We start from the raw sequence: 144,179 nt of genomic DNA, 5'->3' as shown, positions 1-144,179 counted from the left end.
GTCACTATTTCCTTCCCCTTATATATATACATTCTACTCTATCTCTAACTTTATTTTTGTCCCGCCTCCCACCGTTACCTTCCCTTACTTGTTCTAAGGCATGTAACTTTTTGCCAAAGCGTTCAGTTTTTTTTTTACTCACCGTTCGCATGTTTTCCTCTATGGATCCTCGGGATCACTGCCTTCGTCACTGCCTCTCCTGCCTTTCTCTTGATCGGATGCTTGTAGAAGTGGGAAGGGGTTCGTGGGTGAAACACAGGTTCCTTCAGACCTCAACCTGCAGGTTTTACAATTTAATCTAGCCACTATCTACGGGGAGCTTCTCGGTCTACTTAGCCGGATGGCAAAGGACTTGTGATATTGCCGAGGACCTAGAGTTAGTTTAGTTTAGTTTGTTTATTTATAAAGCGCATCCGAACCCTCAGGTAACTGGGCGCATAGTCATGTGTACAGCAAGGTTACATATCGTTGCACAAACATCGTATAACAACAGACAGAGCGTACATTAGTCCAAGCTCTGAGTGCTTACATACAAGAGTAGAATATACCAAGAAAAGAGAGGTATGTACAAAGAATATGGGATGAGGAATAATAGTTACAGTGGCTAATGCGGATCAGGTTACAGGTTGGTCCTGAGTATGCTGTAGGTAGAGTAAGCATTGCTACAGGTGTAGAGCGGCGGCTAGCAGGTCATGATGGTGTTAATCTGGGTGTTTAGGCTAATAGCCAAGATGTTACTTTATGTCGACGGACAATGGGTGTCTTATCTAATCTATAATCGATATACCATCCTCTCTCTGCTACCAAGTGTGCACTAGGACCCCAAACGGCCCATAAAGCTGGGGGATGCCCAATAGCACTTTAATATGAGTAGCAGCAGCCGTGAGATGGATGGGGATGCAGATTAATACTCTAGCATCAAATCAATAATGACAACTCAATGGTTTGGCAAAGGGAGTCCGTTTAATGAGAAGAACAAAAAATGGGGAGTTCATGAACATCAGCTATTGCTTGATCTTCCTTATCGCTTCAACAACTCCAACAAGCTTCATAAAAAACACATCATTTATACTAAAAACTCATCATCACTGACGAGTAACGCTTAAAATGTTGCATGCAATTCTATTGGTTATAGGAAGGTAACTTTAATATACGTGCTATATCTGTATATGGTAACGGAGTGAGGGGATTGGATAAACAGTGTCAGGTGGGGCATCTAAGCCCTTCCTTCAAAATGGCTACTGTGGACGTCACTAAAAGTACGACGTCTCATTGGTTCTGCTAACTATAGGACTCTAGATTACTTGGTCCACTATGATTGGGTTGGCACCAACCACTAGCTTAGCAGCGTGCAGAATAGCCGGCCAGGTGCAGGGTGCTCGCATGCTCCCCCAGCCTTCCTCCAATTATTGTTACAATCAATCATCACCTCAGTGGTAAAGTGTGAATTATTTCTTTGTGGTTGGCCTCGAGACTGCATCTCTGTCAGGAAAAGTTCAGAGATCTGTGCATGGCACAAGGCCACACGTAGGTGTGAAAGTTTCATCTCTTCTCACTTGGCTGGTCATGTGATTCAGACACAGTGAAATGGTCTCATTTTCCATGCAATTCGTATATTTGATTTAGTTTTGCCCACCACCTGCCTTCTGTGGCTTATCTTGACCTCTCTGAACAGGATATTCTGTTCTTTACTTCATTAATTGTATCTACTGTTGGTCTATTTCAGCTGATACGACCTTGGCTTCTTGGCACGATTTGCTTGCGTCTGAGTTTCTCTCTGTCTTTAGTTTTCGATTTACTTGCTGAGGGGTTCCTCTCCTGAGAACTTTAGTAACCTTTGGTTGATTCTGCTCTTGTGCATAGGGGAAGTATACTCATATAAAATGATCCTGTTTGAGGTAGATATGTATAGGTGGCGCTTGCCGCAATCTATCTTACTACTAAGCATAGCAAGCCGCACGATTTTCTTAACTTTCTTGCGGTTCCAAGCAAATGTACACGTGTAAACTGGCTGCATATCTTCATCACGCTCATGGCATAAGCTTCTTACATTTGACATCACTCATTTCACTTTAAACTCAGGATGTCACTTATCCATGGTGTTTCGTCTCTTTTCGTCATTTGCGGGTCGTCATATCTTCTATATGTGAGTCATTCGAGTTCTTGTGACGTCACCATTCGTCTTCTTTCAGTATCTTTTTAGCTTCTTCAGTGACTGTGCTCTGACATTCTTCATTTTGTTTTATTTGTCGATATGGCTTTCTCAATGGATACCTTACTGTCCAGGTTTTCTTAGGCGTCGGTACTTCAACAGGTGCTGTTCTTTTGATAGGTACTGGGAATGGAACGGGTAAGACATGCTCATTTTGACGAGTAAAGCACTTTTCTGCGGGATCTCCTACAGATAGGCAGGCCCTACAAGTAGAATTCTCCTGGCAACAGGTGCTTTCCTGTGAAGTGAGCATCACATCCCACAAATGGCACCAAATAGTTTCATTGTCCATACAACTTGGTTCAGGTGCATGAAATTCGTCTTCAGTGTCAATGCCTTGCGCCAGGATTTCTTGACATTGTCTTGCTTTCATTTCTTCATCAGTGTTACTTGGGCATGCAAACTGGCTCATGAAAGATGTTGACATCTGACCTATAAGAAAATAGTATAGATACATTATGTATTAATACAAATTATTATGAATGATAGAACAATGGTTATCACACGGTTTGTGAAATAAAATAATTAAGAGTGATATGTTCGGAAAATGCTTAAAAAAAGATACATTTATTTTACACTGCATATGTTAAACTGCAGTCGATTTAATATGTAAAAAATTGCATTATCAGAAAACACGTAGTGCAATGCAGAGGTGACTGTGGTAGATCCTTTTGTAGAAGAAAATATTTTAAATAAAAATATATTGATCTGTACATGCCTCTCTCCACCAAAATATGTTGCATCAATAATACATATATAAAAAACAGGTTACACACTTACTCCGATGTAGAGAAAGATGTTAAATGTTAAAGGTATTTATATCACGCACCCTCACCAACAGAGTTGGTCCCCAGGTGCTCTGGCAGATCTGTAATCAAGAAGGCAGGGGGGTGGTGGATTAGTCGGGGGAAGAGGGAGTAGGAGAGTGAGAGAGGTGGTGTGCTGTTGGCGGCTTCAGCTCGGTATACACCGTGCGTTGCGCTTTGGAGTGAGTATTTGACTGGGGCGAGACCACATGTGCAGTTGGTGCTGTTTATGTGTTGTTAGTTTGTTGTCGATGTGTTGTGGTGAAGTGCGTGCGGCTTGCCGGTGAGAATTGGTTGTGTGAATTTTCGGGTGAGTTAGGTATACAGAAATTTGGAGATAGGGTTAGTGGGTGAGAATCTTGGTTGTGGCATATCTTGTTCAGTTTAAATTATATTACTACCAGTGGGATTAGTTGCTACTATCCTTTCTTGACCGTCTGACTGTTGTGGGCTTTAGCGCGGCGCACTCCCTGTAGTATTCTAATGAACTATGTATAATCTGATTGGTGTGTCTACTTCCCTCCTTAGGTATTGGAGCAGGGGTTAGGTGGCCCCTTTCCCCTACTATCTGTGTGAATTGGTCTGGTGGAGCTTCGGTGTGGTACCGGGCCCGCGTGCTATGGATGAGTCGTCTAAGTGCTTCCGTCTTGGTCTGTCTCTGTATTCAGTCTTCAGTATCCTCCTCTTGTGGGTATCTCTCATTGTGTCATATGGTATGTCGTGGAGTGCGTTCCTTAGATTCTGTTTGTATTTGGTTGTTTGGTGGGAACCGAGATCGGTATCTTCGTTCATCATTGTTTTATAGGTGTGTGTGTTAATAACGGCATTGAAAGTAAATTGGTAATGCAAAAATGTTCACTTTAAGGTTGTTTCAATCAATTGAGAACAAGCCATGATAAACAAATGTGAATAATAAAGCAAATATGCAGAAAGGCTGTGTTGTAATGCATTGCATGGCAAAAGAGTATTCCTCAACATGTGATTGCGTCAATCCGCTGAAAGTATATTTTTCTACGGTGGCCGGAGGTGTTAGCAGCAGGGGCGTATGTCGCTAGACAATTCAAACGTAACTTGCCCACGTCTGACTTTGTGTTCGATGATGAACCAGGAATGAGACGCAGACACAGAGGAGTCATGCTAATTGTTATAGACTTTTATTCAAATTATAAGAGGGTTAGAAAATGCCTCGCTATACATCAACCAAAACTATGGGTATGTCCGATTTCAAGATGTCCAAAGCAAAATTCCTTGTGTCTAAAAATCTATTCTGGCCCTCACATTCTGAAAGTAACTCTAAGGTTTTAAGGGTAATGTCTTTTGGCTTGAATATTTCATAAAAGTTCATGTTCAACAAAATGTACATCTCCAACAGAAATGCATCTACTTAAATGATGTTCACAGTTCCTGGGAATGTCTCCCTTCCCCAGGTTTCTTTCCAGCAAAACAAACGTTCCAAAAATATAACCAAGTTCTTTGTAACTCAAGAAGGTAACGTCCTCTTCCTGATTTTTGCAATTCACTTCACATACTTGGCTCTGCCTGGTATATTTACCTGCCAGGACTTTCTTACACAGTTCACTCAGTTCACAATCCCTATGGCATGAGTCTTCCTTGGGACTCATTTCACATTATTGCCATTGCCTGGCATGCTCTCCTGCCAAGACTTTCTTACACAGTTCACGCAATTCCGAATCCCAAGGGCATGAAGGGTCCTTAGGATTCTTTTCACATAACTGGCTTTGCCTGGTATAGTCTCTTGCCAGGACTTTCTTACTCAGTTCACTCAATTCACAATCCCAAGGGCATGAATCTTTCTTAGGATCCTTTGTCTCATGAAACACCTGGTGTACATCCCTTCCAGGTTCTTTAGTCACAGAATTTGTGTGTGAGTCCCAGACTCGCCAATGCCTGTTATTATGTTACAAAATATTCAAAAGCCTCTTAATTTCAAGTGTGAATCGCAGACTCATATTAAACTGCAGTCTTCAGCCTTTGTCATGCTTTTAATATTCAGTTAGTCAGTGACCTTTTCTTAATCCCACTTACAGAGCTTGCCGCCCTTTCCCATGGTGCATGGAACTTGGCTTGAAGTGCACCGACATTCCACCTTCCCCAGCTGGACTCACTGGTTATGTCCGGCTGCTTTGCATCCTTTGTGAGCTTCCATGGTTGCTGCAATACTCTGGCAGGTCGGGAGAGCATCCCGCCCTTTCTCTGCTCTTCGCTAGGCTTCTGCAGTTTGGAGACAGCGTTCTGCTGTCACTGCCCATACAACGTGAGTTCTCCAGATCTCCCGCTTCACCTTCTCTACAACAGCACTCGGTCTGCTCCTCTCTCTTCCATGGGCCTTGCTTGCAAATGGGCTCTCGCCAGGTCGTTTCTCCTTTCAACGGGAGCCGCCTGCTCCTGTCAGCTTCTGCGGCTACATCAGCTGTTGGGGATTTAGAGCTCCCGCCACGGTGCTACTCCATCCAACAACTGGAGCGCAATGTGGGCTTCCGTGCTCTATTGATCCTCCTTATCATCCCAGTTTCTTTAAAGGACTTATATATATGAGATTGATAGTCTTTGTCATTACAGGATATCGTGGGATGCCATTAGCTTATCTGGTGGGATCTTGAAGGGGGTTACCACAATGTGCCATTAAGACATGAGGAATGGAGGGGACATCCCTAAAAATGGGGATACCATGTCTCATCTGATTATGCCAATTCTCCCCCATCCGCCCCCATGATGGTTGCATCCTCTCATGTGATCCTCCCTCAAATAGCTGCCCCCGGGGCCAGGATCAGGTAGTATCTGCTGTCCCCTGGCCACATGAGGAGAGGCTTCCTCTGGGACAGAAGTGATGACATCATTGGATTCATCACAGTTACCACAAGATGACTTTGGTGAATAAGGGTGGGTCGCAGTGATAAATGCATCCAAAAGTGATGCTCCTTAGGAAACACACTTATAATGCATCGCTATGCAGTGGGGAGCAGGTGTACTGATGATTCATCAAGAGAGTGCAAGGGATGACCATTCCTTTAATTTTCTTTGGTGCTGATATCCCACTAGTCATTTTCCCAGCATTCTATACACCAGGTTTTCAGGATTGGTAGCACTTGCCATGTTAAAAGCCGAGAAAGGAGGGAGGGTAAAGCCTAACTGGTGTCGGTTGAGAGAGTGCCAAGAAATAGGCCTCTTCTGGTCCCTTAGTTCCACAGGTAAAAACTGAGTCACAAGATACAGATCCTACTGTAACAAAACAATGTTTCAGTTCATCCAAGCAAGGCCCAACCATGTCTTAACTGCATGAGGCTTTAGTCCATTGTCATTGGTTTTCCTGCCCCCGCTGAAGTTACACTGCTCCATGTCAGGACACAAATCAAGGCCTAGTGTGGCATCATTTGTGTGATGTACCTTCGACAATACAGTTTTGGTACCTGGGATTTAGGCCAGTAAAACTAATTCTTAAATTCAGGATTCAGTATCTCCAACAAAAAACGTCTTACAAGTGGAGATGTATGCACACGAACCTCCCTTATAACTCACAGTTCACACAGAAAATGATCAGAGTCACTGATCGCTTCATGTTGTGTCGACCCATTTCCATGAAAGGAGCACGTGTGTCCTGACAATAAGCATACACCCTGTGGAACACAGGATTGAAAATACTAAGTGCAGCCATGTCCAAATGCCTGCCTGGTCAAGGAAACCCCATCAATGTCATACAGAAGAGTAGGCTTTAAGTACATACACATCCTCCCCTGGGAACTGCGGTTGCCATTAGATTGCCTGGCAGAGTGAGGATTGGGCAATAATGTAATGTACCATTGCTTATCATCTGTGCCCCTTAGGCATCCTATTGCCTTGGTCAATTCAGGAAAACATTCAACCAAATCTGCTCTCACCCATGTCTTCAACTTTCTTACCTCAGTCCCATAACTGCCTACTCTACTCCAGCCTCATTCTACTCGGTTTACGGTGATTTTATCGAGAATTCATCGAAAATATATTTTTCTGACAGGCTGATATTGACACATTTATATGCAGGGAGAGACCCCCCCTACACCCTGCAACCCCTTATTAACTCCCCTACAGTAATTATTTGTCTGCACCCACCCCCCCACAAAGACATGCAGCACAATTCATCAAAAAAACTGCAATGAATTCTCCTTCAACCAAATATGTTGCGCAGTAATCTGCCATTTCCATTCTATTATATCAAATGAATTTGCTACTCTGGATCATCACTGTCACCTCAACTCTTTTCTATCTTGACTTCAAAGACACTGCGCTCACTTGATATGTATACTACCTTTATGAATGCTCCATCTCCATTCTCTGGAACTAAAAAGATCTCCTTTTTCACCCGACAAGGATCAGTCCTGGGCACACAATTCTTCAACTTCTACACCTCCAACCTTCATCCCTTCCTTTAGCTTTCACCTCTCTGTCGATTGTTCCCACATCTTCCTCTCCTTTGCTTGCTTAACCTTGGACATCTCAGAGGTCATCACACTGCCTATCCATTATCCACCGTTGATAGGCTTTATGCTGCCTGATGCTTAACTTCACCAAGATGGAATGGCTTCTTCTCATGGCCTCTATGGCCCATAATAATCTCCCATCCCCTATCTTCTTTCCTCCTTGCCTCCTGACTCCCTCCACAAGACCCAAAACATTGGGTCCTCTTTGACAGTAATTGCAAACGCAATCACTTCATCACTGCCATGGTGACTGTAGCCTGGATTAACCTACATATTAGCATAATTTGGCATCATCTTCGTCACCACTCAGTCAAAACTCTAATTTCTACCCCGGTTTTCAATAAACTTGATAACTTTTCTAGCATACTCTTTTGAGCCCTTAACCAAATTCTTAAGTTCTATACACACACACTCTACAAATTAGCTAGATCCTCCAACACACCAACACCAAGCCAAAAGGCTGTGAATGCAAAATCGCTCCCTATGCAAGTTTCTCCTTGACTTCAAAGCTATTAACGCCTCGCTCACAACTACAAGGCTGACTGCACCCTCTCTACTTTCCCCATAAACCCTTTGATCCTCTACTCTCAGTAATTTCTGCCCCCCTCCTAATGTGCCACCTCTCACTTCTGCTGCTTCCCACTTCCGACTCCTCTGACAAAGTCACAGAGCCAACATTGCATAAGGCTACCCCAGATTTATTCTTGGCTCTGAACCAGTAATTTACGGTGCTCAGCTGCTGTCCAACTGGTGCCTCGAAGTGGTGCCTCGAAGAGCTAAATCCAGCTATCAATTCAATCCGAGAGTTAATGGGGCCGATTCATGGAACAAACGTGCGCCGAAAATCTTCGCGCAAGCCGGCGCAAGCAGGCGCAAGCAGGCGCAAGCGGAAAAAAAGAGGCGCACGCACACGCGCACGCGTGCGATTCATGGAAGTCCCTGCGCGTGTTTACCACGGGATGTGCGTCAAACCCGTGCATGGCGCACACGTCACTGCAACATCCCAAAAGACGTGCGCGATGCGCACAGTGAAAGCGCACAACCTCTGCTCATACACTAGAAAGTGGGCGGAACACGGGGCGTAACGTGCGGAATAGGGAACAACTCGCGAAAACAAGGGCGTAACTGGGGATGTACTGCAGGGAAGCAGACGGAACGCCCACACGCATCCGAACCACACGTATTCATGGAACCGAATAGGGCAAAGCCACGCACAGCGAAAGACACGCACAAGCCGATACACGTCCGCCACACGAAGGCAGGCGGTAGCGTCCCTGCGCATTACAAAAGTGGCAACATACAGCAATTGTGCGAGCGGGGCACGTGTATTTCGGGGGTTCGCGTGAACATACTCACGCGATCGGGCCTGGGGGAGCGGGCTACGTGTATTTCAGGGTTTCGCGTGAAGTTTCTCACGCGATCGGGCCTGGGGGAGCGGGCTACGTGTATTTCAGGGGTTCGCGTGAACTTTCTCACGCGATCGGGCCTGGGGGAGCGGGCTACGTGTATTTCAGGGGTTCGCGTGAACTTTCTCACGCGATCGGGCCTGGGGGAGCGGGCTACGTGTATTTCAGCGGTTCGCGTGAACTTTTTCACGCGATCGGGCCTGGGGGAGCGGGCTACGTGTATTTCAGGGGTTCGCGTGAACTTTCTCACGCGATCGGGCCTGGGGGAGCGGGCTACGTGTATTTCAGGGGTTCGCGTGAACTTTTTCACGCGATCGGGCCTGGGGGAGCGGGCTACGTGTATTTCAGGGGTTCGCGTGAAGTTTCTCACGCGATCGGGCCTGGGGGAGCGGGCTACGTGTATTACAGGGGTTCGCGTGAACTTTTTACCGCGATCGGGCCTCGGGGAGCGGGCTACGTGTATTTCAGGGGTTCGCGTGAACTTTCTCACGCGATTGGTGGAAATCCACGTGTGTTCTGTCATCACGTGCAATGAGGGAAACACCTGCGCGCGTCACGTCACTTACACGCATAGGCCCTTTCCTCTTATTACACGCGGACGTGCATGTGTGTTGGGGATTGTGAGGACCTGGTGGAGGCTGCCCATGGTGGCTGGGGGGTGGGGGTGATAGGGGACATGAGTGGGGGCCTGGTGGGGGCTGGCCATGGTGGCTGGGGGGTGGGGGTGGTGGGAGACATGGGTGGGGGCCTGGTGAAGGCTGCCCCTGCACTGCTGGGGGTGGGGGTGGTGTGAGGCATGGGTGTGGGCCTGGTGGATGCTGCCCCTGGTGGCTGGGGGGTGGGGGTGGTGTGAGGCATGGGTGTGGGCATGGTGGATGCTGCCCCTGGTGGCTGGGGAGTGGGGGTGCTGGGAGACATGAGTTGGACATGGGTGGGGGCCTGCTGGCAGGTGCCCCACAGTGCTGGGGGGTGGGGGTGGTGGGGAACATGAGTTGGACATGGGTGGGGGCCTGGTGGAGGCTGCCCCTGGTGACCTGGGGGGGGTGGGGGTGCTGGGAGACATGGGTGGGGGCCTGCTGGCAGGTGCCCTGCAATGCTTGGGGTGGGGGTGCAAGGGGACATGAGTTGGTGATCATTGGTGCAAGGAGACATGTGCCTTTGCTGGGGGGCATGCCCATGTTGGGTGGGCCGCCTGCGGGACATGACCAGGGATGCAGGGTAGTCCCCTGTGGTGTGGGCTGCCTGCAGGGGCCGTGGAGGGTGTGCAGGGAACACCTGGGAGGACCCACACTGGCAAATCACATGTAGGACTCCCCGGCACTCCTGAAATACACGTACCCTGCTGAAATCGCATGTAAAACTTCGTGCGCACCCCTGTAATACCCGCATGCAGCCCAATCGCGTGTGAAACTTTGCGCGCACCCCTAATACCTGCACGCAGCCCAATCGCGTGCAAAACTTCGTGTGCACCCCTGGAATACACGCGCCCAGGCCAATCGCGTGTGGAACTTCCCACGCACCCCTGAAATACACGCGCCCAGGCCAATCGCGTGTGGAACTTCTCACGCACCCCTGAAATACACGCGCCCAGGCCAATCGCGTGTGGTACTTCCCGCGCACCCCTGAAATACACGCGCCCAGGCCAATCGCGTGTGGAACTTCTCACGCACCCCTGAAATACACGCGCCCAGGCCAATCGCGTGTGGAACTTCCCGCGCACCCCTGGAATACACACGCCCAGGCCAATCGCGTGTGGAACTTCCCACGCACCCCTGAAATACACGCGCCCAGGCCAATCGCGTGTGGAACTTCCCGCGCACCCCTGGAATACACGCGCCCAGGCCAATCGCGTGTGGAACTTCCCTCGCACCCCTGAAATACACGCGCCCAGGCCAATCGCGTGTGGAACTTCCCGCGCACCCCTGGAATACACGCGCCCAGGCCAATCGCGTGTGGAACTTCCCACGCACCCCTGAAATACACGTACCCTGCTCGCACTGGGCCAATCGCGTGTGGAACTTCCCGCGCACCCCTGGAATACACGTACCCTGCTGAAATCGCGTGTGGAACTTCCCGCGCACCCCTGAAATACACGTACCCTGCTCGCACTGGGCCAATCGCGTGTGGAACTTCCCGCGCACCCCTGGAATACACGTACCCTGCTGAAATCACGTGTGGAACTTCCCGCGCACCCCTGAAATACACGTACCCTGCTCGCACTGGCCCAATCGCGTGTGGAACTTCCCGCGCACCCCTGGAATACACATACCCTGCTGAAATTGCCAGGAAGGAAAACTTGCCTTCACGTATACAAGAGCGTGTTGCACCCGTCTCAACTAGGAAGGAATATTCTTTATCCCGCTATAAATACATCTACCCTTGGTTCCTCATGAGGCTTAGGTGTCACCGATAGGATAGAACACATCAGGTTTCCCAGTGAGCTGTCCTAGTCCATATATTACCTTGTCCCATGGTGCGTGAATGGACTTCCTCCATCACCAGTGTTGGCTCTCATTCTAGAGCTCAAGGCCTGTCCTGCACTTGTTGTCTGTGACAGTTGCATCAGCGACTGTTGAGACTGTCCTTGCGGAAAATGTATCAAGGTCTGAGGTTGCAAGCTTTGCTGTGCTCGTGGCGCTTGCTGTTGCACCGTGTGATTCTGTGCAACTCCATTTCCTGCCTGCTGTAAAAACACAGGTGGATTCACCATCCCTACTCTTGTTCTTTGGTCGTTTTGCACCATTTCTTGAGTTCTGCATTTGCGTGCTAGATGCCCTGCCATCCCACACGTCCAACATAGTGGCGGTGGTCTGATTATTTGCCCATTTGACATATCCTGATTGCCATTTTGCATGTTTCGAAAAACCTCCCTGATTTTTTTGAAAACCTCACTGATTACTTTGTCATCCTCTCCCTCTGAGGTAAAACCCATTACTGCCCTGATTAACCTGCTGTTGATTATAGACCTGATGTATGTTCGATCCGTTTGTGCTAGTTATGATTGCCTCTTCAATGGCATACTTTGACAATTTTTCCTGCACTCATTTTGCCTCCTCAGCTTTTCGTGCAGCCTCTTTTTTGGAATTCTTCTCCTGCAGCAATCTGCAATAGTGAGCTATGGTCAACTGTATTTCAGACCATGGTTTGGCCTCAATTCCTACCAATTTCTTGAGCTGCTTCTGCACCTGGCAGCCCTTGGCATAATATGTGGTAAAATACAGGTATGGATTTCCCCCAAGATTCAAGCGTTTCCAATACCCATATAGAATGGAAATTCTGAATGTAAAGCAAAGGATCCTCTGACTCCTTCATTTTCTGTGTCATTATGGCTCCCATGTCAGATGTATCTGGGTGTAGCAATCGTAATGCTTTCCATACCACGGATCTGCAATTGTTAAATGGAGCTCCATCGTGTGTAGTATTGACTGTAGTCACACCAGGGTAACCTGTACGTGTCCACACATCGTCAGCTCGATCACCAAGTCTGGCGATTAAAAGACCCTTAATATCTTCAATGGCCAACGTGTTCCCTCCCGTAATTTTTTCTAGCTCATGTATCTATTTTCCCGCTCCCGAGGTTAACATTGGAAGCTTATTTTTCAGGTTTTGTTGATCCATGTGTGGCCATGGAATATTCTGTGGCCTCGTTCCTCCTTTCTCGAGCAACGGGAATTGTAATACGTGGCACTCCTTTTCCTTTCTCATCATTTTTCTATCCACTGCAGGGATGATAGTCCTGCATTGCAGTCTACCTGGCAATGTCCTTAGTCGGCTCACATAGGGTGGTGGAGACACCCCCCTCTGACCATAAGATACTCCCTCGTGTCGGTCTGACTGTGTGGCTGACTCTGATGCCTCAGGTGCAGACTTGATAGAATCTGACCATCTTATCCCTTTTCCTCTGGAGAAGCGTTTTTCACGTCTCCTCTCTTCTTCCTTTTTCCTCATATTCCTCTCTTTCTGCGTCTGATATTGTCTGTGCCCAACTCATGCAACTCCTCTAATCTTCCTCGTTCCTATTTAGTGTCAACTTATCTAGGGACAGCTCTCTATTTCTACTACTTCGAGAGGCATCCTCAGTATCGTACAGCTGTGTGCTCTCATGATGCTTGTCCTCTCCTCTCCCTTGGAGTCCTTGTTCTAGCCCCATTTCATCATATATTCTATCGATCGTCTCTCCGATGCTTCTGGTGTCGAAGTCATCCTCGATATGTGACCTAGACGTGCCTGGTACTGAATCGTACTCACGAAATAATTCTTCTATGACTTCCCAATCTAATACTGGATCGGGTTTTTTAACCACTCTTTCCAGATATTCAAGATCAAACGCTCTCTGTCTTCGTTTATGTTCTATGTCATCATCAAATTCTCTGCTTTTCTCGCTTCCTCCCTGACCCTATATTCTTCCTGTTTCTTTGCATCTCTACGTTCATTTGCCCTTCGTATTTCCTCATCCGTTTGTCTTTTTATTCTCTTCTCCCTTATCTTTTGTTCTTCTTCTTCTATTCTCCGTTGTTCCTGCCTGTTCTGATCGTTAGCTGATCTCTGCTTATGGTCGTGTTTCCGTTCTTGCTCCTCGCAATACAACTGGTCTCGTCTCTGCCTATCTTTTTTCCTGATCCTTTCGTCTCTCAATCCTTTTTCCTTTTCCTTCTCTTTTCATTATAAATCGACTGGCTCTACCTTTTGTCTCACGTCCTCAATGCCTTTACCATTGAGTTTCAATAGAATCTGACCTCCGATCCATTCGTTCTGTGTGAATGCTATCTCATCAGTTCTATCCTCATCTCCTTTCCATCTTTTGCCCTCTCTCGCGGTATCTAGAGATGTACTTGTTTGTGCCTGTCTCCTTTCTCTTTCTCGCGCCTCTCCTTGTCCCTTGGGACTTTGGAGCGGATATCTCTATCTCTGTCTGGGTTTTCGTCACTACTTTGCGTAGGTGACTCATATGCCGGGTTACTATATACCGTGGCTGCTTTAAGTTCCCTTAGCGGGTATAATCCTTTGTATTTACTGACTTCACTTTTTGTTTCAGACAGGGTGGGTGGCGTGGAAGGCGTCTCACCCCCCTCTGTGCATACGTTAAGTATCCAATCTAAGGGCGGCTCCTCCTCCTTATCCACTTGGTACATCTTCCGAAGTTCTAAACTAGCTAGGCATTTGCCTAACTTTTTGCCAGTGTATGTGGTGTGCAAATATGTCGTCATGTGTTGCAGGACCGTTTTAGACCAGTGATCCACCCTGGGGCCATGCCATAAACATTTTGTTGGCGGTTCCCTTAACCCATTCTGCACTGTACTTTTTTAGCTTAGGTGCATGTTTTGGCAACTGCTTGCACAAGTGTATTAACGGTGTAATATCTTCCATACTTAACATTATTTCTCTTCTCCTCACACAACACTTTGTTACGTTTTACGTTACTTAAACAAAATCAACAATATGAGCAAGCACCAATTGTTGCAAGCTCCAATCCCGTTTTTTGCACAAAAGTATTTTTTTCTTTTTCAAACACCAATCATCGATTCATATTATACAGTGTCTTGGCTAAACAATTGCATAATTTTTGTACTAATTCCTCAAAAAAATTCCTTATATGACGTCAGAGAGAAAAAGAAAAGAAAAAAAACACAACACAGACGTGACAGATTAGACAGACTAGACAAACTCCAGCCGGCTACACAGATCTCCTGCCCCTATGATTTACCCCGACATGGAGTGTAAGCCCATTCCTTTCAAAAACGTCTTTAACCGTTTTGGTCTCCTATTTTGTCCTATTCTATTCAGGACTTTGAATGCAGGCTTCATCTAACTGCTATATTAAAGCATAGGTATTTGGGCGTATCCTCTCTCTGCTCAGGTATCCTCCTGGTATCCTCCTCTATGCTTGGGTATCCTCCCGGTATCCTCTATGTAATGCTCGGTCACCCTCGAGTCACTATTTCCTTCCCCTTATATATATACATTCTACTCTATCTCTAACTTTATTTTTGTCCCGCCTCCCACCGTTACCTTCCCTTACTTGTTCTAAGGCATGTAACTTTTTGCCAAAGCGTTCAGTTTTTTTTTTACTCACCGTTCGCATGTTTTCCTCTATGGATCCTCGGGATCACTGCCTTCGTCACTGCCTCTCCTGCCTTTCTCTTGATCGGATGCTTGTAGAAGTGGGAAGGGGTTCGTGGGTGAAACACAGGTTCCTTCAGACCTCAACCTGCAGGTTTTACAATTTAATCTAGCCACTATCTACGGGGAGCTTCTCGGTCTACTTAGCCGGATGGCAAAGGACTTGTGATATTGCCGAGGACCTAGAGTTAGTTTAGTTTAGTTTGTTTATTTATAAAGCGCATCCGAACCCTCAGGTAACTGGGCGCATAGTCATGTGTACAGCAAGGTTACATATCGTTGCACAAACATCGTATAACAACAGACAGAGCGTACATTAGTCCAAGCTCTGAGTGCTTACATACAAGAGTAGAATATACCAAGAAAAGAGAGGTATGTACAAAGAATATGGGATGAGGAATAATAGTTACAGTGGCTAATGCGGATCAGGTTACAGGTTGGTCCTGAGTATGCTGTAGGTAGAGTAAGCATTGCTACAGGTGTAGAGCGGCGGCTAGCAGGTCATGATGGTGTTAATCTGGGTGTTTAGGCTAATAGCCAAGATGTTACTTTATGTCGACGGACAATGGGTGTCTTATCTAATCTATAATCGATATACCATCCTCTCTCTGCTACCAAGTGTGCACTAGGACCCCAAACGGCCCATAAAGCTGGGGGATGCCCAATAGCACTTTAATATGAGTAGCAGCAGCCGTGAGATGGATGGGGATGCAGATTAATACTCTAGCATCAAATCAATAATGACAACTCAATGGTTTGGCAAAGGGAGTCCGTTTAATGAGAAGAACAAAAAATGGGGAGTTCATGAACATCAGCTATTGCTTGATCTTCCTTATCGCTTCAACAACTCCAACAAGCTTCATAAAAAACACATCATTTATACTAAAAACTCATCATCACTGACGAGTAACGCTTAAAATGTTGCATGCAATTCTATTGGTTATAGGAAGGTAACTTTAATATACGTGCTATATCTGTATATGGTAACGGAGTGAGGGGATTGGATAAACAGTGTCAGGTGGGGCATCTAAGCCCTTCCTTCAAAATGGCTACTGTGGACGTCACTAAAAGTACGACGTCTCATTGGTTCTGCTAACTATAGGACTCTAGATTACTTGGTCCACTATGATTGGGTTGGCACCAACCACTAGCTTAGCAGCGTGCAGAATAGCCGGCCAGGTGCAGGGTGCTCGCATGCTCCCCCAGCCTTCCTCCAATTATTGTTACAATCAATCATCACCTCAGTGGTAATGTGTGAATTATTTCTTTGTGGTTGGCCTCGAGACTGCATCTCTGTCAGGAAAAGTTCAGAGATCTGTGCATGGCACAAGGCCACACGTAGGTGTGAAAGTTTCATCTCTTCTCACTTGGCTGGTCATGTGATTCAGACACAGTGAAATGGTCTCATTTTCCATGCAATTCGTATATTTGATTTAGTTTTGCCCACCACCTGCCTTCTGTGGCTTATCTTGACCTCTCTGAACAGGATATTCTGTTCTTTACTTCATTAATTGTATCTACTGTTGGTCTATTTCAGCTGATACGACCTTGGCTTCTTGGCACGATTTGCTTGCGTCTGAGTTTCTCTCTGTCTTTAGTTTTCGATTTACTTGCTGAGGGGTTCCTCTCCTGAGAACTTTAGTAACCTTTGGTTGATTCTGCTCTTGTGCATAGGGGAAGTATACTCATATAAAATGATCCTGTTTGAGGTAGATATGTATAGGTGGCGCTTGCCGCAATCTATCTTACTACTAAGCATAGCAAGCCGCACGATTTTCTTAACTTTCTTGCGGTTCCAAGCAAATGTACACGTGTAAACTGGCTGCATATCTTCATCACGCTCATGGCATAAGCTTCTTACATTTGACATCACTCATTTCACTTTAAACTCAGGATGTCACTTATCCATGGTGTTTCGTCTCTTTTCGTCATTTGCAGGTCGTCATATCTTCTATATGTGAGTCATTCCGAGTTCTTGTGACGTCACCATTCGTCTTCTTTCAGTATCTTTTTAGCTTCTTCAGTGACTGTGCTCTGACATTCTTCATTTTGTTTTATTTGTCGATATGGCTTTCTCAATGGATACCTTACTGTCCAGGTTTTCTTAGGCGTCGGTACTTCAACAGGTGCTGTTCTTTTGATAGGTACTGGGAATGGAACGGGTAAGACATGCTCATTTTGACGAGTAAAGCACTTTTCTGCGGGATCTCCTACAGATAGGCAGGCCCTACAAGTAGAATTCTCCTGGCAACAGGTGCTTTCCTGTGAAGTGAGCATCACATCCCACAAATGGCACCAAATAGTTACATTGTCCATACAACTTGGTTCAGGTGCATGAAATTCGTCTTCAGTGTCAATGCCTTGCGCCAGGATTTCTTGACATTGTCTTGCTTTCATTTCTTCATCAGTGTTACTTGGGCATGCAAACTGGCTCATGAAAGATGTTGACATCTGACCTATAAGAAAATAGTATAGATACATTATGTATTAATACAAATTATTATGAATGATAGAACAATGGTTATCACACGGTTTGTGAAATAAAATAATTAAGAGTGATATGTTCAGAAAATGCTTAAAAAAAGATACATTTATTTTACACTGCATATGTTAAACTGCAGTCGATTTAATATGTAAAAAATTGCATTATCAGAAAACACGTAGTGCAATGCAGAGGTGACTGTGGTAGATCCTTTTGTAGAAGAAAATATTTTAAATAAAAATATATTGATCTGTACATGCCTCTCTCCACCAAAATATGTTGCATCAATAATACATATATAAAAAACAGGTTACACACTTACTCCGATGTAGAGAAAGATGTTAAATGTTAAAGGTATTTATATCACGCACCCTCACCAACAGAGTTGGTCCCCAGGTGCTCTGGCAGATCTGTAATCAAGAAGGCAGGGGGGTGGTGGATTAGTCGGGGGAAGAGGGAGTAGGAGAGTGAGAGAGGTGGTGTGCTGTTGGCGGCTTCAGCTCGGTATACACCGTGCGTTGCGCTTTGGAGTGAGTATTTGACTGGGGCGAGACCACATGTGCAGTTGGTGCTGTTTATGTGTTGTTAGTTTGTTGTCGATGTGTTGTGGTGAAGTGCGTGCGGCTTGCCGGTGAGAATTGGTTGTGTGAATTTTTGGGTGAGTTAGGTATACAGAAATTTGAAGATAGGGTTAGTGGGTGAGAATCTTGGTTGTGGCATATCTTGTTCAGTTTAAATTATATTACTACCAGTGGGATTAGTTGCTACTATCCTTTCTTGACCGTCTGACTGTTGTGGGCTTTAGCGCGGCGCAGTCCCTGTAGTATTCTAATGAACTATGTATAATCTGATTGGTGTGTCTACTCCCCTCCTTAGGTATTGGAGCAGGGGTTAGGTGGCCCCTCTCCCCTACTATCTGTGTGAATTGGTCTGGTGGAGCTTCGGTGTGGTACCGGGCCCGCGTGCTATGGATGAGTCGTCTAAGTGCTTCCGTCTTGGTCTGTCTCTGTATTCAGTCTTCAGTATCCTCCTCTTGTGGGTATCTCTCATTGTGTCATATGGTATGTCGTGGAGTGCGTTCCTTAGATTCTGTTTGTATTTGGTTGTTTGGTGGGAACCGAGATCGGTATCTTCGTTCATCATTGTTTTATAGGTGTGTGTGTTAATAACGGCATTGAAAGTAAATTGGTAATGCAAAAATGTTCACTTTAAGGTTGTTTCAATCAATTGAGAACAAGCCATGATAAACAAATGTGAATAATAAAGCAAATATGCAGAAAGGCTGTGTTGTAATGCATTGCATGGCAAAAGAGTATTCCTCAACATGTGATTGCGTCAATCCGCTGAAAGTATATTTTTCTACGGTGGCCGGAGGTGTTAGCAGCAGGGGCGTATGTCGCTAGACAATTCAAACGTAACTTGCCCACGTCTGACTTTGTGTTCGATGATGAACCAGGAATGAGACGCAGACACAGAGGAGTCATGCTAATTGTTATAGACTTTTATTCAAATTATAAGAGGGTTAGAAAATGCCTCGCTATACATCAACCAAAACTATGGGTATGTCCGATTTCAAGATGTCCAAAGCAAAATTCCTTGTGTCTAAAAATCTATTCTGGCCCTCACATTCTGAAAGTAACTCTAAGGTTTTAAGGGTAATGTCTTTTGGCTTGAATATTTCATAAAAGTTCATGTTCAACAAAATGTACATCTCCAACAGAAATGCATCTACTTAAATGATGTTCACAGTTCCTGGGAATGTCTCCCTTCCCCAGGTTTCTTTCCAGCAAAACAAACGTTCCAAAAATATAACCAAGTTCTTTGTAACTCAAGAAGGTAACGTCCTCTTCCTGATTTTTGCAATTCACTTCACATACTTGGCTCTGCCTGGTATATTTACCTGCCAGGACTTTCTTACACAGTTCACTCAGTTCACAATCCCTATGGCATGAGTCTTCCTTGGGACTCATTTCACATTATTGCCATTGCCTGGCATGCTCTCCTGCCAGGACTTTCTTACACAGTTCACGCAATTCCAAATCCCAAGGGCATGAAGGGTCCTTAGGATTCTTTTCACATAACTGGCTTTGCCTGGTATAGTCTCTTGCCAGGACTTTCTTACTCAGTTCACTCAATTCACAATCCCAAGGGCATGAATCTTTCTTAGGATCCTTTGTCTCATGAAACACCTGGTGTACATCCCTTCCAGGTTCTTTAGTCACAGAATTTGTGTGTGAGTCCCAGACTCGCCAATGCCTGTTATTATGTTACAAAATATTCAAAAGCCTCTTAATTTCAAGTGTGAATCGCAGACTCATATTAAACTGCAGTCTTCAGCCTTTGTCATGCTTTTAATATTCAGTTAGTCAGTGACCTTTTCTTAATCCCACTTACAGAGCTTGCCGCCCTTTCCCATGGTGCATGGAACTTGGCTTGAAGTGCACCGACATTCCACCTTCCCCAGCTGGACTCACTGGTTATGTCCGGCTGCTTTGCATCCTTTGTGAGCTTCCATGGTTGCTGCAATACTCTGGCAGGTCGGGAGAGCATCCCGCCCTTTCTCTGCTCTTCGCTAGGCTTCTGCAGTTTGGAGACAGCGTTCTGCTGTCACTGCCCATACAACGTGAGTTCTCCAGATCTCCCGCTTCACCTTCTCTACAACAGCACTCGGTCTGCTCCTCTCTCTTCCATGGGCCTTGCTTGCAAATGGGCTCTCGCCAGGTCGTTTCTCCTTTCAACGGGAGCCGCCTGCTCCTGTCAGCTTCTGCGGCTACATCAGCTGTTGGGGATTTAGAGCTCCCGCCACGGTGCTACTCCATCCAACAACTGGAGCGCAATGTGGGCTTCCGTGCTCTATTGATCCTCCTTATCATCCCAGTTTCTTTAAAGGACTTATATATATGAGATTGATAGTCTTTGTCATTACAGGATATCGTGGGATGCCATTAGCTTATCTGGTGGGATCTTGAAGGGGGTTACCACAATGTGCCATTAAGACATGAGGAATGGAGGGGACATCCCTAAAAATGGGGATACCATGTCTCATCTGATTATGCCAATTCTCCCCCATCCGCCCCCATGATGGTTGCATCCTCTCATGTGATCCTCCCTCAAATAGCTGCCCCCGGGGCCAGGATCAGGTAGTATCTGCTGTCCCCTGGCCACATGAGGAGAGGCTTCCTCTGGGACAGAAGTGATGACATCATTGGATTCATCACAGTTACCACAAGATGACTTTGGTGAATAAGGGTGGGTCGCAGTGATAAATGCATCCAAAAGTGATGCTCCTTAGGAAACACACTTATAATGCATCGCTATGCAGTGGGGAGCAGGTGTACTGATGATTCATCAAGAGAGTGCAAGGGATGACCATTCCTTTAATTTTCTTTGGTGCTGATATCCCACTAGTCATTTTCCCAGCATTCTATACACCAGGTTTTCAGGATTGGTAGCACTTGCCATGTTAAAAGCCGAGAAAGGAGGGAGGGTAAAGCCTAACTGGTGTCGGTTGAGAGAGTGCCAAGAAATAGGCCTCTTCTGGTCCCTTAGTTCCACAGGTAAAAACTGAGTCACAAGATACAGATCCTACTGTAACAAAACAATGTTTCAGTTCATCCAAGCAAGGCCCAACCATGTCTTAACTGCATGAGGCTTTAGTCCATTGTCATTGGTTTTCCTGCCCCCGCTGAAGTTACACTGCTCCATGTCAGGACACAAATCAAGGCCTAGTGTGGCATCATTTGTGTGATGTACCTTCGACAATACAGTTTTGGTACCTGGGATTTAGGCCAGTAAAACTAATTCTTAAATTCAGGATTCAGTATCTCCAACAAAAAACGTCTTACAAGTGGAGATGTATGCACACGAACCTCCCTTATAACTCACAGTTCACACAGAAAATGATCAGAGTCACTGATCGCTTCATGTTGTGTCGACCCATTTCCATGAAAGGAGCACGTGTGTCCTGACAATAAGCATACACCCTGTGGAACACAGGATTGAAAATACTAAGTGCAGCCATGTCCAAATGCCTGCCTGGTCAAGGAAACCCCATCAATGTCATACAGAAGAGTAGGCTTTAAGTACATACACATCCTCCCCTGGGAACTGCGGTTGCCATTAGATTGCCTGGCAGAGTGAGGATTGGGCAATAATGTAATGTACCATTGCTTATCATCTGTGCCCCTTAGGCATCCTATTGCCTTGGTCAATTCAGGAAAACATTCAACCAAATCTGCTCTCACCCATGTCTTCAACTTTCTTACCTCAGTCCCATAACTGCCTACTCTACTCCAGCCTCATTCTACTCGGTTTACGGTGATTTTATCGAGAATTCATCGAAAATATATTTTTCTGACAGGCTGATATTGACACATTTATATGCAGGGAGAGACCCCCCCTACACCCTGCAACCCCTTCTTAACTCCCCTACAGTAATTATTTGTCTGCACCCACCCCCCCACAAAGATATGCAGCACAATTCATCAAAAAAACTGCAATGAATTCTCCTTCAACCAAATATGTTGCGCAGTAATCTGCCATTTCCATTCTATTATATCAAATGAATTTGCTACTCTGGATCATCACTGTCACCTCAACTCTTTTCTATCTTGACTTCAAAGACACTGCGCTCACTTGATATGTATACTACCTTTATGAATGCTCCATCTCCATTCTCTGGAACTAAAAAGATCTCCTTTTTCACCCGACAAGGATCAGTCCTGGGCACACAATTCTTCAACTTCTACACCTCCAACCTTCATCCCTTCCTTTAGCTTTCACCTCTCTGTCGATTGTTCCCACATCTTCCTCTCCTTTGCTTGCTTAACCTTGGACATCTCAGAGGTCATCACACTGCCTATCCATTATCCACCGTTGATAGGCTTTATGCTGCCTGATGCTTAACTTCACCAAGATGGAATGGCTTCTTCTCATGGCCTCTATGGCCCATAATAATCTCCCATCCCCTATCTTCTTTCCTCCTTGCCTCCTGACTCCCTCCACAAGACCCAAAACATTGGGTCCTCTTTGACAGTAATTGCAAACGCAATCACTTCATCACTGCCATGGTGACTGTAGCCTGGATTAACCTACATATTAGCATAATTTGGCATCATCTTCGTCACCACTCAGTCAAAACTCTAATTTCTACCCCGGTTTTCAATAAACTTGATAACTTTTCTAGCATACTCTTTTGAGCCCTTAACCAAATTCTTAAGTTCTATACACACACACTCTACAAATTAGCTAGATCCTCCAACACACCAACACCAAGCCAAAAGGCTGTGAATGCAAAATCGCTCCCTATGCAAGTTTCTCCTTGACTTCAAAGCTATTAACGCCTCGCTCACAACTACAAGGCTGACTGCACCCTCTCTACTTTCCCCATAAACCCTTTGATCCTCTACTCTCAGTAATTTCTGCCCCCCTCCTAATGTGCCACCTCTCACTTCTGCTGCTTCCCACTTCCGACTCCTCTGACAAAGTCACAAAGCCAACATTGCATAAGGCTACCCCAGATTTATTCTTGGCTCTGAACCAGTAATTTACGGTGCTCAGCTGCTGTCCAACTGGTGCCTCGAAGTGGTGCCTCGAAGAGCTAAATCCAGCTATCAATTCAATCCGAGAGTTAATGGGGCCGATTCATGGAACAAACGTGCGCCGAAAATCTTCGCGCAAGCCGGCGCAAGCAGGCGCAAGCAGGCGCAAGCAGGCGCAAGTAGGCGCAAGCGGAAAAAAAGAGGCGCACGCGCACGCGCACGCGTGCGATTCATGGAAGTCCCTGCGCGTGTTTACCACAGGATGTGCGTCAAACCCGTGCATGGCGCACACGTCACTGCAACATCCCAAAAGACGTGCGCGATGCGCACAGTGAAAGCGCACAACCTCTGCGCATACACTAGAAAGTGGGCGGAACACGGGGCGTAACGTGCGGAATAGGGAACAACTCGCGAAAACAAGGGCGTAACTGGGGATGTACTGCAGGGAAGCAGACGGAACGCCCACACGCATCCGAACCACACGTATTCATGGAACCGAATAGGGCAAAGCCACGCACAGCGAAAGACACGCACAAGCCGATACACGTCCGCCACACGAAGGCAGGCGGTAGCGTCCCTGCGCATTACAAAAGTGGCAACATACAGCAATTGTGCGAGCGGGGCACGTGTATTTCGGGGGTTCGCGTGAACATACTCACGTGATCGGGCCTGGGGGAGCGGGTTACGTGTATTTCAGGGTTTCGCGTGAAGTTTCTCACGTGATCGGGCCTGGGGGAGCGGGCTACGTGTATTTCAGGGGTTCGCGTGAACTTTCTCACGCGATCGGGCCTGGGGGAGCGGGCTACGTGTATTTCAGGGGTTCGCGTGAACTTTCTCACGCGATCGGGCCTGGGGGAGCGGGCTACGTGTATTTCAGCGGTTCGCGTGAACTTTTTCACGCGATCGGGCCTGGGGGAGCGGGCTACGTGTATTTCAGGGGTTCGCGTGAACTTTCTCACGCGATCGGGCCTGGGGGAGCGGGCTACGTGTATTTCAGGGGTTCGCGTGAACTTTTTCACGCGATCGGGCCTGGGGGAGCGGGCTACGTGTATTTCAGGGGTTCGCGTGAAGTTTCTCACGCGATCGGGCCTGGGGGAGCGGGCTACGTGTATTACAGGGGTTCGCGTGAACTTTTTACCGCGATCGGGCCTGGGGGAGCGGGCTACGTGTATTTCAGGGGTTCGCGTGAACTTTCTCACGCGATTGGTGGAAATCCACGTGTGTTCTGTCATCACGTGCAATGAGGGAAACACCTGCGCGCGTCACGTCACTTACACGCATAGGCCCTTTCCTCGTATTACACGCGGACGTGCATGTGTGTTGGGGATTGTGAGGACCTGGTGGAGGCTGCCCATGGTGGCTGGGGGGTGGGGGTGATAGGGGACATGAGTGGGGGCCTGGTGGGGGCTGGCCATGGTGGCTGGGGGGTGGGGGTGGTGGGAGACATGGGTGGGGGCCTGGTGAAGGCTGCCCCTGCACTGCTGGGGGGTGGGGGTGGTGTGAGGCATGGGTGTGGGCCTGGTGGATGCTGCCCCTGGTGGCTGGGGGGTGGGGGTGGTGTGAGGCATGGGTGTGGGCATGGTGGATGCTGCCCCTGGTGGCTGGGGAGTGGGGGTGCTGGGAGACATGAGTTGGACATAGGTGGGGGCCTGCTGGCAGGTGCCCCACAGTGCTGAGGGGTGGGGGTGGTGGGGAACATGAGTTGGACATGGGTGGGGGCCTGGTGGAGGCTGCCCCTGGTGACTGGGGGGGGGGTGGGGGTGCTGGGAGACATGGGTGGGGGCCTGCTGGCAGGTGCCCTGCAATGCTTGGGGTGGGGGTGCAAGGGGACATGAGTTGGTGATCATTGGTGCAAGGAGACATGTGCCTTTGCTGGGGGGCATGCCCATGTTGGGTGGGCCGCCTGCGGGACATGACCAGGGATGCAGGGTAGTCCCCTGTGGTGTGGGCTGCCTGCAGGGGCCGTGGAGGGTGTGCAGGGAACACCTGGGAGGACCCACACTGGCAAATCACATGTAGGACTCCCCGGCACTCCTGAAATACACGTACCCTGCTGAAATCGCATGTAAAACTTCGTGCGCACCCCTGTAATACCCGCACGCAGCCCAATCGCGTGTGAAACTTTGCGCGCACCCCTAATACCTGCACGCAGCCCAATCGCGTGCAAAACTTCGTGTGCACCCCTGGAATACACGCGCCCAGGCCAATCGCGTGTGGAACTTCCCACGCACCCCTGAAATACACGCGCCCAGGCCAATCGCGTGTGGAACTTCTCACGCACCCCTGAAATACACGCGCCCAGGCCAATCGCGTGTGGTACTTCCCGCGCACCCCTGAAATACACGCGCCCAGGCCAATCGCGTGTGGAACTTCTCACGCACCCCTGAAATACACGCGCCCAGGTCAATCGCGTGTGGAACTTCCCGCGCACCCCTGGAATACACACGCCCAGGCCAATCGCGTGTGGAACTTCCCACGCACCCCTGAAATACACGCGCCCAGGCCAATCGCGTGTGGAACTTCCCGCGCACCCCTGGAATACACGCGCCCAGGCCAATCGCGTGTGGAACTTCCCACGCACCCCTGAAATACACGCGCCCAGGCCAATCGCGTGTGGAACTTCCCGCGCACCCCTGGAATACACGCGCCCAGGCCAATCGCGTGTGGAACTTCCCACGCACCCCTGAAATACACGTACCCTGCTCGCACTGGGCCAATCGCGTGTGGAACTTCCCGCGCACCCCTGGAATACACGCACCCTGCTGAAATCGCGTGTGGAACTTCCCGCGCACCCCTGAAATACACGTACCCTGCTCGCACTGGGCCAATCGCGTGTGGAACTTCCCGCGCACCCCTGGAATACACGTACCCTGCTGAAATCACGTGTGGAACTTCCCGCGCACCCCTGAAATACACGTACCCTGCTCGCACTGGCCCAATCGCGTGTGGAACTTCCCGCGCACCCCTGGAATACACATACCCTGCTGAAATTGCCAGGAAGGAAAACTTGCCTTCACGTATACAAGAGCGTGTTGCACCCGTCTCAACTAGGAAGGAATATTCTTTATCCCGCTATAAATACATCTACCCTTGGTTCCTCATGAGGCTTAGGTGTCACCGATAGGATAGAACACATCAGGTTTCCCAGTGAGCTGTCCTAGTCCATATATTACCTTGTCCCATGGTGCGTGAATGGACTTCCTCCATCACCAGTGTTGGCTCTCATTCTAGAGCTCAAGGCCTGTCCTGCACTTGTTGTCTGTGAGAGTTGCATCAGCGACTGTTGAGACTGTCCTTGCGGAAAATGTATCAAGGTCTGAGGTTGCAAGCTTTGCTGTGCTCGTGGCGCTTGCTGTTGCACCGTGTGATTCTGTGCAACTCCATTTCCTGCCTGCTGTAAAAACACAGGTGGATTCACCATCCCTACTCTTGTTCTTTGGTCGTTTTGCACCAATTCTTGAGTTCTGCATTTGCGTGCTAGATGCCCTGCCATCCCACACGTCCAACATACTGGCGGTGGTCTGATTATTTGCCCATTTGACATATCCTGATTGCCATTTTGCATGTTTCGAAAAACCTCCCTGATTGTTTTGAAAACCTCACTGATTACTTTGTCATCCTCTCCCTCTGAGGTAAAACCCATTACTGCCCTGATTAACCTGCTGTTGATTATAGACCTGATGTATGTTCGATCCGTTTGTGCTAGTTATGATTGCCTCTTCAATGGCATACTTTGACAATTTTTCCTGCACTCATTTTGCCTCCTCAGCTTTTCGTGCAGCCTCTTTTTTGGAATTCTTCTCCTGCAGCAATCTGCAATAGTGAGCTATGGTCAACTGTATTTCAGACCATGGTTTGGCCTCAATTCCTACCAATTTCTTGAGCTGCTTCTGCACCTGGCAGCCCTTGGCATAATATGTGGTAAAATACAGGTATGGATTTCCCCCAAGATTCAAGCGTTTCCAATACCCATATAGAATGGAAATTCTGAATGTAAAGCAAAGGATCCTCTGACTCCTTCATTTTCTGTGTCATTATGGCTCCCATGTCAGATGTATCTGGGTGTAGCAATCGTAATGCTTTCCATACCACGGATCTGCAATTGTTAAATGGAGCTCCATCGTGTGTAGTATTGACTGTAGTCACACCAGGGTAACCTGTACGTGTCCACACATCGTCAGCTCGATCACCAAGTCTGGCGATTAAAAGACCCTTAATATCTTCAATGGCCAACGTGTTCCCTCCCGTAATTTTTTCTAGCTCATGTATCTATTTTCCCGCTCCCGAGGTTAACATTGGAAGCTTATTTTTCAGGTTTTGTTGATCCATGTGTGGCCATGGAATATTCTGTGGCCTCGTTCCTCCTTTCTCGAGCAACGGGAATTGTAATACGTGGCACTCCTTTTCCTTTCTCATCATTTTTCTATCCACTGCAGGGATGATAGTCCTGCATTGCAGTCTACCTGGCAATGTCCTTAGTCGGCTCACATAGGGTGGTGGAGACACCCCCCTCTGACCATAAGATACTCCCTCGTGTCGGTCTGACTGTGTGGCTGACTCTGATGCCTCAGGTGCAGACTTGATAGAATCTGACCATCTTATCCCTTTTCCTCTGGAGAAGCGTTTTTCACGTCTCCTCTCTTCTTCCTTTTTCCTCATATTCCTCTCTTTCTGCGTCTGATATTGTCTGTGCCCAACTCATGCAACTCCTCTAATCTTCCTCGTTCCTATTTAGTGTCAACTTATCTAGGGACAGCTCTCTATTTCTACTACTTCGAGAGGCATCCTCAGTATCGTACAGCTGTGTGCTCTCATGATGCTTGTCCTCTCCTCTCCCTTGGAGTCCTTGTTCTAGCCCCATTTCATCATATATTCTATCGATCGTCTCTCCGATGCTTCTGGTGTCGAAGTCATCCTCGATATGTGACCTAGACGTGCCTGGTACTGAATCGTACTCACGAAATAATTCTTCTATGACTTCCCAATCTAATACTGGATCGGGTTTTTTAACCACTCTTTCCAGATATTCAAGATCAAACGCTCTCTGTCTTCGTTTATGTTCTATGTCATCATCAAATTCTCTGCTTTTCTCGCTTCCTCCCTGACCCTATATTCTTCCTGTTTCTTTGCATCTCTACGTTCATTTGCCCTTCGTATTTCCTCATCCGTTTGTCTTTTTATTCTCTTCTCCCTTATCTTTTGTTCTTCTTCTTCTATTCTCCGTTGTTCCTGCCTGTTCTGATCGTTAGCTGATCTCTGCTTATGGTCGTGTTTCCGTTCTTGCTCCTCGCAATACAACTGCTCTCGTCTCTGCCTATCTTTTTTCCTGATCCTTTCGTCTCTCAATCCTTTTTCCTTTTCCTTCTCTTTTCATTATAAATCGACTGGCTCTACCTTTTGTCTCACGTCCTCAATGCCTTTACCATTGAGTTTCAATAGAATCTGACCTCCGATCCATTCGTTCTGTGTGAATGCTATCTCATCAGTTCTATCCTCATCTCCTTTCCATCTTTTGCCCTCTCTCGCGGTATCTAGAGATGTACTTGTTTGTGCCTGTCTCCTTTCTCTTTCTCGCGCCTCTCCTTGTCCCTTGGGACTTTGGAGCGGATATCTCTATCTCTGTCTGGGTTTTCGTCACTACTTTGCGTAGGTGACTCATATGCCGGGTTACTATATACCGTGGCTGCTTTAAGTTCCCTTAGCGGGTATAATCCTTTGTATTTACTGACTTCACTTTTTGTTTCAGACAGGGTGGGTGGCGTGGAAGGCGTCTCACCCCCCTCTGTGCATACGTTAAGTATCCAATCTAAGGGCGGCTCCTCCTCCTTATCCACTTGGTACATCTTCCGAAGTTCTAAACTAGCTAGGCATTTGCCTAACTTTTTGCCAGTGTATGTGGTGTGCAAATATGTCGTCATGTGTTGCAGGACCGTTTTAGACCAGTGATCCACCCTGGGGCCATGCCATAAACATTTTGTTGGCGGTTCCCTTAACCCATTCTGCACTGTACTTTTTTAGCTTAGGTGCATGTTTTGGCAACTGCTTGCACAAGTGTATTAACGGTGTAATATCTTCCATACTTAACATTATTTCTCTTCTCCTCACACAACACTTTGTTACGTTTTACGTTACTTAAACAAAATCAACAATATGAGCAAGCACCAATTGTTGCAAGCTCCAATCCCGTTTTTTGCACAAAAATATTTTTTTCTTTTTCAAACACCAATCATCGATTCATATTATACAGTGTCTTGGCTAAACAATTGCATAATTTTTGTACTAATTCCTCAAAAAAATTCCTTATATGACGTCAGAGAGAAAAAGAAAAGAAAAAAAACACAACACAGACGTGACAGATTAGACAGACTAGACAAACTCCAGCCGGCTACACAGATCTCCTGCCCCTATGATTTACCCCGACATGGAGTGTAAGCCCATTCCTTTCAAAAACGTCTTCAACCGTTTTGGTCTCCTATTTTGTCCTATTCTATTCAGGACTTTGAATGCAGGCTTCATCTAACTGCTATATTAAAGCATAGGTATTTGGGCGTATCCTCTCTCTGCTCAGGTATCCTCCTGGTATCCTCCTCTATGCTTGGGTATCCTCCCGGTATCCTCTATGTAATGCTCGGTCACCCTCGAGTCACTATTTCCTTCCCCTTATATATATACATTCTACTCTATCTCTAACTTTATTTTTGTCCCGCCTCCCACCGTTACCTTCCCTTACTTGTTCTAAGTCATGTAACTTTTTGCCAAAGCGTTCAGTTTTTTTTTTACTCACCGTTCGCATGTTTTCCTCTATGGATCCTCGGGATCACTGCCTTCGTCACTGCCTCTCCTGCCTTTCTCTTGATCAGATGCTTGTAGAAGTGGGAAGGGGTTCGTGGGTGAAACACAGGTTCCTTCAGTCCTCAACCTGCAGGTTTTACAATTTAATCTAGCCACTATCTACGGGGAGCTTCTCGGTCTACTTAGCCGGATGGCAAAGGACTTGTGATATTGCCGAGGACCTAGAGTTAGTTTAGTTTAGTTTGTTTATTTATAAAGCGCATCCGAACCCTCAGGTAACTGGGCGCATAGTCATGTGTACAGCAAGGTTACATATCGTTGCACAAACATCGTATAACAACAGACAGAGCGTACATTAGTCCAAGCTCTGAGTGCTTACATACAAGAGTAGAATATACCAAGAAAAGAGAGGTATGTACAAAGAATATGGGATGAGGAATAATAGTTACAGTGGCTAATGCGGATCAGGTTACAGGTTGGTCCTGAGTATGCTGTAGGTAGAGTAAGCATTGCTACAGGTGTAGAGCGGCGGCTAGCAGGTCATGATGGTGTTAATCTGGGTGTTTAGGCTAATAGCCAAGATGTTACTTTATGTCGACGGACAATGGGTGTCTTATCTAATCTATAATCGATATACCATCCTCTCTCTGCTACCAAGTGTGCACTAGGACCCCGACGGCCCATAAAGCTGGGGGATGCCCAATAGCACTTTAATATGAGTAGCAGCAGCCGTGAGATGGATGGGGATGCAGATTAATACTCTAGCATCAAATCAATAATGACAACTCAATGGTTTGGCAAAGGGAGTCCGTTTAATGAGAAGAACAAAAAATGGGGAGTTCATGAACATCAGCTATTGCTTGATCTTCCTTATCGCTTCAACAACTCCAACAAGCTTCATAAAAAACACATCATTTATACTAAAAACTCATCATCACTGACGAGTAACGCTTAAAATGTTGCATGCAATTCTATTGGTTATAGGAAGGTAACTTTAATATACGTGCTATATCTGTATATGGTAACGGAGTGAGGGGATTGGATAAACAGTGTCAGGTGGGGCATCTAAGCCCTTCCTTCAAAATGGCTACTGTGGACGTCACTAAAAGTACGACGTCTCATTGGTTCTGCTAACTATAGGACTCTAGATTACTTGGTCCACTATGATTGGGTTGGCACCAACCACTAGCTTAGCAGCGTGCAGAATAGCCGGCCAGGTGCAGGGTGCTCGCATGCTCCCCCAGCCTTCCTCCAATTATTGTTACAATCAATCATCACCTCAGTGGTAATGTGTGAATTATTTCTTTGTGGTTGGCCTCGAGACTGCATCTCTGTCAGGAAAAGTTCAGAGATCTGTGCATGGCACAAGGCCACACGTAGGTGTGAAAGTTTCATCTCTTCTCACTTGGCTGGTCATGTGATTCAGACACAGTGAAATGGTCTCATTTTCCATGCAATTCGTATATTTGATTTAGTTTTGCCCACCACCTGCCTTCTGTGGCTTATCTTGACCTCTCTGAACAGGATATTCTGTTCTTTACTTCATTAATTGTATCTACTGTTGGTCTATTTCAGCTGATACGACCTTGGCTTCTTGGCACGATTTGCTTGCGTCTGAGTTTCTCTCTGTCTTTAGTTTTCGATTTACTTGCTGAGGGGTTCCTCTCCTGAGAACTTTAGTAACCTTTGGTTGATTCTGCTCTTGTGCATAGGGGAAGTATACTCATATAAAATGATCCTGTTTGAGGTAGATATGTATAGGTGGCGCTTGCCGCAATCTATCTTACTACTAAGCATAGCAAGCCGCACGATTTTCTTAACTTTCTTGCGGTTCCAAGCAAATGTACACGTGTAAACTGGCTGCATATCTTCATCACGCTCATGGCATAAGCTTCTTACATTTGACATCACTCATTTCACTTTAAACTCAGGATGTCACTTATCCATGGTGTTTCGTCTCTTTTCGTCATTTGCAGGTCGTCATATCTTCTATATGTGAGTCATTCCGAGTTCTTGTGACGTCACCATTCGTCTTCTTTCAGTATCTTTTTAGCTTCTTCAGTGACTGTGCTCTGACATTCTTCATTTTGTTTTATTTGTCGATATGGCTTTCTCAATGGATACCTTACTGTCCAGGTTTTCTTAGGCGTCGGTACTTCAACAGGTGCTGTTCTTTTGATAGGTACTGGGAATGGAACGGGTAAGACATGCTCATTTTGACGAGTAAAGCACTTTTCTGCGGGATCTCCTACAGATAGGCAGGCCCTACAAGTAGAATTCTCCTGGCAACAGGTGCTTTCCTGTGAAGTGAGCATCACATCCCACAAATGGCACCAAATAGTTACATTGTCCATACAACTTGGTTCAGGTGCATGAAATTCGTCTTCAGTGTCAATGCCTTGCGCCAGGATTTCTTGACATTGTCTTGCTTTCATTTCTTCATCAGTGTTACTTGGGCATGCAAACTGGCTCATGAAAGATGTTGACATCTGACCTATAAGAAAATAGTATAGATACATTATGTATTAATACAAATTATTATGAATGATAGAACAATGGTTATCACACGGTTTGTGAAATAAAATAATTAAGAGTGATATGTTCGGAAAATGCTTAAAAAAAGATACATTTATTTTACACTGCATATGTTAAACTGCAGTCGATTTAATATGTAAAAAATTGCATTATCAGAAAACACGTAGTGCAATGCAGAGGTGACTGTGGTAGATCCTTTTGTAGAAGAAAATATTTTAAATAAAAATATATTGATCTGTACATGCCTCTCTCCACCAAAATATGTTGCATCAATAATACATATATAAAAAACAGGTTACACACTTACTCCGATGTAGAGAAAGATGTTAAATGTTAAAGGTATTTATATCACGCACCCTCACCAACAGAGTTGGTCCCCAGGTGCTCTGGCAGATCTGTAATCAAGAAGGCAGGGGGGTGGTGGATTAGTCGGGGGAAGAGGGAGTAGGAGAGTGAGAGAGGTGGTGTGCTGTTGGCGGCTTCAGCTCGGTATACACCGTGCGTTGCGCTTTGGAGTGAGTATTTGACTGGGGCGAGACCACATGTGCAGTTGGTGCTGTTTATGTGTTGTTAGTTTGTTGTCGATGTGTTGTGGTGAAGTGCGTGCGGCTTGCCGGTGAGAATTGGTTGTGTGAATTTTCGGGTGAGTTAGGTATACAGAAATTTGAAGATAGGGTTAGTGGGTGAGAATCTTGGTTGTGGCATATCTTGTTCAGTTTAAATTATATTACTACCAGTGGGATTAGTTGCTACTATCCTTTCTTGACCGTCTGACTGTTGTGGGCTTTAGCGCGGCGCACTCCCTGTAGTATTCTAATGAACTATGTATAATCTGATTGGTGTGTCTACTCCCCTCCTTAGGTATTGGAGCAGGGGTTAGGTGGCCCCTTTCCCCTACTATCTGTGTGAATTGGTCTGGTGGAGCTTCGGTGTGGTACCGGGCCCGCGTGCTATGGATGAGTCGTCTAAGTGCTTCCGTCTTGGTCTGTCTCTGTATTCAGTCTTCAGTATCCTCCTCTTGTGGGTATCTCTCATTGTGTCATATGGTATGTCGTGGAGTGCGTTCCTTAGATTCTGTTTGTATTTGGTTGTTTGGTGGGAACCGAGATCGGTATCTTCGTTCATCATTGTTTTATAGGTGTGTGTGTTAATAACGGCATTGAAAGTAAATTGGTAATGCAAAAATGTTCACTTTAAGGTTGTTTCAATCAATTGAGAACAAGCCATGATAAACAAATGTGAATAATAAAGCAAATATGCAGAAAGGCTGTGTTGTAATGCATTGCATGGCAAAAGAGTATTCCTCAACATGTGATTGCGTCAATCCGCTGAAAGTATATTTTTCTACGGTGGCCGGAGGTGTTAGCAGCAGGGGCGTATGTCGCTAGACAATTCAAACGTAACTTGCCCACGTCTGACTTTGTGTTCGATGATGAACCAGGAATGAGACGCAGACACAGAGGAGTCATGCTAATTGTTATAGACTTTTATTCAAATTATAAGAGGGTTAGAAAATGCCTCGCTATACATCAACCAAAACTATGGGTATGTCCGATTTCAAGATGTCCAAAGCAAAATTCCTTGTGTCTAAAAATCTATTCTGGCCCTCACATTCTGAAAGTAACTCTAAGGTTTTAAGGGTAATGTCTTTTGGCTTGAATATTTCATAAAAGTTCATGTTCAATAAAATGTACATCTCCAACAGAAATGCATCTACTTAAATGATGTTCACAGTTCCTGGGAATGTCTCCCTTCCCCAGGTTTCTTTCCAGCAAAACAAACGTTCCAAAAATATAACCAAGTTCTTTGTAACTCAAGAAGGTAACGTCCTCTTCCTGATTTTTGCAATTCACTTCACATACTTGGCTCTGCCTGGTATATTTACCTGCCAGGACTTTCTTACACAGTTCACTCAGTTCACAATCCCTATGGCATGAGTCTTCCTTGGGACTCATTTCACATTATTGCCATTGCCTGGCATGCTCTCCTGCCAGGACTTTCTTACACAGTTCACGCAATTCCGAATCCCAAGGGCATGAAGGGTCCTTAGGATTATTTTCACATAACTGGCTTTGCCTGGTATAGTCTCTTGCCAGGACTTTCTTACTCAGTTCACTCAATTCACAATCCCAAGGGCATGAATCTTTCTTAGGATCCTTTGTCTCATGAAACACCTGGTGTACATCCCTTCCAGGTTCTTTAGTCACAGAATTTGTGTGTGAGTCCCAGACTCGCCAATGCCTGTTATTATGTTACAAAATATTCAAAAGCCTCTTAATTTCAAGTGTGAATCGCAGACTCATATTAAACTGCAGTCTTCAGCCTTTGTCATGCTTTTAATATTCAGTTAGTCAGTGACCTTTTCTTAATCCCACTTACAGAGCTTGCCGCCCTTTCCCATGGTGCATGGAACTTGGCTTGAAGTGCACCGACATTCCACCTTCCCCAGCTGGACTCACTGGTTATGTCCGGCTGCTTTGCATCCTTTGTGAGCTTCCATGGTTGCTGCAACACTCTGGCAGGTCGGGAGAGCATCCCGCCCTTTCTCTGCTCTTCGCTAGGCTTCTGCAGTTTGGAGACAGCGTTCTGCTGTCACTGCCCATACAACGTGAGTTCTCCAGATCTCCCGCTTCACCTTCTCTACAACAGCACTCGGTCTGCTCCTCTCTCTTCCATGGGCCTTGCTTGCAAATGGGCTCTCGCCAGGTCGTTTCTCCTTTCAACGGGAGCCGCCTGCTCCTGTCAGCTTCTGCGGCTACATCAGCTGTTGGGGATTTAGAGCTCCCGCCACGGTGCTACTCCATCCAACAACTGGAGCGCAATGTGGGCTTCCGTGCTCTATTGATCCTCCTTATCATCCCAGTTTCTTTAAAGGACTTATATATATGAGATTGATAGTCTTTGTCATTACAGGATATCGTGGGATGCCATTAGCTTATCTGGTGGGATCTTGAAGGGGGTTACCACAATGTGCCATTAAGACATGAGGAATGGAGGGGACATCCCTAAAAATGGGGATACCATGTCTCATCTGATTATGCCAATTCTCCCCCATCCGCCCCCATGATGGTTGCATCCTCTCATGTGATCCTCCCTCAAATAGCTGCCCCCGGGGCCAGGATCAGGTAGTATCTGCTGTCCCCTGGCCACATGAGGAGAGGCTTCCTCTGGGACAGAAGTGATGACATCATTGGATTCATCACAGTTACCACAAGATGACTTTGGTGAATAAGGGTGGGTCGCAGTGATAAATGCATCCAAAAGTGATGCTCCTTAGGAAACACACTTATAATGCATCGCTATGCAGTGGGGAGCAGGTGTACTGATGATTCATCAAGAGAGTGCAAGGGATGACCATTCCTTTAATTTTCTTTGGTGCTGATATCCCACTAGTCATTTTCCCAGCATTCTATACACCAGGTTTTCAGGATTGGTAGCACTTGCCATGTTAAAAGCCGAGAAAGGGGGGAGGGTAAAGCCTAACTGGTGTCGGTTGAGAGAGTGCCAAGAAATAGGCCTCTTCTGGTCCCTTAGTTCCACTGGTAAAAACTGAGTCACAAGATACAGATCCTACTGTAACAAAACAATGTTTCAGTTCATCCAAGCAAGGCCCAACCATGTCTTAACTGCATGAGGCTTTAGTCCATTGTCATTGGTTTTCCTGCCCCCGCTGAAGTTACACTGCTCCATGTCAGGACACAAATCAAGGCCTAGTGTGGCATCATTTGTGTGATGTACCTTCGACAATACAGTTTTGGTACCTGGGATTTAGGCCAGTAAAACTAATTCTTAAATTCAGGATTCAGTATCTCCAACAAAAAACGTCTTACAAGTGGAGATGTATGCACACGAACCTCCCTTATAACTCACAGTTCACACAGAAAATGATCAGAGTCACTGATCGCTTCATGTTGTGTCGACCCATTTCCATGAAAGGAGCACGTGTGTCCTGACAATAAGCATACACCCTGTGGAACACAGGATTGAAAATACTAAGTGCAGCCATGTCCAAATGCCTGCCTGGTCAAGGAAACCCCATCAATGTCATACAGAAGAGTAGGCTTTAAGTACATACACATCCTCCCCTGGGAACTGCGGTTGCCATTAGATTGCCTGGCAGAGTGAGGATTGGGCAATAATGTAATGTACCATTGCTTATCATCTGTGCCCCTTAGGCATCCTATTGCCTTGGTCAATTCAGGAAAACATTCAACCAAATCTGCTCTCACCCATGTCTTCAACTTTCTTACCTCAGTCCCATAACTGCCTACTCTACTCCAGCCTCATTCTACTCGGTTTACGGTGATTTTATCGAGAATTCATCGAAAATATATTTTTCTGACAGGCTGATATTGACACATTTATATGCAGGGAGAGACCCCCCCTACACCCTGCAACCCCTTCTTAACTCCCCTACAGTAATTATTTGTCTGCACCCACCCCCCCACAAAGATATGCAGCACAATTCATCAAAAAAACTGCAATGAATTCTCCTTCAACCAAATATGTTGCGCAGTAATCTGCCATTTCCATTCTATTATATCAAATGAATTTGCTTCTCTGGATCATCACTGTCACCTCAACTCTTTTCTATCTTGACTTCAAAGACCCTGCGCTCACTTGATATGTATACTACCTTTATGAATGCTCCATCTCCATTCTCTGGAACTAAAAAGATCTCCTTTTTCACCCGACAAGGATCAGTCCTGGGCACACAATTCTTCAACTTCTACACCTCCAACCTTCATCCCTTCCTTTAGCTTTCACCTCTCTGTCGATTGTTCCCACATCTTCCTCTCCTTTGCTTGCTTAACCTTGGACATCTCAGAGGTCATCACACTGCCTATCCATTATCCACCGTTGATAGGCTTTATGCTGCCTGATGCTTAACTTCACCAAGATGGAATGGCTTCTTCTCATGGCCTCTATGGCCCATAATAATCTCCCATCCCCTATCTTCTTTCCTCCTTGCCTCCTGACTCCCTCCACAAGACCCAAAACATTGGGTCCTCTTTGACAGTAATTGCAAACGCAATCACTTCATCACTGCCATGGTGACTGTAGCCTGGATTAACCTACATATTAGCATAATTTGGCATCATCTTCGTCACCACTCAGTCAAAACTCTAATTTCTACCCCGGTTTTCAATAAACTTGATAACTTTTCTAGCATACTCTTTTGAGCCCTTAACCAAATTCTTAAGTTCTATACACACACACTCTACAAATTAGCTAGATCCTCCAACACACCAACACCAAGCCAAAAGGCTGTGAATGCAAAATCGCTCCCTATGCAAGTTTCTCCTTGACTTCAAAGCTATTAACGCCTCGCTCACAACTACAAGGCTGACTGCACCCTCTCTACTTTCCCCATAAACCCTTTGATCCTCTACTCTCAGTAATTTCTGCCCCCCTCCTAATGTGCCACCTCTCACTTCTGCTGCTTCCCACTTCCGACTCCTCTGACAAAGTCACAGAGCCAACATTGCATAAGGCTACCCCAGATTTATTCTTGGCTCTGAACCAGTAATTTACGGTGCTCAGCTGCTGTCCAACTGGTGCCTCGAAGTGGTGCCTCGAAGAGCTAAATCCAGCTATCAATTCAATCCGAGAGTTAATGGGGCCGATTCATGGAACAAACGTGCGCCGAAAATCTTCGGGCAAGCCGGCGCAAGCAGGCGCAAGCAGGCGCAAGCAGGCGCAAGCGGAAAAAAAGAGGCGTGCGATTCATGGAAGTCCCTGCGCGTGTTTACCACGGGATGTGCGTCAAACCCGTGCATGGCGCACACGTCACTGCAACATCCCAAAAGACGTGCGCGATGCGCACAGTGAAAGCGCACAACCTCTGCGCATACACTAGAAAGTGGGCGGAACACGGGGCGTAACGTGCGGAATAGGGAACAACTCGCGAAAACAAGGGCGTAACTGGGGATGTACTGCAGGGAAGCAGACGGAACGCCCACACGCATCCGAACCACACGTATTCATGGAACCGAATAGGGCAAAGCCACGCACAGCGAAAGACACGCACAAGCCGATACACGTCTGCGCATTACAAAAGTGGCAACATACAGCAATTGTGCGAGCGGGGCACGTGTATTTCGGGGGTTCGCGTGAACATACTCACGCGATCGGGCCTGGGGGAGCGGGCTACGTGTATTTCAGGGTTTCGCGTGAAGTTTCTCACGCGATCGGGCCTGGGGGAGCGGGCTATGTGTATTTCAGGGGTTCGCGTGAACTTTCTCACGCGATCGGGCCTGGGGGAGCGGGCTACGTGTATTTCAGGGGTTCGCGTGAACTTTCTCACGCGATCGGGCCTGGGGGAGCGGGCTACGTGTATTTCAGCGGTTCGCGTGAACTTTTTCACGCGATCGGGCCTGGGGGAGCGGGCTACGTGTATTTCAGGGGTTCGCGTGAACTTTCTCACGCGATCGGGCCTGGGGGAGCGGGCTACGTGTATTTCAGGGGTTCGCGTGAACTTTTTCACGCGATCGGGCCTGGGGGAGCGGGCTACGTGTATTTCAGGGGTTCGCGTGAAGTTTCTCACGCGATCGGGCCTGGGGGAGCGGGCTACGTGTATTACAGGGGTTCGCGTGAACTTTTTACCGCGATCGGGCCTCGGGGAGCGGGCTACGTGTATTTCAGGGGTTCGCGTGAACTTTCTCACGCGATTGGTGGAAATCCACGTGTGTTCTGTCATCACGTGCAATGAGGGAAACACCTGCGCGCGTCACGTCACTTACACGCATAGGCCCTTTCCTCGTATTACACGCGGACGTGCATGTGTGTTGGGGATTGTGAGGACCTGGTGGAGGCTGCCCATGGTGGCTGGGGGGTGGGGGTGATAGGGGACATGAGTGGGGGCCTGGTGGGGGCTGGCCATGGTGGCTGGGGGGTGGGGGTGGTGGGAGACATGGGTGGGGGCCTGGTGAAGGCTGCCCCTGCACTGCTGGGGGGTGGGGGTGGTGTGAGGCATGGGTGTGGGCCTGGTGGATGCTGCCCCTGGTGGCTGGGGGGTGGGGGTGGTGTGAGGCATGGGTGTGGGCATGGTGGATGCTGCCCCTGGTGGCTGGGGAGTGGGGGTGCTGGGAGACATGAGTTGGACATGGGTGGGGGCCTGCTGGCAGGTGCCCCACAGTGCTGGGGGGTGGGGGTGGTGGGGAACATGAGTTGGACATGGGTGGGGGCCTGGTGGAGGCTGCCCCTGGTGACTGGGGGGGGGGGTGGGGGTGCTGGGAGACATGGGTGGGGGCCTGCTGGCAGGTGCCCTGCAATGCTTGGGGTGGGGGTGCAAGGGGACATGAGTTGGTGATCATTGGTGCAAGGAGACATGTGCCTTTGCTGGGGGGCATGCCCATGTTGGGTGGGCCGCCTGCGGGACATGACCAGGGATGCAGGGTAGTCCCCTGTGGTGTGGGCTGCCTGCAGGGGCCGTGGAGGGTGTGCAGGGACCACCTGGGAGGACCCACACTGGCAAATCACATGTAGGACTCCCCGGCACTCCTGAAATACACGTACCCTGCTGAAATCGCATGTAAAACTTCGTGCGCACCCCTGTAATACCCGCACGCAGCCCAATCGCGTGTGAAACTTTGCGCGCACCCCTAATACCTGCACGCAGCCCAATCGCGTGCAAAACTTCGTGTGCACCCCTGGAATACACGCGCCCAGGCCAATCGCGTGTGGAACTTCCCACGCACCCCTGAAATACACGCGCCCAGGCCAATCGCGTGTGGAACTTCTCACGCACCCCTGAAATACACGCGCCCAGGCCAATCGCGTGTGGTACTTCCCGCGCACCCCTGAAATACACGCGCCCAGGCCAATCGCGTGTGGAACTTCTCACGCACCCCTGAAATACACGCGCCCAGGCCAATCGCGTGTGGAACTTCCCGCGCACCCCTGGAATACACACGCCCAGGCCAATCGCGTGTGGAACTTCCCACGCACCCCTGAAATACACGCGCCCAGGCCAATCGCGTGTGGAACTTCCCGCGCACCCCTGGAATACACGCGCCCAGGCCAATCGCGTGTGAAACTTCCCACGCACCCCTGAAATACACGCGCCCAGGCCAATCGCGTGTGGAACTTCTCACGCACCCCTGAAATACACGCGCCCAGGCCAATCGCGTGTGGTACTTCCCGCGCACCCCTGAAATACACGCGCCCAGGCCAATCGCGTGTGGAACTTCTCACGCACCCCTGAAATACACGCGCCCAGGCCAATCGCGTGTGGAACTTCCCGCGCACCCCTGGAATACACACGCCCAGGCCAATCGCGTGTGGAACTTCCCACGCACCCCTGAAATACACGCGCCCAGGCCAATCGCGTGTGGAACTTCCCGCGCACCCCTGGAATACACGCGCCCAGGCCAATCGCGTGTGGAACTTCCCACGCACCCCTGAAATACACGCGCCCAGGCCAATCGCGTGTGGAACTTCCCGCGCACCCCTGGAATACACGCGCCCAGGCCAATCGCGTGTGGAACTTCCCACGCACCCCTGAAATACACGTACCCTGCTCGCACTGGGCCAATCGCGTGTGGAACTTCCCGCGCACCCCTGGAATACACGTACCCTGCTGAAATCGCGTGTGGAACTTCCCGCGCACCCCTGAAATACACGTACCCTGCTCACACTGGGCCAATCGCGTGTGGAACTTCCCGCGCACCCCTGGAATACACGTACCCTGCTGAAATCGCGTGTGGAACTTCCCGCGCACCCCTGAAATACACGTACCCTGCTCGCACTGGCCCAATCGCGTGTGGAACTTCCCGCGCACCCCTGGAATACACATACCCTGCTGAAATTGCCAGGAAGGAAAACTTGCCTTCACGTATACAAGAGCGTGTTGCACCCGTCTCAACTAGGAAGGAATATTCTTTATCCCGCTATAAATACATCTACCCTTGGTTCCTCATGAGGCTTAGGTGTCACCGATAGGATAGAACACATCAGGTTTCCCAGTGAGCTGTCCTAGTCCATATATTACCTTGTCCCATGGTGCGTGAATGGACTTCCTCCATCACCAGTGTTGGCTCTCATTCTAGAGCTCAAGGCCTGTCCTGCACTTGTTGTCTGTGACAGTTGCATCAGCGACTGTTGAGACTGTCCTTGCGGAAAATGTATCAAGGTCTGAGGTTGCAAGCTTTGCTGTGCTCGTGGCGCTTGCTGTTGCACCGTGTGATTCTGTGCAACTCCATTTCCTGCCTGCTGTAAAAACACAGGTGGATTCACCATCCCTACTCTTGTTCTTTGGTCGTTTTGCACCATTTCTTGAGTTCTGCATTTGCGTGCTAGATGCCCTGCCATCCCACACGTCCAACATATTGGCGGTGGTCTGATTATTTGCCCATTTGACATATCCTGATTGCCATTTTGCATGTTTCGAAAAACCTCCCTGATTGTTTTGAAAACCTCACTGATTACTTTGTCATCCTCTCCCTCTGAGGTAAAACCCATTACTGCCCTGATTAACCTGCTGTTGATTATAGACCTGATGTATGTTCGATCCGTTTGTGCTAGTTATGATTGCCTCTTCAATGGCATACTTTGACAATTTTTCCTGCACTCATTTTGCCTCCTCAGCTTTTCGTGCAGCCTCTTTTTTGGAATTCTTCTCCTGCAGCAATCTGCAATAGTGAGCTATGGTCAACTGTATTTCAGACCATGGTTTGGCCTCAATTCCTACCAATTTCTTGAGCTGCTTCTGCACCTGGCAGCCCTTGGCATAATATGTGGTAAAATACAGGTATGGATTTCCCCCAAGATTCAAGCGTTTCCAATACCCATATAGAATGGAAATTCTGAATGTAAAGCAAAGGATCCTCTGACTCCTTCATTTTCTGTGTCATTATGGCTCCCATGTCAGATGTATCTGGGTGTAGCAATCGTAATGCTTTCCATACCACGGATCTGCAATTGTTAAATGGAGCTCCATCGTGTGTAGTATTGACTGTAGTCACACCAGGGTAACCTGTACGTGTCCACACATCGTCAGCTCGATCACCAAGTCTGGGGATTAAAAGACCCTTAATATCTTCAATGGCCAACGTGTTCCCTCCCGTAATTTTTTCTAGCTCATGTATCTATTTTCCCGCTCCCGAGGTTAACATTGGAAGCTTATTTTTCAGGTTTTGTTGATCCATGTGTGGCCATGGAATATTCTGTGGCCTCGTTCCTCCTTTCTCGAGCAACGGGAATTGTAATACGTGGCACTCCTTTTCCTTTCTCATCATTTTTCTATCCACTGCAGGGATGATAGTCCTGCATTGCAGTCTACCTGGCAATGTCCTTAGTCGGCTCACATAGGGTGGTGGAGACACCCCCCTCTGACCATAAGATACTCCCTCGTGTCGGTCTGACTGTGTGGCTGACTCTGATGCCTCAGGTGCAGACTTGATAGAATCTGACCATCTTATCCCTTTTCCTCTGGAGAAGCGTTTTTCACGTCTCCTCTCTTCTTCCTTTTTCCTCATATTCCTCTCTTTCTGCGTCTGATATTGTCTGTGCCCAACTCATGCAACTCCTCTAATCTTCCTCGTTCCTATTTAGTGTCAACTTATCTAGGGACAGCTCTCTATTTCTACTACTTCGAGAGGCATCCTCAGTATCGTACAGCTGTGTGCTCTCATGATGCTTGTCCTCTCCTCTCCCTTGGAGTCCTTGTTCTAGCCCCATTTCATCATATATTCTATCGATCGTCTCTCCGATGCTTCTGGTGTCGAAGTCATCCTCGATATGTGACCTAGACGTGCCTGGTACTGAATCGTACTCACGAAATAATTCTTCTATGACTTCCCAATCTAATACTGGATCAGGTTTTTTAACCACTCTTTCCAGATATTCAAGATCAAACGCTCTCTGTCTTCGTTTACATTCTATGTCATCATCAAATTCTCTGCTTTTCTCGCTTCCTCCCTGACCCTATATTCTTCCTGTTTCTTTGCATCTCTACGTTCATTTGCCCTTCGTATTTCCTCATCCGTTTGTCTTTTTATTCTCTTCTCCCTTATCTTTTGTTCTTCTTCTTCTATTCTCCGTTGTTCCTGCCTGTTCTGATCGTTAGCTGATCTCTGCTTATGGTCGTGTTTCCGTTCTTGCTCCTCGCAATACAACTGCTCTCGTCTCTGCCTATCTTTTTTCCTGATCCTTTCGTCTCTCAATCCTTTTTCCTTTTCCTTCTCTTTTCATTATAAATCGACTGGCTCTACCTTTTGTCTCACGTCCTCAATGCCTTTACCATTGAGTTTCAATAGAATCTGACCTCCGATCCATTCGTTCTGTGTGAATGCTATCTCATCAGTTCTATCCTCATCTCCTTTCCATCTTTTGCCCTCTCTCGCGGTATCTAGAGATGTACTTGTTTGTGCCTGGTCTCCTTTCTCTTTCTCGCGCCTCTCCTTGTCCCTTGGGACTTTGGAGCGGATATCTCTATCTCTGTCTGGGTTTTCGTCACTACTTTGCGTAGGTGACTCATATGCCGGGTTACTATATACCGTGGCTGCTTTAAGTTCCCTTAGCGGGTATAATCCTTTGTATTTACTGACTTCACTTTTTGCTTCAGACAGGGGTGGGTGGCGTGGAAGGCGTCTCACCCCCCTCTGTGCATACGTTAAGTATCCAATCTAAGGGCGGCTCCTCCTCCTTATCCACTTGGTACATCTTCCGAAGTTCTAAACTAGCTAGGCATTTGCCTAACTTTTTGCCAGTGTATGTGGTGTACAAATATGTCGTCATGTGTTGCAGGACCGTTTTAGACCAGTGATCCACCCTGGGGCCATGCCATAAACATTTTGTTGGCGGTTCCCTTAACCCATTCTGCACTGTACTTTTTTAGCTTAGGTGCATGTTTTGGCAACTGCTTGCACAAGTGTATTAACGGTGTAATATCTTCCATACTTAACATTATTTCTCTTCTCCTCACACAACACTTTGTTACGTTTTACGTTACTTAAACAAAATCAACAATATGAGCAAGCACCAATTGTTGCAAGCTCCAATCCCGTTTTTTGCACAAAAATATTTTTTTCTTTTTCAAACACCAATCATCGATTCATATTATACAGTGTCTTGGCTAAACAATTGCATAATTTTTGTACTAATTCCTCAAAAAAATTCCTTATATGACGTCAGAGAGAAAAAGAAAAGAAAAAAAACACAACACAGACGTGACAGATTAGACAGACTAGACAAACTCCAGCCGGCTACACAGATCTCCTGCCCCTATGATTTACCCCGACATGGAGTGTAAGCCCATTCTTTTCAAAAACGTCTTTAACCGTTTTGGTCTCCTATTTTGTCCTATTCTATTAAGGACTTTGAATGCAGGCTTCATCTAACTGCTATATTAAAGCATAGGTATTTGGGCGTATCCTCTCTCTGCTCAGGTATCCTCCTGGTATCCTCCTCTATGCTTGGGTATCCTCCCGGTATCCTCTAGGTAATGCTCGGTCACCCTCGAGTCACTATTTCCTTCCCCTTATATATATACATTCTACTCTATCTCTAACTTTATTTTTGTCCCGCCTCCCACCGTTACCTTCCCTTACTTGTTCTAAGGCATGTAACTTTTTGCCAAAGCGTTCAGTTTTTTTTTTACTCACCGTTCGCATGTTTTCCTCTATGGATCCTCGGGATCACTGCCTTTGTCACTGCCTCTCCTGCCTTTCTCTTGATCGGATGCTTGTAGAAGTGGGAAGGGGTTCGTGGGTGAAACACAGGTTCCTTCAGACCTCAACCTGCAGGTTTTACAATTTAATCTAGCCACTATCTACGGGGAGCTTCTCGGTCTACTTAGCCGGATGGCAAAGGACTTGTGATATTGCCGAGGACCTAGAGTTAGTTTAGTTTAGTTTGTTTATTTATAAAGCGCATCCGAACCCTCAGGTAACTGGGCGCATAGTCATGTGTACAGCAAGGTTACATATCGTTGCACAAACATCGTATAACAACAGACAGAGCGTACATTAGTCCAAGCTCTGAGTGCTTACATACAAGAGTAGAATATACCAAGAAAAGAGAGGTATGTACAAAGAATATGGGATGAGGAATAATAGTTACAGTGGCTAATGCGGATCAGGTTACAGGTTGGTCCTGAGTATGCTGTAGGTAGAGTAAGCATTGCGACAGGTGTAGAGCGGCGGCTAGCAGGTCATGATGGTGTTAATCTGGGTGTTTAGGCTAATAGCCAAGATGTTACTTTATGTCGACGGACAATGGGTGTCTTATCTAATCTATAATCGATATACCATCCTCTCTCTGCTACCAAGTGTGCACTAGGACCCCAAACGGCCCATAAAGCTGGGGGATGCCCAATAGCACTTTAATATGAGTAGCAGCAGCCGTGAGATGGATGGGGATGCAGATTAATACTCTAGCATCAAATCAATAATGACAACTCAATGGTTTGGCAAAGGGAGTCCGTTTAATGAGAAGAACAAAAAATGGGGAGTTCATGAACATCAGCTATTGCTTGATCTTCCTTATCGCTTCAACAACTCCAACAAGCTTCATAAAAAACACATCATTTATACTAAAAACTCATCATCACTGACGAGTAACGCTTAAAATGTTGCATGCAATTCTATTGGTTATAGGAAGGTAACTTTAATATACGTGCTATATCTGTATATGGTAACGGAGTGAGGGGATTGGATAAACAGTGTCAGGTGGGGCATCTAAGCCCTTCCTTCAAAATGGCTACTGTGGACGTCACTAAAAGTACGACGTCTCATTGGTTCTGCTAACTATAGGACTCTAGATTACTTGGTCCACTATGATTGGGTTGGCACCAACCACTAGCTTAGCAGCGTGCAGAATAGCCGGCCAGGTGCAGGGTGCTCGCATGCTCCCCCAGCCTTCCTCCAATTATTGTTACAATCAATCATCACCTCAGTGGTAATGTGTGAATTATTTCTTTGTGGTTGGCCTCGAGACTGCATCTCTGTCAGGAAAAGTTCAGAGATCTGTGCATGGCACAAGGCCACACGTAGGTGTGAAAGTTTCATCTCTTCTCACTTGGCTGGTCATGTGATTCAGACACAGTGAAATGGTCTCATTTTCCATGCAATTCGTATATTTGATTTAGTTTTGCCCACCACCTGCCTTCTGTGGCTTATCTTGACCTCTCTGAACAGGATATTCTGTTCTTTACTTCATTAATTGTATCTACTGTTGGTCTATTTCAGCTGATACGACCTTGGCTTCTTGGCACGATTTGCTTGCGTCTGAGTTTCTCTCTGTCTTTAGTTTTCGATTTACTTGCTGAGGGGTTCCTCTCCTGAGAACTTTAGTAACCTTTGGTTGATTCTGCTCTTGTGCATAGGGGAAGTATACTCATATAAAATGATCCTGTTTGAGGTAGATATGTATAGGTGGCGCTTGCCGCAATCTATCTTACTACTAAGCATAGCAAGCCGCACGATTTTCTTAACTTTCTTGCGGTTCCAAGCAAATGTACACGTGTAAACTGGCTGCATATCTTCATCACGCTCATGGCATAAGCTTCTTACATTTGACATCACTCATTTCACTTTAAACTCAGGATGTCACTTATCCATGGTGTTTCGTCTCTTTTCGTCATTTGCAGGTCGTCATATCTTCTATATGTGAGTCATTCCGAGTTCTTGTGACGTCACCATTCGTCTTCTTTCAGTATCTTTTTAGCTTCTTCAGTGACTGTGCTCTGACATTCTTCATTTTGTTTTATTTGTCGATATGGCTTTCTCAATGGATACCTTACTGTCCAGGTTTTCTTAGGCGTCGGTACTTCAACAGGTGCTGTTCTTTTGATAGGTACTGGGAATGGAACGGGTAAGACATGCTCATTTTGACGAGTAAAGCACTTTTCTGCGGGATCTCCTACAGGTAGGCAGGCCCTACAAGTAGAATTCTCCTGGCAACAGGTGCTTTCCTGTGAAGTGAGCATCACATCCCACAAATGGCACCAAATAGTTACATTGTCCATACAACTTGGTTCAGGTGCATGAAATTCGTCTTCAGTGTCAATGCCTTGCGCCAGGATTTCTTGACATTGTCTTGCTTTCATTTCTTCATCAGTGTTACTTGGGCATGCAAACTGGCTCATGAAAGATGTTGACATCTGACCTATAAGAAAATAGTATAGATACATTATGTATTAATACAAATTATTATGAATGATAGAACAATGGTTATCACACGGTTTGTGAAATAAAATAATTAAGAGTGATATGTTCGGAAAATGCTTAAAAAAAGATACATTTATTTTACACTGCATATGTTAAACTGCAGTCGATTTAATATGTAAAAAATTGCATTATCAGAAAACACGTAGTGCAATGCAGAGGTGACTGTGGTAGATCCTTTTGTAGAAGAAAATATTTTAAATAAAAATATATTGATCTGTACATGCCTCTCTCCACCAAAATATGTTGCATCAATAATACATATATAAAAAACAGGTTACACACTTACTCCGATGTAGAGAAAGATGTTAAATGTTAAAGGTATTTATATCACGCACCCTCACCAACAGAGTTGGTCCCCAGGTGCTCTGGCAGATCTGTAATCAAGAAGGCAGGGGGGTGGTGGATTAGTCGGGGGAAGAGGGAGTAGGAGAGTGAGAGAGGTGGTGTGCTGTGCTGTTGGCGGCTTCAGCTCGGTATACACCGTGCGTTGCGCTTTGGAGTGAGTATTTGACTGGGGCGAGACCACATGTGCAGTTGGTGCTGTTTATGTGTTGTTAGTTTGTTGTCGATGTGTTGTGGTGAAGTGCGTGCGGCTTGCCGGTGAGAATTGGTTGTGTGAATTTTCGGGTGAGTTAGGTATACAGAAATTTGAAGATAGGGTTAGTGGGTGAGAATCTTGGTTGTGGCATATCTTGTTCAGTTTAAATTATATTACTACCAGTGGGATTAGTTGCTACTATCCTTTCTTGACCGTCTGACTGTTGTGGGCTTTAGCGCGGCGCACTCCCTGTAGTATTCTAATGAACTATGTATAATCTGATTGGTGTGTCTACTCCCCTCCTTAGGTATTGGAGCAGGGGTTAGGTGGCCCCTTTCCCCTACTATCTGTGTGAATTGGTCTGGTGGAGCTTCGGTGTGGTACCGGGCCCGCGTGCTATGGATGAGTCGTCTAAGTGCTTCCGTCTTGGTCTGTCTCTGTATTCAGTCTTCAGTATCCTCCTCTTGTGGGTATCTCTCATTGTATCATATGGTATGTCGTGGAGTGCGTTCCTTAGATTCTGTTTGTATTTGGTTGTTTGGTGGGAACCGAGATCGGTATCTTCGTTCATCATTGTTTTATAGGTGTGTGTGTTAATAACGGCATTGAAAGTAAATTGGTAATGCAAAAATGTTCACTTTAAGGTTGTTTCAATCAATTGAGAACAAGCCATGATAAACAAATGTGAATAATAAAGCAAATATGCAGAAAGGCTGTGTTGTAATGCATTGCATGGCAAAAGAGTATTCCTCAACATGTGATTGCGTCAATCCGCTGAAAGTATATTTTTCTACGGTGGCCGGAGGTGTTAGCAGCAGGGGCGTATGTCGCTAGACAATTCAAACGTAACTTGCCCACGTCTGACTTTGTGTTCGATGATGAACCAGGAATGAGACGCAGACACAGAGGAGTCATGCTAATTGTTATAGACTTTTATTCAAATTATAAGAGGGTTAGAAAATGCCTCGCTATACATCAACCAAAACTATGGGTATGTCCGATTTCAAGATGTCCAAAGCAAAATTCCTTGTGTCTAAAAATCTATTCTGGCCCTCACATTCTGAAAGTAACTCTAAGGTTTTAAGGGTAATGTCTTTTGGCTTGAATATTTCATAAAAGTTCATGTTCAACAAAATGTACATCTCCAACAGAAATGCATCTACTTAAATGATGTTCACAGTTCCTGGGAATGTCTCCCTTCCCCAGGTTTCTTTCCAGCAAAACAAACGTTCCAAAAATATAACCAAGTTCTTTGTAACTCAAGAAGGTAACGTCCTCTTCCTGATTTTTGCAATTCACTTCACATACTTGGCTCTGCCTGGTATATTTACCTGCCAGGACTTTCTTACACAGTTCACTCAGTTCACAATCCCTATGGCATGAGTCTTCCTTGGGACTCATTTCACATTATTGCCATTGCCTGGCATGCTCTCCTGCCAGGACTTTCTTACACAGTTCACGCAATTCCGAATCCCAAGGGCATGAAGGGTCCTTAGGATTCTTTTCACATAACTGGTTTTGCCTGGTATAGTCTCTTGCCAGGACTTTCTTACTCAGTTCACTCAATTCACAATCCCAAGGGCATGAATCTTTCTTAGGATCCTTTGTCTCATGAAACACCTGGTGTACATCCCTTCCAGGTTCTTTAGTCACAGAATTTGTGTGTGAGTCCCAGACTCGCCAATGCCTGTTATTATGTTACAAAATATTCAAAAGCCTCTTAATTTCAAGTGTGAATCGCAGACTCATATTAAACTGCAGTCTTCAGCCTTTGTCATGCTTTTAATATTCAGTTAGTCAGTGACCTTTTCTTAATCCCACTTACAGAGCTTGCCGCCCTTTCCCATGGTGCATGGAACTTGGCTTGAAGTGCACCGACATTCCACCTTCCCCAGCTGGACTCACTGGTTATGTCCGGCTGCTTTGCATCCTTTGTGAGCTTCCATGGTTGCTGCAACACTCTGGCAGGTCGGGAGAGCATCCCGCCCTTTCTCTGCTCTTCGCTAGGCTTCTGCAGTTTGGAGACAGCGTTCTGCTGTCACTGCCCATACAACGTGAGTTCTCCAGATCTCCCGCTTCACCTTCTCTACAACAGCACTCGGTCTGCTCCTCTCTCTTCCATGGGCCTTGCTTGCAAATGGGCTCTCGCCAGGTCGTTTCTCCTTTCAACGGGAGCCGCCTGCTCCTGTCAGCTTCTGCGGCTACATCAGCTGTTGGGGATTTAGAGCTCCCGCCACGGTGCTACTCCATCCAACAACTGGAGCGCAATGTGGGCTTCCGTGCTCTATTGATCCTCCTTATCATCCCAGTTTCTTTAAAGGACTTATATATATGAGATTGATAGTCTTTGTCATTACAGGATATCGTGGGATGCCATTAGCTTATCTGGTGGGATCTTGAAGGGGGTTACCACAATGTGCCATTAAGACATGAGGAATGGAGGGGACATCCCTAAAAATGGGGATACCATGTCTCATCTGATTATGCCAATTCTCCCCCATCCGCCCCCATGATGGTTGCATCCTCTCATGTGATCCTCCCTCAAATAGCTGCCCCCGGGGCCAGGATCAGGTAGTATCTGCTGTCCCCTGGCCACATGAGGAGAGGCTTCCTCTGGGACAGAAGTGATGACATCATTGGATTCATCACAGTTACCACAAGATGACTTTGGTGAATAAGGGTGGGTCGCAGTGATAAATGCATCCAAAAGTGATGCTCCTTAGGAAACACACTTATAATGCATCGCTATGCAGTGGGGAGCAGGTGTACTGATGATTCATCAAGAGAGTGCAAGGGATGACCATTCCTTTAATTTTCTTTGGTGCTGATATCCCACTAGTCATTTTCCCAGCATTCTATACACCAGGTTTTCAGGATTGGTAGCACTTGCCATGTTAAAAGCCGAGAAAGGAGGGAGGGTAAAGCCTAACTGGTGTCGGTTGAGAGAGTGCCAAGAAATAGGCCTCTTCTGGTCCCTTAGTTCCACAGGTAAAAACTGAGTCACAAGATACAGATCCTACTGTAACAAAACAATGTTTCAGTTCATCCAAGCAAGGCCCAACCATGTCTTAACTGCATGAGGCTTTAGTCCATTGTCATTGGTTTTCCTGCCCCCGCTGAAGTTACACTGCTCCATGTCAGGACACAAATCAAGGCCTAGTGTGGCATCATTTGTGTGATGTACCTTCGACAATACAGTTTTGGTACCTGGGATTTAGGCCAGTAAAACTAATTCTTAAATTCAGGATTCAGTATCTCCAACAAAAAACGTCTTACAAGTGGAGATGTATGCACACGAACCTCCCTTATAACTCACAGTTCACACAGAAAATGATCAGAGTCACTGATCGCTTCATGTTGTGTCGACCCATTTCCATGAAAGGAGCACGTGTGTCCTGACAATAAGCATACACCCTGTGGAACACAGGATTGAAAATACTAAGTGCAGCCATGTCCAAATGCCTGCCTGGTCAAGGAAACCCCATCAATGTCATACAGAAGAGTAGGCTTTAAGTACATACACATCCTCCCCTGGGAACTGCGGTTGCCATTAGATTGCCTGGCAGAGTGAGGATTGGGCAATAATGTAATGTACCATTGCTTATCATCTGTGCCCCTTAGGCATCCTATTGCCTTGGTCAATTCAGGAAAACATTCAACCAAATCTGCTCTCACCCATGTCTTCAACTTTCTTACCTCAGTCCCATAACTGCCTACTCTACTCCAGCCTCATTCTACTCGGTTTACGGTGATTTTATCGAGAATTCATCGAAAATATATTTTTCTGACAGGCTGATATTGACACATTTATATGCAGGGAGAGACCCCCCCTACACCCTGCAACCCCTTCTTAACTCCCCTACAGTAATTATTTGTCTGCACCCACCCCCCCACAAAGATATGCAGCACAATTCATCAAAAAAACTGCAATGAATTCTCCTTCAACCAAATATGTTGCGCAGTAATCTGCCATTTCCATTCTATTATATCAAATGAATTTGCTACTCTGGATCATCACTGTCACCTCAACTCTTTTCTATCTTGACTTCAAAGACACTGCGCTCACTTGATATGTATACTACCTTTATGAATGCTCCATCTCCATTCTCTGGAACTAAAAAGATCTCCTTTTTCACCCGACAAGGATCAGTCCTGGGCACACAATTCTTCAACTTCTACACCTCCAACCTTCATCCCTTCCTTTAGCTTTCACCTCTCTGTCGATTGTTCCCACATCTTCCTCTCCTTTGCTTGCTTAACCTTGGACATCTCAGAGGTCATCACACTGCCTATCCATTATCCACCGTTGATAGGCTTTATGCTGCCTGATGCTTAACTTCACCAAGATGGAATGGCTTCTTCTCATGGCCTCTATGGCCCATAATAATCTCCCATCCCCTATCTTCTTTCCTCCTTGCCTCCTGACTCCCTCCACAAGACCCAAAACATTGGGTCCTCTTTGACAGTAATTGCAAACGCAATCACTTCATCACTGCCATGGTGACTGTAGCCTGGATTAACCTACATATTAGCATAATTTGGCATCATCTTCGTCACCACTCAGTCAAAACTCTAATTTCTACCCCGGTTTTCAATAAACTTGATAACTTTTCTAGCATACTCTTTTGAGCCCTTAACCAAATTCTTAAGTTCTATACACACACACTCTACAAATTAGCTAGATCCTCCAACACACCAACACCAAGCCAAAAGGCTGTGAATGCAAAATCGCTCCCTATGCAAGTTTCTCCTTGACTTCAAAGCTATTAACGCCTCGCTCACAACTACAAGGCTGACTGCACCCTCTCTACTTTCCCCATAAACCCTTTGATCCTCTACTCTCAGTAATTTCTGCCCCCCTCCTAATGTGCCACCTCTCACTTCTGCTGCTTCCCACTTCCGACTCCTCTGACAAAGTCACAGAGCCAACATTGCATAAGGCTACCCCAGATTTATTCTTGGCTCTGAACCAGTAATTTACGGTGCTCAGCTGCTGTCCAACTGGTGCCTCGAAGTGGTGCCTCGAAGAGCTAAATCCAGCTATCAATTCAATCCGAGAGTTAATGGGGCCGATTCATGGAACAAACGTGCGCCGAAAATCTTCGCGCAAGCCGGAGCAAGCAGGCGCAAGCAGGCGCAAGCGGAAAAAAAGAGGCGCACGCGCACGCGTGCGATTCATGGAAGTCCCTGCGCGTGTTTACCACGGGATGTGCGTCAAACCCGTGCATGGCGCACACGTCACTGCAACATCCCAAAAGACGTGCGCGATGCGCACAGTGAAAGTGCACAACCTCTGCGCATACACTAGAAAGTGGGCGGAACACGGGGCGTAACGTGCGGAATAGGGAACAACTCGCGAAAACAAGGGCGTAACTGGGGATGTACTGCAGGGAAGCAGACGGAACGCCCACACGCATCCGAACCACACGTATTCATGGAACCGAATAGGGCAAAGCCACGCACAGCGAAAGACACGCACAAGCCGATACACGTCCGCCACACGAAGGCAGGCGGTAGCGTCCCTGCGCATTACAAAAGTGGCAACATACAGCAATTGTGCGAGCGGGGCACGTGTATTTCGGGGGTTCGCGTGAACATACTCACGCGATCGGGCCTGGGGGAGCGGGCTACGTGTATTTCAGGGTTTCGCGTGAAGTTTCTCACGCGATCGGGCCTGGGGGAGCGGGCTACGTGTATTTCAGGGGTTCGCGTGAACTTTCTCACGCGATCGGGCCTGGGGGAGCGGGCTACGTGTATTTCAGCGGTTCGCGTGAACTTTTTCACGCGATCGGGCCTGGGGGAGCGGGCTACGTGTATTTCAGGGGTTCGCGTGAACTTTCTCACGCGATCGGGCCTGGGGGAGCGGGCTACGTGTATTTCAGGGGTTCGCGTGAACTTTTTCACGCGATCGGGCCTGGGGGAGCGGGCTACGTGTATTTCAGGGGTTCGCGTGAAGTTTCTCACGCGATCGGGCCTGGGGGAGCGGGCTACGTGTATTACAGGGGTTCGCGTGAACTTTTTACCGCGATCGGGCCTGGGGGAGCGGGCTACGTGTATTTCAGGGGTTCGCGTGAACTTTCTCACGCGATTGGTGGAAATCCACGTGTGTTCTGTCATCACGTGCAATGAGGGAAACACCTGCGCGCGTCACGTCACTTACACGCATAGGCCCTTTCCTCGTATTACACGCGGACGTGCATGTGTGTTGGGGATTGTGAGGACCTGGTGGAGGCTGCCCATGGTGGCTGGGGGGTGGGGGTGATAGGGGACATGAGTGGGGGCCTGGTGGGGGCTGGCCATGGTGGCTGGGGGGTGGGGGTGGTGGGAGACATGGGTGGGGGCCTGGTGAAGGCTGCCCCTGCACTGCTGGGGGGTGGGGGTGGTGTGAGGCATGGGTGTGGGCCTGGTGGATGCTGCCCCTGGTGGCTGGGGGGTGGGGGTGGTGTGAGGCATGGGTGTGGGCATGGTGGATGCTGCCCCTGGTGGCTGGGGAGTGGGGGTGCTGGGAGACATGAGTTGGACATGGGTGGGGGCCTGCTGGCAGGTGCCCCACAGTGCTGGGGGGTGGGGGTGGTGGGGAACATGAGTTGGACATGGGTGGGGGCCTGGTGGAGGCTGCCCCTGGTGACCTGGGGGGGGTGGGGGTGCTGGGAGACATGGGTGGGGGCCTGCTGGCAGGTGCCCTGCAATGCTTGGGGTGGGGGTGCAAGGGGACATGAGTTGGTGATCATTGGTGCAAGGAGACATGTGCCTTTGCTGGGGGGCATGCCCATGTTGGGTGGGCCGCCTGCGGGACATGACCAGGGATGCAGGGTAGTCCCCTGTGGTGTGGGCTGCCTGCAGGGGCCGTGGAGGGTGTGCAGGGAACACCTGGGAGGACCCACACTGGCAAATCACATATAGGACTCCCCGGCACTCCTGAAATACACGTACCCTGCTGAAATCGCATGTAAAACTTCGTGCGCACCCCTGTAATACCCGCACGCAGCCCAATCGCGTGTGAAACTTTGCGCGCACCCCTAATACCTGCACGCAGCCCAATCGCGTGCAAAACTTCGTGTGCACCCCTGGAATACACGCGCCCAGGCCAATCGCGTGTGGAACTTCCCACGCACCCCTGAAATACACGCGCCCAGGCCAATCGCGTGTGGAACTTCTCACGCACCCCTGAAATACACGCACCCAGGCCAATCGCGTGTGGTACTTCCCGCGCACCCCTGAAATACACGCGCCCAGGCCAATCGCGTGTGGAACTTCTCACGCACCCCTGAAATACACGCGCGCAGGCCAATCGCGTGTGGAACTTCCCGCGCACCCCTGGAATACACACGCCCAGGCCAATCGCGTGTGGAACTTCCCACGCACCCCTGAAATACACGCGCCTAGGCCAATCGCGTGTGGAACTTCCCGCGCACCCCTGGAATACACGCGCCCAGGCCAATCGCGTGTGGAACTTCCCACGCACCCCTGAAATACACGCGCCCAGGCCAATCGCGTGTGGAACTTCCCGCGCACCCCTGGAATACACGCGCCCAGGCCAATCGCGTGTGGAACTTCCCACGCACCCCTGAAATACACGTACCCTGCTCGCACTGGGCCAATCGCGTGTGGAACTTCCCGCGCACCCCTGGAATACACGTACCCTGCTGAAATCGCGTGTGGAACTTCCCGCGCACCCCTGAAATACACGTACCCTGCTCGCACTGGGCCAATCGCGTGTGGAACTTCCCGCGCACCCCTGGAATACACGTACCCTGCTGAAATCACGTGTGGAACTTCCCGCGCACCCCTGAAATACACGTACCCTGCTCGCACTGGCCCAATCGCGTGTGGAACTTCCCGCGCACCCCTGGAATACACATACCCTGCTGAAATTGCCAGGAAGGAAAACTTGCCTTCACGTATACAAGAGCGTGTTGCACCCGTCTCAACTAGGAAGGAATATTCTTTATCCCGCTATAAATACATCTACCCTTGGTTCCTCATGAGGCTTAGGTGTCACCGATAGGATAGAACACATCAGGTTTCCCAGTGAGCTGTCCTAGTCCATATATTACCTTGTCCCATGGTGCGTGAATGGACTTCCTCCATCACCAGTGTTGGCTCTCATTCTAGAGCTCAAGGCCTGTCCTGCACTTGTTGTCTGTGACAGTTGCATCAGCGACTGTTGAGACTGTCCTTGCGGAAAATGTATCAAGGTCTGAGGTTGCAAGCTTTGCTCTGCTCGTGGCGCTTGCTGTTGCACCGTGTGATTCTGTGCAACTCCATTTCCTGCCTGCTGTAAAAACACAGGTGGATTCACCATCCCTACTCTTGTTCTTTGGTCGTTTTGCACCATTTCTTGAGTTCTGCATTTGCGTGCTAGATGCCCTGCCATCCCACACGTCCAACATATTGGCGGTGGTCTGATTATTTGCCCATTTGACATATCCTGATTGCCATTTTGCATGTTTCGAAAAACCTCCCTGATTGTTTTGAAAACCTCACTGATTACTTTGTCATCCTCTCCCTCTGAGGTAAAACCCATTACTGCCCTGATTAACCTGCTGTTGATTATAGACCTGATGTATGTTCGATCCGTTTGTGCTAGTTATGATTGCCTCTTCAATGGCATACTTTGACAATTTTTCCTGCACTCATTTTGCCTCCTCAGCTTTTCGTGCAGCCTCTTTTTTGGAATTCTTCTCCTGCAGCAATCTGCAATAGTGAGCTATGGTCAACTGTATTTCAGACCATGGTTTGGCCTCAATTCCTACCAATTTCTTGAGCTGCTTCTGCACCTGGCAGCCCTTGGCATAATATGTGGTAAAATACAGGTATGGATTTCCCCCAAGATTCAAGCGTTTCCAATACCCATATAGAATGGAAATTCTGAATGTAAAGCAAAGGATCCTCTGACTCCTTCATTTTCTGTGTCATTATGGCTCCCATGTCAGATGTATCTGGGTGTAGCAATCGTAATGCTTTCCATACCACGGATCTGCAATTGTTAAATGGAGCTCCATCGTGTGTAGTATTGACTGTAGTCACACCAGGGTAACCTGTACGTGTCCACACATCGTCAGCTCGATCACCAAGTCTGGGGATTAAAAGACCCTTAATATCTTCAATGGCCAACGTGTTCCCTCCCGTAATTTTTTCTAGCTCATGTATCTATTTTCCCGCTCCCGAGGTTAACATTGGAAGCTTATTTTTCAGGTTTTGTTGATCCATGTGTGGCCATGGAATATTCTGTGGCCTCGTTCCTCCTTTCTCGAGCAACGGGAATTGTAATACGTGGCACTCCTTTTCCTTTCTCATCATTTTTCTATCCACTGCAGGGATGATAGTCCTGCATTGCAGTCTACCTGGCAATGTCCTTAGTCGGCTCACATAGGGTGGTGGAGACACCCCCCTCTGACCATAAGATACTCCCTCGTGTCGGTCTGACTGTGTGGCTGACTCTGATGCCTTAGGTGCAGACTTGATAGAATCTGACCATCTTATCCCTTTTCCTCTGGAGAAGCGTTTTTCACGTCTCCTCTCTTCTTCTTTTTTCCTCATATTTGTCAGGATTAGTCAGGCGAGTACTAAGGCAGCGAATATGGCAAGGGTAATGTGCACCCAGGAACAACGACTCAGGTATGCTAGAACCCAGGAGTGCAAAATAGAGTGTGACATCAAAACCAATATACGAAAAGGGATGTGGGGTAAGCACCTGACCGCGAGGAAAGTCGGCAAGCACCTTACCCCCAATTGCTGTTACAGGTACTGACAGCGCTAAACCCACGTGGAGGGCCAGCAATGACAGGATCTGTGTACTAACACTCTTGATGGTATTACATAAGGGAACTTAGGAACTGTACTCACGAGGACGAGATACACCTCTTGAATGTCAGCTAGCCCACGAATCCTGTTGATGAATCTGGGACCCAGAAAGGCTATAACAGCAATGGGAGAAGTAGGGAGGTCCAGAGGACAAGGGCTGAAGGCAGCCGGAATGAGGCAGGCTGCCGGGCAGGGAGCCCAGAGGACAAGGGCTGAGGCTGGGAATCAGCAGAGCGAGATCCGCTGCTATGTGGAGAGCCCGCAGGGCAAGGGCGGAGGCTGGAAGGCAGCAGAGCGAGATCCGCTGCAATGTGGAGAGCCCGGCAGGACAAGGGCGGAGACTGGAAGGCAGCGGAGCGTGATCCGCTGCAGAAACTAAATACCTAAGTTGGAATAGGGATAACAAACTAGTGGGGAAAACATAAGCATTCACACAGGAGCTAGCTACCACCACACACCACACCTAATGATCAAATGGGAAATGGATGCAGAAGTGCAATGGAAAACATGGAATGGATCCTCTAGAAAGTAAGGATCAGGAGCAGGGAAAAAACGAAATTACCTATGCAAACTCTCCCTACCCCTCCAAGGAAAAGACAGGAAACTAAACTAAGAGGAAGGCTAAGGCAAATGGGTAACAGCAGCAAAGGACAGAGTCAAAGAAATATAGAACACAGACAAACTGGGCTGCATCTAAAAGGGGAAAGTACTGAGAATTGCTGCCTGCAAACAGGGGAAGACAAAAAGGAAATCAAGGGAGCAGAAATCAATTAGCGCATGAATCCGAAATTCAGGGCGGAGGAAACAAGAAAACAGGAACAAGGAAGTAGGTACAAAGGCAAGGAACCAGGAACCAGGGACTAGTCAAAAACAGGAACACTGCAAACGATGACCAGCGCTGGACTGAAGTGAGACTGAGGCTTTTAAAGCTGTTTAACGAGCACACGCCTCAGGTGTGCTGACTGCTGCACCTGCAGCCACAGGTGTTGCCTATCCTCCACCCAACCTTGTCCTGCAAGGGTGGAGGTGGAGCAGTGGGCCAGGCATTCTGGGAAGCACAGTCATTTGGTTAAAGAAGCATGCTGGCTGCCAAAAACCTGGAATGGATCCGGAAGGGAAGTAGTTTGGAAAATAGGGATTTAGCGCTCCCAATTCATTACAGCACTGTGGCATTAGGTTCGGAGGAAATGTCCAGCAAGGAATAAGCCCCAAAACATGCCCCCAAGTGGCGGGAACGGGAGCGAAGGGAGCGAGTCGTGACAGTATACCCCCTCCTACGGCCCTCTTCGGGTGCCCGCCACCCGTACGAGACTTCTTCTTTCCATGATGGGAGTGTGTTGTCTTTGGAGGTGATACTGATGGAAACGGTGACTTCTGGTGAGGAAGAGACTCATGGTTCGAAGAAAGGCATGAAGAACTTGCAGGACCTGGAGCAGAGTTGGAAGGTCCAGGAAGCTCAGTCACTGGGAGTGGACCCTTGTAAGTCTTTGAGGAGGGAGGCAGGCTGGTGCAACTTGCCTTAGACGATGGTAGAAGTTCTGTTAGCCTTTCCGCCGAGAGCGGACATGCGGGAGGTGAGGAAGTTGCTGGCTTCAGGAAATGTTCATGTTCAGCCATTAGAGAAGGTGGCGGCTGAGGTAGAGGTTCAGATCTTTTTCTGTCATCCATCTGGGAAAAGGCTTGTGGTTGAAAATGATTAAGGTTTGACTGCACATATTCTACGCCTTGGATGCCTGGAAGTCCCATGGGTTGTACGAGGCTGGTACTCCTGGTGACAGTCGTGTAGCCACTTTGTTGCACGTTGGATACAACAGCAGGGACGTTTGGCATACTGATAGGAGTGATAGACACAGTACTTGGTATTTCAGGCACACTCGCAGAAGGAGCAATAACAGACACATCTTGAACTGCAGCAGTCATTCCCTTCCTTTGGCTACTAGCACCCAACTGGTGCTTCTTGGCGGAATTCTGTTGCACAGGTTCTGTAGGTAATACGCCGGTCTGCACCACCCCCTGTGCACACCCAGGTGAGTGGTTCTGACTCACCACTTGGTCCAGCTTGATGACTCTGAAGCGGGAGCTGGCAAAAGTCTCAAACTCTGATGCTGCATTTTTAGGAGGCTCTGATGCTAAAGTGAAGCAGTTGGGAGAATCGTCTTGTGGAAAAGGCAGGCATTCTGGTGCTCCTCCTGAAGCAAAAGAAAGGCAATCTAAACGTTCGTCGACAGTAAATGTTTGGGATTCAGGAGGACTGTCTGGAGCAGTAGAAAATATAGCAGGATCTGATGGTGTAGACAGGTATACCTCTGATGTTGGAAGCGAAGCTAAGCAGGATACCGGTGTATCATAAACTGAAGGCAAACAAGCAATAAACTCTGGAACTGAAGACATGCACATATGATGGACTACCGGAGGCTCTCTGGCTGAAGGATGATCTTCTGGATGAGTCACTGTAGCTGAAGACAGGCAGGCCAGAGGAAACTTTGAAGCTGAAGGCATGCGAGTTGGAGCCATCTCGGTAGCTGAATCCAAACATGTCAGGGTCTTTGGGACTAACCCCGTGCATGGTGGAGGCTCTTGATTAAATGGCAGACATGGCAGCGGTTCATTGATTGAAGACACGTGTACCAAAGATGACTGCAGGGCTGTGGATTGGATCATAGAAGAGTCAATGGTTGTAGGAGGACACACAGAAGTCTCAGAAGTTGATAGACACATTAGTGGCTCAGGAATGGAGGGCACCTTTAGGGCATTAGACTCCTTGGCTCCAGTAACCAAGGACTGAACTGTACCCTTGCAGTCCTTTTCTTTAGTGGGTGACACAGAGTCTCTTTCTTTGTGGAAGTCAAAATCAACCAGTGGAATCACCATAGTAAAGTCTCTGTTAATCAGGATTTCGTCAATTGTCCATTCCTCTGTCTTAGCTTCTGAAAGAGGCAGATTAACAATCAACAGTTCAGGAATCGCCTGCTGGTCTTTTGGTTCTGTATACTGTGGAATGAGTTCATCAGAACATGAAATCTGTACTGTCTCTGACTGTTCGTATTGATCAGAATTGGCAGAAGGAAGAGTGAACCCAGAGGTAAGATCGTCTTCCACATAAGCTTTAACATCTACTTCAGTCTCAGCAGCTGTATCAAGAGCAGGACCTAAGCCTACTGTAGTGACTGAATCTGTGTATGCCACCTTTGTGTATTGTGTTTGGAGATCAGAAGCTTGTATGTGTGCTAGCTCAGGATTATGACAGACTGCTACACAGGAAACTTTAGGTAAAGGAGTGGCTTGTAAATCTTCAGCTAACTGCAATCCCTGACAATCAGCAGAACAATTGTTAGAAACTGTGCCCAGATTGAGCGCTGTGCTAGAAGAAAGACTTTCACTTCCAATAGATCTAACATATTGGCAATTATCATGGTTTACCAAAGTCTCTGCACTCAGGGGCTGAACTCTGTTCACTTCATCAACATCAATGGATAAAGTCTGAGGTGTATTCAGGAATGCGTGCAAGATCTTATTCTCCTCTTGTAAAGAAATGAATTCTTGTGTTAACTCCTCAAGCTTAGCTCTTAGCATGCCCTGCATTAACTGTACATCACTATCAGTAGGCACAGGGGGAGGCATAGTGGCATCAGGGCTGGATCCTGCACTAGCAATCTGGATGTGCACCGATTGTGCATTATCCTCAACTGCTTTCAGGTTCTGAGATTTATACTTTCTCATACTAACTTGGTCTGTGTTACCCTTAAGCAATCTATTGACCTTAGACCTCTTGACATTAGGGACTACCGTATGTACTTGTGCAAAGAAGTATTTGGACTGAGGGTAGAAAACTGAAGTTATCCAAGGAACCCCTCCATTCGTTATGTTTGTACCATGAAACCGTTCTATCTGAGGTGAAGCACAACTGGAATCATGGGGTTCAACAACAGAGGTACTCTTGTATAATATGTCTAACAGTGTGTTGTTTTCTGCGGCTAAGGCTTGCGCTGACATAGAATCGGGATCAGAACAAAAGATCGAACTAGGATCAGGCAATGTAGGATGTGCCATCCTATGGGAAAAATACTTTGCTCGTAAATGCCCATTCGTGACAAGGAGTTCATTTAAGCCAAGACTAGTGATTTGATTGTCACAGGTAAATGTAGGGGAAGCTTTCTGTACAAGCTTGTTAGAGGCCTTGCTGCCTTTCTTTCTTAAACTTGCCATATTCAATGGGAATTTTGGGCTGGTCATACTGTCAGGATTAGTCAGGCGAGTACTAAGGCAGCGAATATGGCAAGGGAAATGTGCACCCAGGAACAACGACTCAGGTATGCTAGAACCCAGGAGTGCAAAATAGAGTGTGACATCAAAACCAATATACGAAAAGGGATGTGGGGTAAGCACCTGACCGCGAGGAAAGTCGGCAAGCACCTTACCCCCAATTGCTGTTACAGGTACTGACAGCGCTAAACCCACGTGGAGGGCCAGCAATGACAGGATCTGTGTACTAACACTCTTGATGGTATTACATAAGGGAACTTAGGAACTGTACTCACGAGGACGAGATACACCTCTTGAATGTCAGCTAGCCCACGAATCCTGTTGATGAATCTGGGACCCAGAAAGGCTATAACAGCAATGGGAGAAGTAGGGAGGTCCAGAGGACAAGGGCTGAAGGCAGCCGGAATGAGGCAGGCTGCCGGGCAGGGAGCCCAGAGGACAAGGGCTGAGGCTGGGAATCAGCAGAGCGAGATCCGCTGCTATGTGGAGAGCCCGCAGGGCAAGGGCGGAGGCTGGAAGGCAGCAGAGCGAGATCCGCTGCAATGTGGAGAGCCCGGCAGGACAAGGGCGGAGACTGGAAGGCAGCGGAGCGTGATCCGCTGCAGAAACTAAATACCTAAGTTGGAATAGGGATAACAAACTAGTGGGGAAAACATAAGCATTCACACAGGAGCTAGCTACCACCACACACCACACCTAATGATCAAATGGGAAATGGATGCAGAAGTGCAATGGAAAACATGGAATGGATCCTCTAGAAAGTAAGGATCAGGAGCAGGGAAAAAACGAAATTACCTATGCAAACTCTCCCTACCACTCCAAGGAAAAGACAGGAAACTAAACTAAGAGGAAGGCTAAGGCAAATGGGTAACAGCAGCAAAGGACAGAGTCAAAGAAATATAGAACACAGACAAACTGGGCTGCATCTAAAAGGGGAAAGTACTGAGAATTGCTGCCTGCAAACAGGGGAAGACAAAAAGGGAAATCAAGGGAGCAGAAATCAATTAGCGCATGAATCCGAAATTCAGGGCGGAGGAAACAAGAAAACAGGAACAAGGAAGTAGGTACAAAGGCAAGGAACCAGGAACCAGGGACTAGTCAAAAACAGGAACACTGCAAACGATGACCAGCGCTGGACTGAAGTGAGACTGAGGCTTTTAAAGCTGTTTAACGAGCACACGCCTCAGGTGTGCTGACTGCTGCACCTGCAGCCACAGGTGTTGCCTATCCTCCACCCAACCTTGTCCTGCAAGGGTGGAGGTGGAGCAGTGGGCCAGGCATTCTGGGAAGCACAGTCATTTGGTTAAAGAAGCATGCTGGCTGCCAAAAACCTGGAATGGATCCGGAAGGGAAGTAGTTTGGAAAATAGGGATTTAGCGCTCCCAATTCATTACAGCACTGTGGCATTAGGTTCGGAGGAAATGTCCAGCAAGGAATAAGCCCCAAAACATGCCCCCAAGTGGCGGGAACGGGAGCGAAGGGAGCGAGTCGTGACAGTATACCCCCTCCTACGGCCCTCTTCGGGTGCCCGCCACCCGTACGAGACTTCTTCTTTCCATGATGGGAGTGTGTTGTCTTTGGAGGTGATACTGATGGAAACGGTGACTTCTGGTGAGGAAGAGACTCATGGTTCGAAGAAAGGCATGAAGAACTTGCAGGACCTGGAGCAGAGTTGGAAGGTCCAGGAAGCTCAGTCACTGGGAGTGGACCCTTGTAAGTCTTTGAGGAGGGAGGCAGGCTGGTGCAACTTGCCTTAGACGATGGTAGAAGTTCTGTTAGCCTTTCCGCCGAGAGCGGACATGCGGGAGGTGAGGAAGTTGCTGGCTTCAGGAAATGTTCATGTTCAGCCATTAGAGAAGGTGGCGGCTGAGGTAGAGGTTCAGATCTTTTTCTGTCATCCATCTGGGAAAAGGCTTGTGGTTGAAAATGATTAAGGTTTGACTGCACATATTCTACGCCTTGGATGCCTGGAAGTCCCATGGGTTGTACGAGGCTGGTACTCCTGGTGACAGTCGTGTAGCCACTTTGTTGCACGTTGGATACAACAGCAGGGACGTTTGGCATACTGATAGGAGTGATAGACACAGTACTTGGTATTTCAGGCACACTCGCAGAAGGAGCAATAACAGACACATCTTGAACTGCAGCAGTCATTCCCTTCCTTTGGCTACTAGCACCCAACTGGTGCTTCTTGGCGGAATTCTGTTGCACAGGTTCTGTAGGTAATACGCCGGTCTGCACCACCCCCTGTGCACACCCAGGTGAGTGGTTCTGACTCACCACTTGGTCCAGCTTGATGACTCTGAAGCGGGAGCTGGCAAAAGTCTCAAACTCTGATGCTGCATTTTTAGGAGGCTCTGATGCTAAAGTGAAGCAGTTGGGAGAATCGTCTTGTGGAAAAGGCAGGCATTCTGGTGCTCCTCCTGAAGCAAAAGAAAGGCAATCTAAACGTTCGTCGACAGTAAATGTTTGGGATTCAGGAGGACTGTCTGGAGCAGTAGAAAATATAGCAGGATCTGATGGTGTAGACAGGTATACCTCTGATGTTGGAAGCGAAGCTAAGCAGGATACCGGTGTATCATAAACTGAAGGCAAACAAGCAATAAACTCTGGAACTGAAGACATGCACATATGATGGACTACCGGAGGCTCTCTGGCTGAAGGATGATCTTCTGGATGAGTCACTGTAGCTGAAGACAGGCAGGCCAGAGGAAACTTTGAAGCTGAAGGCATGCGAGTTGGAGCCATCTCGGTAGCTGAATCCAAACATGTCAGGGTCTTTGGGACTAACCCCGTGCATGGTGGAGGCTCTTGATTAAATGGCAGACATGGCAGCGGTTCATTGATTGAAGACACGTGTACCAAAGATGACTGCAGGGCTGTGGATTGGATCATAGAAGAGTCAATGGTTGTAGGAGGACACACAGAAGTCTCAGAAGTTGATAGACACATTAGTGGCTCAGGAATGGAGGGCACCTTTAGGGCATTAGACTCCTTGGCTCCAGTAACCAAGGACTGAACTGTACCCTTGCAGTCCTTTTCTTTAGTGGGTGACACAGAGTCTCTTTCTTTGTGGAAGTCAAAATCAACCAGTGGAATCACCATAGTAAAGTCTCTGTTAATCAGGATTTCGTCAATTGTCCATTCCTCTGTCTTAGCTTCTGAAAGAGGCAGATTAACAATCAACAGTTCAGGAATCGCCTGCTGGTCTTTTGGTTCTGTATACTGTGGAATGAGTTCATCAGAACATGAAATCTGTACTGTCTCTGACTGTTCGTATTGATCAGAATTGGCAGAAGGAAGAGTGAACCCAGAGGTAAGATCGTCTTCCACATAAGCTTTAACATCTACTTCAGTCTCAGCAGCTGTATCAAGAGCAGGACCTAAGCCTACTGTAGTGACTGAATCTGTGTATGCCACCTTTGTGTATTGTGTTTGGAGATCAGAAGCTTGTATGTGTGCTAGCTCAGGATTATGACAGACTGCTACACAGGAAACTTTAGGTAAAGGAGTGGCTTGTAAATCTTCAGCTAACTGCAATCCCTGACAATCAGCAGAACAATTGTTAGAAACTGTGCCCAGATTGAGCGCTGTGCTAGAAGAAAGACTTTCACTTCCAATAGATCTAACATATTGGCAATTATCATGGTTTACCAAAGTCTCTGCACTCAGGGGCTGAACTCTGTTCACTTCATCAACATCAATGGATAAAGTCTGAGGTGTATTCAGGAATGCGTGCAAGATCTTATTCTCCTCTTGTAAAGAAATGAATTCTTGTGTTAACTCCTCAAGCTTAGCTCTTAGCATGCCCTGCATTAACTGTACATCACTATCAGTAGGCACAGGGGGAGGCATAGTGGCATCAGGGCTGGATCCTGCACTAGCAATCTGGATGTGCACCGATTGTGCATTATCCTCAACTGCTTTCAGGTTCTGAGATTTATACTTTCTCATACTAACTTGGTCTGTGTTACCCTTAAGCAATCTATTGACCTTAGACCTCTTGACATTAGGGACTACCGTATGTACTTGTGCAAAGAAGTATTTGGACTGAGGGTAGAAAACTGAAGTTATGCAAGGAACCCCTCCATTCGTTATGTTTGTACCATGAAACCGTTCTATCTGAGGTGAAGCACAACTGGAATCATGGGGTTCAACAACAGAGGTACTCTTGTATAATATGTCTAACAGTGTGTTGTTTTCTGCGGCTAAGGCTTGCGCTGACATAGAATCGGGATCAGAACAAAAGATCGAACTAGGATCAGGCAATGTAGGATGTGCCATCCTATGGGAAAAATACTTTGCTCGTAAATGCCCATTCGTGACAAGGAGTTCATTTAAGCCAAGACTAGTGATTTGATTGTCACAGGTAAATGTAGGGGAAGCTTTCTGTACAAGCTTGTTAGAGGCCTTGCTGCCTTTCTTTCTTAAACTTGCCATATTCAATGGGAATTTTGGGCTGGTCATACTGTCAGGATTAGTCAGGCGAGTACTAAGGCAGCGAATATGGCAAGGGAAATGTGCACCCAGGAACAACGACTCAGGTATGCTAGAACCCAGGAGTGCAAAATAGAGTGTGACATCAAAACCAATATACGAAAAGGGATGTGGGGTAAGCACCTGACCGCGAGGAAAGTCGGCAAGCACCTTACCCCCAATTGCTGTTACAGGTACTGACAGCGCTAAACCCACGTGGAGGGCCAGCAATGACAGGATCTGTGTACTAACACTCTTGATGGTATTACATAAGGGAACTTAGGAACTGTACTCACGAGGACGAGATACACCTCTTGAATGTCAGCTAGCCCACGAATCCTGTTGATGAATCTGGGACCCAGAAAGGCTATAACAGCAATGGGAGAAGTAGGGAGGTCCAGAGGACAAGGGCTGAAGGCAGCCGGAATGAGGCAGGCTGCCGGGCAGGGAGCCCAGAGGACAAGGGCTGAGGCTGGGAATCAGCAGAGCGAGATCCGCTGCTATGTGGAGAGCCCGCAGGGCAAGGGCGGAGGCTGGAAGGCAGCAGAGCGAGATCCGCTGCAATGTGGAGAGCCCGGCAGGACAAGGGCGGAGACTGGAAGGCAGCGGAGCGTGATCCGCTGCAGAAACTAAATACCTAAGTTGGAATAGGGATAACAAACTAGTGGGGAAAACATAAGCATTCACACAGGAGCTAGCTACCACCACACACCACACCTAATGATCAAATGGGAAATGGATGCAGAAGTGCAATGGAAAACATGGAATGGATCCTCTAGAAAGTAAGGATCAGGAGCAGGGAAAAAACGAAATTACCTATGCAAACTCTCCCTACCACTCCAAGGAAAAGACAGGAAACTAAACTAAGAGGAAGGCTAAGGCAAATGGGTAACAGCAGCAAAGGACAGAGTCAAAGAAATATAGAACACAGACAAACTGGGCTGCATCTAAAAGGGGAAAGTACTGAGAATTGCTGCCTGCAAACAGGGGAAGACAAAAAGGGAAATCAAGGGAGCAGAAATCAATTAGCGCATGAATCCGAAATTCAGGGCGGAGGAAACAAGAAAACAGGAACAAGGAAGTAGGTACAAAGGCAAGGAACCAGGAACCAGGGACTAGTCAAAAACAGGAACACTGCAAACGATGACCAGCGCTGGACTGAAGTGAGACTGAGGCTTTTAAAGCTGTTTAACGAGCACACGCCTCAGGTGTGCTGACTGCTGCACCTGCAGCCACAGGTGTTGCCTATCCTCCACCCAACCTTGTCCTGCAAGGGTGGAGGTGGAGCAGTGGGCCAGGCATTCTGGGAAGCACAGTCATTTGGTTAAAGAAGCATGCTGGCTGCCAAAAACCTGGAATGGATCCGGAAGGGAAGTAGTTTGGAAAATAGGGATTTAGCGCTCCCAATTCATTACAGCACTGTGGCATTAGGTTCGGAGGAAATGTCCAGCAAGAAATAAGCCCCAAAACATGCCCCCAAGTGGCGGGAACGGGAGCGAAGGGAGCGAGTCGTGACAATATTCCTCTCTTTCTGCGTCTGATATTGTCTGTGCCCAACTCATGCAACTCCTCTAATCTTCCTCGTTCCTATTTAGTGTCAACTTATCTAGGGACAGCTCTCTATTTCTACTACTTCGAGAGGCATCCTCAGTATCGTACAGCTGTGTGCTCTCATGATGCTTGTCCTCTCCTCTCCCTTGGAGTCCTTGTTCTAGCCCCATTTCATCATATATTCTATCGATCGTCTCTCCGATGCTTCTGGTGTCGAAGTCATCCTCGATATGTGACCTAGACGTGCCTGGTACTGAATCGTACTCACGAAATAATTCTTCTATGACTTCCCAATCTAATACTGGATCGGGTTTTTTAACCACTCTTTCCAGATATTCAAGATCAAACGCTCTCTGTCTTCGTTTACATTCTATGTCATCATCAAATTCTCTGCTTTTCTCGCTTCCTCCCTGACCCTATATTCTTCCTGTTTCTTTGCATCTCTACGTTCATTTGCCCTTCGTATTTCCTCATCCGTTTGTCTTTTTATTCTCTTCTCCCTTATCTTTTGTTCTTCTTCTTCTATTCTCCGTTGTTCCTGCCTGTTCTGATCGTTAGCTGATCTCTGCTTATGGTCGTGTTTCCGTTCTTGCTCCTCGCAATACAACTGCTCTCGTCTCTGCCTATCTTTTTTCCTGATCCTTTCGTCTCTCAATCCTTTTTCCTTTTCCTTCTCTTTTCATTATAAATCGACTGGCTCTACCTTTTGTCTCACGTCCTCAATGCCTTTACCATTGAGTTTCAATAGAATCTGACCTCCGATCCATTCGTTCTGTGTGAATGCTATCTCATCAGTTCTATCCTCATCTCCTTTCCATCTTTTGCCCTCTCTCGCGGTATCTAGAGATGTACTTGTTTGTGCCTGGTCTCCTTTCTCTTTCTCGCGCCTCTCCTTGTCCCTTGGGACTTTGGAGCGGATATCTCTATCTCTGTCTGGGTTTTCGTCACTACTTTGCGTAGGTGACTCATATGCCGGGTTACTATATACCGTGGCTGCTTTAAGTTCCCTTAGCGGGTATAATCCTTTGTATTTACTGACTTCACTTTTTGTTTCAGACAGGGTGGGTGGCGTGGAAGGCGTCTCACCCCCCTCTGTGCATACGTTAAGTATCCAATCTAAGGGCGGCTCCTCCTCCTTATCCACTTGGTACATCTTCCGAAGTTCTAAACTAGCTAGGCATTTGCCTAACTTTTTGCCAGTGTATGTGGTGTGCAAATATGTCGTCATGTGTTGCAGGACCGTTTTAGACCAGTGATCCACCCTGGGGCCATGCCATAAACATTTTGTTGGCGGTTCCCTTAACCCATTCTGCACTGTACTTTTTTAGCTTAGGTGCATGTTTTGGCAACTGCTTGCACAAGTGTATTAACGGTGTAATATCTTCCATACTTAACATTATTTCTCTTCTCCTCACACAACACTTTGTTACGTTTTACGTTACTTAAACAAAATCAACAATATGAGCAAGCACCAATTGTTGCAAGCTCCAATCCCGTTTTTTGCACAAAAATATTTTTTTCTTTTTCAAACACCAATCATCGATTCATATTATACAGTGTCTTGGCTAAACAATTGCATAATTTTTGTACTAATTCCTCAAAAAAATTCCTTATATGACGTCAGAGAGAAAAAGAAAAGAAAAAAAACACAACACAGACGTGACAGATTAGACAGACTAGACAAACTCCAGCCGGCTACACAGATCTCCTGCCCCTATGATTTACCCCGACATGGAGTGTAAGCCCATTCTTTTCAAAAACGTCTTTAACCGTTTTGGTCTCCTATTTTGTCCTATTCTATTAAGGACTTTGAATGCAGGCTTCATCTAACTGCTATATTAAAGCATAGGTATTTGGGCGTATCCTCTCTCTGCTCAGGTATCCTCCTGGTATCCTCCTCTATGCTTGGGTATCCTCCCGGTATCCTCTATGTAATGCTCGGTCACCCTCGAGTCACTATTTCCTTCCCCTTATATATATACATTCTACTCTATCTCTAACTTTATTTTTGTCCCGCCTCCCACCGTTACCTTCCCTTACTTGTTCTAAGGCATGTAACTTTTTGCCAAAGCGTTCAGTTTTTTTTTTACTCACCGTTCGCATGTTTTCCTCTATGGATCCTCGGGATCACTGCCTTCGTCACTGCCTCTCCTGCCTTTCTCTTGATCGGATGCTTGTAGAAGTGGGAAGGGGTTCGTGGGTGAAACACAGGTTCCTTCAGACCTCAACCTGCAGGTTTTACAATTTAATCTAGCCACTATCTACAGGGAGCTTCTCGGTCTACTTAGCCGGATGGCAAAGGACTTGTGATATTGCCGAGGACCTAGAGTTAGTTTAGTTTAGTTTGTTTATTTATAAAGCGCATCCGAACCCTCAGGTAACTGGGCTTATAGTCATGTGTACAGCAAGGTTACATATCGTTGCACAAACATCGTATAACAACAGACAGAGCGTACATTAGTCCAAGCTCTGAGTGCTTACATACAAGAGTAGAATATACCAAGAAAAGAGAGGTATGTACAAAGAATATGGGATGAGGAATAATAGTTACAGTGGCTAATGCGGATCAGGTTACAGGTTGGTCCTGAGTATGCTGTAGGTAGAGTAAGCATTGCTACAGGTGTAGAGCGGCGGCTAGCAGGTCATGATGGTGTTAATCTGGGTGTTTAGGCTAATAGCCAAGATGTTACTTTATGTCGACGGACAATGGGTGTCTTATCTAATCTATAATCGATATACCATCCTCTCTCTGCTACCAAGTGTGCACTAGGACCCCAAACGGCCCATAAAGCTGGGGGATGCCCAATAGCACTTTAATATGAGTAGCAGCAGCCGTGAGATGGATGGGGATGCAGATTAATACTCTAGCATCAAATCAATAATGACAACTCAATGGTTTGGCAAAGGGAGTCCGTTTAATGAGAAGAACAAAAAATGGGGAGTTCATGAACATCAGCTATTGCTTGATCTTCCTTATCGCTTCAACAACTCCAACAAGCTTCATAAAAAACACATCATTTATACTAAAAACTCATCATCACTGACGAGTAACGCTTAAAATGTTGCATGCAATTCTATTGGTTATAGGAAGGTAACTTTAATATACGTGCTATATCTGTATATGGTAACGGAGTGAGGGGATTGGATAAACAGTGTCAGGTGGGGCATCTAAGCCCTTCCTTCAAAATGGCTACTGTGGACGTCACTAAAAGTACGACGTCTCATTGGTTCTGCTAACTATAGGACTCTAGATTACTTGGTCCACTATGATTGGGTTGGCACCAACCACTAGCTTAGCAGCGTGCAGAATAGCCGGCCAGGTGCAGGGTGCTCGCATGCTCCCCCAGCCTTCCTCCAATTATTGTTACAATCAATCATCACCTCAGTGGTAATGTGTGAATTATTTCTTTGTGGTTGGCCTCGAGACTGCATCTCTGTCAGGAAAAGTTCAGAGATCTGTGCATGGCACAAGGCCACACGTAGGTGTGAAAGTTTCATCTCTTCTCACTTGGCTGGTCATGTGATTCAGACACAGTGAAATGGTCTCATTTTCCATGCAATTCGTATATTTGATTTAGTTTTGCCCACCACCTGCCTTCTGTGGCTTATCTTGACCTCTCTGAACAGGATATTCTGTTCTTTACTTCATTAATTGTATCTACTGTTGGTCTATTTCAGCTGATACGACCTTGGCTTCTTGGCACGATTTGCTTGCGTCTGAGTTTCTCTCTGTCTTTAGTTTTCGATTTACTTGCTGAGGGGTTCCTCTCCTGAGAACTTTAGTAACCTTTGGTTGATTCTGCTCTTGTGCATAGGGGAAGTATACTCATATAAAATGATCCTGTTTGAGGTAGATATGTATAGGTGGCGCTTGCCGCAATCTATCTTACTACTAAGCATAGCAAGCCGCACGATTTTCTTAACTTTCTTGCGGTTCCAAGCAAATGTACACGTGTAAACTGGCTGCATATCTTCATCACGCTCATGGCATAAGCTTCTTACATTTGACATCACTCATTTCACTTTAAACTCAGGATGTCACTTATCCATGGTGTTTCGTCTCTTTTCGTCATTTGCAGGTCGTCATATCTTCTATATGTGAGTCATTCCGAGTTCTTGTGACGTCACCATTCGTCTTCTTTCAGTATCTTTTTAGCTTCTTCAGTGACTGTGCTCTGACATTCTTCATTTTGTTTTATTTGTCGATATGGCTTTCTCAATGGATACCTTACTGTCCAGGTTTTCTTAGGCGTCGGTACTTCAACAGGTGCTGTTCTTTTGATAGGTACTGGGAATGGAACGGGTAAAACATGCTCATTTTGACGAGTAAAGCACTTTTCTGCGGGATCTTCTACAGATAGGCAGGCCCTACAAGTAGAATTCTCCTGGCAACAGGTGCTTTCCTGTGAAGTGAGCATCACATCCCACAAATGGCACCAAATAGTTACATTGTCCATACAACTTGGTTCAGGTGCATGAAATTCGTCTTCAGTGTCAATGCCTTGCGCCAGGATTTCTTGACATTGTCTTGCTTTCATTTCTTCATCAGTGTTACTTGGGCATGCAAACTGGCTCATGAAAGATGTTGACATCTGACCTATAAGAAAATAGTATAGATACATTATGTATTAATACAAATTATTATGAATGATAGAACAATGGTTATCACACGGTTTGTGAAATAAAATAATTAAGAGTGATATGTTCGGAAAATGCTTAAAAAAAGATACATTTATTTTACACTGCATATGTTAAACTGCAGTCGATTTAAAATGTAAAAAATTGCATTATCAGAAAACACGTAGTGCAATGCAGAGGTGACTGTGGTAGATCCTTTTGTAGAAGAAAATATTTTAAATAAAAATATATTGATCTGTACATGCCTCTCTCCACCAAAATATGTTGCATCGATAATACATATATAAAAAACAGGTTACACACTTACTCCGATGTAGAGAAAGATGTTAAATGTTAAAGGTATTTATATCACGCACCCTCACCAACAGAGTTGGTCCCCAGGTGCTCTGGCAGATCTGTAATCAAGAAGGCAGGGGGGTGGTGAATTAGTCGGGGGAAGAGGGAGTAGGAGAGTGAGAGAGGTGGTGTGCTGTTGGCGGCTTCAGCTCGGTATACACCGTGCGTTGCGCTTTGGAGTGAGTATTTGACTGGGGCGAGACCACATGTGCAGTTGGTGCTGTTTATGTGTTGTTAGTTTGTTGTCGATGTGTTGTGGTGAAGTGCGTGCGGCTTGCCGGTGAGAATTGGTTGTGTGAATTTTCGGGTGAGTTAGGTATACAGAAATTTGAAGATAGGGTTAGTGGGTGAGAATCTTGGTTGTGGCATATCTTGTTCAGTTTAAATTATATTACTACCAGTGGGATTAGTTGCTACTATCCTTTCTTGACCGTCTGACTGTTGTGGGCTTTAGCGCGGCGCACTCCCTGTAGTATTCTAATGAACTATGTATAATCTGATTGGTGTGTCTACTCCCCTCCTTAGGTATTGGAGCAGGGGTTAGGTGGCCCCTTTCCCCTACTATCTGTGTGAATTGGTCTGGTGGAGCTTCGGTGTGGTACCGGGCCCGCGTGCTATGGATGAGTCGTCTAAGTGCTTCCGTCTTGGTCTGTCTCTGTATTCAGTCTTCAGTATCCTCCTCTTGTGGGTATCTCTCATTGTGTCATATGGTATGTCGTGGAGTGCGTTCCTTAGATTCTGTTTGTATTTGGTTGTTTGGTGGGAACCGAGATCGGTATCTTCGTTCATCATTGTTTTATAGGTGTGTGTGTTAATAACGGCATTGAAAGTAAATTGGTAATGCAAAAATGTTCACTTTAAGGTTGTTTCAATCAATTGAGAACAAGCCATGATAAACAAATGTGAATAATAAAGCAAATATGCAGAAAGGCTGTGTTGTAATGCATTGCATGGCAAAAGAGTATTCCTCAACATGTGATTGCGTCAATCCGCTGAAAGTATATTTTTCTACGGTGGCCGGAGGTGTTAGCAGCAGGGGCGTATGTCGCTAGACAATTCAAACGTAACTTGCCCACGTCTGACTTTGTGTTCGATGATGAACCAGGAATGAGACGCAGACACAGAGGAGTCATGCTAATTGTTATAGACTTTTATTCAAATTATAAGAGGGTTAGAAAATGCCTCGCTATACATCAACCAAAACTATGGGTATGTCCGATTTCAAGATGTCCAAAGCAAAATTCCTTGTGTCTAAAAATCTATTCTGGCCCCCACATTCTGAAAGTAACTCTAAGGTTTTAAGGGTAATGTCTTTTGGCTTGAATATTTCATAAACGTTCATGTTCAACAAAATGTACATCTCCAACAGAAATGCATCTACTTAAATGATGTTCACAGTTCCTGGGAATGTCTCCCTTCCCCAGGTTTCTTTCCAGCAAAACAAACGTTCCAAAAATATAACCAAGTTCTTTGTAACTCAAGAAGGTAACGTCCTCTTCCTGATTTTTGCAATTCACTTCACATACTTGGCTCTGCCTGGTATATTTACCTGCCAGGACTTTCTTACACAGTTCACTCAGTTCACAATCCCTATGGCATGAGTCTTCCTTGGGACTCATTTCACATTATTGCCATTGCCTGGCATGCTCTCCTGCCAGGACTTTCTTACACAGTTCACGCAATTCCGAATCCCAAGGGCATGAAGGGTCCTTAGGATTCTTTTCACATAACTGGCTTTGCCTGGTATAGTCTCTTGCCAGGACTTTCTTACTCAGTTCACTCAATTCACAATCCCAAGGGCATGAATCTTTCTTAGGATCCTTTGTCTCATGAAACACCTGGTGTACATCCCTTCCAGGTTCTTTAGTCACAGAATTTGTGTGTGAGTCCCAGACTCGCCAATGCCTGTTATTATGTTACAAAATATTCAAAAGCCTCTTAATTTCAAGTGTGAATCGCAGACTCATATTACACTGCAGTCTTCAGCCTTTGTCATGCTTTTAATATTCAGTTAGTCAGTGACCTTTTCTTAATCCCACTTACAGAGCTTGCCGCCCTTTCCCATGGTGCATGGAACTTGGCTTGAAGTGCACCGACATTCCACCTTCCCCAGCTGGACTCACTGGTTATGTCCGGCTGCTTTGCATCCTTTGTGAGCTTCCATGGTTGCTGCAACACTCTGGCAGGTCGGGAGAGCATCCCGCCCTTTCTCTGCTCTTCGCTAGGCTTCTGCAGTTTGGAGACAGCGTTCTGCTGTCACTGCCCATACAACGTGAGTTCTCCAGTTCTCCCGCTTCACCTTCTCTACAACAGCACTCGGTCTGCTCCTCTCTCTTCCATGGGCCTTGCTTGCAAATGGGCTCTCGCCAGGTCGTTTCTCCTTTCAACGGGAGCCGCCTGCTCCTGTCAGCTTCTGCGGCTACATCAGCTGTTGGGTATTTAGAGCTCCCGCCACGGTGCTACTCCATCCAACAACTGGAGCGCAATGTGGGCTTCCGTGCTCTATTGATCCTCCTTATCATCCCAGTTTCTTTAAAGGACTTATATATATGAGATTGATAGTCTTTGTCATTACAGGATATCGTGGGATGCCATTAGCTTATCTGGTGGGATCTTGAAGGGGGTTACCACAATGTGCCATTAAGACATGAGGAATGGAGGGGACATCCCTAAAAATGGGGATACCATGTCTCATCTGATTATGCCAATTCTCCCCCATCCGCCCCCATGATGGTTGCATCCTCTCATGTGATCCTCCCTCAAATAGCTGCCCCCGGGGCCAGGATCAGGTAGTATCTGCTGTCCCCTGGCCACATGAGGAGAGGCTTCCTCTGGGACAGAAGTGATGACATCATTGGATTCATCACAGTTACCACAAGATGACTTTGGTGAATAAGGGTGGGTCGCAGTGATAAATGCATCCAAAAGTGATGCTCCTTAGGAAACACACTTATAATGCATCGCTATGCAGTGGGGAGCAGGTGTACTGATGATTCATCAAGAGAGTGCAAGGGATGACCATTCCTTTAATTTTCTTTGGTGCTGATATCCCACTAGTCATTTTCCCAGCATTCTATACACCAGGTTTTCAGGATTGGAAGCACTTGCCATGTTAAAAGCCGAGAAAGGAGGGAGGGTAAAGCCTAACTGGTGTCGGTTGAGAGAGTACCAAGAAATAGGCCTCTTCTGGTCCCTTAGTTCCACAGGTAAAAACTGAGTCACAAGACACAGATCCTACTGTAACAAAACAATGTTTCAGTTCATCCAAGCAAGGCCCAACCATGTCTTAACTGCATGAGGCTTTAGTCCATTGTCATTGGTTTTCCTGCCCCCGCTGAAGTTACACTGCTCCATGTCAGGACACAAATCAAGGCCAAGTGTGGCATCATTTGTGTGATGTACCTTCGAAAATACAGTTTTGGTACCTGGGATTTAGGCCAGTAAAACTAATTCTTAAATTCAGGATTCAGTATCTCCAACAAAAAACGTCTTACAAGTGGAGATGTATGCACACGAACCTCCCTTATAACTCACAGTTCACACAGAAAATGATCAGAGTCACTGATCGCTTCATGTTGTGTCGACCCATTTCCATGAAAGGAGCACGTGTGTCCTGACAACAAGCATACACCCTGTGGAACACAGGATTGAAAATACTAAGTGCAGCCATGTCCAAATGCCTGCCTGGTCAAGGAAACCCCATCAATGTCATACAGAAGAGTAGGCTTTAAGTACATACACATCCTCCCCTGGGAACTGCGGTTGCCATTAGATTGCCTGGCAGAGTGAGGATTGGGCAATAATGTAATGTACCATTGCTTATCATCTGTGCCCCTTAGGCATCCTATTGCCTTGGTCAATTCAGGAAAACATTAAACCAAATCTGCTCTCACCCATGTCTTCAACTTTCTTACCTCAGTCCCATAACTGCCTACTCTACTCCAGCCTCATTCTACTCGGTTTAGGGTGATTTTATCGAGAATTCATCGAAAATATATTTTTCTGACAGGCTGATATTGACACATTTATATGCAGGGAGAGACCCCCCCTACACCCTGCAACCCCTTCTTAACTCCCCTACAGTGATTATTTGTCTGCACCCACCCCCCCACAAAGATATGCAGCATAATTCATCAAAAAAACTGCAATTAATTCTCCTTCAACCAAATATGTTGCGCAGTAATCTGCCATTTCCATTCTATTATATCAAATGAATTTGCTACTCTGGATCATCACTGTCACCTCAACTCTTTTCTATCTTGACTTCAAAGACACTGCGCTCACTTGATATGTATACTACCTTTATGAATGCTCCATCTCCATTCTCTGGAACTAAAAAGATCTCCTTTTTCACCCGACAAGGATCAGTCCTGGGCACACAATTCTTCAACTTCTACACCTCCAACCTTCATCCCTTCCTTTAGCTTTCACCTCTCTGTCGATTGTTCCCACATCTTCCTCTCCTTTGCTTGCTTAACCTTGGACATCTCAGAGGTCATCACACTGCCTATCCATTATCCACCGTTGATAGGCTTTATGCTGCCTGATGCTTAACTTCACCAAGATGGAATGGCTTCTTCTCATGGCCTCTATGGCCCATAATAATCTCCCATCCCCTATCTTCTTTCCTCCTTGCCTCCTGACTCCCTCCACAAGACCCAAAACATTGGGTCCTCTTTGACAGTAATTGCAAACGCAATCACTTCATCACTGCCATGATGACTGTAGCCTGGATTAACCTACATATTAGCATAATTTGGCATCATCTTCGTCACCACTCAGTCAAACTCTAATTTCTACCCTGGTTTTCAATAAACTGGATAACTTTTCTAGCATACTCTGTTGAGCCTCTTAACCAAATTCTTAAGTTCTATACACACACACTCTACAAATTAGCTAGATCCTCCAACACACCAACACCAAGCCAAAAGGCTGTGAATGCAAAATCGCTCCCTATGCAAGTTTCTCCTTGACTTCAAAGCTATTAACGCCTCGCTCACAACTACAATGCTGACTACACCCTCTCTACTTTCCCCATAAACCCTTTGATCCTCTACTCTCAGTAATTTCTGCCCCCCTCCTAATGTGCCACCTCTCACTTCTGCTGCTTCCCACTTCCGACTCCTGTGACAAAGTCACAGAGCCAACATTGCATAAGGCTACCCCAAATTTATTCTTGGCTCTGAACCAGTAATTTACGGTGCTCAGCTGCTGTCCAACTGGTGCCTCGAAGTGCTAAATCAAGCTATCAATTCAATCCGAGAGTTAATGACTCCAGCCCTACTGAAAGCGCCAGCTAAGGTCAGTTTCTGCAGGCGGACCTGACCAGAGCTGTGTGCTTTTCTGCTGCACCTTTAACAGAGAAGAAGGAGGTGCCAATTACCATTAAAAAAGCACAGGTGATCCGGCGCCAGCGAAGTGCAAGCTAAGCGCAGTTGCCACAGTTACCGCTGTGAGCATGAGAGACGTGGATTCTGCTCATTATCTGTCCAAGGTGAAAGGCTGCACTCCCTGGTCATGACAATGTACAGCTTAAGGAGCCGCAAGGATGTGGGAAATTAAGGTGTCCTGGAAGACTCAGTAATTCAGAAAACACAAATGTCTCCCGCCTTAACTTGTGTGGATATCTGTACTGATCCTGAGGGGGAAGGCAATGACAAAAGGCAATGACAAAAGAAGGCATGCATAATAAGCACAGGTAAAAATCACTATTTTGTTTCCCCCGGTCAATCTCATATTGTTATTGACGATGGGGTTAACACTGATTTACAGATAGTAACTCAACATCTCGATTTTGAGGAAGAGGAAGATTAAGAAAATAGTTAAAAAAAGCATTGGCACATCATGTATAGTGGGAACAGGGTTCTATGTGAAAAGACTTAATTTTAAAGGTCTCAAGACCGATTTACAATGCCCGATTTCTATGTTGAGCGGAAAACCAGCATTGTAAATGTCATTTTCTCACTTTAAAATGCGGTTATTGGAGGGTTTTTTAGTATTAGGGATTTTCACCCCCCAAACCGCCCATTGTTCCTCCCCGCACCCACCATTCCCCACCCTCGCCTGTGGAATTTCCGTTAAATCAGGCGTTTTTCCACCCGAACGCCCATCTCTAAGCCCCCTCACCCTCTACCTCCACCCCCACTCCCCAAACCAAAACACATACATACATACACACAACACACACACACACACACACGCATCCACACACTTACACGTTCTCCTCTTCCTTCTTTGCTGGGGCCTGATGTGCCTGTCAGCCACCTCGTGTGCGGCAGGGGCGTGACAGTTTTATTTAGAAAGACTGCTCAGTGTAGTCACGGAGTGGTCTTACTAAATCGTTTTTGGGGTGAAAAGATCTTTTGCAAAAGATCTTTTCACCTAGAACGGGGAACAGTACTACCACTGCCTCTATTTGCACCTGGAAGAAGTCCTTCGAATAGGGACAAAATAATTAGAAGTGACATCATGAAATAAATCTGATCAGAAATGCAGAATCTTAGATCGGCTTTGAAATTGCCACCCTTACCGGGAACTCACCATGTGGTACATAATCAAATGCCAGAACAAAGGAAATAGAATTGGGCCTGGATAGCCTGTGGAAACAAATAACGTTGTCCAATTGCAATACGACAATGGTCGTATATGCCATTTTCTCTACTTGTAGCCTACCGGAAATTGGAAAAACTGTTTGGAAAGTAAAAACACATCTTTGAGGACATCGTAGTTGGATACGTGACCAGATTCTGACTGCACCATTGGTAGGTCATTTCCAACAGAACAGTCACACCGAAGATATTAGATGGCATTTATAAATCAAATCTGATACACAAAGATGGGACAATAGCTGAAAAAATCCTTCTAGACTTTGAAAAGAGAATGATTTTTCTAACTAAAGGCCATGTGAGAGGACTTGAATAGGCATTAGAATACATTGAGAGGGCTTTCTGTTGTTCTTCACTATAGACTACTATCACACTACTATGAATGTTTTTAACCATCCACCTAGGACATTACGGGTTTCTGTGGTCAGCTCAACATCTGAGTTTATTAGCGTGTAACAGATAAAATTGGTGAACATTTTACACTCAAATAATATGGAGATTTTGTTCATTAATTCGTGTCTTACTATGAGTTACAATGCATGCAACAATCCACCTAAGAACACTATGAGTATTGGTGTCCTGTTCAATTCCTGAAATTATTAGACTATAACAGCTTGAAATCCATGTTTTAAATACAGGATTCATCCACATATTACTGTTTTTCTCATTGACATCACGTGAACGTAAACATGATACACGCCACGTACACATTAACACAAATGTACGTACTGATGTTGCACATTCATGATGATGCCATACAAGGTCCCACTTTGAGTTTGCAAGCTTTTGGGAAAATTAAATGAAGCAGCTGGAAATCCGTTTTCCAACTAAAAGATTCACCCACATATATTATCTTTGATATCACTTGAATGTAAATATGTTACACACCACACACACGCAACACTTATGTACATGATGAAGTCATATGGTCACGATGAAGTCAAAAGAGATCCTGCGTTGAGTTTGCAGGCTTTTAAGAAAATAAACATAACTATGAATAAGAGTTTGCCTGCTGTACTACCAAAACCAGAGATTGTAACGCCTGACACCAGAAAGGTATGCTATCTACGCAGGCAACTCATGACCGATCAGATTCCTCGCTTACAGTGAACAGAAGTCTCACCACTTCCATTTATATGTTTTTGTCTCTCACTTAGGATGGCAGGGGCTACTCCACATGAGAGGATAAATTAACATATTATTGGGATAGATCGGATACTACTTGGTTAGTATTACACACGGACACGCGATATTATTAGATAGATCTATGCCCATTGCTGTGCTAAATCATTAAAGATATTGCACTTATTATCTGTATTGTCATGAGTCACATCCAGAATTGATGGATATGGCTAAGTTTGCTAGCTTAATGAGTTACCCTTAATAATAAAGGACTCCTCATTTTCCAGTTGTGAGTGGCAGCGAGGGATAAAAAACATTCCTTCCGGTAGGAAAACATTTTCCTCCTTTTATTTGTGTTCTGCCTCCTAAATTAATTATGTTCCCGGTACATTCCTAGCCCAACAAATCGAAATGAAGGATAAATTCCTGGCACGGGGTTATAAGCAGGCAGAGGTACTTTTAGCATCTGAGAAAGTGAATGCCCTCAGTCGCGAGACCTTATTGACCAATATCACCAAATCCAAAAGAGAACTTAAATCTCCGGTCTATGTTTCAAAATATTCGATTCAAAGCAATAAAATCAAGAATTCCATTAAAAAACACTGGGGTATTTTTAAGGATGATGTGAGAGTTCAGAAACTATTTGATCAAACACCAGTATTCGCCTATCAAAGAAGTAGGAATCTCCGTGATGAACTTGTACATACTAGACCTCCTTTAAAAGAACCTAGCACTCAACGGACGGGCACATATCCCTGCCTACACTGTGCTAACTGCAACATGGTGATCAAAGGAAATGTTGTGAACCATCCCCGCACAGGCAACAAGATTCCTCTGAAGTCTTTTGGCACTTGTGACAGTGTGAACATAATATATGGTATTAAGTGCCCATTTGGTAAATATTATGTCGGCCAATCCACGAGAGCTGCTAAAATACGATGGAATGAGCACCGCTCGTGCATCCGGAATTCAAATCCTAATTCTGCAGTGGCTAGACATTGGAGTGAGAAGCGACATGGTTTGGCACAAATCAGGTTCCTGATTTTGGAAGTACTAACCAAGATTAATCCACATGAAGATATGAGTCTTCGCCTCAACCAGAGAGAAACTTTTTGGATTGACAAACTTGGGAGTTTGCAACCCAATGGTCTTAATGATGAGATTAACTATCATTGCTATCTTTAATGCTTCAACTTTCAGTCAATTTTGACTCATAATGAAGATGTTTACACATGATGAGTATTTTTTCTATGTCTATGTTATGCACATTTTTATTTTTATTTTTATTTTTTTGTTTTTAATATTCATGCCTCAGCCCTTGCTGCCCCCGTAATGGTTTTTCTTGCACCTTTGTTGCCCCCAACGTCAGTATGCTGCCATTTGAATCACATCACGCATCGCGCGGGTTCGCCCAGCGGGTTGCGGTCACGTGCCTATTTCACTTACCGTTTCCCTAGCAACGCTTTCAATCAGCGATGCACCACGGCTCGCTGCGTCCACCGCTGACACTATTCTTTGAACTCAGGTAACCGCTTCGGTTGTGGCTTCTTACACTCCGTGTACCTACTCTTTTACAACCGCACCCACTGAAGCAGATTTCGCTTTTACAGATCGCACACTGGATTCCCTCCAGTATCCGATCGTGTTCTTTGCGAGAACATACGTTTGATACTGTTTCTTTCCAGTTTTAACGCACCTGACTCCATTCTTTAAGCGAGGTAATTTTCTTCTACCTATGAGCCCATGACATTAATTGTATGATTGTAAACGCGAATCCACACTAATTTCTATTTACTTCATTTTCTCTGTTTTTACATATTACACCTTGACTCGAATTCTTCCATTGGGGTATGTAACCATTATTCTTCTATGCGCTTTATTTTTATTATCATTATGCCACCATTACATATCATCATGTATTTCTTGCTTTATGTATATTGTATGCATTTTTCGATGATGTTATTGTTTCCTATAAGTATAGACTTGCCCTGATGAAGGAGCTTTATACTCCGAAATGCATTGGCACTTGAAGTCTACTAGTATAAAGTAACATGTCAGCTGCGCCCTCACTAAGATTTGATTAGTGATCATTCTTTTGATTTTTTTGATAAAAGAATATATATTACATAAACAAAGACTTGGAACTTATTATTTTTTCTATGAACAATTCTGAAATTAAGAAGAACCAAACTAATGTTATTTGGAACTGTTTGTTCGAATATAATTACCCAGACTGGGTACAAACGGAGAGCGGTTGTGTGACTAGGTTTCTCATCTAGTCTATTGCCTCACCCGGTACATTCCTACACACATAAGCACTGATTTAGTTCCCCTAATTCTCTTTCAGTTCTTGGCGATCTTTAATCCGCCAATCCATTGAAGAAGTTCCACTAATTGCCTATAGGAACGAAACATGTTGGCAACACATACACTGATGCAGACTCCATAATTTAGAAGCCTTCCCTATAGAGAAAAATGATTTGGAATTTTTGAAAATAGTCAGAATAGCGAATTATATACATTAAGGGTCAGATTGAAAGTGGACTTGTGGCCACGAGGGTAATGTACAATTGATCATTTATAGGCAGTTCTCTCTTGTGTTTTGATACTAAGAACTTTACAATACATTTGAAAAATGTTAACTCGTGTCATATACTGTTTTTTATTTAGTTGAGATGTTTTAAGGTGTTGTATGTTGACCACTTAGAAAATTGATTACAATTTTTTCAAGTTTGTATTTTTATGCTGCGAAAGTAACTATCATCCTTTGATCACTGAGCATTAAATATATTTTATTTACACCATTTGATGTCCTGTATCCACAACAACTGATACATTTCAAATATATTTTTCAGAAGAGATATGTTTGTACCCTTGAACAAAAAAGAGAGTGACCATCTGCTGTTAGTTTTAATGGACATTTCTATGACAGGCCTACGACTGCAACTTGACAAACTAGAAGGTAATTGCTGCCATTCATATCTTGGTGTTCCAAGGAATTCCCAAATTTTGCTAAGATGCAAAATAGGTTTGCTCTCTTTATTCACAGAAGCAAAGATGAGAAGAGGGGCCTGCTTCTTGAACATTATAAAGAATGTTGAGAAAGATAAGATTACTTAGCTCTTGAATAAGGGTGTCTTACTAGAAGGCAATGATGAATTTAAAAGTTTTAGGGACACTAATGAAGATTTCTTATGTGATATTTACTTGAGCATTAATGTGCCATTTAGAATGATGCTGAGGGACTTTAAATGAAAAGTTAAGATTGGGTTTGGAAAAGGAACAGAAACATCTTGGCTACTAAAGCTATGTCATTAAAAATGTACCAGAACCCCTCTATTTACAACAAAACATTCAGAATTTCTCAAATAAATCCACAAGATGCATTTTTTGTAACTTTAGATTGAATTTAATGTAGACTCTGGAAGTGCACAGTCCCAGAATTAAATTAAATAAAACTACAACAACTTTCAGACCCCAAGGAAATTGAGAATTTAAAATATCTGCTAATTAATTGTCCGGCATTAGATAATACCAGATTTGTTTGTTTTAGTCAATTTGTATTTAATCTTAAGGCTATTAATTCGGAGAATTTCTATGCTTGCTTTATTAATGGCAGACAACTAGGTCTTAACCTGGCAGAGGTTTAATATTGGAATATAATTGAGAAGTTGCTTATTAATCTAGTACATTAATGTACTAGATAGCATGTTTGGTTTTTATAGCAAGTACTGTTCATTTCGTTAAAACACATAAAACACAGATACCAACAAAACAATTAATCTGTACATTTACAATAAAAACAACCTTAAAAAACAAAGACTAATTACAGTGGGGCATTGATAAAACTCCTTCTAAGTTAAGAAAAAGTGCAAGCAAGAGGCCAGCAAGAGACTAGCAGTATGGCATTTTACAAGACTTTACAATTCAACATGTAATCTGGGTTACATGTTTGCCGCTACAAATGGGTTCTCTTTTTCCAGGCATTCCTTAAGTTATATGCTTTCTTTAAGTTGTTTATTAGATTTTATGCAGAAATGTCATGCAATTTGAACATTCCGTATACCTACTTGTATAAAAGGTGACTTCAACCATCAAGAACTCAGTGCTTTATATAAGGGCAGATCAAAAGGAAATGTACAATTGTCTCAAGAATAAATGACAGGTTTGGGTGCTTCCTATATCTGTGTGGGATGACATACATGAATCTTTCTTTTTGAAGTGTTTAGTCTTAGCCCTCTGCTCTCAAGCTGTGCAAGGAAAGTTAATAGTTGGAGCTGCAGTCCCATTGGTGATTTTGACATGAGAATCACATCATAGGCGTAAAAAAAGTGTTTCACTTTTTTGCTCTCCCATCTCGGGGGCATCTGCCGGCCGTTCATAAATGATTGCTATTCAATCATTAATGAACAGCGAGAAGAGCAAAAACACATCCCCGAGGAACTGCATTGTTGATGTTAAATATTTCACTGGGGCCCATGTGTGTATTTCCCCTGACCCAGGCATAATTATCAGAGCATAATAAGCAGATAGCGGATATGAGAGGGGAAGGGATAGCGAGTTGTTCCAGGGCATTTCATAGCCTCGAGCGGGAAACAATATCAAAAGCAGCTTCAAGATCGCAAGGCAAGGTATATTGGTTGCTTTTTGAGAATGACAAATGTGTACAATATTAAAATTTGACGGAATGTCTAGTCAGTTGTTGAGACCCCTTTCTGAAACCGTGCCTGCATGGGAACAGCACCTTATGCTCAGTGCACCAGTCTTCCAACCTTGTCTCTAAAGGTTTCCCAAAAATCTTGCCCAAAGAGTCAAGAAGGGAAATAGGGCTGTAGTTTTGAGGTAGATTGGCAGCCCCCTTTTTGTAGATCGGGACCAGCATGGCAATCTACACACATCGGGGGAGTAGCCCCAAGCTAAGAAGCTAATTAAAAAACATTGTACGGCAGGGGACCTAAATATGTTTTTTTATATTTTATAAGATCAAAGTTTATTAATTTTATATCATGAATTGATTGGACTATTTAAACATTTAAAATTTCATGTCCTTACATTTGAACTTAAATGATTTTCTCAATGTTTGTAATAGTGTATGAGGTTTGATTATTGTATGAATGCCATTTACATTTTTGAAATAATTACTCCAACTGTACTACAGTGTACAGTCCAGATACTGATAGGGAGGACTTTTGCCCCTGGGCCACTTAATGATGCTGTGTCAATCTAACAATTGTGACTCTTGAGTGTAAGAGGCTGTCCAGAACATGCAGCATGTACATGTGTGTAAGTGGGGTATCTTCACACTGCCTGCCTGGGGGATAGGACAGTTTCCCTGTCTCTCTGCATGTTCGGTTGATCGCCGGTCTCAGAATTTGTAGTGATAGGACTTGTGTAAACAGTCTGAAAATTGCAGGCTATCGTAGGCTGAGAAACTCTAATCTAAAATGGCAGATGCCATGGCGTGCATGTGAGTCCCAACTCTCCCCCCTGAATTGAGCAACACATGTTTTATTTTATTGTTTAAAGCACAGACCAAGCTTGAGAGCAACAGAGCGCTGTACAGGGTGTGGGTAGCAAGTGTTTGGGCTGGCATATTTTAACAGTAGCGCAGTACGGTGAGTTGCCATCTGTGCTTCAGTCTATGCGCCCAATGGGATTAGTCCTTGATCAAGTGTTGTTGAAAAAGCCATGTTTTGAGAGATTTGTAAAATTGGAGAAGTGGGGGGGGGAATTCCTAGTCAATAATGGGGTCAAGATCCAGGGGTTGGGTGACAAGAGAAGGATTATTTGTGGGTCCTTTCTTTGTGGATGAGTTGTACTTCGAGCCGGTTAGTCGATTTGTAGTGCAGGGAGTATGTACCACCAGGTATGTTGAGATTAGTGACTAGGTACACACCTGTGCTGCTCATTACTGACCTGTAGTTGATACATGCAGTATTGAACAGTATGTTGTCCTGGAGACGAAGCCAATGTAGTTCACGTAGGATGGGGGTGATTTGGTCAAATGTACACACACCTGTAATAAGGCACAACATGTGTGTACTTCCTCCCAGGGTTACACACAGCATTACAGAAAAAGAAAAAGAAAAACTTCATGGATTACTCCAGAACTCTGCCATCCGTTGCAAGACTTTCAGACATGCGCATGCCTCCACCTGCCGCTCTCTGCTGTTAGAGAGTGTTACCTACTGTGATCATGGGCTATAGCTACCCTGCCTAACTTAAGCTCCAAATGAATTACATTTGACACTGCTCCAAATAATAAAAGAAAATCACAAAATAGTCCTCTACGGCTCTGGACAGCAAAGAAAGGGTTAACAGCAGAGCTCTAAATGATCTAAGAAGTGAAGACCTTGTTTTAATTGGACAGTTCAGATCAATGAATGATGTCCCAAGTTTATTTAATGGCAAATCCAGTTCCTTGGAAAGTTTGTGTTTTTTTACCTACTCTGACGAGCCTCTGGTCTTGCCAAAGAATTCTATATTTTCAGGTTTAACTTGTATTCTCTTTTTAAGGTGGGGGCAGTAGCAATGAACTCTCAACATCTTATTATCTGCCAAAGTATTTTTTATGTTGTTCTCTTCTAGAATTGCTTGTAATATTTCTATTTTTTAATGTTCTCTTCTTTTTTTTCTTTAATGTTGTCATTGACATCGGATGTAGCTTTTTAAAAGATACTTTCACCCTGCTATTAGTAGTTTTTTTCCATTGGGATATGATTTTCAGAATGTTATATTATTGATCAACAAATACTGCTGTGAATATATTTGAATTCCTATATACCTCACACACCAAGTAACTCTACAGCATACACGATATGCAGTGTACTCTGCAACAAATATTTAAGTTAATGGTTCAAAGGTAAGCAAAACTGGCAAAAGAATCCACATACTGATAAAAATACACACTGACAAGGCGTCCCCTTTATACTCATGACCGGAGGAAGGTCTCTGGATAGACCTCTAGTTTAACGAACTTAAGCTGGTTCAGCAAAATGTGTTGTTTCACCAACATTTGTTCAAACCTGGATTAGCACAAGGTGCAAAAGGTTTCTCTAACCTGTAGTAAATGCAGCATGCAATGGCACCAAGAAAAGGTCCGCACTACGTGGAGAGGAGTTAATTGACGCAGTGTGTTTAAAAAAAAACATTTTTCAATGTCACGGCCGGGATTCATACCCAATTTTGCGGGTTTGAATCTAGACACTTAGCCACACGACACTGAAAAATCTTGTCATGAAACTGTAAAATGTCCCATGTAGCAGAATGCCGACAGGAGGCCAGTTTTATTAAGGATTCTATGACAAGACTGGATGCGAGCATTATGCTTCAACTTCATGTATTACTGCTCTTCAGCAGTTTCAACAAACTGTACCAAAAACCAACAACATTGAAATGTCCCAAGTGACTTTCCCATTTTTTAACTACAAATCCCATACTCTCAGTAGTCCTTCACACTCCAGCTCAGCTATGACCAGTTCCTGTCCCTGAGCTCCTCCTCTTCTTTTACTGCTCTTCAAGCAGATAAGTGGCATTTTCTTTACCTCCCAATTTAAGGCGAATCTATATAGCAGTCATGATTTAGAATGTATGTTTTCACAGAGAGTACCTCTATAGCATTATTTGCATAGATTAGAGGGTGAATAAGTATATGGGACAGATAGCGTACAAGCATAGCCCCAGACAATGTGTCAAAATAGATACGCGCATCTAGCAGAAAAGCACAGTATTTAGGACTTTAAGTCCGTGACAGGAGCCATCAGGGCCATCAGAGGATATTCCCGAGGTACTTCCCGAGTTCGTGTGGGTCAATACGCGTATCGGGAGCTCTGACGGCACTCTGGGCCCCGTGCCGTATTCCAGGCACCTCAAGGGTTCGCTGTTGAGCCGCGGAGCTCCCTCGCATCTGTGGAGACCCCCTCCCTTGCGGGTAGAGCAGGCACGCTGCAGCGCGGGCCCCCTCCCTTGCGGGGGCAGAGCCAGGCGCTGAGAGCGCCCAGCCCTTGCAGAGATCTCCAGACAGCGAGTGTTCTGGTCCCCACCCTCGCGGGGGCGGAGACAGCCGGGTGCCCGCGCCGCGCTGCAACGCATGCATTCTGCGACGCGGCTCAGGGCATTCCGGAGTAGAATGCTCGTACGAGCAAGAGACAAACTCATAAGTTACCGCTTCAAACGCATTAAGAGCGCAGCCCACGGGAAGGAGGCTGATAGAAGCACAGCCCCATGAGAAGGAGGCTGAAGGAGGTGATAAGAGGCACAGCCTCAAGCTGCAAGTGCAGCCCTCGAGAGAGGCAGAAAAGTAATAGTGCAAGCAAGCAAAAGCACGAGGAAGCAGCATCTAAGCAAGCACAGTGAAAAGACTATAAGCCACCACAGGCATAGAGAACTGATAAAGTCCGGTGCAGCCACATTAAATATTTTTTTTTAAAAAAAAATAATAATAAAGAGGCAATAGAAGACCAGAGATTTATCCCTGAAAGGCATCTACTAGGAAAGGGCAGCAAAGACACCTTTCACCAGGTATTAAGGCACGCAGCACCCCTAAACATGTCGGAATTCGAATGGAGCGAGGAGGTGCATCCGCTAGATTTGGCCGACGGTTTCAAGGAGGTGCTGGGGAATTCCCTAGTAGATGCAGTGGCTCAAGGGGTCAAACCCCTTCAGGAAAGACTGGAAACTCTAGAAGCGTTGCTTCACCAGCCTAAAGTAAGCACCACAAGGACACAAAGCTTGCCCACCGAACCCTCTGGGGCAGGGGCTATGGGGAGTATTCAGGCCGGCAAAAGGAAAGCCTCTGCAGACCCCCAGGGCCCTATGGAAGGGGCGGAAGACAAGGCCCTGGAGGTCACTGATGCCTTTGCGAAGCTTAAGAAGGTATATTTGCAGTGTCAGGCAGTGCCGGACCTCACGACCCCCTCTCCTGGGGAAGGCAATGAAGGAGATGAAGACCTAGGCTCGGAAGAGGAGCCAGGAGAAGGGGACCTATCCCCTCAAGAGCCGGAGGAGCCAGTCGAGGAAGAATGGGCTAAACCCAGCGAGGGAAAAAGGACCCGCAAAGAGAAGCACCTCGAAGAGGAGCAGGACGACATGTTTGATCCGGAGAGTATTCGGAATCCGAGATCTTCCGACTGGCAGCCATCCCCAAGAGTGGCTCAATATATGACAGCAAGGCTGAAAAAAGCATTAGATAAGGAGGTTAGACAGCGCCTCTGGGCGGAATGTCCCCGCCCAGATCTGCCAGGGAAGGTGGCAGAGGCCCCCGAATTGGACCCCAAAATGCTTACCTTTGTATCAAAGACCAGTAAGGACCCCCGTAAAGGGATAGATAGATCATGGAAAAGTTGCCAGGAGAAAATACTGGACCTGGCCGGCCCTCTCGCTAAGATTATGGACTTAGCAGAAAGAGCGAGAGACACGGGGGAAGAAGTGGACCCAGAAGCCCTGGCAGGTTGGGCGCAAAGAGCAGTTTGCCTTTTGGGGAACGCGAATTGCGCTATAGCTTCGGAGAGAAGAAGAGGACTATTGTTAAAGATAGACTCGAAGCTCAGTGACCTGGCATCCTATGAGGCTGGAGAAGCAGCTCACGGCTCTTGTTTGGTGAAACATTCGGGAAGGAAATGGGCCGCTTTGTAGGCACGTAAACGACACTGGAGAAAGCGCAAGCATCCATCCGTAAGATCTTCCCACAGAGAGTTTTTGGCGGGGCCGGCCGTTACAGGGGTCGATCGGCCGGTCGCCAAAAAGGAGGGAGAAGACCACCTATTCACAGAGCCCAGTACTGGGAGAACAGGCAACAAGACTCGTTCTTTCCAGCCAGAGGCCGCAACACCAGAGGGCGCAGAGGCAGAGGCTTTGGACGAACCAGTATGTTCTGGGATAACTGGCGCATGCTTTCCAGCGATGCCTGGGTTTTGCAAACTGTCAGAGGTCTGATAGAATTTATACAAAATCCTGTGCAGACCCGAGTACCCCAGCGCCCGCGCCTAGCGAAAGTAGAGCAGGAAGCCCTAGATGCTGAGTTTGAGCTATTAGCGGAGAAAAGAGCCATAGAAAGGTGCCCCAGTGCCCCGAGCTTCATAAGCAACATGTTTCTCATTCACAGGAAGGAGAAAATGCGTCCGGTAATAAATCTGAAGGATTTGAACGGATGGATAGTTTACCATCACTTCAAGATGGAAGGAATCCATCAGCTCAGAGATTCTCTGAGAGAGGGAGACTGGCTGACCAGATTAGACTTAAAAGATGCCTACCTGATGATTCATGTACAAAAGCATTTCAGGAGATTCCCTGCTTTTCACTGGAAGAGACAGCTCTGGCAATTCAAGACAATGCCATTCAGGCTTGTGTCAGCGCCTTGGGCTTTCACGAAAATGATGAAACCCGTAGCTGCGGCTATTCGAGAGAAAGGCATAAGATTAATAATATATCTAGACGATCTATTGCTTCTGGCAGAGGATCGAGGAGCGCTGGAGTATCAGGCGAAGTGGGTCCTAGACCTATTGCAGACGCTGGGATTTCTAGTGAACATAGAGAAATCAGATACCAAACCAGCGCAAAGACTGGATTTTCTCAGCTTCATCTTAAACACGAGGAAAGCCACATTGGAACTGCCAGCAACGAAGATACGAGATATCAAGAGAGAGATCAGATCATGCTTGAAGAAGAAAGTGATTTCACTGAGAGTTTTAGCAAGAATAGTGGGCCTTCTGGCAGCTTGCATACAAGCCATTTTTCCAGGTCCCTTACACTATCGAGCCTTACAAAGGTTGAAGATAAGACACTTCCAACAAGGTTTGAAATATCATTAATCGATACCATTGGATCAGGAGTCTATCACAGAGCTGGAATGGTGGTTGCAGAATATGGATTCTTGGAATGGGCGTGCCATATTCGGAGACTGTCCGGATCTGGTAATAGAGTCAGACGCCAGTCGCCTAGGTTGGGGAGCGCGATGCGGAGAATTGCAGACGGGAGGCAAATGGAGCGAACAAGAGCTGAATTTGCACATAAACTGCCTAGAACTTCTGGCAGGCTCCTTAATGATAAAAACCTTCACGAGAGACAAAGTGAAGTCGTGCGTCCTGCTAAAGATGGACAACATTTCAGCAGTGCGTTACATAAACCACTTAGGTGGGACGAAATCCAGGATGCTAGCAGAGCTAACAAAGGATTTTTGGCACTACTGCCTGCAAACAGGGACATCAGTGACAGCGGAGTATTTACCCGGAGCACTGAACGTAGTAGCGGACTGGAATTCCCGATACCTCACGGACTCCAGCGATTGGAAGCTGGACCCGGCAGTATTTCAGATACTGGATCGGAGGTGGGGCCCGTTACACACGGATCTGTTTGTGTCTCGCCTCAACGCACAGACACTCAGCTAGTTCAGCTGGAGGCTAGACCCAGACGAAAAAAGGTACAGACGCATTCCTGCAGGATTGGGCAGGCGGTCATCATTATGCGTTCCCTCCTTTCATGATGCTGAGCAGAGTGCTAGCGAAATGTTGGAGGGAGAGTGCAGAGCTGGTACTAGTAGCGCCTTTGTGGAAAGCTCAAGTATGGTTCCTGACGCTGATGGAACGCTTGATAAACCTGCCGAGAGTCCTCCAAGAAGGAGAGCGACTTCTCACGGACCCAGCTAGGCAGTGTCATCCTCTGAGAGTGAGAGGGACACTCCCGCTCATCGCGTGCAGGATATCAGGAGATGATGGGAACTGCCAGGCATTTCGATGCAAGCTGCAGAACTCATTGCGGAATCCTGGGCTCCATCGACTAGGAGGAGCTACGACGTAGCTTGGGCCAAGTAGACTAGTTGGTGTAGAAGGAGGGGTATTCATCCCATTTCAGCACCTGTAGTAGCAATACTGAACTTCCTAGCGCAGCTCCTACAAGATGGGAAAGAATTCTGCACTATAGGAGTGTACAGATCAGCGATCTCAGCGGGGCACCTACAAATCGAAGGAGTGCCTGCAGGAGAACACCCTGCAGTGTGTAGGCTCATCAGAGGAGCTAAGTTTAAGATACCGCCAGAACCTAAATACAAGGTCTTATGGGACATGACAGTAGTTTTGGGGCTATTAGAGAGCTGGCCAGTCAACAGGTATCTATCGCTCAAGCAGCTATCAGGCAAGCTGGCGATGGTGTTATGCCTCGTATCTTGTAAGCGAGTATTGGATATTAAGGCTTTAAAGATCAATGGGAGGACATTTGGGCCGGAAGGAGTGACCTTTGTAGTAGTACAAAGGACTAAAATGGGCACTTCAACAGTGCACTATCCATATTTTCTGAATAATATGAAATGGTGCGTAGCAAGCTGCATCAAAGAGTATGAAGCTAGGACAGCTGAGAATAGGGCTCTGAGTACGACTCAATTGTTAATAGCGCGTAGGAAGCCTTTCCATGCTATAAAGACAGCTACCATAGCAAGATGGGTCAGAGAAATAATGCTAGCAGCGGGGATTGATTTACAGAAGTATGGAGCTCATTCCGTAAGAGGGGCCATGGCGTCCAAAGCATATATGGCAGGAGTTCCATTGCAAGATATTATGTCAGCAGCAGACTGGATGAATGATCGTACCTTTAGAGAATTTTACTTTAAGCGAGCTTAGAGTATAGCAGCTACTGTGTTGGGACAGCTTTGAACAAGTATAATGCTCACCTCCAGTCTTTTCATAGAGTAAAGATTACCCCTGCTAACTGCGCAGGGAGTATTAATTCTATTAAAGACTAGGAGGTGAGCATTAGTTCCCACCCACTGTCATTTGATATTCATATCGTATGCATATTTTCGTGATAATATGATAACAAACTCGACTCCACCCTTATATTATATTTTATGTTTCCTTAGGGGAAGAGCAGAAGAATAGTTGAGCGAGACAGCTAGTAAAGAGAAGGCGAGAGATCAGCCGGAAGAATTGTTACCCAGTTGGAGTGCAGGAAGTCTTCGCTCTGTTGACATTCAGAGCAAGTAAAAGAGAGGAGGAGCTCAGGGACAGGAAGTGGTCATAGCTGAGCTGGAGTGTGAAGGACTACAGAGACTACGGGATTTGTAGTTAAAAAATGGGAAAGTCACTTGGGACATTTCAATGTTGTTGTTTTTTGGTATAGTTTGTTGAAACTGCTGAACGGTAGTAATAAATGAATTTGAAGCATAATGCTCGCCTCCTAATCTTTAAAAGAATTAATACTCCCTGTGCGGTTAGCAGGGGTAATCTTTATTCTTTGCACATGGCTAATGCTTAGCCAGAAAAGATATAGGAAGATCTGTTCTCTTTGCAAATGCGTATTTCTATTTGTTTCCTGCACTTTCTTCAGTTGGGAGAGACAAATTGAATGAAATGTGCATATTTCACACTAGGATATGATATGATAGGTTATTGATAACACGCTTAATACCCAGAGGTTTCTAAGCGTAGACCTGGGGATCGAACCTCTGTTGCTCTGTGTCATCTTGCTTCCAAGACGCGCAGGTTGCCGCTGAGTCATCCTCCCAAGACAATGTTCACTTCCTGTGACCTCACTTCCTATTGTGCATGTTACAGTCCCATGAAACCAAGAAGGTGGGCACCACGTTGCTTAGGTAATATACTCAAAAATACATTTGAAAAATCTGTACTTTTATGAGGAGCACTACAGGTCAACCCAAGGCACCTATAAAGAAACCCCGAAAAGCTCTTTTCAGATAGCTGCATGCTCGCATTCAATGCTGAACCTAGCTTATGTTCGTTAAAGTAGAGGTCATTAATTTGAAATGAAGATATATTGTGGTAAATCTGTGGTCAGATATTTAATATGCATATTTTATCCAGAGAAAACAGACACAGTATTAATAAAAATAAGATTAAATACTGTGCTGTTTTCTGTGGATAAACCTCTAGTTTAACGAACGTAAGCTGGTACAGAAAAATGTGCTGTTTCACCAACATTTGTGCAACCCTTGAATAGCACAATGTGCAAAAGGTTTGTGAAAACACAAATCTCACTTGGGCATGGGTAAGCTACTGTAGGACAAACATTACCTTTGCTAGCAGCGTGTTTCTTAGGCATGATAGTTGCCCCACACTCTCTACCCCACCCATAGATAACATAATAAAGCACCTTTTAAATATGACTTTATATTCATGATCTCTTTTAGCGTGACATGCAAAAAGGGTTCGCTTTTATGTGGCTAGTCAAATGTTAACATCAGGGCAAGCAGAAAGCTTGAACTTTGTGACAAACAAGTTTATACAAGCGGACCTTACTATGCAATGGGCATCATTATAAGTTTGGTGGTATCCTGCTGGTAACACCGTTAGTTTTTGATAGTGGGGTGCTGGAATAACCTCCAGTACCGAACTGGAGGTAATTCCAGCCACCCCACCAACAAACTCAAAATATGACAGTGCGGAAACATGTCGGCAAACGCAATTACCGGCACATTACTTGTAATTAGGCCAATCATATCTTTTAGTGCGTGTGTCTTAAACAAATCCACAAGTCATAGTGATTGAGCGAAATAGGCTATCGTTTTTTTAATTCCAGCAAAAACGCCCGTAGAAACAGCAATTTCTTGAAAGAAAAACACACACTGTGCAGTTTAAGCATTGGCAAGCCAATAGTTTTGGCGTTACTGCTGTTATTTGCATTTTGCATTTATAGGCACCAGGATGCAAGGAGGAGAGGGCAACGTTTCAAAGGAGGATGTGATAAGGGGTGTGGCGTGGGAGAGAATGACAAGGAAGGAGAATAGGGCAAGGGAGTAAATGATTGAGGGCGAATGTCATTGATGATGAGCAAGAAGAAATATTAGTGCAAGATGTTGAGAGGGTAAGAAATAAAGCAACAGTGTGAGAGGTAGGATGAGAGGGGGTAGAGAGTCGGGTGGGGTGAGTTGGTTATAGAGAGAGTTGGGTGGGTTGGGATAGAGTGAGCAAGGGGAGGGTTTTGGTCTGGTAGAGAGAGGTGGGTGGGAGCAGATCGACTGTGGGAAGGGTGGATGAGGGTAGAGGGAGTAGGGAGGTTTTGTGGGGGTACAGAGAGTGGGGGTAGGGTGCATGGGGGTAGAGAGAGGGTGGGTATTTTGTATTTATTTATGTTTTATAAGCACCTTAAGCCAAGGGTAGGGTGGGTGGTGATAAAAAGTGGTGGTAGGGTGGATGGGGATAGAGAGTGGGGAGGTATGGTGAGTGTTTGGGGTAGAGAGAGCAGGGGTATGGTGGGTAGGGGCAGAGATAGTGGGAGTAGTGTGGGTGGGGGTAGAGGGAGTGGGGATAGGGTGGGTGTGGGTAGAGAGAGTGGGTATAGGGTGGGTGGGGGTAGAGCGAGAGGGGATAGGGTGGGTGGATGGGGTAGAGAGATTAGAGGTAGGGTGGGTGGGTTATTGGGAGAGTGGAGGCAGGTTGGGTCGGGGTAGAGATAGTGGGTGTAGGGTGGATGGGGTAAGGAGAGTGGATTGGTGGGTGGGGTAGAGCGAATGGGGGAAGGGTGGGTGAGGGGGTTAGGGAGATTGGAGGTACGATGGGTGGGAGGAGGTAGAGAGAATGGAGATAGGTTGGGTGGGTTGGGTAGAGAGAGTGGTGGTCGGTGGGTGGGGGTAGAAAGAGTGGGGGTATGGTTGGTGGGGGGTAAACAGTGGCAGTAGGGTGGGTGGATGGGGTAGAGAGAGTGGGGGTACGGTGGTGGGGTTAGAGAGTGTGGGGGTAGTATGGGTGGGGGTAGAGAGGATGAGGATAGGGAGGGTGGGTGGGGTAGAGAGAGTGGAGGTAGGGTGGGTGGTTTGGGGTAGGATGAATGGGGGAAGGTTGGATGGGAGCAGATAGAGTGGAAATAGGGTGGGTGGGTGGATGTAGAGATAGTGGGGGTATGGTGGTTAGGGGTAGAGAGAGTGGGGGTAGTGTGGGCGGGGGTAGAGGGAGTGGGGATAGTGTGGGTGGGATAAGAGAGAGTGGGGATAGAGTGGGTGGGGGTAGAGCAAGTGGGATAGGGTGGGTGGATGGGGTAGAGAGATTACAGGTAGGGTGGGTGGGTGGTTGGAAGTGTGGGTGTAGGGTGGATGGAGTAGAGAGAATGTGGGTAGGGTGGGTGAGAGTAGAGAGAGTGGGGGTTGGGTGGTGGGGCTAGGGTGGGGGGGGTGTGTCGGATAGAATGATTAGAGGCAGGATATGTGGAAGGGGTAGAGAGAATGGGTGTATGGTGGGTGGAGGTAAAGAGTGGCAGTAGGGTGGGTGGATGGGGTAGAGAGAATGAGGGTATGGTGGTGGGGGTAAGGAGTATGGGAGTAGTGTGGGTGTGGGTAGAGAGGATGAGGATAGGGATTGTGGGTGGGGTAGAGAGAGTTGAGGTAGGGTGGGTGGTTTGGGGTAGGAAGAATGGGCAGGTTGGGTGGGTGGGGTAGAGAGAGTTGTGGTAGGGTGGGTGGGTGTAGAGAGAGTGGGGGTAGGGTGATTGGGACTGAGGTAGGTTTGGTGGGGGTTGTGAGAAACTTGAAGGTCTCTATCTGACTAGTCCTCGGGGATCTGTCATCCAGGTGGCCAGGACACGGCCATCGCTATTGGATCCATTCGTTGGGGTGGACCAGTGAGGGAGGATCACCTGGATGGGGGGGCCCTCGGGGAGTGGAAGTGGGACATTGATGGGTCAGATGCGGTATCCCCCTTCTTATAACACCTTTTCCCCATCCTACCCTCTAGGATACTCAAACACTCTAGCCCACCAATCCCCTTTTCCGACACGAACACTTTCGTGCACCACGAAAGATGACAGACAAACACCAGAGCCGTTTATATCACATGTCCCACCACAAGGGTTGGGCAAAGTCAGGCAATTGACCAGAATTACACACACCTGACGGCCCTTTCCCTTCCCCAGAGGGCTAAAAGGTGAAGCACGACGAGAGAGCTAACTCAGCATGGCAGTTCCAGAGGAGGAGAAAAACGGCGCGAATCGAGAGGGTGACAAGGAGAGAAGCAACCTTGCCTTTTCTGAGCCAGGCCCGTGAAACCTCCATGGAAGGAATCATAAGGCCGCGAACAATAGACAGCATGTGTTGCAGCAGATGTCAACGGTACAGAGGGCCCTCCTTGGCTCATAACCAAGCCAGCGAGAGACGCATGCCACTGTGGTATCAACCTTGACTCCAGAGATAATCAAAGCCAAGCAGTTCCTCACAGCAGGTGAGTCAAGGGGAGAGCCGATAAGAAACTGAACTGTGCGGAACAAAAGTAGCAAATGGCTAATTGAAGAAAGTACAAAGAACTATTAATACGAGAGGTGAAAACTAGCTACAGAGGAGTCAGGCACCACGTGGGTGCTCACTCGAAAAGGGTCAAAGTGGTCATACAGGGGTCTAGTAAAATCCTCTGCACATTTAAAAGTCTTTGACTGACAGATGATTGTGAAGCTAAGGGAAGTGAATCCCACATCGTAAGAACTGTTTAAGAAACTGTGTGATTGACAAAGGGTGGCAAGAGTGAACCCGACGGAGGGATGCTGATAAAGAGGGGGCAAAGCCAAAAGTCCCCATAAAAAGTGTTTTGGCAAGAGTGAACCCGGTAGAGGGATGTCCACAGTGAACTGTTTAAAAAGACATTAAGATTTGTGAATGTCAAAGATGAGATTGTGTTGAAAGCCATAGTGAACCCGATGGTAGGACTCTAATATTCGAGAAGGGTCTGAACCCAGAAGAGGGGGATCCAAGGGTGAAAAGGCATCACCCAACATGCAAGCAGAATGGAAGATTTGTTTATTATTTTTGAAATACATCAGGTCCTCAAAGAAAATAAACTTTTTGTAGAAAAGAGACTTAACCACCGAAGGCTCTGATAGCTGAGAGCAGAACTGTTGGCTAATGCTGGGAAAGCTGGAGCGTGTGCTGTGCTCAGGAGTTTGTATTTAGCATAAGGATTGGCAATAGGTTTTTCTCAGTATAGGCCCTTTTATTTTGACAAGATGCCACACCTTATTATTTGATGGTTGTAGCTTGCTCCCATCTTAAATTTTGGTTTAGATTGGGCATTTTTCCAACCCGCATATACAGTTTAATAAACACCCTTCAACTGTGATCACTTGTGTCTGTCTTTACTGTTGCCACCATGAGTTCCTTACAGGGTAGAGAGAGTGGGGTTAGGGTGGGTAGGGGTAGAGAGAGTAGAGGTAAGGAGAGTGGAGTCAGAGCGGGTGGAGATAAGGTGGGTGGGTGGGTGTAGAGAGTGTGTTTAGGGTCTGTAGGGGTACAGAGAGTGGGGGTTGGGTGGGTGTAGAGAGAGTGGGCATAGGGTGGGTGTAGAGAGAGTGGGCATAGGGTGGGTGGGGGTGAAGAGTGGGAATAGGCTGGTGGGTTGGGTAATGAGAGCGGAGGTAGGGTTGGAGGGTGGGGGTAAAGAATGGAGGTAGGGTGGGAGGGTGAGGATAGAGAGAGTGGTGGTAGGGTGGGAGGTGGGGGTAGAGAGAGAGGAAGTTGGGTGGGTGGGGCTAGAGGGCGTGGTGGTTGAGTGGGTGTAGAAAGAGTGGATATAGGGTGGGTGAGCGTAGAGAGAGTGGAAGTAGGGCTGATGGGTGAGGGTAGAGGCAATGGAGGTAGGGTGGGTGGGTGTAATTTAGGGGGAATAGGAGTAGTGTTGGTGGGGTTAGAGAGAGTGGAGTTAGGGTGGGTATGAGGGATAGAGAGAGTGGTGGTAGGGTAGGTAGGTGGGGTTAGAGAGACTAAGGGTAAGGTGGATGGGGTAGAGAGAGTGGTGGGACTGATGGTTGGGGTAGGGAGAGTGGAGGTATGGTGGGTGTTGATAGAGAGAGGAGGTAGGGTGGGGTGGTGGAGTAGAGAGAGTGGATGTAGGGTGGGTGTGGGTAGAGTGAGTGGAGGAAGGGTGGGTGGCAGTAGAGAGAGTAGAGGTAGGTTGGGTGGGTACAGGTAGAGAGAGTGGACGTGGAGTGGTTGGTGGAGGTAGGGTGGTTGGGTGGGGGTAGAGAGAGTGGAGTTAGGGTGAGTGGGGCTAGCGAGAGTGGAGGTAGGGTCGGTGGGGATAGAGAGAGTGGATGTATGGTGGGTGTGAGTAGATAGAGTGGAGGGCAGGTTGTGGTAGAGAGAGTGGTGGTAGGGTGGGTGGGCAGGGGTAGAAAGAGTGAGGTAGGGTGGGTGGGCAGGGGTGACATGTCTGTGTAGAGAGAGTGGGGCTAGAGTGGGTCAGGGTAGAGAGAGTGGAGGTATGGTGGGTGGGTGTGGGTAGAGCGAGTGGAGGTAGCATGGGTGTGTGGCAGTAGAGCGAGTGGAGTTATGGTGGGTAGAGAGAGTGGAGGTAGGGTGGGGGTGCTGGTAGAGAGAGTTGAGGTAGGGTCGGTGGGGATAGCGAGAGTGGAGGTATGGTGGGTGTTGGTAGAGAGAGGAGGTAGGGTAGGGTGGTGGAGTAGAGAGAGTGAATGTAGGGTGGGTGGGTGTGGGTAGAGTGAGTGGAGTAAGGGTGGGTGGCAGTAGAGAGAGTGGAGGTAGGTTGGGTGGGTCCAGGTAGGGTGGTTGGGTGGGGGTAGAGAGAGTGGAGTTAGGGTGAGTGGGGCTAGCGAGAGTGGAGGTAGGGTCAGTGGTGATAGAGAGAGTGGATGTATGGTGGGTGTGAGTAGAGAGAGTGGAGGGCAGGTGGTGGTAGAGAGAGTGGTGGTAGGGTGGGTGGGCAGGGATAGAAAGAGAGAGTGAGGTAGGGTGGGTGGGCAGGTGCAGAAAGAATCCAGGTATGGTGGACAGGTGTGTTAGCAAGAAAGGAAGTATGGTGGGGGGAGTAGAATGAGTGGAGGTAGGGTGGGTGGGGATAGAGAGAGTGGAGGGATGGTGGATGGGGTGTAGAGATTGGAGGTAGAGTCGGTGGTGGTGGAGAGAGTGGAGGGCGGGTGGTGGTAGAGAGAGTGGTGGTAGGGTGAGTGGCCAGGGGTAGAAAGAGTAAGGTAGGGTGGGCGAGGGCAGAAAGAATGGAGGTAGAGTGGACGGGTCTGGTTATAGAGTGGGGGTAGGGTGGGTCGGGGTAGAGAGAGTGGAGGTAGCATGGGTGGTGCCAGTATAGCAAATGGAGTTAGGGTGGCTAGGGTAGAGAGAGTAGAGGTAATTTGGGTGAGGGCAGAGAGAGTGAAGGTAGGGTGGGGGTGAGGGAGTGGAGGTATGGTCGGTGGGGGTGTAGAGAGTGGAGGTATAGTCGGTGGGGGTAGAGAAAATAGGGTAGGTTGGAGTAGAGAGAGTAGGGTTGGGTGGGTGGGAGTAGGGAGAGTGGGAGTAGGATTGGTTGGGTAGAGAGAGTGGGGGTAGGGTGGGTGGTGGTAGCATGGAGGTAAGGTAGGTGGAAAAGAGCAAATAGAGGTCCGGGGGTAGAGAAATTGGATGTAGGGTTGTTGTGTTGGGTAGAGAAAGTGGGGCTGGGTGGGTGAGGGTAGAGAGAGTGGACATAGGGTGGGTGGTGGTAGAGGGAGTGGGGATAGGGTGGTGGGTGGGGTAGACAGAGTGGCGATAGCGTGGGTGGGTGGGGTAGAGAGAGTGGAGGATGGTGGGTGGTGCTTGAGAGAGTGGAGGTTGGATGGGGGTAGAGAGAGTAGAGTTGGGGTGTGGGGATAGAGAGGATGGAGATAGGTGGTATTCGGGTAGAGAGAGTAGGGGCATGGTGGGTGGGGGTAGAAGGTGTGAAAGTATGGTGGGTGGGGTAGAAAGTGTGGAAGTATGGTGGGTGGGGTAGAGAGAGTAAAGTTAGGGTGGGTGGCAGAAGAGAGAGTGGATGTAGGGTGTGTGGGTGGGGGTAGAGAGAGTGGAGTGTGTGGGGGTAGAGAGTATTTATTTATTTATGTATTTATAATGCGCCGGCAGCCCGCAGACATCGGGGCGCGAACATAGACACAGTGAACTAAACATTAAAGACGAGACAGAAAGGGTTAGCCTGTTTGAGGGTGTAAGAGGCAGCTAACTAAAAAGGAGAGTCTTCAAATTTCTTCTGAAGGTTTTAAGATCTAATTCAAGCCTGAGCGAAGTCGGCAGGGCATTCCAGGAACAGACCGCCCTTTCGCAAAAGGATATACCATGACCCTTGGTACGTTTAGCTGATGGGCCCCGTATCAGCTCTAAGCTGGAAGAGCAGAGCGATCTCGTGGTTTGGTATAGAGTAGCCAAGGGTTTGAAATATTCACCTGTGGACCAGAGTGTTTACTTTGAAATCAGTCCATTCTCAGATGGGTAACCAGTGCAGTTTCCTTCTGTGATCTGAAATGTGTGTTCTTCTATGGGTGTTAGTCACAATTTGGACTGCGTCGTTCTGGATCACCTAACATCTCTTGAGGTTGGATAGGGAAGCTCCGCTGAGTAAGGCGTTACAATAATCCAATCTTGTCAGTATGGCAGCTCGTGCAATGGTAGCACTTTTTCTCTCAGAGATGTAAGGACAGATACTTTTGAGAAGGCGTAGGTGGTAATTACATCCCTGGTTCATGTAGGTAATGTGAGCATCTGCATTTAAAGAGGCCTCCAGGAGTACCCCTAGGGTTTTTACCTCGTGTTGGGTTTTTATTATATTGTCTTTTAATGAAAAGCTGATATAGTCTGTACTCAATTTGTTCCGGGTCTGATTGGATCCGAAGATCATCAGCTCGGTCTTGCTGCTACCTCAGTATGGCGTTAGGGTGGGTGTTTGGTCGTAAACAGTGGAGGAAGGGTGGGTGGGGTTAGAGAGAGTGTTGGGTGGGTGGAGAGGAGAGAGTGGGGGTTGGGTTGGTGGGGGTAGATAGAGTGGGGTTTGGGTAGGTGGGGATAGAGACAGTGAGGGGTAGGGTGGGTGGGGGTTGTAAAGAGAGTGGAGACAGGGTGGGTGGTTGCAAGTAGAGAGATTGGTGGTTGGGTGGGTGTGGGTAGAGAGAGTGGGGTGGGGTTAGTGGGGGTCCAGGGAGTAGGGGTAGGGTGCGTTCAGGTAGAGAGTGGGTGCTTGGGTGTAGAGAGAGTGGATGTTAGTGTGGGTGGGTGTAGAGAGAGTGGAGGTAGGGTGGGTGGGGGTCAAGAGAGTGGAGTGAGGGTAGGTAGGTGTGGCTAGAGATTGGGGGCAGAGAGAGTGGAGTTAGGGTGGCTTGGGTAAAGAGAGTGGAGATTGGATTGGTGGAGATAGAGAGAATGGAGGTAGGGTGGGTGATAGGGGGTAGAGGGAGTGGAGGTAGGGTGGGTGGGTGTTGGTAGAGAGCATGAAGGTATGATGGGTGGGGTTAGAGAGAGTGGGGGTAGGGTGAGTGGGGGTAGAGAGTGTGAATGTATAGTGAGTGGGGTAGAGAGTGTGGAAGAATGGTGAGGGGTTAGAGAGAGTGGAGTTAGGGTGGGTGGCAGAAGAGAGAGTGGAGGTAGGGTGCGTGGGTGGTGATAAAGAATGAAGACTTAAGGTCGGTGGGTGAGGGTATGGAGGTAGGGTGGATGGGTGGGGGTAAACAGTGGAGGAAGGGTGGGTGGGGGTAGAGAGAGTGTGGGCTGGGTGGGGGTAGAGACTGTGGGGTTTGTGTGGGTGGGTGGCTGTAAAGAGAGTGGAGGTAGGGTGGGTGGATGCAGGTAGAGAGAGTGGAGGTTGGGTGGGTGGGAGTAAAGGTAGTGGAGGTAGGGTGGGTGTGGTTAAAGAGAGTGGCAGTAGGGCTGGTGGGTGGGGTATTTTTTCATTTTATTTTATTTGTTTGCATTTGTAAAGCGCACAAACTGCCCTCGGGCATCGTGGCGCTGTTAAGAATTCTTGCTTGGTTACATAAGTGCATATGGTTAAAACCGGTGGCATAGCACATGCGAGCCAACCCCATCTTGAAGGGTGGTAACAACAGGTAATTAATATGGCCAATGATAGTGGCATAGCACATGCGAGCCAACCCCATCTTGACGGGTGGCAACAACAGGTAATACATGTGGTCAAAATCGGTGGCATAAGACATGAGTGCCAACTCCCTCTTTAAGGGTGGCGACAACAGATAATGCAGGGGACAGAACCATTGCAATAAAACATGAGAGCCAACTCCATCTTGAAGGGTGGCAACAAAAGGTAATGCATATGTTCATAATCGATGGCATAGCACATGCGAGCCAACCCCATCTTGAAGGGTGGTAACAACAGGTAATTCATATGGCCAAAGACAGTGGCATAGCACATGCGAGCCAACCCCATCTTGACGGGTGGCAACAACAAGTAATGCATATGGTCAAAATCGGTGGCATAAAGACATGAGTGCCAACTCCCTCTTGAAGGCTGGCGACAACAGGTAATGCAGGGGACAGAACCATTGGCATAAAACATGAGAGCCAACCCCATCTTGGAGGGTGGCGACAACAGGTAATGCACGAGACAGAGTCATTGGCATAAAACATGAGAGCCAACCCCATCTTGAAGGGTGGCAAACATCAGGTAATGCATGTGGTCAAAGTCGGTGGCATAGGCCATGAGAACCAAACCCATCTTGAAGGGTGGCGACAACGGGTAATGCAGGGGACAGAATCATTGGCATAAAACATGAGAGCCAACCCCATCTTGAAGGGGGGCAACAACAGGTAATGCATATGGTCAAAATCGGTGGCATAGAACATGAGAGCCAATCCCATCTTGAAGGGTAGAGAGTGGGGGTGGGGTGGGTGGGGGTAGAGAGATTGGGGTAGTGTGGGTGAGTGTAGCATTAGTGGAGGTAGTGTGGGTGGGGTTAGAGAGAGTAGAAGTAGGGCTGGTGGGTGGGGTAGAGAGAGTGGGGGTGGGGTGGGTGTCAGTAGTGGGAGTAGAGAAAGTGTGGTGGGTGGGGGCAGAGGGAGTGGGGATAGGATGGGTTTGGGTAGAGAGAGGAGTAGGGTGGGTGCTTGGGGGTACAAAGAGTGGGTGATAGTGTGAGTGGGGGTAGAGAGATTGGGTAGTGTGGGAGGGTGTAGCGTGAGTGGAGGTAGGGTGGCTGGGAGTCGAGAGAGGGGAGGCATGGTGAGTAGGTGGGGATAGAGAGAGTGGGGCAGAGAGAATGGAGTTAAGGTGGGTAGGGGAAGAGAGAGTGGAGGTTGGATGGGTGGCGGTAGAGAGACTGGAGGTAGGGTGTATGGGGTAGAGCAATTGGAGTTAGGGCCAGTGGTCGAGGTGCACAAAAAGAAGTAGTTGAGCTAAGTTCCCTACTGGCCTACACCGCTTCCCACAAACCCCATTGCCATGCACCCTCCCACGCACAGCACAAACCCCCAAAAACATTCTCCTGCTGTTTAGGCGAACGCTCAGTGCAGTGCACTGAAAGTGAAAGTTTTAACTTCTTCCTACACTTTTGTTTTAAAACGAAACCGTTCCGGAATAGTTTCTTTTTAATATAAAAGTATAGGAACAGTAAAACTTAAATAAAAGAAGTAGAGGACCACCGCTCCCAACCACTCCCGCCAATTTCGATCACTGGTTAGGGTGGGTAGGTGGGGCTAGAGAGAGTGTGGCAGAGAGAGTGGAGTTAGGGTGGGTGTGGGAAGGGACCTGGAGAGAATGGATGTGGGGTGGGTGAGTAGGGGTAGAGGAAGTGGAGGTAGGGTGGGTGCGGGTACAGCGAGTGGAGGTAGCTTGGGTGGGGGTAGAGTGAGTGGAGTTAGGGTGGGAGGGAGTAGAGAGAGTGGAGGTAGGGTGGGTGATGGTAGAGAGAGTGGAGGTAGAATGGGGTGTGGTTAGAGAGAGTGGAGGGTGTGTGGGGTAGAGGGAATGGAAGTACAGTGGGTGCAGGTAGAAAGAGTGGAGATAGGTTGGGTGGGGTTAGAGAGAGTGGAAGTAGAGTGGATGGGGTGTAGGGAGTGGAGGTAGTGTGTGTGGGGGGTAGAGAGAGGAGGGTAGGGTGGAGTAACGAGAGTGGGGTTGGGTGGTTTGGTGGGGTAGAGAGAGTGGGTGGGGGTAGAGAGAGTGGGGGTAAGGAGGGTGGGCCCAGAGCGAGTAGAGGTAAGGTGGGTGGGTGGTGGTAGAGAGTGGATTTAGGGCCAGTGGGGGTAGAGAGCGTGGGGGTTGGGTGGGTGTTTGTAGAGAGAGTGGGCATAGGGTGGGTGGGGGTAATGAGAGTGGGAATAGGGTGGTGGGTTTGGTAGGGAGAGTGAAAGTAGGGTTGGGGGGTGAGGGTAAAGAGTGTGTAGGTAGGGTGAGTGTATGTGGATACAGAGAGTGGAGGTTGGATGGGTGGGGGTAGAGAGAGTGGAGGTAGGATGGGTGGGGCTAGAGAGAGTGGAGGTTGGGTGGGTGGGGGTAGAGAGAGTGGAGGTAGGATGGGTGGGGATAGAGAGAGTGGAGGTAGGGTGGGTGGGGATAGAGAGAGTGGAGGTAGGATGGGTGGGGGTGTAGAGAGTGGAGGTAGAGTGGGTGGGGGTAGAGAAAATCGGGTAGGGTGGAGTAGAGCGAGTAGGGTAGGGTGGGTGGGAGTAAAGAGAGTGGGGGTGGGGTTGGTGGGGGTAGAGACAGTGGAGGTAGGGTGGCTGGAGGTAGCGTGGAGGTAAGGTAGGTGGAAAAGATCAAGTGGAGGTCTGTGGATAGAGAGAGTGGATGTAGGGTTGTTAGGGGTAGAGAAAGCGGGGGTTGGGTGGGTGGAGTAGAGAGAGAGGGGGCTGGCTGGGTGAGGGTAGAGAGAGAGGGCATAGAGTGGGTGGTGGTAGAGGGAGTGGGGATTGGGTGGTGGGTGGGGGAGAGAGAGTGGAGGATGGTGGGTGGGTGGCAGTAGAAAGAGTGAAGTTTGGGTAGCGAAAGTGAGGGTAGGATGGGGTAGAGGGTGTAAGTATGGTGGGTGGGGTAGAGAGTGTGGAAGTATGGTGGGTGAGGTAGAGAGAGTGGAGTTAGGGTGGGTGGCAGAAGAGAGAGTGGAGGTAGGGTGCGTGGGTGGGGGTAGAGAGAGTGGATGTAAGGTCAGTGAGTGGGGGTAGAGAGTATGGAGGTAGGGTAGGTGGGTGGAAGTAAACAGTGGTGGAAGGGTGGGTGGGGTAGAGAGAGTGTTGGGTGGATGGAGAAGAGAGATTGGGGGTTCGGCCGGTGAGGGTAGAGAGAGTGGGCATAGGGTGGGTGGTGGCAGAGGGAGTGGGGATTGGGTGGTGGGTGGGGTAGAGAGTGGAGATAGCGTGGGTGGATGGGGTAGAGAGAGTGGAGGATGGCTGGTGGTGCTAGAGAGAGTAGAGGTTGGTTGGGTGGGTGGGTCGGGGTAGAGAGAGTGGGATTCGGGTAGAGAGAGTGGGGTTGGGCGGGGGTAGAGGGTGTGAAAGTATGGTGGGTGGGGTAGAGAGTGTGGAAGTAAGGTGGGTGGGGTAGAGAGAGTGGAGTTAGGGTGGGTGGCAGAAGAGAGAGTGGAGGTAGGGTGGCGTGGGGGGGGTAGAGAGAGTGGAGGTAAGGTCAGTGGGTGGGGGTAGAGAGTAGGGAGGTAGGGTGAGTTAGAGTAAACAGTGGAGGAAGGGTGGGTGGGGGTAGAGAGAGTGTTGGGTGGGTGGGGGTAGAGACAGTGAAGGGTTGGGTGGGAAGGGCGCTGTAAAGAGAATGGAGGTAGGGTGGGTGGGTGCGGGTAGAGGGATTGGAGGTTGCGTGGGTAGGGGTAGAGAGAACCGGGTGGGGTTGGTGGGGGTACAGTGAGTAGGGGTAGGGTGGGTTTGGGTAAAGAGAGTCGGTGCTTGGGGGTAGAGAGAGTGGGTCGTAGTGTTGGTGGGTGTAGAGTGAGTGGAGGTAGGGTTGGGGTAGAGAGAGTGGAGGTAGGGTGGGTAGGTGGGATAGAGAGTGTGGAGGTAGGGTGGATGGGTGGGGTAGAGAATGAAGAAAGGGTGGGTGGGGTAGAGGGAGTGTTGGGTGGGTGGGGGTAGAGAGAGTGGGGATTGGGTTGGTGGGAGTAGAGAGCATGGGGGATGAGTGGGTGGGGGGTAACGTGGGTGAGGCGCTGTAAAGAGAGTGGAGGTAGGGTGAGTGTGTTTGCAACACCATCTTGCACTGTTTTGCTGGTGGTGATGCCAAAACATCTCATGTTGCTTTTTCAAGCATGCAGTTTTTTAACCAACATCGTTGTTTCCCAATTGTGTCAATGTGTTGCACTAACCTTGTACTTTATTTTTATAAATCCCAACAGATGCTTACTGTGATGTTTTCACAAACGAATGTTCCTTTCCTTCACTCTACATGTGTCAAGGACCATTTTTTTTTTTTTTAATTTACAATAAATTATTATGTGTATAATCAAAAACATTTGATTTTTACAAGACGTTGATAAACAGTAAGAAAAACACATTAGATATAAGTAGAAAAGAATCAGCAATTTTGAAAAAAGATAAAAAGAAAAAGAAGCGTAAATAACCAGAAAACTAACACTTGACCAAAAACAAAGGATCAGAGAACGATGTTCATTGAGTCACGCTTGAATGGATTGTAGATTCTGGTTTAAAGTCAGAGCCGCTTCTAAAATCTTTACAGTCGCTATCGACCACCTAGTTCTGTCTCCTGCAATCAGACGGCACCACCATGTGTTTTCCTCTCGTAGTGATACGTCGTAGAACAAAGGGAGCAAGTAGGCTTCCCGCAGAAACGCGGTTCTGGGGCAGGTCATGAGTAAATGTCTTAGAGTTTCCACTGTTTCTGGGTTTGAACAGAATCTACAGGTTTTTACTTTAGTTTTCGTACAAATTGCTATAATTTCTTGCGTTGGTAGTTGGTTGAATCTTATTTTCATGAAGGTTTTCTGCATTTTTCTATTGGGAAATTTTATGCAGTAGCTCATTGGTTGATTAAGTTTATTTGTTGTAGCTGGTAAATGAGCCAGGAGTTTGTTTCCTGTTGTTAATTCTCCAGTTTTGATCCAATCTGCTTGTGCTATTTTTTCCTTGATTCTGTTTGGGTTCTCAATAAGATCTTCTACTGAACAAGCCAGATCTACTATTATTTTTGTAAGTTTTTGAGACCAATGGTTTAGTGCTCTACAACGTCCTTGGCTGAGCTCGATCTGTACCAGTTTGCAAATTGGGAGGGTATCTGGGAGAATAATTTTCCGATAAAGTCGCATCTGACTTTGATCAACTGATGCTTGCAATGACAGTAAGCCCAATTCGCGTCTAACCGCTGCAATTGAAGAAGATTTCGGCAGACCAAGCACCGCTTTCCACAAGTAGCCTTCCAGCTTCGTCCATATGGTATGGTCGATGTTCAACGCAGCGTCCATTCCGTAGATTATTGATGGCACTACCTTTTGTTTGTAGAATTGGATCGCTGGGAGAAGCGAAAATTTACCATATTTTCGATCTACTAATTTCATTTGGGTTGTCAGGCTTTTGATCTTTAACCATAGTAATGAGTGGGTCCCATTTTCTGACCTTTTTGACTCTATTATAATTCCCAAATATTTTATAGTAGACACGGTTTCGACTTTTGTGTTGTTCAAATACCAATGGCCTTGAGCTGTGGTTGCTTGACGGCTTTTCCCAATTGTCAATATTTTTGACTTATGAATGTTTATCTCCAAGTCGTTTTCACTGATATAATTGGCCAAGTTCGTAAGCTGGCGTTGGAGACCAATTTGGGTTTGGTCCATAAGGATCAGATCGTCAGCATATAACAGTCTGGATATTGCTGTGTTACCCACTTTGGGCGGGAAAGCTCTGATCGCTGGTTGTGTATGCTGAAAGTCTCCTATATAGGCGATAAATAGAGCCGGGGCGAGCGGACAGCCCTGTTTTACGCCACGTTCTGATGGAAATTGTTCTGATAACATCCCTTGCTGATTTAGGCGTACTCTAAGTCTGGTGTCCGTATGTAAAGCAATCACCGGGCCTAAGATCTTTGCCGGACAATTCCACGTTGTTAGTTTCGCCCACATCTTTTGACGGTTTATCTTGTCAAATGCTTGTGTTAAGTCAATAAACGCAATGTGAACTGTTGGAGCACCATTGTTTACATTTTCCTTTATGATGTTCAGAATAAGGATGTTGATACTGGTGCTTGCGTTCTTGACAAAGCCCGTTTGAAATTTGTCTAAACATGGCGCCAGTCTCGCCCAATTGTGGAATCTAGTTAATAAGAGAGTAGCAAAGATCTTTCCCATGATGTCAAGGAGGGCGATGGCGCGGTAAATTGCTGGACTTTCTCTATTTCCCTTTTTAAAAATAGGTACTATTATCGCCTCAGTCCATGATTTGGGTATTTGCCTAGTGATTGTACATTGCTTGAAAATTTTTGTAATTAGGGAGGCCCATTCCTCTGGATGTTGCTTAAGGTCTACGTTAGTTAGACCGTCGGGGCCAGGTACCCTAGAAGTTTTTAATTTCAAGATTGTCGCCAAGATTTCGTCATGGTCCGCCAGATCTTCCCAAGACGATGGGATACAACATAGAGAGTTTCTAGAAGTTTGCGAAACAGGGGCGAATTGGGCTGAAAAGGAGGTTATCCACGCCTGCTCTGATACGGCATTCACGAGTTGGTTGTTTGTTTCGTCATTTTTATCTTTGATCAGGGTGCAGGATTCTCTTGGATTTTTCGTTGCTAATGTCTTCAACATTTGCTCTGAGTCGTTCTGGTACATTGCTGATTTATGCTGTCTCAACCAAGATTTATATGATATTGTCGCTGCTTTAGCAGAATCCATTAGTTCCTGGTTTTTGGTAACTTTCGCCAAGCGGTTCAGTTTGCGCATTTGTTTACGCTTCAAAACCAGTTCGACATCGTACACATGTACCCCTTTTCCTTTGGGTCTGCTACACCGACCTTTTTCTTTCCTATAGGGCAGTAGCAAGGACATGTAGTTTGGTCTATTCATTTGATCCGTGGAAGTTGTACTGAATACATCAGCTTTCTTGATAATTTCCTTGATGTTAGTCGCTGTGAGTTGGATTTGTCCTTTTAATGTTTGTGACTTGTCCTTGTTTTGTCTTGAATTGGGAACACTTTCGGGTACTGGTGTCTTTTGTTTTTCTTCTCCCATTCTGGAGGTGTTGCTCCGCCTTCTTGGGGTCGGTACATCCCGGATGACCATAGAGGGGTGGAGTAGGGGCAGTGATAGTTCCCTGAAACGGAACTGGAAGGCCTGCACCTCCTTTGTACATGACTTTGCTTCATGCAGTACATGCTAGGTAATGTTCCCTTGTCCTTGGCCCCCTTTTCATCCAACAGGTGACTGAGTGACAATGTGGAAGATAAAATCACAGCACCTGCCGGGAAATTCAGTGTCCTTTAAACTAGAAACTCTATGATACACATAATCCATCCATCTTATAGGTCTATCACCCTGCAACAATGTGATATGGCTAAGAAGCATCTTGTATGCATGCTGCTTTTTATGGAACATCAAATACATTTCTAAACAAATAATCTGCCAGTGGTAGACTGCCTAACAGTAAGCTCTGGAGATTTCCCAGTGGGCCTCTACACGATAGCCCTCTTTCATTTGGGTGCACTCATATGTTGCTGCTCTTTCCCACTTGCCACCCTACCTTCCTTCCATCTGTTCCACTTGAAGCAACACATTGTCAGAAAGCTCCAAGTATGTTTTTCTTCACTGTTAAGAGTTGTATCACCCCAGTTCATTTGCATGTTAACTATTTGTTATTCTCAGCAAAATGACAAATGTGCTTTCAATTACAATATTTGAACCCATCTTTCCAGATGTCCATGGGTGGAGAATCCCTTGAACCATACTTAGTGGGAGTGGGCTTGCTCGCGACACTCGCTTGCACAAGGTAACATGGGGCCACTTTGAATAACACTTCTAGGGCCACTTTGGTTCCCAGCCCAACCCTATAATCAGATGCATTCTTTGTTGTTCGATTACAGTCGGCTTCTGTACAAATATGTTTTCCCGTTAAAAAGGTGTGCATTCTTGATATGTATCTGATTTTTTTATTTTCAAACTTTTTCCTAGATCGGGTCTATCCAACCCAACCTTTTATATGCAGAAGGGTCCAAAACAGTATGTTCTCCGAAAAAAGCCTCCTGGCCTCCTCCAAGTTGGTGCGCATCAGGTAACGTACACTATTTAAACATTATGTTTCTTTTTGCATTTCTAACTTTTCTGTTGTGAAGGAAGGTGTTCACCATGGTTGTGTCCCTTGGCTGCTTTAAGAATTTGAGAAGCTAATATTGTCATGGGAATTGGAATTCTGTGATCATGCAAAAAGAATCTGCTTTGCATTATTTTTCATTTGCTGCATAAACCATCATCTTGGCCATAATATGTTGATTTTTCAGCAACATGTGTTTCTAGCAACTACAGATCAATGGTTAGAGAAAACGCTGCGTTCGATATACAGATCATATTTTCTTTGGTAGTTTTATTGAATTTCTATAGTGCTTAATGCATAAGTCAACGCCAAACTTGATTGACCACACAGTCCTCTGCAAACACCTCTCATCTGCAGCACATTTTTCTGATGACACCACCTCCTGGATACAGTCCTTCCTAAATAACAGAACCACTAGAGTTTTTTCTCCCTCCGCTGCAGCGACCCCAATTCCTGCCACCTGCGGAGTACCCCAAGGATCTTGCACTTCACCCACCTTATACAACATTTTCACAAAAACTCTCTTTGACGACTTAGACCAACAGGGTGTCTCTTACACAAACTGTTCCTTGTGGGAACTCAAACCAGACTCAACAAACTCGACAGTAAATTCAATGCCTTCAACATTGACGACAACATTATTGCAGTCGCAAAAGATGTAAGAACATTAGGTATCTACATCGACTCCTCAATCTCATTGACAAGGCAAATTAACGCAACAGCCTCCAACACAGCATATACGTGTAAACTCTTCAATGCTTGCAGACCATTTCTATCCACAGGTAACTGCATTGCTCTCACCGGAGCCTTGTTATTATCCAAGATTGACTATTGCAATGCACTCTACCTTGTTACCAATAAAGATAATCTGAAAAAGCTTCACATTTTCCAAAATAATGCTCTGAGGTCAGCAGCTAATCACCTCAGATCCCACCATATCTCAGAGCTTAGGCATAGTATACACTGGCTGTCAATCTCACAAAGAATCAATCTCAAAACCCTCTCGCTCACCTTCAAATGCCTATACAACCTAGCACCTAAATATCTCTGCGAAAAATTCTCTTGGAAATCTTCGGTCCGACCCACCAGAGCAGCTTACCGTTACTGCCTATCCGTTGCTAGGTTCATGCTCCAAAAGGGAGGTGGCAGCAGTTTCCCTGTCCTTGCTGCTAAATTGTGGAACACCCTACCACCACCTATCAGAGCCAAACCCTCATTCAACTCGTTCAGAAGTCAGGTCGTTTCCTGGCTTAAGCGATCTGAATCTCCTGACTGCCAAACCTGACTATATTGAATATCACATATCTATATTGAATACCATACCGTTGCGCGCTCTTCTACTTCGTTCTCCTTCAACTGGATCACTTTCCTACCCAATGTACACTTCGTTTATGATCAATCCTGCTTACCTTGTAGATATGCCTATTTCTGCTTTCTTGTAACATATCATTTGTATGTACATGTAACTTACCTGCTTTTATATTTAAGAAAGGCGACCAGATGCTTGGCGCGCTATACAAATAAAATACAATACGATACAATGCAAACGCACAACGACAAAGCAACCAACAGAACACATCAGAGAAGCAGATAATTAAAAAAAAACAGATTACAGAGTAAGAAGATAAATGAGATCCAGATAAACAATGATTAATAATAGCAAACATTTATTCTCTAAAAGGGCTCCTAATGTTTTAGGTAATAAAAAAAGAAAGCAGGATAAATATATGATGGGTCGAGGGTTAAGGGGAAAGATCACCATGTGACATTCTAAATCCCTGGCATAAAGCAAAGGACTGTCACATGAGAGAACATGGGGCCAGTGTTGCTTTAAGACACTCAGCTTTGGTAGTGGAGAACGTGAATCTGAATGATAATATTGATATCGTGCCTTCCCTGTGTGCTCTGCTAGGGTATTCATCCATCCAGGCAAGTGACACAGTTGATAACACTGTCCCTTTAAAGCAACAGAGTTTCCCAGCTTTAAGCCGACATGTTGTGTATACATCTATTTTCTGCAATACTGTGAGCAGAGCCCTTTTCAGACACCAGAGACAGTTTTTTTTTTTTTTTTTTTTTTTTGATTGGCTGATTAAATCAACCTTTCAAAAAGAAAAACTTTTAGATTACAATACATTTCTTGACATATAACAAATACAATGTGCAGCAAATACATTTGCTATTTTACAAATATATACTTTGAAAAGGAAATGAAAGAAAAATAGTCATAATAATAAATAGATAAGAATAAAAAAAGGAAAAAAGGAAAATTCTTCAAATTTATCAATCCTCTTAATGTCACAGCCTTCAGCCACTGATTGTGTGACCAGTTAACAAACATAAATTGCAAAGAATCATCATAGTCATAAAGGAATTTAAGAACAAGAAATCGACCGAGATAAAAGAAAAAAAAAATCCACATTTAACAACAGGCCACTCATGCTACATGGTTGTATGGCAGGATTGTTTTTATAAACTGTGTAAGTGCAATGTGGATTGCAGTTCGATTACTCGTGATTAAAATGGTCCAGATTTCAGATTCAGAACGATCACAAGTTAGTTGCAATAAATTACTAAAAAAGCGTTCACGCAATCCATTTAAAACAGGACAATTTACTACTAAATGTGTCAGGGTTTCTGTTTGTTTTTTATTTTGGCAAAATCGACAAAATCGGTGTTCTTTAGAGATTATACCTCGTCTAGCAAGGATTTGATTTGTTAAATGCAAATTTAGACGTGTTCTCAACATTTCAACGCGGACAAAATTTGATGGGCACTTCAGCAGGTAACAAGCCATTTGCTTATACTTTTTTGGTGGAAACAGATTCAAGTCATAGTCCGCATAGTTAGAGCATAATTGATAAGTTGTGATCCAATCATGCCAATACATTTTTTTCTTTGCTTTATCAGGGTTACTTAACAGCAACTCAATTGAAACGTCAGCTTCCACCAACCATCCCAAAATGCTCTTTACCCACTCCTTGGGGAAGGCATCATGCGATGAGCGCATATAAGTTGCTAACGTTCTCAAAATATTTGGCTTTTCAAAACCAAGAAGACATTTCCGGTAAAAATTACACATTTTCCACGCCACTACCGCAGACAATGAAATTAGTCCCAACTCGTACCTTAGAAGGCACATCGGAGTGCACTTAGGTAAGGAAAAGATTGCCTTCCAGAATTTACCCTCCAGTAAATCCCAAACGTCCCTTCGCCGTGGCTGGAAGGTTTCTGCTCCATAAGAAACAATCGGGACAACTTTCTGATTATAAAATGTAACTATATGAGTTGTAGTGAATTTGCCAAATCTGTACAAAATTATTCTTGCCTGTGATGTTAACATCAAGATTTTTGCTCTTAATGTGTCAAGATAAATTTGATTTTTCACAGTACCGGAAAAAGGTAGGCCCAGATATTTATAACTGGGGACAAGTTTTAAGGGCGAGTTCTTCAAAACCCATTGATAATTGCCCATTTTTTTGTCTTTTCTCTTTTGGCAGATCACTATTTGTGTTTTGCTGACATTAATTGTGAGATTATTCTTGTCAACATACGTCTCCAGTTTAATTAACAAGTTCTGAAGACCTCGCAGTGTTTGCGATATTAAAACCAGGTCGTCGGCATAAAGCAGCCATATGATTTTTTGCGTGCCTAGTTTAGGAGCGTCTGAGACTGCTTTTTCAAAGGAACTACCGATGTCTAGCAAGAAGAGATTAAATAAAGTAGATGCTAAGACGCACCCTTGCTTAAGGCCCCTTAGAGTGTCAATATTTGCCGAAATAATACCTTCAATGGACAACCTAACTTGCATGGATGTATTGGAATGTAACATCTTAATTATTGTTAACACTGAAGATGGGCAGCCATAGTTTTCCAACTTTTGGAATAATAGTGCTCTGTCTACCGAATCAAAAGCTGACCGAAAGTCCACAAAAGCCATATATAATGGTTGATTTAGGTGGGCATATTTAGATTTGATCATGTTCAGCATTATCAAGTTTACAGAGGTTCCTAGTCCCGCCACAAACCCAGTTTGAAAAGGATCTCTTTTAAAGGAGACCGCTGACCATCTGGTTAGTTCTTGCAAAATAATGCGGCTGTATAATTTACCAGGCGCATCTAATAATGCAATCGGTCTATAATTCTCCGGAAGAGAGCGGTCACCTTTTTTATGGATCGGTACAATGAGAGAATGTTTCCATGACAAAGGGATTTCCTGAGTGATATCAATGTTAAGAAATATCTGATATAAGATCGATGTCCACAAGACTGGATGTTGCTTGAAAGTTTTGTTCGACAAACCATCAGGTCCAGGAGCTCTAGAAGGGCTAATTTTATTGATAAAATGAAATATGTCGGCTTTGGAAATGTTAATATGAAACGATTTTTGAGGCAATGTGTTGTCTAATTTCACGGAGTTAGGCGGAAGCGCATACATTTTGGAAAAATAGCTAAGCCAGGTTGCTTCCGGCACACCCTGCGTTTGTGATAATATTTGGATCGGAGATAAGGTGTTAGTTATTACTTTCCAAATTTGCGTCACATTGCTGTTACGAGTCAACATCAGCATTTGCTCACCATCACGCTGAAACAGTTTACTACGATGCTGTCACCGCCAGTTTCTATATGTGATCTTAACTTTATTAAGTACTTCAAACCTCCTACACAAAGGTAATTTTAGTGCCTCCCTTTTTAGAAGTCGATACTCAGGTTTTTTGTTTCTGGTTTCCAGATCGAACATATGTATGTGCTTAGACGCCCTGGGCTTGCACATTATAGTATTGGAGAAGTGTTGCATAAGGTCATAGTAAGGAACTAAGTTGACTTGGGAGCTGTGTCGTGAGTGACAAAAGGCTGTGCGCAAAGAATCATCAAATTTCCCAAGGCTGGTTTCATTCCAATTTAGGCGGTTTAAGGAATTGGATACCGTCATATGCCCCCGGTCAGTTATAGAAGGAATCTTTAAAAGAGAAACACCAACTGCCCATTCCATAGAAAGAATGCAATGGTCACTATTCGAGTTATGCTCAATTTTGAAGGATTTGATTTTAGAGAACAGCCTATCGTCAACATAAATATAGTCAATTGAGGTTTTTTTCCATCCCTGCTGCCACGTATAGGCCATTCCACCAATATCGAATTTGCTTCCATTCAGCATACAAAACCCTCTGGAGAGCATTAAGTTCTCCCACAACCTTTGCCTTATGTTTCCTTGCAATGTATTGCCCTGTAGACAGTGTAAATTTAGATCTCCAGCAACAATAGTGTGCTTGATATTAGGTGCTAATATGATGAAATCTAACATGGTGGATATATCAAGTAAAAAATTTCGCATCTCAATGCCTTTGGGGTTCCAGTACAAGTTAATAATCGCATACAAGGTCTTTGCTAACGATATAATTGTCAATTGTGAAAAGGAATTTGGAGCAAATGAGAAAATGATTCTTATTTGTGAGGATAGTTTCGCGGCAGTCAAAAGGCCAGACATCGGCCGACCCATCACACCTTTAATTGCTGGTAGAAAGTGTAAATCATGGTTATCCCATAAAGGGGCAGATAAAAGCCAGGTTTCTTGCAAAAGGATCACATCATACTTTGAGAAAGGGTCTTGTATATTGTTAATTAAATGACGATAGCCGCGAGTATTCCAAGACACTAGAGTTATGGTCCGAGCTTTATTGACCTTGCATGGAAGTTAGCTTCTGGAATCACAATTACAACAGCATTGGTTCGAAGTGACTACAGCGGTGTTATTCTCAATATATCTTTGTGCCTTGTTAAGTTCATTAGACGTCGACTTTATCCAGGATTCTACACAAAGAGGGCCATTAGTTGGAGTCAAAGGTCCTAATAGTAATATGAATCCAAGCTCTAGTAATTGAGCTTTGGCGTCCCATATCAGATTCCTAATAACACGGGACGTCAGCCAGATACAAGCTGTACTCACTACATTATCATTGAGAAACTCCACCTGAGCAATGTCAGCCGATCCAATATCTTGTAGCATAGGAATATCAGAAAACACCTGTAGGATGCTGTGTCTATTAAGTACATACTGCGGAAATGGAGCAGGTCGACAGCCCAACACTAGAGCAATATTGGATTCTTTATCTGTTTTTGTTTTCAATATGGATTTTATCAAAGGTTTATTAGGGACTAAAATTGAATTAGTAGGACCAGGTTGTTTTGTTTTAGATCTTAAGGAATTTATTAGCAAAGCAGTTTCTGCTTCCTGACTTGGAAGCGGTAAATCCACTGACGATGTCGTTTTATCATCCGCACATTTAAACGTAACAATACGTTCAGGTACCTGAGGGGTAGAAGTTGTTGATACTACAGATTCAAGTATGGGAGCTTTGAGAGTCGATAAAGTTGTGAAAGCACTCATATAGGCATCAACTTCATTTCTAATTTCCAATCGTCTTCTTGCTAGCATCTGTTGCTCACAGCCAGCAGAAGGAGACAATGAAGGTGTAGGAGGTTGCGTCAAGGTGCAACTATTACTGATTTCCCTGATAGCGCCCTGAGGTTTCACACATTCTGTATTTATTGTATTAGAGGAAGACTCGAATTTTGACCCAACTGGCTGTTCAGATTGTAACGGTTGGATTTCAGCATGAGCTTGCTGCTTTTCAGCAAGTTCGTAATTTTGAACAGCCTGCACTAGATGATCTAATGGCGCATAGGGTTCAGCAGCAACGAGATTTTTATCAGCACAATCGAGCTTGAGTTTACGCAGCTGATTCAGATGCGCATATTTTTTGGTAATAACACAGGAAGTTTTCTGGGCCTGTTTTTTCGGTAAAGTAAGCCTACTAAAAAATGATTTAGAGCTTGCTGAGGTAGGTATTTCTGTATTTTTAATGTTCTTAGCTTTTTTAGATAGAGCAGACTGCTTAGTTTTCGTTTTTATGGTTGGTTCCTTATTGGTCAGACAAGTCTTAGAGCCCAAGATGGAGGATTTTTTACAAAATATTTTGAATGGGGCTTGAGGGGGTTCAGTTGACGTCAGGTCTTCAACATCCTCAATAACTTCTGTAGTTGCCTCTCTAATGATTTGACCAATATAAGGAAGTGAGCACAGAATTCCAGAATTGTCCACAGTGATTGGGGACAAAGGATCAGCTCCTTGTTGATCCAAGCTCACATTTGCCACTGAACTATGTGACATTATTAGCGGTACAGAGTTAAGAACAGAGGTTAAATCAACCACAAGATTAGGAGCTGAAGTTAAATCCACCACCGGTGGACCAACCACAGTGTTAGGAGCTGAAGTTAGATCCACCGCCGGCGAAAACATAATGGGCGATAAACACTGATCAACTGTCGGCCCTGGGTTCCAAGGATTTGCCTTTAAATTCAAGCCTTGACTAGCCCAGATTATTTCCTGTTTGGCTTGCCAAGCCAGCACTGATAGTAATTGCGTGCTTTGTACATCTAGTTTGGAATTCAATGTATTAAATAAAGTCGTCAAGGTTTGCATTGTTAAGTTCATAGCACCCAGAGTCAGTTCCAACACTTTAGAGATGTTTGAGCAAGGCGGAATTTGATTCACTGGGGAAAATTTCCGTGGAGTGGGATGAATAAAAGAAGAGGTTAAATTTGATCTAGTGCAACCCCCAGCCGAAAATAGTTTAGGTGAAAAGGACAGACCTCCCAATGTTTGATTTAGCAAAAGGTCAGACTCAGGGGGAGACAGATCGATACACGCCATTTCCTCTGAGCATTTCGTGACCTCAAAGCTATGTTTCGAGGGAGGGTAGTAAGCCACAGAATCATTTCTTAACACTGTGCTGTCAGAGAGTGAGACATGCACAGTAGAGCCACACACTTCTTGTGTTTGATTGGAGATTTTGGGGCCCTCTTGTTTGACAATTTGAGAGGACTGTGAGGTGGATTTAGAATTTACACAGTCCGGGTAAAAAAATCTAATATCTTTCAGATTTGAAACATTTTTTTGTCCAGATGTGGTAGTGTCACGAGAGGTTACTCGTTTTTTAATTTTGGAAACAAGGGGAGCCACAGGCCCGGCCCCTGTAGCTCGCGGAGTCGAGACACAGGGGACGGCCTGAACATGTAATTCGCTCGCTTGCAATGGTACAGAAACCATTTGGGGTTTTTTCACGCCCGAGTCATTCACACGCGTGGTAATAACACCTGTAGTTATATTCGTATTCGGGTTCACACCACTTGTTTTGGCGAATAGTTTAGGCAAGGGCGGCATCCCAGTGCGCAAGTTATAAATGTTACGTTTCATGCCAATGCTTCAGTGCAAAGTGAGCGGAGTTGTGATAAACCACAAGAATTACAAGATTTTTGTGGTCTTGAGAAATATATAGTGCTAGGTGCAACCACCTAACAATATTGTCACAATAAAATCACTCACTTCTCAGAGAGGCCCCTCGCTTTGCTCGCGCCGCCGCGGTGAAGCGGCACAGCGGGACTTCACGGGCTTCACCGGTGCGCGCGCTCGGTGCGCGCGCGAGTTCTATTTTATAGGCACGCCCACACTAGTCAGACAAAATGCCTATAAGTAAATAAAACCAACAGTTAACACACGTATAATATAATATGTGGATATATATATCCCCAAGTCCATATGCAGCAAGTCAATGTGACCACGGTCTTCACCTTGTGGTCAAAGGAGTCCGACGAAATCCAAGAAAACAAATCCAAATCCAAATGGAGAACGCAGCAGAGCAGCGGGCAAAGCGGGACTTCACGGGGCTTCACCGGTGCGCGCGCGCGGTGTGCGCGCGAGTTCTATTTTATAGGCACGCCCACACTAGTCAGACAAAATGCCTTGTGGTCAAAGGAGTCCGACGAAATCCAAGAAAACAAATCCAAATCCAAATGGAGAACGCAGCAGAGCAGCGGGCAAAGCAGGACTTCACGGTGCTTCACCTTCACAGTTTGAAAACCACTAATTGATACTTACAGGACGCCAGCAAGGACAGCAAAGGCAAAGTAATTTTTTCTATGCTGCTCGGATGTGTTTGCATAAAGAAAACCGAGTGGGTATGTTGTTGCTGCATACTTCGTACTCCACATAGAAAACAGGGACACACAGCAATGTCTGCAGAATACATTGATCCAGCATTCGTTTTCCTGCAGTGCAAACAAGCCTCGCATTTGCAGAGAAACTGCATCACGTGTAGAAGAAAAAGTGTTTTTCTTTTTGCTTACCAGTAACCCAGACTACTGTGGTCAGTAAGCAAAGACCCCAAGACCGCTACACCTTAGAAAAACAGGTTAGAGATGCACAAGGAGTAGGAATGTCATCTAAACATTGAGGTTCAGCATAATTAAAGATTGTTGCAGCCTACGCCCTAAATTACAAACAGGTGACTTAATTCAGATTAACTGATCACTACCAGTCACTCATTTGCTCACACAGGCGCAGGATCTCGCAGAAGGCCTAACCCCCAAGAGAGGACCTACAGGACTATTTAAGTCCAGAATCTCAATCAGAAAGGTTGTTGTTTGGAGTAGGTACTGGCGCAGGTGTTTGGAGGAGGTGTGAGAATGAAACAGGAGTTGGACATCAATAGAACGGATAGAGGAAGAAGGTTGGGGATATGGAGGGAGATAAGTCTCGAGAAGGTTGGAAATCATCTGGATGAGGTTGGTGTAAAGCAGCAGGCGGAGGGTGGGAGAAATAGGGAGGATGTTGGTGAAGGACAGCAGGAGGTTAGTTGAAAGCATCAGTGGTGCAAGAGAGCAGGGGGCTGGTTGGAAACATCAGGTGGAGGTTTGTTCAAGAGAGCAGGAGGTTGCTGGGAAACATCAGGTGGATGTTCGTTCAAGAGAGCAGGAGGCTGCGCGGAGACTTCAGGAGGAGGTGAGAGGTGAGTGCTAGAATGTTAGATGAGTCATAGATAATAACAACAGGAAGGTATGCAAAGGGATGCTTGCCCCAAGGCGTGGATTAGGTATGCCAACCCTTTCTGAAGATGTCAAGCCCACTGTGAAAGAAGGTACATGCATGTAGTGTTATAAGAAGGAGGAGGACCAAAGCAGGAGTAGAATGGTGGTGAAGAGTGTGGGGGAATACAGCAGCGTGGATAAACAGAAGAGGAAGCTGTAATGGAGCAAGAAGAATCCTACGCAGAGGGGAGCCTCGGATTTGAGAACCTCCTGGAACGGCTAATCAGTGGTAACATGGGGAGAGAGCAGAATGAGAGAGATGCCGGAAGGCTGGCGTTGTGAAGGTCGACAATGCCAAACCGGAGACTGAGATGGAAATGGGAAAGAGACCATCTCATCTGGTGGCACTAGCACATATCAATCGCGGAGGGCTGGGGGCCCGTTAAGTCATGCCGAGACCAGTCTGCAATGGGGAAATCAAATCCCCGGTCTCTGTGCAAGAAGTGAAGCAACTGCTGAGCTGGCCAGATGAAGAGAAGTGAGTACTCCCGCGAAGGTAACGCCAGGTAGAGGGAAGGATGGTTACATCCCTGAGGTAAGCAGACCTGGAAGCAAAAGGGGCTTAACGAGAGAGAGTGAGACAAGAAGCTGGAGAAGCCAAAATGGTTACAAGACCCAGAGAAACCTGATTGCTGGACAAAGGAAATGCCCAGGAGAGTCCCTGCTGAGTTAAGTAAATCAGAGGACCAGAAGGCTTTGGGGAGCCGTAGAAAACACAGTCGTTAATTGAGCTGGAGAAACCAAAGGGGTTAATGGAGCTCAAGAAACCAGATTGCTGGGTACAGTAGATGCCCAATAGAGACCCTGCTTTGTGGAGCAAATCAGAGGGCCAGAAGACTTTGGAGAGTCCTAGAAAAACAACAAACATTTTTCAACACTTGTATAACCGTTCCTTCAACTCTCACATATGGGAGCGAAGGTACCAGGACTAATAGACTGAATTATTTTAATAAACTCTGAGAGCACTACCAAACCTCTGGACTGACACAGTGCGGAAAACCTAATCAATAAAAATATTCACCCCTCCCCATTAAGAGTAATATGCAGCGTTCATACTGTTGCACATGGATGACTCAGAATAAATTGTGCATACACAGGTATAACAGTGGTGCTTGTATATAATACTCTGTCCCCTCCTTAGAGGGATAATCTGACAGTAGAGGGGAGGTAGCATAGATCGGGATTAGGAAAGTGGATACCATGTCTCACCCTCGATCATCTCACTTCCGTTCTTCATGGACTCTCCATCCAAGCAGGGTCTTTAGTGGGTTAAATGTGAGAATGCCCTCAGATTTCTCACACCAGCCAGAATATTCCCAAAGTTCCCCACCCATCAGTGGATGTAGAGAGTGTGTTCTTGGAGTGAAAAGCAACACTACGTATCTGATATTTTTCACGGCCCCGCAAAAAGGAGCTAGCCGCCTGTCAGTTTCTAGGGAGGAATCTTTCAAAGTAAGGTTTAAGATCTCTGACATATGGTACTGAGCTTCTTGTCGGACATTTTCTAATTCATTAAGCAAATTAGCAAGTGAGAGGGCCGAATTCATTAACGATAACAAGACATCATAAGGGAAGGTATTTATTTATGGGTCATATATACAAAGTGACTGATAGAAGGCATTTTTGTTGGTGCCCCTCGTTGATGTGAACGTCTCCAAACCCCTTCAATTCACTATCAGCCTCATCATCGTCCAAGTGTAGCAAGCCTCAACCATTTCCAGGAAACCTTCCCTTAAACCCATTGCTCACTTTGTCAAGATTGAAACTTCCATTCTACTTGATAAGATGCTTGTTGGAATCCAAAGGTACCAAGATGGCAGTTACACATTTAATTTGACACTTTTCAATTAAATGCAAAACACTTCAGACTACATCAAAACGTTGTCTGCCCATGATAAACCCAGATTTGGCTGCATGTATCAAGTGTGACAAAATCTCTTCTACATGGGTTGCTAGTATTTTAGTGTATAATGTAACATCTGACTTAATCAGGGTGATGAGCCTACATGAGGTACAGTTATCTGTGTCTGTACCTGGTTTAGCAAATCAAGAAAACTTTGACTCTGCCATGGAGCTGGTAATGGAGCCCTCCACCCTTGAGTTATGCAAGAAAGTTAATTTGAGGGCCAGAAGCGAGGTGTAATTTTTTTTTTAAACCCTAGTGATCTCCCTAGATCATGGTGCTTGGGCCGGCTTAAGTGATTTAATTGCAGTTAAAGTTTTGTCAGTAGAGATAGAGATTCTACCATTTCCTTTTTCTGAGGAGTCATGTGAGGGAGACCTATGCCCTTCAGATATTTGAAAATAAAATGGTCAGTGGATATCTCAGTCTTGTGGATGTCTTTATCAAATCTAACCAACACCTTGATAATTTGCTAGTTAATGTGGTATATGTCAAGAGGGGTAACTCGAGAATTCTTAATTCTCTTAGGACTTGGTGTCCCTGTGTCCGCTCAATTTGTTGGCGAGTATCTTATCTGCTGGATTAGACCTTTCTGCTTTCTTTGCATAAAGCAGGATTATTTACTCCTTTATTGCTGTTCGACTCCGCAATGTTCCTGGGAAGCTTTGGATTTACTTTCAGATTCCAGTTCTCCTCATGCCTCCGGAAGGGTTTTCTCAGCTAAGTAAGATAATATTTTCCTTTGCAGACATAACAATTCACTCGCTACAAAGGACCACCTTCAAGCCTTACCAAGAGACAAGTTTATTAATGACAATGGTAAATTTAGAGAGAAATAATTATTTATTTTATTTGCTATCTCTTTTCAAGATCTTGTATTTTATCATCTAGAAAGAGCAACCCCCATCTTTCAATGGTCTGAGATATCCTAGTCGATAGCCAAACTGGGGCATAATCAGATATAGTTATCTGGCCAATGTGAAATTGGGCAGCCTTGTCTTCGATTATAGTGCTTGAAAAGAAATAATATAGTAGAGAATTGGACAGTTGAAAGTAGACCTTTGAGAAAAAGGAGTAATCAATATCATTTTTGTGCATCTCCATATGTCAAGTAGCCCAAGTTCACTACACTTTCCTTTTACACTTTTGGAAGCTTAATTGGTTCAGGAGCATGATTGGCATTATCTGTCTAATGATGGATCTCAGACTAAGTTACAGGCCCCAAAAAGAATGTGTTCCCCCATTGTGAAACCAGAAAGTCTATCAGGGGTACCTATTAGGAAAGATTCTTGTTCAACATTAGGGCTGTATATGCGAGTCAATGTAATCGGCACATCTCTGCAAAGCCTCCTAAGCTTAATATACTTACCGTGTTTGTCAACAAATTGGTCAGAAACCAAAATAGGACTAACTCTAGAGAGGGCAATTAATACTACAGATGATTTAGTTCTGGAAGAGGCATGATACATCTGTGAGTATAATTTGTTCTTAAAATTAGCTTGATCATTTTTTAGATGGTAAGTTTCTGCAACCCAATGACGGCGGGATGTTCAGCTATAAATTATCGCCATGTTTTTCTGCACTTCGAGGGGTAGCTAAGGCTCCTGTTGAGATATATGATCTTAGTCATGATGAAAGATTCCAACCTTCTTAAATGTTCTCAAAGGGCTAGGAGGAGTGCCTCACATGTGCAGTGGAATTTGGTTAGGAGCCACTTACCCATGGGGCCAACAATTCATTTTCGAGTTTCTGTCGTTCAGATGTTGTTTCTGTCCGGAATAATAGATAATAAAGATGTCATTCTAGCAAGACCTTGTCTTAAAAATGACATCAGTGACCAGCTCACATACAGGCTCTCTGCCCAAAGAAGATATAACAAAGCAGGTCAACGTTGTTCAAAGGGTCTATCTTTAAGAACTGCGAGCAACGTTCTTGCACTAATGTCTTTAAAAACTGGACAGAAGAGCACAAAGTGCAGAATATCCTCCTCTGCCTGATATTTTTATTGATATTGCAAATTGTTTTCCAAAAGCAGTGTTAATTAGCTGATGATGTTTGTCCCCATGTCCTAAACCAAAACTTTAGGTCAATACACTGATTAATTGAGCGTGGTGCGAGGTGTATGAGAGGATGGCAGAAGGAGCATTAGCAAGTGGCAAGTTTTAGGGAGATTTATCATTTTTATGCTTCATCCCCTCTCCCAGTGAGACCCCCAGCACTTTTTGCTGGACTTATAGACTTTTTTCTTTCAATCCAGAATGAGTGCAGTCTTTTTCCACTTATTTATTCTTGTGGGCTCTGTCTTTTGAAACACTCTTCTTTGTATTCCACCTGTACTATGGAGTCTGTCTCCCCCATAGCTCTTAAAGGCATATCTTCGAGTAACTACAGTTCTTAAGGATAGACAGATACTTAGTATCTCTCCCAAAACTCTATAGTCTGTGAGACTGGCACACACTACCTTCAGTGGAGTGTCAAAGGGATACCTAATATCCTACTTCTCTCTACTCTTGTGACTTTTTAGTTACACAGATAATCTCCTAGTTAGGGCTGATGGCAGTGGATGTGTTCTAACAACTATTGTGTAATTTCTATAGTGCAGGCTATGTATATAGCCTCGGTAATGTAAAATAAGGGCACCCAAGTACCAACTTAGGGCCTCTCTCCTTTTTACGCCATTGCTAGCATGGTTGTTCTTTGTTAGCCCTTCTACCATTCTGGGAGGGGGACGTCAGTGTGTGTGTTTTCCTTTGTCGGAAACCCTTGGGTATCCCTGCCTAGGCTCCAAAGTGTCTGGGCAGGTAGGAAGTGGGGAAGGAGTCTTCAACCCCACTGTCCTTTGTCTGCCAGAGTGCCTGAATGGGACCAGCTCACACATGGGGTCTGGCTGTCCTTATTGGACAGCCAAAAAACCTTTTGGTGTAAAATGCTGAGAGAGATTGCAGAGGAGTGTGTGCTAGAACTTTATAAATGGTGAGGCTTCTGGAGTGAGAAGCAAGTCGACCACTGGAAACTGAATTAACCGAAGAAGAAGATGACCAGAGACGCCTGCAGATCCTTTGCAACATTGTGAAGCAACCACTGCTGTCCTGACCTCGTTTTCTATGTGATGGAAGAGTTGCAAAGAGTATGTCTTCTTCCCTTTGGCTGGTGAGAACAACCAGTCCCAAGACGAACTTTGAATTGAGCCTTCTCCCGAAGGTTCAAGGAGTTTCCAGAGCTGCGGAACCCCAATACCCGTAGACTTGCTACCCATTTCGAGTGCATCATCGTGGAAAGGCTGAATCCGTCCAAATCTTTTCTAAACCGGTAAGAACACTCCAGAGATCCGATCCAACTCACCCAGACCCCCTCACCAGAGTGCGCGATTGCAGGGAGCAAAGAAGATTGACTGGACGATCCATGTCCTTTATTGGTGCTGCAGAAAGGTGTCAAAACCACAGAGTGAAAAAAGAAGTTGCTGAAAGTCATGCCACACAGCCTCCCTCGAGACTGCTTCTGAGAGATCCCTTCTATTGTCCAGCCTTCAGTCATCAGACCAAGGAATCAGGAGGTCGGGTCCAGGGCTGCAACAATACAGAGCATCCAGCTAAAACCTTTTCTTCTAACGTAAGGGACTGTGGAGAAAAGGGTATTGCTTACCTGATTCCAAGAAAACGATCCAGATCGTTGGAGTGCACCTAGAGGTGTCCAGGGTCTCGCCCTCTTACCTCCGACTCAAGCCGCTGCTTGTGTCCCTTCCTTGAGTCCTTTTACAGGTCTCCCTTGTTAGTTGTTAACTTTCTCCTTCTATAACACTAGAGACTGGAAGAAATCCTCTGGAACTCTTGGTATGCTGCTGCTTGACAAGACTTCTCCAAACTGCCTTTAGCTAGGGTTGAGTTTTTGAACTTACAAGACTTGCTGTGTGAAGAAACCCTCTCTGGATACTTGAACCAGTCTAATGTTACACTAACTAACCATTTTCCTCACTTAAAGTGATTTTACTATATGTGCTTGAAGAGAAAATGTATTTCCGTATGAACTGCTAGAAACCATAGATGCGCGTAATAACCAATAATATGATAATATTATCTTTTCCCTTTCTAACGTTGATACAAATGTAACCGTGAGCAAACACAAAAGTGAAGTGTCCTTTGAAGTGTTTTTATTTTATTTATTTGTATTGCGCCGGTAGCTCTTGAGCTTCGGGGCGCAGAGACAAGAACACGAAAGACAAATGAGAAACAAAATACACGTAGCACGAGACATTAGAGCTGCATATTTAACTGGTCAGGTTGTGTTATGTATATTACTTAAAGATGTGGGTTTTCAGTTGTTTGCGGAAGCGTTGGTAGTTGGCTTCCATCCTTATCTGGCCAGGGAGGTTGTTCCAAAGGCCTGCTACCGTTATAGGGAAGGATTTACCCGCCCCGTTTTTGAGTCTGAAAGGAGCTGCCACAATCAGTCCTTGTTCGGCTGATCTTAGCTCTCTGGTGGGCTTGTATGGAATGATTTTAGTTTTCAGATATGCAGGAGCTTTACCAAAAATACATCTATGTGTGAGCGTGAGGGATTTAAATTGGACTCTCTATTCAATTTTTAGCCAGTGAAGTTCTTTCCTGGCTTTGCTGATGTGTTGATTCCTAGTTGTTTGCTTAATGATTCTCACTGCATTCTTTTGCAGGACTTGGTAGCTGTGGTAGCAATTTTTGTTAGATCCTAGTATTAAGGCGTTGCCATAGTCTAGGCGAGATAAGATGGAAGCTCTTGCGACCGTGGCACTGTTTTCTTCGGATAGGAAGGGACTTATGGCTTTCAGTAAGCAGAGGTGGTAAGAGCATGTTTTTTTTAACGTAGAGGGTTTGGGCATCTGATTCCAGGAATGCTTCTAGCATCATCCCCAAGGTTTTCACCTTGTTTAGGACCTTAATTTGGGCATTTTTGATGGTGAAGGTGTTGTATGCCGGATGGAGCTTAGATCTAACTAGATTGGAACCAAAGACCATGAGCTCTGTTTTGTTGCCGTTTAGGTACATCCAATTTTGGTCCATCCATTGCTCTACCGCTTTATAAACTAGGCTCAGTTTTTTGTTGTCCTTTTGATGGTCTCCACTTAGTTCAATTACCAGTTGAGTGTCATCAGCGTAATTGTTAAAGAACGTGTTGATGTTATCGAGGATAATACAGAGAAATCTAAGGTATAGGTTAAACAGGAGTGGGGACATGCTGGCGCCCTGTGGAACTCCACATGTGATTTCTTTTTCTATTGAGAATAGATTTCTCCAGTGAACTCTAGATGTTCTGTTTTGCAGGAAAGACATGATCCAGCTTATTGCTTCTTCTGAGCAGTTTGCTGTTTTTTAGAGCTGTCTTAAGTAAGTTGTGATGTAATAGGTCGAAGGCAGCACTTAGGTCCAAGAGTACAAGCAAGCCGGCTTTCCCCTGATCAATGATGTTGAGCATCTTAGTCTATAGATCCAGCATAGCTGTTTCTGTGCTATGCGCTGGTCGAAAACCAGACTGTTGGTGGTGGAGGAGTTCTTGGCTTTCTACGTGTTCTTGGAGATGTGTGGTGGCAATCTTGTCCATGATTTTTATTATAAAGTTGCAGTTGGTTATGGGCCTTAGATTGTTTGGGTCCCTTTTGTCTAGGTTAGGTTTTTTAACAAGGGGAGTGACTGTTACCCTTTTTATACTTTTAGGCACGATTTGATCGCGGAAAGATGTATTTATCACTTTGGTTAAGGCTGGTGCAAAGATGTCAGGGTGGTCTAGGATGATGTTGGCCGGGAGTATGTTTTCGGCGCAAGTGGTGGGTTTCATGGACGCCAGAACTCTTATCATGTCATTGCAGTAATGGGCTTGAACCTAAGTTAGGTCGTCTGGTGGGTATGTTCCTCTGGTACGTCTTGAGTGGGTGACTTGGTGGCTGCTTGGGATTTGGCTATAATATCCCTGGCCTTATCGATTTTGTTAAAACATGCTATCTGGGTTGCGTCACATTCTTCTTGGGTGGGCGAGAAGGAGGGGATGATGCCTTTTGGTTTATCAATAGATTTCAATATAATGAAGAGTTTGCTGGTGGAATTAGCTGCCAATGAAATCTGTTTGTCATAGTAGTTTTTCTTTGCCTCAATTATTATTTCTTTATAGGTTTTCTCACTGGTTTTCCAGATTGTTTTATTGTCCTGTGTGGGTTTTTTTCTCCACTCGTTTTCCCTTTTTCTTTTGTGTTTTTTCTGTTCGAGGGGTTCCTCTGTGAACCACTCTTGTTTTTTTTCTTTAGGTCTAGAGGTTTTAGTTTGGATTTGAGCTTCTAGGTCCACTAGGGCCTTAAAATGGCTCAGTAGGTTGGATAGGGTGGCCTCGCATGAGTCTTTGTTATTTCCCTCTGTTTCACATGCATCTAGAGATTGCCTCAGATGCTCTTTGCTGATGTTTTTATATTTCCGCAATGATTTTTTAATAGGGAGATTGGGAAGTTTGTGTTTTTGGGTAGGGGGGGAGATATGGAAGGTCACACTATAGTGGTTCGACCAGATGCATGGGTCAGTTTTATAGTCTTGGGATATGAGGTTGTTGGTAACGACCCAGTCCAGTAGATGACCATTGTCCATGGTAGGATCGGTGTTCATCACTTGATAGTCGATGTTATTCAAGAGTTTCTCCAGTTTAATGGCCTCTCTGTCTTTAGGGCCTCCCCGCCACCGATTGAGATCTCCTAGGAGTAGAGTGGCGGTGTTGGGTCCTTTGATCATATTGAGTTGGTGTGTTATTTCTTCGTTGAAATTGGGCATGGTGGTGGGTGGTCTGTAGACAACAATTAAGTTTAGACTACTATTATTGGTTTGGAGTTGTTTAAGGTGGAGGATTTCTGTACCACGCCACCTTCTTGTCCTGATTCTCTGTTGGTATAGTATATAGTATAGCCCTCAGGGACCGCTAGGTCGCAAGTGGGACCGACGGGCTCTTTTAGCCAGGTCTCGGTGATACACATGATATCGATATTTTCCGCAGATATCTTATCATGTACACTGATGGCGTGTTTGTTGAGTGAACGGGTATTAAGGAGACAGATCTTTAGATCTGGAGGAGGTTGGGAGGGCTCTTTCTTATTGTTAGGGTTCTGTGACAGTCTTTTTTCACATCTCTCAATTGCAAGTGTTTCTGTAGTAGTAGTTCTTGTGTCGGGGCTGATTCTTTCGAGGATTGAGTGACGTGACGTGGCGTGCACCGGACGCCGTGGACGGCGAAGACCGACGCAAGACCGGCTTGGCCCAGAAGCGCCGGCGCTGAGGCGCCTGACGTTCCTTTAAGAGGGATGTTGGTGCTTCTGGGAGTTGAAGTCCCAATAAGTCTTTCAGCCAATGGCAGAGGCTGTAACAGCCTTCTATTCACGTGAGCTGTATTAAATAGCAGGTTAACATGCGCCGCGAAGCGGTTGGTGTTTGCTTGAGTAACTATACAACTCAGAGCCCCAGAGTCAGCAGGGCGTTTGGCCTGAGTTTCTGAAGCTCTCAAAGGACTCGCGCTAGCAGGGACTCGCAGGTAAATTGTGTGGGAGCGTCTATTAGCTAACAGTGCTTGGACTAAATTTAGCACTTAGAGGCTTGCGCAGAAGGTTTTTTTCTAAACAGGTCAAAGTGTCAGCAAAGCTATCAGCTAGGCACCTCAGTTCCTGTTAGACTTGCAGTTTCTGTGGCTACAAGATAAGCAATTATCACAGAGCAGTCATTTGTTGCTTCATTCACACAAAAGGTATCAGGCGGGCAAACAGCAAGTTAGTTCTTCTAAGAGTAAGAGTGTAGTCTCAAGTATTTCCAAAGTGTTCTAGTGTAAATATCTAAAGTATTTTAAGTGATTCTGGTGTATATTAAATAAATATATAATTTGATATAAATTATAAGTGTCAGAGCTTCTTTGGTGTGTATGTCTAACTAAGGTTCAGCGTACTTACCTACAGCTCACATCTTCCTCTTAAAATAAGCCTGACTGCTCTGCCACTCTACCAAGGTCCCGAGTTAGTACAGACTGATACTAAGAGTTGGGGATCTACAAACGACTGGGATAGCTTACTAAAGTCTCACTACCAGTAGGACTTTAGGAACACTCCCCTAACAACAAGTTGTCAAAGCATCTGTTGTCTTGTAAAACACAAGTATTCGGTGAATAAGTTCCTCTGGCTGTTTTAGGGTTTGCTGATCGCCACTGTAGCTGTTGTCATGATTCTGCTCATTTTGATTTGTTTTCCATCACTGCAAACGTTTTGTAGTGTCCTGATCAAAGGTAAGGTCTTCTACATAGGTTTGCACATCTTTAAATGCCACTTGGATCATCAATGGAGAGCGTGTCTCCAGGGATCCAGAAAGTGTTCAACTGAATGTGTTTAAATCTCTGGCAACCACAGGCAAGAGACCCTTCAGGGCCCCTTCACGCTACAGTTGCTTTACTTTTTTATACACTGTAATGCATGAGATTGTAACAGTATCCCCTTTTTATAAAAATTTGAAGGAAGAAGGCTAGTGGGTTCAGTTCTCTAGGCTGACAGAACCCAAGTAATGCAGATATGTTTTCATGAGGCGCAGAGTTGGAGATGGCAAAAATAGTTTTTAGACATATTGCAAGTACAGGTGGCTTTGTAGAAAAGAAAGGAGGAAATCTTAAAATCTAAAGTACTGAAAATGTTTCAACCATTGGAACTTCACTTGCCACTTTACACATTTTTACCAACTGTGCAAAATCTTCCTCTGCCTCAAAGCCAGCTAGACAGAGATCGTCCTCTGTCGACCCCTGCTCCCGCTTTCACACTGTCACTATGGCCAGCCTCACTTGTCCTTGCGCCCTCAACCACCAGTGAGTCAAACATTCTTGGGGTCATCTTCGACTACACTCTCTCCTTCTCCTCTCACATCTCGGATGTCTCGAAAAGAATCCCACTACCAGCTGCACCTCCTCAGAGGCATTCAACTTTTTCTCACCTTCCCCCAGAGGTTTACTGTCGCAAGAGCCCTAGTTCTGTCTAGACTGGACTTTTGCAACAGTCTACTTTTCAATCTTCCTACTTCCACTCTCCGACCAACTCATCCAGAACAGAACTGCAAGGCTTATCCTTGGCCTCAAGCCCAGGGACCGCATCTCTCTGGTGCTGAAATTCCTCCACTGGCTCCCTGTGGCTGCAAGGATCAAGTTCAAGACCCTCTGCATCATCCACAAGGCTTTCTGGGGGCAGCGCCCTCACTATCTACATTTCTCTCTCCCTAAATATTCTCCTTCTAGTGCCCTCCACTAGTCCTCCTCCAACTCTCTTCGGGTGAGCCGATTCTGAAAACAGTGATTTGGGGGTAGATCTCTTTCCTCTGCAGGTGCTTCCCTTTGAAATGATCTCCCTGCCTCTCTCCGTCTGGAGCCTGATCACCTTAACTTCTGGAAACTCTGCAAGACTTTCCTCTTCTGTTCCTCATTCTCGCTCCCTCTCCCTTGTTAGCCCCCTCTCTATTCTTGCCTACTGCCCTCGTCTCTCTCCCCCTAACTCCGCTCGGTTTGCTGACTGGTCGCCTGCTGCACCTCCAGAGCCAAACTGGTCTCAGCTCCCCCACCAGTCCTCTCACTTGCCCCCGGGCTTCTGCACTCCACTCACCACTTAAGCACTTCTCTTACTCATTCCTTGAGAATGGTAACCGCTCAGCACTTAATCCAGGGCCTTGAACTGGGTGCACTTGTTCCCCTCGACCCCTTCCTCTCACTCCATGCCTGTCACTTTTGTTACCCTGAATGTACTTGGACTGGTCTGCTAGGCTTAGTACGGTAACTTTTTTGTTTCTGTATGTCCCACACTAGCACTATTTCGAAATCGTCATTGGCCGGGCATGGCAGCTAAGGTTTGTTTGCTTCTCCCACTCCTCCCCCTTCACTCCTTTCCTTTTGTCTTACATTTGCTCTTGTAGTAAGGCCGTCAGGCGAAATAGCTAGTAATCTTTCCAAGATCATTCTGAAACCTCAAGGCCTAAGAATGACTCTGTATTCCCCTGTTCCCTCCATGCCTTGAAGCGCTTTGAAGCACTTCACCAGTGTATAAGCGCTCTATAAATCAACAGTTATAGTTACAATTACATTTGAGCTAGACCTGATCTAAGGTTTAAATGCACTGACATGACAATGCTGCCTTTCAGAAGGAGGCAGTGAATACCTCCCAATCTTGGTAGAGGCAACAGAGACTAACGTGTATTTGCTAGTCTCCTAGGGTGTCCAACATTAAAATACATCAATGCTTTTGCAAGAGAAAAAGAGGGAAACCCTTGACTGTGAAGTGCAGCACAAATGAAATGTAAATGCTCGAGAACATTGAGTTTGTTTTTTGTAATTGCTTAAATATAACATTCACAAAGTGTCAAATCGAATAAACTACATGTCTGTACTAGTTGAATCAGGACTAAGGAAGGTATATAGCCCATGGATTATTGTTGCCTGGAATGCATCAAGATTTGGTAGCAGGAAATCTTATTAGCTGTAATGTGCTGTAATATTTTATAAGTGTATAAATATTATTAGCATGCAGGGTGGGGGGAGCAATCAATCAGTTTCCCACGGATCATGGACTGAAACTGCTGATCTCAGCCTGCGTTCCACCGAACCCACAGGCTGCCTGCACCCCGGGCCACCATCTTGTCCCCACCCTTCTTTCCCTTGTTTTTTTTTTTTATATTCTCAATCCCCCTTCCCAGCCCGATTGTGTCAGAGGGACAGCTTGCCTCCATTTTGCTTTTGCGGCTGCCATGTATGGAATCCCACCTTCCACAACCATGGCGGCCATCTTTGTATAGGCTTTTCATTCAAAGAATGTGACACATGCGGCATTCTGTTCTTTGAATGAAATTCCGTTTTTTTCAACACCCCGGTTTACCGCTTTGGTAACCCGGGGTGTAATAGCGTTAGTGATGTGTTCCACGGGCTATACTGGGGGTAGACTTCCCAGTGCCATCGTTAAACACCCTTGCTTCACTTGGGCCTTTAACTGGGCCGTTTATCCCCGGTATAGCCCATGGAGCGCATTACTAATGCTATATTAGCACCCAGGCTGGAATGTTGGAATCTCAGGAGCCAATCAGGATCCAGAGCTTCCAGGCAATAAGCACAGCTGTAGCCCCGGATCTTGATGGCTCTCGCGAATCCATGCGCCACCAGCAGGGGTGGACTGGCCTATAGGGAACCCTGGAGATTTCCCGGTAAGCCTCTGCACCCTGGGCCTTTTTTGTGTGTCAACCTATTTTATTTCCTAATGTTCTCATAGGAAAAGGGTTGGGCTTGCTGAAAATGTGTAATATGGGGCCACTTTGAACATTATTTCCAGGGCCTCTTTTGGTTCCCAGTCCACCCCAGGACACCAACATTTTTGCACTCTCCCTGCTTCCTTGCCGCTCAGTTACCCAAACCTTCTCTTCTCCCACCCTCTGCTCCCTGTTACCTGTACCTGCGCCTCAAACCTTTTCCCTCTGCTTCGGTATACAGCTGCATCGCGTTTTACTCCATCCACGGGGCCTGCACATCGCTGGCAATGGTAAAAAGGTACAAATGGCTTTTCCAAGACGCAGGGTGCTAATAGCGAATTGCTAAAGAATAAGAGATCTTATGATCCCGTATCCCTCCTTATGAACCCTCGCTTTGCTTCACTCATGCCCGTTGGCGCAACGACCATTGGGCATATCGGGCTTTAGCTGGCCCTTCCCGCCCCCAGAAATGTCGGACTATTCTGACTTGACCCTGTAGACCTACAGCAGGCTCGTACTGGCCTATATGACAATAGGCCCCTCGCCGAACCAAAAATGCAAAATGCTGTTGTGGGCTCGTTTTTTGAGTCAAAGTGGGCCGTTGTTTTGGCCAATGTGGGCCAGTTTGATGAGTTACTTCACTATGTGGCTAGTAGTTTTCACCAGTGTTGCTAAATAACTATTCTTTTAAAAGCACCATTTGCATGGCATTTTATCAAAAAACTCCCCTCTGGGTACAATTCAAACAGTGTCACAAAAGAAATAAGTCTGGCAGAAAGTCCAGTCCCTCTCCAGTCATGCTCCAGGCTGCTACGAGCAACGACCCCTGTAACAAGCAGCAAGCGCGTCCAGCAAGTCCGAGACGAATGGAACAGTCAGACCCCCGGACCCGGCAACTACAAAGGTTAATCTCAACCTCGCCGTTGGAGAACGCGCTCCACTTAACTTCAAAGGTGAGTGGACAAGTTGCCAGTAATATGAACACAACAACTGCATGGTTGCGGTCCCTACCGAGTTAGCCGTAAACTCAAAGGAACCGAGTCATACACTGACGCATGATATTACAGATGCTGAACTGTTAGAGATAGAAAATGTTGACGTGCTCGATAGGAGTGAGCAAACCGACAACCCAGAAACGTTGCCACCTGATGTGAGCTCACAGAGAGAGGCTCGACACGGGAAAAACAACAGGAAGAGCATGACCAAACACAAGGTGAGCGCTTGGAGTTGGCTAAGGCACTAGGCGGGATGACGGATCAATCTAAACAAGTTCACAGATCAATTCTGGGGCATTTATCAACCAATGAAGAAGGTATTTCTGTAGCACTGGCGAGTAAGGGCTACCCAAATAATGGTCCAAAGGCCCACAGAGATGAGAGGAACAAGTCCACCAGCAATTGTAATAACGTGCTGGAGAATGAATAAAAAACAGTGATGCGGTAGAGGCACACGAGGCCCACAAGGAACCTCAAGGAAAGATGGTATCTTCCAGAATTCTGTCAAATAAAGTTGAGAAAGGCAACAAACGACTTGCTGCAAGACTAAAACAAGATGTGGCAGAAATGCACGAACGAATTTGTGAACAATCCCTACGCTTCTCCTTCAATGAAAGACATCTTAACATTGAAGACAATAATTACTTCTAAACTCCCAACGTACAGAACAGAGAGAAAAGCCAACAAATTAAACCCCTCAAATCTTGGTGCAACCTAAATGGTGACATTATTGACTTGGGTGTTGAGGTGGCAACTGCTGACATTGTGAGACATCCCACAGTATTCCACAGTCAAAGGCCCAAGGAGGACCTCCACCTAACTGAGGCTCACTCCTTGAGTGCGCAGCGCTTGCCCCCCCTCACCATTAACAGAGCACTCAGAGGACACTGAATTAACTAAGCAAAAGTCGTAGCAGAGGTCACAAATACATTACAACGTGATGGTCGTATTATCAATTTTGATCACACCATTTTTAAAACTGTATGAAGATACAGATAGTAGCATGAAGGACCATGATACCCTGCTTGCCATGATACATTCGAAACTCTTGCATCTGGAAAGTTTCACTACATCGGTGCAAAACAGACTTGACATCTGCCAGGTGGCAAGCTAGACTGAGTGACATTGCACAAGGAGAACACACCGATAAAAATAACATGATGGAAGCTCCTTTAGAATCCCTGAAATGGATGAGGAAGAACGCAATGCCTACCGCCGCCATGCTCCCACAAGAAAAGACAGTACAGAATATCCATTTGTGTCAGCAAGTGAGTCACAAAGGGTAAGGAAAAACGAAAGTAACCCTAATCAGCAAAATGAAGAAAGCAGGTGTAAGAACCCATTTGAGAGTGCCTCCTACGCCCTTGATATTACCGGAGGTCAACTGTGTAGAGGCGCAATCTCAGGTTGAAGGCTCAACACATGGGAAAGGAGAGAAAGCTCCAGAATTAATGGTAGAAACATTGCAAAAGGGCGATAGCAGTGGTGAAGTCTGCCTGGCTCCACAAGATAAGAATCTAACACCAACTGGTAATCAGACTACAATAAGGAAGAGGCCTTGTAAAGAAAACCCTAGCACCGTCAAGATTATTTTTCCTAATGTATATAGGGAAGTCTTTGACATCCTTAAAAAACAAGTAAAGTCCGATAATGCGCAAATATCTATCCATTCCAATCGAAATGGAACCCAAAATAAAGAAATTCAATCAAAAAATGTGAGGGTAAGACATTAGTCAAGATCAAACGGCTTGCAAGCATTTCTGAGAAACCTGCCCATACCACCAATACAGAATACTAGGGCTGAAGGTTCGAGATCTGTAGACCAGATGAAACTAATAAATCCCATAATGCCAAAAATAAGTGTTACAATCCAGGTTAAGCTAGAGATAGGACCAAACAAAGCTAATACGCCCCCAGAGGCCTCCCTTCCTTCAAGATGTCAAGAGACGCAAGGAATAGAAGAGTCCGACTTATTAGATGACTTGTCAGCATACCTGGAAGAGAATGAAGACCCACGTGCAAGTGAGCAGGAGGTAAGCTTTGCATCGGACATACAATACATGTCGGGTAATTTAACACCACCAATATCAGTGAGACAAATGAACAACAAAGTAAGAGAGCAAGATGATGAGGTGGACCTGGAACGGTCGAAAGGCGGTTGGCCGAACTTCCTGACATTATCCCAGAAACGCAGGCAGTTACAAAATACTATTAAACTAAGTCACAACAAAAAGTGTGAAACCCGTAAAGCGTGTAATGTCAAAGCCTTCAAACCTACTAAACCCTGTGAGAGAACTAATAAATCAAGGTCGGATACTATGGAAAAAGAACATTGGAAAGGAAGATGGAACACAGACAAGTTCAAAGTCCATCTAGAGAATATTCTGACAGTCAAGAACGAGATCAATTTAAATAGAAGAAACATGATCCGACTATTACACTATGTGCTAGCCCTAAGAACAATTTCATCGGACGACATTGCTATCATTGAATATGCAAAAGAGTTGAGGCTTGATTGGGTAATTTTTCACACAAAATCAGATTGTGCTAAAGAAAAACTATTAGCTCCAAAGGAGACATTGCTGCCACTCGGCTTTGAGCTGAGAGATGATAGGTTGCCATCAGGATACGAAGTGATGCAAGTGGTAAAACATTGCCAAACAGCGTTGTAAACACTTGTCAGGGAAAGCAAGCAGAGAATACATCTCCTTGTGCGGATGGACTTCAGCGACCAATGAAAATCACTTTTATAAATAAACTGGCACCAAATGGGCAAGTGGTCTTAAGCCAGGCGACCGACCAGTCCCAAAATGATCCTGATAGTTGGAATTGGTTAGCGAGAGTCTTAGCAAGCAAGACTACCCATTAGCTAGAAGGGAAATAGTCTGAAAAAACAGGAACCCTGCTCTCATGGAACACAAGAGGGTTTAAAGACCTTTTTGCAGCCAATTCAGCAAAAGACTTAGTTGTGTGAGATACCCACTAGAGATCGGTACACAATATTTTTAAATCCTGCCTTAACAGGAAAACACAATAGACCATTCTCAGGATTACAGACATTGATAAAAAACAATCATCATGGTTATTAAGAATGAAAATCCAAACCTGTTCATGCAGGTAATAACCTTACAGCACATGCATAATGATGATGACTATCCAACAAATTCGGTGATTCTAAATAGCTATTGGAATCCATCTATGATTACAAACAAGAATTGTTTTAAAGCAGTTACTTCAATAATGGACAACTGTTACCTGGAATTAAGAAATCCACACCTGCTAATCTGTGCTGACTTAAATATTAAATGTTTGGATCAGAGAGGGATCCCGATATTGTTCAGACACGGAGCTGCATGAGAATGATATCCAAAGAAACCAAATGTGGTACCAAGAACTGACACAACAAAACTGCTATATGTTAAATGGTCAAACAGGGGGAGTTACCAACAGGCATTCTTGTGTAGTGGAGTAACAGAAAGCCAATAGGTGGATCATTTCTCCAGAGTCTTTATAGATCCCAAGCTAAAGCTGCTCGCTTCCACGAACATTGCAGAAGCTGGATGGAGAATTAACTTTGAGCAAACAGACATAGAAAATGCAATAAGAAAATGAAAATCTTCAAACGCTGCAGGACCAGATGGTCTCACAAATAATATCCTAAAAAAGGCACCAGAATTTTGGGCCAAACTGATATCTAAAATGATCTCTCCAATAGCAAAAATGGGTCAACTACCTCCATCATGGACAACAGCAATGATTGCACCCATATTCAAACACATGGACAAAGCAGATTCGAAAAATTACAGGTCAATAGCCTTATTAGATGCAATTGGCAAAGTGTTGGCATTGAATATACAAAAACAACTTGGATTATGGGCCAAGACAGACCGGATTCACTAAAGGGACTGAGACAGAGCTGAATCTATTTACCTTAATTCTACTCAAAATGCATGCAATGAAAACCAACACTAACCTACAACTAGCGTTCATTGACCTTCCACAGGCATTTGACACTGTGAATAGAGCTAAACTCTGGGGGAAAATACAGGTATGGAAATGTCCAGAGGAACACATGCAAGTGACTACAGCCTTTTACTCTAATACCTCAATCCAACTCAGGCTAAAGAAACGAGGTGAGGTTTCCTCTAAAAATCCAAACAAACAAAGGTGTAAAACAAGGGTGCCCACAGGCGGTGACAATGTTTAACGTGTTACTTGCTGACTTATCTAAAACACTGATGGAGGCAAATGATTTTCCACCACAAATCAATGGTCAACAGATAGCATGGATCATATAAGCTGATGATCTGGTGCTCATTGATCAGACACAAATTGGACTACAGCGCAAACTAATCCGATTAGAGAGCTATATGTGAATTAATGAGCTATCAATAAACACAAAGAAATCCAAAATAGTAACTTTTAGCCAAAGACTAAAAAGTAAAAGACGGCCATACAATTGGAGACTAGGGAGCGACACTCTTGAGCACGTCGAATCCATCTGATACCTAGGAATCCAATTTAATAAAACCTTTGGCGAACAAATGCTGAGATAAAAAATCTAATTATTATCTCTACAACGAGCAATAATTTATGCACGATATGGGAAATGATACCTTTATTAACTTTTTATAATCAGAAAGTGGTACCAACATTAACATATGGAGGTGAAATGGCGTTAAGCATGGTATGGACCACCTGGAATTTTTTTTAAGGAATATTTTGGGAAAAAGTGCTTCATCTCCCAAAAGCTGTCCCGGTGTGTGCCAATTCGGTGTAGGACTTCAATCACTGCATTCAATAATAATATGGAAAAGTCTAGCCCTTCTTAGGAAAACCATGATGAAAGACTCTGCAGTTCCATATCGAAAACTGGCAGAACCAACTAATGGTGCTTCTACATGGCCATTAAACGAATGGAATAAGACTTGTATGAAGCAATTGACACAGCTCGATACGAACAACATTACCTTAATTGAGAATCCTGATGCAGTCAAATAAAAGCTCCAAACTAAAGATTGGATAGAAACTCAAAATCAAAGAGCACAATATAAATCTCTATCTAATGTGCCAATAGTTCACCGAAGGCTGAATATTCTAGGGAAGTATTTATGGAGGTTTCCCAGCCGGTATCATGGTAATCAATTTTTTACGGCTGAGACTAAACTAATATCAAACGACAGAGATTCTGTTTAGATGGAAACTAAGAGACTACACAGATAACACCTGGCGATTCTGCACCAAGCCAATACCATTGAATCAACTAAACATCTGCTGACTGTATGCCCTGGGTATGCCCTGGGTATGCCCTGGGTATGCCCTGGGTATGCCCTGGGTTAACGCTGCAAATACTGAATTTCCTACGGATATTCATCACCAACACATTAACCGCAGACAAATGGTGGTGGCCATTCATGGATGGCGAAAACACAGCAAGACTATGTCAGGGTATAAAATTCCTTGACCTAATATTGGACCAAAATTAAATGATGAAGGAAGTTAAACTATGCACTGGTTGAAAATATTTTAATTAACATAGGAAGGATGTGGGGAAACATGGGAATCAGGAAGCCATGGAAGAAAATTACTCCTGATGAACAGACAGGAAAAGGATAAAAACGGAATAAAGAAAGATGGCTGTTCCTCTCTTCCTGCACGTACCCCTGAATCCAGAAACTTAAGAACTGCTGTGAGAATGAGCTGTCTCCTGCCCCCTACCCTTGTAATCATTCCCCTGACATGCATATCAGGGGAATGATTACAAGGGTAGGGGGCAGGAGACAGCTCATTCTCACAGCAGTTCCTAAGTTTCTGGATTCAGGGGTGAAAGAGAGATTTAACTACTTGTAACATTGAAGCTGAACTACAATAGTCTGATTATGATTTTTTAAAAGGTTCGATGCTCCCACACAAGTCAGTTTGCCCCTCCCCCACAGTCTCTGAAGTTAGTGCTTCTCCCAACATTTGAAGGATTATCCCCACCCCCCCACAACAAAAAATGTGACCCTTGGTGCATCCCTGCTCGTGCCCATAAGATACCCTATTGCAGGCGAATATTTTTATGAAACAGTTAAAAGCGAAATATAGTTTACCAGGGTTTGATTAACTGTGTTTTTATCTTCTGCATTAAAGGCACCCCATGAACAGGAACTTGTAGATTTGGTTAGTTTACCAGACTCTGTTTTTGTATCAATGGTAACCCATGAATTTACACGTGTTTTCTACTCGTGCCTTGATTTTTCAATATCTTTGGTGATGAGTAAGGGCAATACTTATTTTTCTTCTTAACAGTACAGTTTGATATGTTTTCCATCACCAAATCCTTGCACTAAATGGGTTTTTAGAAACCTTCCAGCTGGGCTAAATTGACAAATCGCCCCTGACCCCACCTCTACCTGCACTTAGGGTGTCAGCAGTACTTCGGTTAGTAAATATTGGTTATTACATTTTGAAACCACCACCCCAATCTATGGCAACTTACCTCTGGGGACATTTCATCACATTTTACTCCAGTATTTGTATGGGCTTCAGAGTGCCATATTCCGTTCTACCTCCCTCTTTCGCTCCCACCTCCTAACCCTGTATTTTACCACCCCATTCCTCCACACACCCCAAATCTACCACACAGTAAAATGTCCCCGGGCTGAAACAGCTGCAGTGAGCTCCAGGGCAGGGGTGGACTGGGAAGTAAAAGAGGCCCTGGAAATAATTACTGGGGACCAAAAGAGGCCCAGGAAATAATTACTGGGGACCAAAAGAGGCCCTGGAAATAATGTTCAAAGTGGCCCCATATTACACATTTTCAGAAAGCCCAATGCTTTTCCTATGAGAATTTAAAAATACCACACAAAAATACCACACAAAGGAGGCCCAGGATAAACAGTGTGGCCACATAATTACACATAACCACCACAAACACTAAGGGCCTAATTCATGGAGCGTTTAGCGCAGAGCAAAGTGACTTTGCACTGCCAACAAACACGTAGAACTGGGCCTAATTCACAGAGCGGTGGCAAGTGTAGTTTTGCGCAGCAAAGTCACTTTCTACTGCAAAAGGACTCTTTGCACTGCGGTAAATGTGCCTAATTCACAAAAAAAGCACTATGGGCGGAGTGCAAAGAGTCCTATTGCAGTGCAAAGCGACTTTGCTCCAAAAAATAAACTTTGCACCGCTCTGTCATTTAAGCCTGGTTCTACGTGTTTGTTGAACGTTCCATGAATTAGGCCCTGAATCGGACTCTGTTTGCTGAACCGGTGCAAAGTGATGAAGTATTGCGCTGCCATTATGAAATGTTCGTAAGGAGATCTCTCAATGCTCTTGTAACTGTGGCTTCCTTTTGCTTGGATTGGCCGGGAATATCGTGTGCAGAAAGCCTTATCTTCTGCTGGATTTCCAGTGCCCAAACCCTTACTCCACTGCCAGGACGTGACTGTGATTGGAACAGAGTTTTACATAATGGAGCATGTGAAGGTACAATTGGATTTGTGCGTTTTTAACAATTAAAATTGTATTTATCTGCCCATCAAATAATGTTGATTGTTGATTTGCTGACTTTTTGTCTCTTTTGCCCACTTTCTTCCATTTCTTAATTGGAAGTATGTTGACAATGTTAAGCTGATCAGTTTTGAGTCTAAATAATAGTGCTGTGTGCTTATGCGCAGGTGGCCTAGGCTTGGGTGTCTCCCTGATTGTGCATTGGCATGCTTCCCGTGTATTTTTTAAAATTAAACTCTGAATGTCAGTTCCACACTACACTTACCACAACTTATTTGGCTGCAGCGGCATCTTCAGAAAACACCTCATGGGATTTTTGCTGTTTTAGAGATCTTACCTCGTATCCTGCATCTCCCCCATCAGAAACTGGACCCATGCTGCTATTTACTAGCAGGCCCCTTGGTTTAGAAACTAAAGAAAAAGTGGCATGTGTAGCTATGGGTCCAAGAGGTAGTCCACATCTCTGAGTACAACAGTACATTTATTTATTTATAGAATGTATGTAACGCCCAGCCCCAAGGTTATCACAGCGTTTGTACAGAGGATACAGTGAGACATTAAGTAAAAGCAAAATATACAGTGACATTAGTCATATTTGATGAAAAGCCGCAAGTCTCTTGACGGTAGAATAGGAATGTTCATTTCTGATGTTTGGCGGTAGAGAGTTCCAGAGGGAGGGAGCTGTGACACAGAAGCTTACACCTCCTGCTCTGGTATTCTTGAAACATGGGATGACAAGAGAAATGCAGTTGGAGGAACGTAGTGAGGATATATGAGGCCTCTGGGCGATGCCATT

This window comes from Ambystoma mexicanum, chromosome 2q (assembly GCF_040938575.1).
Source record: "Ambystoma mexicanum isolate Mex_15411 chromosome 2q, UKY_AmexF1_1, whole genome shotgun sequence".
NCBI lineage: Eukaryota > Metazoa > Chordata > Amphibia > Caudata > Ambystomatidae > Ambystoma > Ambystoma mexicanum.
Note: the sequence above shows the minus strand (reverse complement) of the source record.